At 36.5% G+C, this 144,179-nt stretch overlaps 2 protein-coding genes across 14 annotated transcripts; one reads left to right on the forward strand and one right to left on the reverse strand.

The window, feature by feature from the left end:
* Positions 1-13,135: 13,135 nt before the first annotated feature.
* On the reverse strand, positions 13,136-98,893 carry SLC16A7 (solute carrier family 16 member 7). Of its 4 annotated transcripts, none has more exons than XM_071552325.1 (5): positions 87,054-87,134; positions 54,300-54,545; positions 26,733-26,876; positions 24,402-25,214; positions 13,136-21,720 (listed from the first exon to the last, which is right to left on the reverse strand). In XM_071552325.1, the coding sequence occupies exons 2-5, from the start codon at positions 54,511-54,513 to the stop codon at positions 21,449-21,451; spliced, it is 1,443 nt and encodes a 480-aa protein (XP_071408426.1). In that variant the 5' UTR covers positions 54,514-54,545; positions 87,054-87,134; the 3' UTR covers positions 13,136-21,448. The 4 variants fall into 4 exon arrangements, with proteins under 4 accessions (XP_071408426.1, XP_071408425.1, XP_071408424.1 ...); XM_071552324.1 differs by lacking the exon at positions 87,054-87,134 and adding an exon at positions 82,134-82,169 and having other exon boundaries at positions 54,300-54,540; XM_071552323.1 differs by lacking the exon at positions 87,054-87,134 and adding an exon at positions 98,671-98,893 and having other exon boundaries at positions 13,137-21,720; positions 54,300-54,540.
* On the forward strand, positions 98,150-113,273 carry LOC139670507 (uncharacterized). 10 transcript variants are annotated; one of them, XR_011697490.1, is made up of 7 exons: positions 98,150-98,656; positions 100,372-100,476; positions 102,622-102,689; positions 102,886-103,102; positions 107,005-107,076; positions 109,701-109,750; positions 111,368-113,273. XR_011697490.1 is itself a non-coding variant. In XM_071552327.1 (5 exons), exons 1-4 carry the CDS (start codon positions 98,202-98,204, stop codon positions 109,706-109,708), a joined length of 636 nt encoding a protein of 211 aa, XP_071408428.1. In that variant the 5' UTR covers positions 98,150-98,201; the 3' UTR covers positions 109,709-109,750; positions 111,368-113,273. The 10 variants fall into 10 exon arrangements, 6 of the variants coding, with proteins under 6 accessions (XP_071408428.1, XP_071408429.1, XP_071408427.1 ...); XR_011697492.1 differs by lacking the exon at positions 107,005-107,076 and adding an exon at positions 110,184-110,291; XR_011697491.1 differs by lacking the exon at positions 107,005-107,076.
* The last annotated feature ends 30,906 nt before the right edge of the window (positions 113,274-144,179 follow it).

Below are 144,179 nucleotides of genomic sequence, written 5' to 3' on the forward strand. Positions count from 1 at the left end.
TCCCTCAATTCTTGCCCACTCTGCAGTTGTTTCCATGTGCCAATGATGAGTGAGAAAGAATTAGGAACAAGTAAAAATAAAAGCTTTTTTATTCCCTTTCAATCCGTAAAACTAGCATAAGTGAATTCTGTGATTTGTCTCTTATGATGCCCCAGTCAAAAAAGAAAAGAAGAAAACACAAAAAAGTAACAAAAAACCTCAGGTCCTCCACACCCTATAAAACATCAATGATTGGTGAGAAAATAATTTCATTGGGGTAGAAGATCTAGAAAGAACTTTGAGGTAGAAGATGAATAAGAATAAACCGAGACAAAAGTTAATTACTAGAAAAAACCTTGCAACTAGAAAATTAAAGATATTAAGTCTGATTTTGATTTGAAGACGTGTACCAGTTGATTCCTGTATTGGTTTAGATTTTTTTGATTACTGACTTAGTTCAGCAGAATCTTGTTTTTACCACTGTTTTCCTTTCACCTGTGAGATATTATGCTAAAGAACAGCACATATTTGTAGAGTTGTGAGGATAAAACTGAAAAAATAAAGACTAAATAAGAGACAGGAAAGCATAGCAAAATGACTGGGAGAGGAGGATGTATATTTGTAAACTGGAAAAGATTGAAATAGTTACACAGATTTTAGTCATTTCTGTAGTGACACATAGACTAGATAGGATGCCAAGCCATTTTAGTTTTCTTTCTGTTCCTTGTCAAGGCTGACCTAATCTTGTCCTAATCTTATGGTTTTTTTATCACAAAACAAAAGTACACCTTTGAAGTGAGACTCTATGACCCAATTAAGTAGATCCGTTTCAAAACACACAGGATACAGCAAGTTCTCATTTATTAACTCTTCAATAGTTGTGCTGTCTAGATTATCAGTAGATTTACTCAATTACAGCTACTTTAATTTTTAAAAATGTTAGGAACCTGATTAGCACTCCCAGCCTAGCTGGACTATGTGGGCTGACTGTCCAGCTGTATCATCTGTTGCTGAGTTTAGAAAAAGATAAAGAGAACAAAACATAGTCAGTGAAGTGGAGTGTCAGCTCAAAGTCCAGGTCTAAATGTTCCTAGCCATGATTACTTTAATTGGCTTTATCAACAGAAATTTTCTCTGTAAACAATGTATTCTTTGTCTAAGACACAGCCAGCAACACTGTCAGAAAATGTACATATTTCTCTCTTACAATGTAATAGTGATGAATGAATTCTAGCTTGATGTTTTTAGAGCATTTTTACTTTCTGTATTTTTAATTTCCCTATTGTGTTATTTGTAATAAGGTAAGGACTCTACATACATCCTTTTCCCTAATAAAGCTATGGGGAATAGTTATCCTAACAAAAAATAGTAGAACTTCATCTTAATATTTCAACAGGAATAAGTCAAATCATATCATATTACATCACATCATATCAAAACTTTCTCTCAGCCTGCTTAATTGGTAATATTAGTATTGAATCTAGCTAAGGCCAAGAAAAAAAGTAAGAGTTGAAACATTACGTTCTTCAATAGATACAGAGCAATGTAAAAGTTACTACATAATTTCCATTGTCAGTAAGGGTATAGGGAAAAATACACCCAGACCAGACTTCTGTTATCTCATTGGTGCTGGTGATCACTGGATTCTGAAATCCATTAGACCATTCCTGATCGGAGTGAAAACAGTTCAGGAAGACTGTTCTTTGAAAAACATCATCAGGATCAGGGATCTGTGAAAAATAAATGCATGAATCTCAGCCTGCTCTAGCCCTACTGCAGGGTAAACTGGGTTTAAAATACTAGCTTTTCCTTCTTGTTAAAAAAATAGATATTACAGAACTATTTACTTTGGTAATACTATATTGATTTTTGTTGTTGTTGATGCTGAATGATAAAACAATTTTTTATTATTTTTTAGTGAAATCTTTGAGGAAAAAATAAATTTTGGACGTAGAAAGTGAGTCAGAGGGAGAGGAAGAGGGAGAGGGAGAGGGAGAGGAGAGGGAGAGGGAGAGGGAGAGGGAGAGGGAGAGGGAGAGGGAGAGGGAGAGGGAGAGGGAGAGGGAGAGGGAGAGGGAGAGGTATTCCCCAGTTACAGAGTGCATGAAAAGATAGGCATCTTGAAAAAGTAAGTAATCTCCCTTTATTTAGAACTCAGGACAGCAGAAATCCACCTCTGGAATTAATGACAACGAAGAGACAAGTGACTGGATGTGTTAAATGGCTGAGGCATCAAATATAAGCAGTATACTAGTAGAGAGATATTTTCAAGTAGTGTGAAACCAGTTCAGTAGCACAATACATACCTAAATACCATTAGGGTTTTATTTAATAGAACTACAACATCAGAGCTATCATATAGCCAATACCTTTTGTAGTGAAAATAATGAATTTAGTTATTGAGCTCATGGAGACTAAGATCTTCATTTATTTTCTTGGAATGCGTTCTACTATGACTTCCTCAAACTTGATAAAACCTGTGCTTGAACCTTTGTTCTTTTTCTTGCTAGCTAAGTGTAATTATTCTTCAGGAAAGAAACTTAAAAACAAAACCCAAAACAAAACCAAAAGAAATACACTGTGCTTGTGCCGTGCAAAGTTATGGTAATAGTGTTGGTTTATGTCAGACAATGAACTGAGTTCTCAAATACCATTACTTAATCGAGTGTTATGAATACAATTTTACTCTAATCTATTTTTACTTAACACACACATTCATTTTTCTGTATATATTCAATCACTTCCACGGTTTAGACATGTCACACATCAAATCTCATTTTTCTCCAAATTATTCCTGACATATTCACAGCTCCTATCCGTAGGCTTGGAGTGCTCTGTACGATGTATGACTTAAACAGTGAGCTTCTCAAATGGTCAAATATGAGTTAATGTAGCTCTTTTATATACCAGTTAAATACCATTTAATCCTGGGATGGTAATCCAGTAATAAAATGTTTTTTATAACTACATTAATAGCAAAAGAAGGAGCAAGGACAACCACTATTCTTTATTGGATGTGGCAGGGAATATAGTTACCAAAGAAAAGGAAAAGGCTGAGGTACTTCACACCTTCTTTGCTTCAGTTTTCAACAATAAGACAGGGACCAGAATAGCCATTTTGTAATCCAGGAGGAAGCAGTTAGTCACCTGCTGAGACACTTGAACCTCACAAATCTATGGGACCAGATGGAAGTGATCACTAGGGTGATGAGGGAGAAGATGGAAGAGCTCACCAAGCTGCTTTCCATCATTCAGTCCTGGCTCACTGGGGTGGGGTCCCAGATGACTGGAAGTTGGCCAGTGTGATGCTCATCCATGCAAAGGGGTGGAAGGAAGGTCTGGGAAGCTACAGGCCTGTCAGCCTGACCTCAGTGTCTGGCAAGGTTATGGAGCAGATCCTATTGGGTGCGAACACACAGCATCTACAGGACAGACAAGGGAATAAGACTCAGCCAGCACAGGGTTAGGAGGGGCAGGTCCTGCCTGACCTGATCTCCTTTTGTGATCAGGTGACCTGCCTGGTGGATGAGAAGAAGGCTGTTCATGTAGTCTACCTGTACTTCAGCAAAGCCTTTGACACTGTCTCCCATAACACACTCCTGGAAAAGCTGGCAGCCCATGACTTGGACAGGTGCACTCTCTGCTGGGTTAAGGACTGGCTGGATGGCTGCGCCCAGAGAGCGGGGATGAATGGTTGGCATCCAGTCACTAGTGATGTCCCCCAGGGATCAGTGTTGGGCCTAGTCCTGTTTAATAGCTTTATTGATGATCTGGATGAGGGGATCAAGTCTACTATTAGCAAATTTGCAGATGATACAAATGTGGGGAGAAGTGTCAATCTGCTGGAGGGTAGGAGGCTCTACAGAGGACCTGGACAGGCTGATAGATGAGCTGAATCCAATGGTGTGATGCTTAACAAGACCAAGTGCTGAGTCCTGCACTTGGGCCACAGCAGCCCCCTGCAGTACTACAGACTGAGGACAGAGTGGCTGGTGAGCAGCCAAGCAGAAAGGGACCTGTAGATTTGGATTGACAGGAAACAGCCAGCAGTGTGCCCAGGTGGCCAAGAAGGCCAATGGCATCCTGGCCTCTATCAGAAATAGTGTGGCCAGCAGGACCAGGGAAGTGATTCTTCCCCTGTACTTGGCACTGATGAGGCTGCACCTCAAGTACTGTGTCGAGTTCTGGGACCCTCAGTTTAGGAGGGATATTGAGGTGCTGGAGCATGTCCAGAGAATGGCAAAGAGGCTGGTGAGGGATCTGGAGCACAAATCCTGTGAAGAGCAGCTGAGGGAGCTGAGATTTTTCAGCCTGGAGAAAAGGAGACTCAGGGGAGACCTTATTGCTCTCTACAACTACCTGAAAGGAGTTGTAGCCAGGCAAGGGTCAGTCTCTTCTCCCAGGCAACCAGCAGTAGGGCAAGAGGGCACAGTATGAAGCTGCATCAGGGGAGGTTTAGGTTTGATGTTAGGAAGTCATTCCTCACAGAAAGGGTGATTCAGTATTGGAATGGGCTATCCAGGGAGGTAGTGAAGTCACCACCCCTGGAGGTCTTTAAGAAAAGTCTGGATGTGGCACTTAGTGCTAGTTGATAAGGTGGTGTTAGGTGCTAGGTTGAACTTGATGATCTCAGAGGTCTTTTTAAACCTAGTCTGTTCTGTGATTCTGTGATCCTATTTTTAAAATTATTTCTTGCATTCTGTCAACAATTTATTTTTCCATCAGTGTGGAATACAAATATCTGGCAGAAATGAACCAAGAAATTTCATGGAAAAGCATAAGGCTCTGGGTTACAAAGAAGCTGTTTCTAGATGAGAGTCATGATGGTGATATTTTCCATAATGCTGTGGAAATAATAGAAAGAGGATTGCTTCCTTTGCAAAGGTATATACTCAGATCATTGCATAAATAATTGCTTTGGCAAATTAACTTCGCTTCTGATGAACTTCAATGTTTTAATTTTATTTAATGGGTATAATTTGCTCTACTTTGTACTTCTTCAAACTATTTTAAAAGAGGTAGAGCCCCAGTTGGATTTCTTACAGGAAGACTTGCATCACTCTTTAAAGGTTTAAAACTAAATTTCTCTTCTCCCCAGCTCAGTTCTAAGCTGCACTCTTGAAATTTGAGAAGGCCAAAGATGCCTTTCATTTCTTTTGTGAAAGTATGGATTTCATGAACAGAGCAGAAAGTATGCTTTTTGACTTCACACAGCTTTGATTGCCAGAACATTTCAGGGCCATTCCTTTAATGTTCTCAGTAGATTCTCTTGATGACTCAGATTATAAGGATAGTTCTCATTTACTGATCCTGCAAGCAGATGAGGCTTTGATGCTTTCATATATGCTCTCTTTCTTAATAATATTCCTAAAAAAAGAGCTTAAGTAGATGAAATATAAAATAGACAGGTAATTATGAATATAGAAAAACTGGCTGAATTAAATGAGGATTGTTCCCTATGAGCAGGAAAGCTTTAAAAGTTGAAATATGAAACTTTTTAAATAATTAATATTTTAAAATTGAAATTAATCAAATGGAAATTCAGCTTAGTGTTACCTGGAGAGCTCCACAGAAACTGTATAGTCAGTACAGCAGCCTCCTATGGAACTTCATGCATACATGTCAGGGAAAATGAAAGTGAAGAGATAAAAGCTGTATTCAGAATAGAAATTTTAAATTATTTGATTGGGATGAGAATTTTTTGTGTTACTGTTGAGTGAAAACTTGACTGACTCTTTTTATAACCCTATTTTCATTATGTATAATAGAGATCGAGTAAATAGCTCTGAGAAGTATTTGCTTCCTGAAGCAATTTTTTTTTTCTTTTGTCTTCAGGGACATTGACAAGCTATTGAACATTAAATAAACTGGACATTTACAGGCTATTGAATGTTAAATAAAATGTGTACACAAATGTGATGAAACAACTTTAAAAATATGTGCATTTTTTTCAGTTTGCATTAATTTTATATTCATTTTATATATATATTAATTTATATATATATGTCTGTGTGTGTATATATATGTATGTATATATATATATATGTATGTATGCGTGTGTGTGTGTGTATACATATATATATATGTGTGTGTGTGTGTGTGTATGTTCATGGAAATTAATTTAAAACCACAATTCACTGCAATCACAGTCAGTGTCCAGAACTGCTACCTGCATAACAAGTGATAGATTTCAATGGTAAGATTTACCCAGTCAAATATATGGCTAGTAGTTTCAAAGCTGCTCCTGACATCTCCATCTGAGAACAATGAGGTTGCAATCAAACAAAAAAACAGTTGGACAAATCTGAAATTTGCAGGGGTCCATGAAGACTCTAGGTTTTCATATGTATTCAGAGATTCAGTAAATTCAATGCTTTGGTGAACATCAGAATAGAAATGTTCATTCTTGTGCGGTATTAAAAGGTTAACTGTAGAAGGCCATGAACTATCTTCTTAAAGACCTGTTTGTTTCAACTCTTTTATAATGTAATGGAAAACATATTTTAAATAAAAAGTGCCATTCAGAATTTCATCACAGCAGGCACAAACTCTACATTGCTGCTGTAGGTCTCGGTCATGTATCACAACTAGTGATCTTCATTAGTTCACAAAAAGTTTCAGAAACACTATTGTTAACTGCTATGCTTTAAACTTCCTAAATCAGGCATTAACTAAAAAAAAAAACATAGCTGATCATGTCCTTTGTCAATCACACTCATTGTTTCCTCCCTGCCTTCTCCTTTTATTTGGGCTATTGAAACTAAGGCTTTGGAGAGCAGCTTATTTCCTGATCCTGAGAGAACACTTTTTTTTTCATTGTAGTGTCACAACAGGCAACTCATTTGATTGCCTCACAATCACATGTACAGGCATATATGGGTTGGAAAAGCTGAAGCAACTGCAGCATGTGGCTCTAGAAGACTCCCCATTGTCTTCAGTCACCTTGTAGTCTTACTAATGAAGCTAATTTGAAGTGCTGCTTATCAGTCTATATGCTGCCTGTGAGGGCTCCTCACACGCATACCCTGTTCAGAGGTGCTACAGGAAGTTGTTGCTTTCAGGTGGGTGGAAAGAGCAAAATACGATGTAATTTGAAGAGATATTTGCTTGTTGATGTGGATCAGCCAGGCTTAAAGATAGCAGAACAGAGATAATGTGGGTGATACCTAAGCAGATATGTAAGTAATCTACTTATCTATCTTGAAGCAAGTGGCTACTATGACATAAATATTCCACCGAGTGACTACAACATAATACCTGACAACCTATCCTGTAGTCGAAGAACTGTATCACAGTAAGAATGCTCCTACTCAGCAGTAATCACATATATTTTCATATAGAGACCATTCTGAGAGCTGCAACATTTAGAAAGTCCCTGTGAAAGGAAAATGTGAGAGTAGAGCTAGCCAGGTAAAGACCAGGTCCCACACTCCACTAACCCACTTTTAAGTTAGATGTTACTCACATGTTAATAGGAAAGCACAGTCTTTCCCCTATGTTGCATCTTATCAGGAAACTCAGAACTATGAAAAGCATTCCCTATCTTGTGAAATGGAGGAAAAGATAGAAAAAGATCACCAGTTTAGCAGCATATGGCCTTCTCTTCAACCATTGGTAACAAAAAGGAGTTGTGTTTCAGCGCAGCAGCTAGGATGCTCAAAGGGAGTTGGAGGCTGCATGGACCTTTTCTTTGCTCCACACCCTCTGCAGGTCCACAAAACTGCATAATTTTGTCCAACTGATTCAATGTAGGGGTAACCAGATGGATTTACAGATACTTGTTTTCATAGTAGAAAAGGACATATAGTGACTGTGAGTAAGATGACAGATTAGGTGATGTCCCTGAAACTGGTTCTTGATTTATATTTTTAGCTTCAGAAGCATAATATGTTCTTTAGTATGTATTGGGAATTGTCTGTATCAATTCTTTCCTGTGGTAATAAACCTCACTTATTAAAAAGCAGATTAATAGAGAAATGCCTTTAAGTTTCTTTTAACTTTGCTGTATTATGAAGTTCTTTCTAGGTCAGAGGTGTTAGAAAGTCAGTAGCTGTGCGGTACTCTTTCCTCAGGGATGCTAACAACCTCATGCTGAGAACTTATTGCCTGCAATTCTGTAACAGGGGAAGTGGTTCTTCAGCTGCTCAAAGGTGACAAGGAAAACAGTATGTGTTCTGAGAACATAAAAATATAATTCATCACAGATATTATCACTTGATTTCATAGGTTTCAACTTGTTTTACAAAAGTCTTTTGGTGTAAGTTCTCGTATACTTAGAAATGTAGGAAAACGGGGACAAACCAGGTCCAAAAAGTTATTTGGAAATTTCCTAAGATAATCCATACTATAGGTGTGAAACAAATTCCAGTTGTCTTGCACTTTAATTTCTTTTTATTTATACTGTGACTTTCTTTTAAAGGGGCAACTTTCTAAATGTTATAAGCTTTCCTATAAAGTCTATATCAAAAGAGAAAATTTTTCAGGAGTGGAATAGGGACATGGATGTGTTGTTATTGAATCTTCTCACATTTGAAGGGGGGTTTTTTTGTTCCTTCCAACAACCTTAAGGTACTTCCAGCACGTGACTACAAAAATTTCCACAATCACATGCATTCGTCAAAAAGGTTTTGACCAAGAATGCATTTTTCCTTAAAGTGACTGAAAATTTCTTAGCAGAGAAACCTTCCTAAGGACAGGCTCCCCGCAAAAATCTGTTCACAAAGCTCTTTGTTTCATGTGAGTTGCTTCAGGTTTTTAGCAAAGTCTATCAGAATTCCACAAATTTAAAACCTTTTCCCTGTGTATTATGTTCATGCACACTGAAGTTTACAAATAGAAGAGAAGGAACCACACAAAATGTTCAGCCTAAGTTTTGTGATCATCCCTTGGTATGGTTTGGGGTACAGTGAGGAAGAATCTGGACTGTGTTCAGAACAGATACTTCTTGATGTAACCCAGTGAGCCAAGCTCCTGGTCTGAGCATCTTGCAAAGCTGAAGCAAGGCATTGCTTAGATGTTGTGTATTGTGGATGCTTAAGTGTATTCTGGAGAATGTGAAAAAAGTGTGAGGCAAGCAATTCCATACCAGGCTCTACAGTCAGCTGTCTGGTCTGCACTTGGAGGAAGGTGAGAGAAAGTTTATTGTGGAGGCCTCACAGTGACAGTTGCTTTGATAAACAGAAAACACATTGGTGAGTCTGAGGACACAGATGTGGGAACATGTTATTGACTGATACACAAAATAGTTGTAAATGGTTCTAGGGTGTTTCATGCTTCTTATTGATGTTCTCCACCAAATGCAGAACTTAAAGCAGTCATTCAAACTCCTGTGAATGTCAAATTCTTGAGAGCAATTAGGTATGTCACACTTTTGAGAACCTGGGACTACATGCTTCTGTTAACAGCCTACTTGCAACCTTTTGCCAGATGCACTGAATCTTTAGGTTGCTGCTGCTGTTGCAACAGCAGAATTTATGAATGAGTTTTTAATATCTTTTCACTTGATTAATTTTAAGAGAAAATCTTGCTTTAATAAACTTGAGTAGAACTTAGAATTAAGAACATTTAATGACACTGTTACTTGTGGGAATAATATTTCCAGAAAGATTAGTTCTCTTGGAAAATAATTGCTACTTTGGAGCATTATTTCCCATTTTCAGATACTTTTTGTATCCAAACCAAACTTCCATGCCTCTGGGTCTGAGGATGGGAAGAAAAATATCCAGCTCTGTGAGACAGTCATTTTCAATCAAATTGGACTATACCTCAAATAAATACAACAAATCCAGGGTCAATGTAAACACAAAACAGTTGGGTATGGATTTTATTAATACCCCAAAATAAAACCTATAATTTGCAGTGGACATCGGCTGAGTAAAAAAAATAGGAGATTATCAATGCCAATCTACATTTTTTTACCAGACTTTCAAAAGCTGTGGGTATTGTATCTTTTCAAGCCAATGCATTTGTTGTGATATACCCCAAACACAATTCCATAGCATTTTTCTGCTATGCAGCTATTAGCAATTTCTTTTACTGGTGTTCCTTCACTTTGCATAAAATATTTGATGTTGGAAGAGCATATAGTCCAGGTGGTAGAGTGACATCATGCAAACAAAGGATTGCTAGTCTCTGCAGAAGTAAAAATTATCAGCAGGATAGCAACTCTGTCCTGAACCCCCATCAGCTTTTGAAGAGGGAATCATTGGGTCATTCATGTCAGGCAGAAGAAAGAACTGAATTTGTCTTTCTCTGTCTGATGAATAATATGCTTATTGCCAAATCCTGTTGTTTCATAAATTGTTTCCAATTCTCCCTTTATTTCCATTTAGCAGGTCCAAAATAGAATCAAAAAGCTTTGTTTTGTAATTAAGTCAAATAAGCACTTTTCTCTAAGGGGAAAAAATTCCCCTCATTTCAACCTCAACCATTTTCCCCCAATTTTTCAGTTCAATGATTGAACTGAATAATTATAGTGTCTAACTGTTACTCATTTATCACTCAAGCCAAACTGGAATTGCAGTTATTAATCAAAGTATATTACAATGGTCGGCAAAATGCTGTTCTTCCAAAATAAAGTCTTTGTCAGTGAAAACTGATACATATGAGATATTTCAGAAAACCTTGCCATATCTTTTGGTACTAGCTTTAGGGTTCTACAGGACCATTTCTGAAAATATTTATTTTGTTGAAAATATAAGCGCAAACAAGTTAGGAATATCTGAACTAGATTATATAAGACAAATGTTTCTAGTATTCAGTTTGAAATAACTTTAAAAGAAACTTTTGAGAATTTTAAGGTGTTCAAGTAACACATTTTTTCTAAATATTTCACACTACTTTTGTGCTGTGGACTCAATGCCATATAAAAGATTAATTAAATGCTCATAGGGTTTTTCAGTCTTCATGAGCTTTCATGAGGGCGAGACCAAAATGGATCGTGCTGATGAACTTCTCCATGTTTTAAATTAAGAAACAAGGAAAGTGGCATTAGTGAATTTTCCATTCCAAATCCATAGACATTAAGGTGTTGAAATAGATTCTAAATATTTCCAGCTTATGAAAAATGGTATGAAATTCGTGAAGTAGGAAGAGGAACAGCCATAAGAATTGACTGGAACTCTAGACAGTTGATATAGAAGGCAACAAAAATATTCTGCTAGCTGGATTAACTAGAGTTACAGAGTCTCCAGCAGAAAAAAAAAAAATTAAATTCTGAAAAAAAGAGGCTTATCAAAAGAAAGACAATTCATAAATTGCTTTTGGTTTTTGGTTGTTTTTTTTTTTTTAATTAAAACCAAAGAAATCCTTGCATAGGTGCTAGTACTTAAAACCACTCAAGTTAAAATTGACAATTTCTAGATACTAACATTGAATTCTCTCCTTAACTGAAATAATATGTGCAAGATTTTAATGATATCTACAAATACTGAGCAGGCATGCATTTTGATTCACTTTTGTCTTTATGGAGACTTTGCCATTACCAAGAAATTTCTCAGAGATGCTTTTTATCACATAAAGTCTGAGAGGTTTTGTTTTTCCAAATGTTTAGAAAATATTTCTTTTTTTACTTATTTACTGTTGTTTAGGTGTAATTTTTTAAAATAAGATCCATGTCTAGCAGCTAAAATATATTATTATACTTGATGCGTACTTTTTGCACAATCAGTATTAAGTGAAAAGGTTAGGAGAAGAAAAACACATGAAAGAGGGGAAGCAATGACTTTCCAGGCCCAGTTACTCTAAATTTTGAAAAAATTCTAAAACCGAAAATCATTCAAAGTTAATATTAGTTCTGACAAATTAATTTTCATTCTGATATACTAATTTGAAATATTAATTTGAGGTAATTTGCAAATAATACGTGAAATCTGCAATCCTAAAACTGAAGACAGTACAGTTCCAGATTTAGGATCCATCTATGCTAACTGACAAAAAGTGGGTAAAATGTCCTTAAAATACCAATCTGTGTCAGTGTTTTTGGATTTTCCCTTTTATATCTTGCTAGAAAAAAGAGTGGAACCATGGATTAGGTCAAGAGTTCCTCGGTACAGAAAAGACAGCAAGACAGAGGTCTCATGCTAGCCAAAGAAAGAACAGAATCGTGTTTTCATAATATATGAGTTTTGAGGTGAGAATAGTATTACATTTTACAATCGGATCCCATAGGAAGTTTCTATGATAAAAAACAGTTCAACAAGGGTGGATATATTTTAACCAAATATTTATTACCTTAAGGGATAGTCTTAGAGCTTGGTGTCACCAAGCACTGGTAATTAGAAGTCACCTAATGAAAACTCACTACTTAATCAGTGAATGACAATCACTAATCATGTATCACTTCTTAATGCACTATGTACATAATTTAATTTTCTTTGACTTATGATTCAGACTTTATATTTAAAAAATAAAACTTGGTATCCCTGATCTCTAGAGTGCTGTCTTATTTCAATTTAAAAAGATGAAGCAAAGCATAATGTGCTACGGCAAACACAGTCTTTTGCCACCTTCCAGTCAACTGTGTCCTCTTCATATTCCAAAGATGGTTCAAAAACCATAGACAGAGGTCTCATCAGCCAGCTCTTTGAGTATTCTCAGGTTAATCCCATCAGGTCCCACAGACCTGTAGGGAACCATCTGGAGCAGCAGGTTGCACTCAAGTTTAGAGTTTGACTGCACATTGGAGCAGTCTCGTGGTGTAATGGATAGCACTCTGGACTCTGAATCCCAAGGTCCGGAGTTTGAGTCTCAGTGAGTACTGTACCCTGGCAGTTCAATGCCTCCCTGCCATCTGATCCCATCAGATCTCAGATGCTAAGCAGGGTCAGCCCTGGTTAGTACCGGGTGCTGTAGACACAGTACCGAGGACTTCCTTGTCACTGTCCAAGCTCGCTTGGCCGTGCCAAATGGACCTTAGGACTTAAACAGTGGGGTCAGTTCTGTGCACGCTGCACCTCACCTAAAAAGTCCACTGTGCAAGCTTGAAGGGCACACCCACATGGGGAGAGCCATTCCCAAATCTTCGTTCATGAAGTCTGGCCATACATACATACATTGATTAAGAACTTTATTGAGTGGCAATGCTTTTAACTCCTGATCAGAAGAACAAAACTGTGGGAATTACAAATATTGCACTGCAGTGGCAAATTTAACCTATTTACTTGATTTGGGATAACCAGCAGAGTTAAAAGTGATCATTACTAGAATAAAATACCATTTGTGGGAAAAGAGTAACAGCTGATCTTAAGAGACAAACTACATACTGAGGTTTCCATCTATCTTGCCACTACAATATCAAAACACAAAATCTCCAAAACAGAAATGATTTTTCTGAATTTAATATCTATTTCTTAGCAATGTATTTTAGACATGCAATCAGATTTAGTGAGGCAACATATCCTTAAGCATGAAAGTGATATCAGCAATGTCTTTGAGCAGGGTTAAATATCATATCTTGTTTGCTATGCCAAAGGGACAATTTTACCATCACGTATTTTTAATTTTATTTTTATTCTTTTTCTTTGCTAATGACTGAAAATGGATTTTTGGACTACTAAAATACTCAGATATGCATATATCACAAGGATCTATAATCTATAAAATCCCCCTAAATATATTCTGGTAGCTGTATGAAATCTTTCATATTAAGAGGATTATAAATATAATTCTTTGAAAATAGATTTTACAGTTATTAGAAATATAAAAATAACAACCATTTGCTTTGATAAAGTTATTTCCTTCTTATTCAATAATACTCTTTTAAACTTTGTTTCCTAGTAGTTTATTGTGCATCTGTGTAAAAGGTATTTAGACACTATGCAAAGGTATTATCTGTAATACTGTTCTTATCATCTTCTTAATATCTTAATTTTAAATATCTGATAACCTTCTGTAAATAAACACCAATTTAACTGGGGCAAGCAATCTCAGACTTAAGTCATTGAAAAAAAACATAGGAGCTGATAACATTTAGAAAGATGCTACAAAATAGTTATTTACATACACTGTTTCAACCCACACAGATAAATTCTTCCTCTGTATCAAAACAAGTATTGGTGATTAAGGAATGATATTGCATGTACATGGAATATAGAAAAACATCCCAGTTCAAGTAATGGGGAGAAATATTTGGTTTCCAGATGGTGTTTGAGTAATATATGAGGTTAAACCTTCATTATGTTAGAATTAGGAGTAGCATGGAGTTGGCAGCATGCTCTTTTCTACACTTGAAGTTCTCTTTCTCTATGCAAGGATAAGTGACTTTTAGATCTTTGCTACATTTGAACAATGAATCAATCAGTATTTCTATTAATATTTTTACACTCTGAAGGTGTAAATAACACTATTAAGGAGTCTAAGAAAACAGCATTTACATCCTTTCAGAAACTTTACATGGAAATTTTATTTTCATTTTTCTTTTTTTTTCCAATTGCTTGCAATTTTTCATAAATGTATATGGACAAACTTGACATATTACACAGTAGTACAAGCCTGGAATAGAAATTAATGAGCAAAAATGCATTTAAATACAATGTAACACAATGCATAAGCATTTTACGGGATTAATATACATTATGAACAATGAATTTTGTCAGGTCAAAAAAAGGATTTGGCATCTAGAAAGAGAATGTTGTCATTCACTCAGATCTCTTTGGAACATCAATAGCACCTCTAGCTAATAAATGATTGTCAAAAAAAAATTTAGCCAAAAAATTCAAGTAAAAACCATACAGTATTGCAAAATACAAAAAGGAAGAAACAACTTTATTACAACAATAATGGCTACCGCATGTTTAATTATTGCATAGCAATACCAAGGTCTGTTGATAAACTGCAGATATGGTGATTTTCCAAGTAGGCTGTAAGTGGAAAATGCAGCTATATCAGTCTTCAGGAAGGGTATGTATGTAAGTGATTTATACATCACTTTGAAAAAATCTCTCAGTGATTTTAAAGTAGCTCTTTTTTAAAGAAAGCCAAATGTGGACTTTTCACTGGCTTGCCTACTTACAGACAAAATAAAAACAACAAAACCTGTAAAAGGTAAGATAAATCGTCAGTGTTTTTAGTAACTAGTATTCTGGAGTTTCCCATAATAATTTAACAGGAATATTGTTTGCAGGCCCATGAGTATTCTCATTTTACATACTTGTTACAAGAATATCATGTGCATCAGTACTTTGTGTGAATTGGTCATATATACCAACATGCATGAAAACTCTACAGCAAAACCACAGCTAAACCACCCAACCAACAACTTCACCAACAATGCAGGTTTTACCACCTACATGAATGAAAATTCTCAGTGATTTTAGCCTGCTCTGAACTGAGTTATGGTTGGAAACCAGTGTGATGTAATATTGCAGGTTTTTTGAATGAATTTCTACTATAAATAAATCTAGCAGAAACTGAAAAATAACACATACTCTTACAGAAAAGCTTTAAATTTTTCTGTCATTTGTGGAAGTCTTTTATTTCTTTACAAATATGTTTCATATATCAGGCACAATACGTAACTTACTCTAAAACATTATATATATTTTATATATACATAAATATATATAATATATATAAATTAGAGTTTTATATATAAGGGAATACATATATACACACAAGCCACTTCTGCATATATATTCCCTTATATATATATGTCTATATGTACATTCACAAAAGACATAAACAATTTTCTCTGGAAACAAGTAAAATACAAATTATAAACTGCTCAAAGAAGGTTTAAAAGGAAATAGATAATTTCCTTTGGAGTTAACAGATTTGTTCGGATATTTCTTTAAATATATCCTATTTTATATTCTACATTCAGAGTTTATGGTGGGATATTTTTAGTTTACTTATTTACACAGACTATTGGAATAATACACATTGTGCGTTAATTTAATGACTGATTAATTAGGAATACCATGCAGGTGTAGGAAATTTGCCAGTTATAATAAATCCTGAATTTGCTATATTATATCTGATACTCCTGAGATGTGGTATGGAGAAAATAAGGCTGAAGCCTCCACTGAGGCCATATCACCTCCAATATCTGATAAAGCTCTTTGACAGGTATTTTCATGTTTACTTCAGTGGACTTTGTATGAGGCTGAAGAAGGCAAGAATGGTTTGAAGACTATTTTTGAAGAAACAATCATCTCTGGTTTTCTAAAGAGCATTTGAAAAACAATCATTATTCCTTAGCCCTAACCCAATTTTTTGTGACCATCTCCCTCAACTGCCTCACGAAAGAAAAAGCAAGCTAAAATTTGGTACTATTTCTAAACTGAAAATCCTAACTTTTTTTCAGGGATGCAAAATGGAATTCTGTAACACTTTTAAAAACTTGACTTTGTTAATTTTGCTAACTCAGAAGTTATAAGGAAACGAACAAAAAGAAAGGAGGGCCAACATCTCACAGAAAGGTCAGTAGGCTTTGGATATCTAAATGACACATTGAGTTATTATACCAGGTCGGTGATGCAAAAACTTCGCAAGTATAGGTTAAGTCTTTAGACTTAATAAAGTTATGCCAATTGATACAAAGAATTTGGTCAAAGATATGCACTGTCTTAAAAATAGAACTGTAAGCAGCTTCAAATATTTGTGACACTTTCTAATAGTCTGTGCAAGTTTTACCGTTATGCATTTTGTTAACTTTATTCTTCCAGGGTTGTGCAAGTTTCCAAACTTCAACTGAGAGGTAGATAATGAGAAAAAATTAAACTGCAAAACTACAACATGCAAACTATGTTGAAATCACATAGCAATGCTTATGCAAATTGTGATTAAAAAGGTGATAGTACATTCAAGCACTTTCAATGTATATATATGCACAAATATCAGAAGTGCACCCACTAAAAAAAAAACAAAACAACAGACAGCCTCCTTAAAACTGATATGCCATCTCTGAAAATAATTATTTTAAAATTCCCTTTATATTCCTCTCTGTGAGTAGAAAAATAGTCTTCTATAGAGAAACTAACAAAAGTTGCCTGATTCAGTATTTTTATAAGCAAAATCGTCAGTGCCAGTTTTAGCATGTTCATCTATAAAAGTGGTCATTGGCTTTGTTTAGTGAAGTCCTCAAAACTGCCCCAAATCTGGTTGTATGTGGTATTTGTAGCTTATTCTGTATCTTGGTAATACCTCTCCACTAATACCCACAACCAGACCTGAGAGTAGCAAATAAAAAATGTTGCATTTGGCAACATGGTAAATGTAGCATTTCAGGAAAAACTATGACAAGAAAGCCTTAAAGATAAATCACTACATTTCTGGTCCAAGTTCTTTGTGTTATATCAAAATGTAGAATGCAGTGGGGTGGTAGAGGCAGGGAACTTTCAATAGGAACAAGAATTATGTGAAGAAAAATCATATACACATTGCCAAATGTTTTTAAGCACACTAGATGCAGATATGCAAAATTACCATTAAAATTCACAGGAATTTTGAATCATAATACCAGTTCTGTCATTCACTTTAGCAGTAAGTAAAAGTTGAACTTCCTCTCATAAGGACATCACCACAGGATTTTATAGAAAGATGCTTTTTTGAACTTACAAATGGAATACAGAACTGACAACTGCAACCACAGCTCAGTGTGGAAAGGTGGGAGGGGTGAAATTTTGATATGTTCCTGAAAGAGTACTGAGAATTATTAGTAAGAAGTCTTTCTCTGGATTTGGAAAGGGCAATACGGAACCCTCCAGCTAGTAGAGAGTATGATGTCAAAAACCCTAAAGAGACAAAAGTATCTGGATGCGTACTCTAAAACAACTTGAAATTTAACCTTGATGTTACATAGGAAAAAAATACTGATGTTATCCACTTTCCTATTAATTTTAAATTTTTGGCATGATTTTTTTCTGGATTGATAAAATAAAAGCAAGAGGATAATTAGACTTAGTCATATTGTGGCAGAGAAATGAAAAGAATGAGGTATACATGAGTATAAATAAGAAGAATTCAGAATTTGCACTGACAGACAGCGACTACAGATTCTTATATATGCATAACAGATGCATATATGTTATATGCATAACAGATGCATGTGGTATGTCTTGAAGTTTGCGTACATTTCTTCATCATTGGGCAGGAGAATCTCCTAGTCCTGACCCTGCAGTGGTTCAGATTGAAGGTGAGTTAATTAAAAGAAACCAGGGGAATTTAGAGAGATGGTGTATACAACCAGGTCTAATCATGAAAGTAGAAATATAATGATGAAATGATTTAAAATACAAATTACAGGTCAGTGCAAGTAAGAATAATATTCAGGGGTTTGCAGGCAAGTTATACTCCTTTTGCTACTTTGTTGCTTAGTATAGAGTTGATTCAAGGCAATTTATTATTATCATTACTTTTAGAAATACAGGCTATCTCCACCACAAGGCAATTGCTCCTTTAGGACCTACTATTTGGAAGACACAGGTTTTTAATTCCAGGCAGTTTTTGCATAGATATGATTCCAATTTTCTTCATTCATCTCTGGATTTTAACTTCTTTAATATTCAGTAATACCAAGAGTATGCTGATGGTTTTTATTTTGTTGCTAATATTAAGAGGAAAAGTAATGAAAGAGGTGTAAGAAAATGTATGACTTGACTCTTTCTACTTTATATTGCTCCAATTGCCTGCTACATCATTTTGCCTTATAGGAATAAAAATTGCAGATTGTTGAATGGTGGTAAAGCAGGTCTTTCATTCTTATTATTTTTTAACATACTTGACCAGAAATAGAAGAATGCCATCCCTGTACAGGGTTTATAGAAATTTTTATTTCCTCTGATAGTAACATAATTTTTGTTACTGGTGGTCAGATGTGTCTGTGGCTCAAAGAAACTTTTTTTCCCCTTATTTCCTATGCCATATTGTATTGCATTCTGAGATCCTGCATAGAACAGGCAAGGTTCCCTGCGTATTTCCTGAGAGACGTTTTTATCAACTTTTTTCTGAGTCCTTTATTTACTCAGCAGCAACTTTTAACAGCCTTCAGTCAAAAGCTGACACTTGTTGTCTTCTACTCTGTATTCTTAATCATACTGTTTTTTGCAAAGAGATAATGGGCACCTCCAATTTTGCCTCAGACATTTTGGTTCAGCCTTTGTATTAATCTCTATTCAAATAATTTCTGCCTTTCTATTAGTTGCTGTCAAGAGCACAGTGATGTGCCTGATGACTCTTAGGCCTAAAATTTCAGTTCATCTTTCTCAATCCAGTATTTATAACTAATATTCCTTACTATATGAAAACTTAGTGTCTATGAAACTCCTCATCCCTTTCTGGCTATGGGCACACAGGTCCTGGAATTCACTCAGTATGTTTGTATAGCCAAGAAAAAAGCAATGCTTTTGTCTCATGGGATGCTAGCAGGGCTGTGGTTCTGAGGGAGGTGCAATGTATTTATTTCCTCTCTGAAGCTGGGGGCTGGGAGAGGAACTGCAATTTTATTCAAATCTGAATGCGCAACTCATATTTTTTCCCAAAACTCTGAAATGCATATATTTTGTTGCTGATGCACCTATAAAACTACAGGACTTGTTGGAGATATTTGTTTTTTTCTGAACATAATTAGGTAAAAAGTAGATACTAAATTGTCTACCATGCTGCAAATAGATTCATGATGCTTCTCTCTCAAAACAGTGCTGAAATAATTAAAAAGTTCAGCACTACTATGGAACTTCAGAGTATATGAGATGATAACACACTAAAACTTAAATATTACCAAATTTTTTAGAAGAAAAATTAAAGTAATAATATTGAACATAATAATATTAATAATATTAAAAATAACTTTCTTAAAAACACTCCCGTAACTGCTAGATGTAACTATTAATTTTTTTATTTTGTTATTGGCAATTCAAATTGTGTTTATCACGGCTAGCTCTCTGTGCAATATATTTTCAACATTTTGAGATTTAGAAGAGGGCTAAAAGGAATTATTTTCTTTTCCTCGATTTGAGTGTAGGTTTATCCTGCATAAACAATGCATAAATGTTTTATGAATCACACCCTTAATTTTCACAATTTCTAAGGCATTTATATTCATCCCTGCAAAAGAAGTACTACCTTTCCTAACATAGAAATAGAACAGTAATATTTTTACTTATCTTTAGAAGCTTGCAATTTTAGCTTTCAAATGCAATGCTAAATGATTGCTGTAAAGTAAAATTGTAGACTTATGCTTTTTTTTTTGTCTAAAGGAAGAGGAACAATTGTGTACATTTTAATTTATATGAGTGTCTGTGTGAAATTGTAGACACTAAACTAAATATCTAGCAGAAAACTTACATGTCAAAGCTTCCAGACAAAGCTTCCTGCACAAAGACTTCCATATTGCCCTTGTTAACGTGCCTTGCAGCATTTTTGCTCAAAGCAGCATTACAAAAATAAAGAAGTAGCTTTTCACTAAATTGATGCAAAAGGGAGGTGAGAACTGGTATGAAGCTTCCTATCTGCAAAGACCTGAAGTTAGACCTCAAGTCTCCTCTCAGGAAACCATCAAACAACTAATGACTTGCCAATAAAACCAAGCATCTACTTTGAAGTCATTGGCATGAAACTGATTCAGGCCACAGAAGTGAAGGGTTGGTATCCTTTTAACATCAGTAGATTCTGAATCTAGTCCCTTCAGGAAAAAGGATTCACAGTTCGATCCAGATCCTTCAGCCACACAGGAATACATAATTAAACAAACTAATTGCCATTTTTGTTAGCAATGTAAATCTTGGGTTTAAATCTTTTATGTACAGGTAAATTTTAGCTTAGTTTGAATTAGTGAGGTCTGAATGCACTTTGTGTTCAAATGTGTATGCTGAAGTGCAATGTAGTCAGCTATCTCAGGAGGAAACTACTTCTGGAATATATTATGAATCAGCTGCTTATTGTATTTTAAAGATGGTGCCCACTGACTGTTCAACTTCTACCCTTAACTTTTACATCCATATTATAATTATTTATTCGGATGTAGTGTTTTATCTAGTAGGAATGCAAAAGACAAAAAAAGTTTCCATGTGGTTCAGTCAGGTACTCTGTCTCTTTTGAAACAAAATTTTGAACTTATATTCTCTTTAATACTAGTGGTAGGTAGAGTGTGGGCAGTTTATTTCAACAGACTTTAACTATACACTAAAGATGAATGCAAATATCTTCCCAAATAAGAATAGGAGATACTTTTGCATTAGTTATACTTTTGAAACAAAAATATTTGTCACTGAAAGGCTTTATAGTCTGGTTTACCTGACTCTTGATTGTCCAGAGTCGTATTTTCATGGAATCACTACCTCTGTAATCTTAATTTTGCATCACTGAAATAAATAAATGGTAGATAGTAATTGAACTTAGAGTCTTGCCACAGGGCAAAAATCTGTTCCCATCCAATACTGTGACTGATTATTATTACCACAAAACTTGGCCTGTGTCTTGAAGACATAAATATGGAAAGTCATAAATATTGCCTTCTGATCTATAATGGAGATTAAATATTGGTTTCTCTTTCTGAGGGATCTTCAAGAGCTTTGTCAGCTCTGCTGGAAGCATCTTCATTCTCATTGTTTGTTAACGGTTCTGCTTCCTTTGGGTCAGCATTCTTCTGAGCTTTCTGCTTCTCATCTTCTAGCTTCTTTTCTTTTGCCAAAAGCCTGTAGTTGATGGCATTGCCAATGAACAACCAGATACTGGCCACAGTCACAATCACTCCGCAGACAAAATACATGTACTGGTATTCACCAGTAACATCTACTAACCATCCTGAAATACAAAGACAAGAGGAGAGAAAGAGTATTTAGACTAGGATGTATATCCTACTAGGTTATACTAGTATATACTAGGATGTAGCATTTAGACTGGATAGGTATTTAGACCAAGATGGTAATCTTCCCTTGGAGAAATACCTATGTATTCCTTGATTTTGAAGCTGGAGCATAAAAACATTTTCAACATGTTAAAATTTCCTAATATAGACAGTGGAACTCTAACAAAACCTGTATTAGTCAAGATAGCAATTGTCATTTGAGTCACTGACAATTACAGAATATTGAAGAATAAAGTAAAAAAAACTTAATGAATGACACTTATTTAGTTCTTTTATTTTTATTCTTTTATTTTATTCAACTTCCAATTGTGTTTCCTATTGTTTTAGAACGACTGTCTGATACTCCCTGAGGCTTCACACAGACAACAGGATGAAGAGGTATGTGCCTTCTTAGGCCGCTGTCTGTGCATCAACTGCCTGCTTTTCATGTTTACTTTCCTGTGACTGGTGAAAGAGCTAGAAAAGCTTCTCCCTTCAGCCATCATGCCCAACTGCTGAGTTTTAAACTGAGGCCTGTACGTAAAAATTAGATTCACAACTCTGAGATTAATTTGGTCATGACAAGGAAAATAAAATATAACAGTTCTTTCTATTTATGAGACATTCTTTCTAAATTTTCACAATTCCCAAATCAACATTTGTACATATCCAAGTGTTTAGCTATGAACTCTGCTACACTATAATTGAAATTCAAAGGAAAACCTGCAGGCTTCAATTTAGTATGTATTTAGATGCTTTTACTGGGTTGAAGCCATAATGCTAGCCTATTCATCTGACACACATTTAGAAGCCATTAAATTATTCCAGAATTTTGGGTCTTTTCACAAACTTAGTATTAGGAAAAACTGAAATAGAACTGCAAGGGTACAATTCCTCTATTAGTGTAAATAGTGCAATTTGCTGATTTTTATTGATGAGCAGTCTCATAAAACTGAAGTTTAAAAATGAAACTCTTGAATTAACATTACCTTAGCATAAAGGATATGAATTAGTCAAAACTGGAGCTTAGCCTTTCCATGTGTTCCCTCTGTTTAAAAGTTGTCTCTATTTAAAAGTTAAATCCATTATTCATACAATTACAGCACAATCAAATGCTTTTCAAAACTCCTGAAAAGCTAATATACTGAAAAATAAATAGTTGTGTGTGCTACTGCTCCATAAATATTAGATTTAATATCTTTAGAGTTGGCACTGATTTCAGAACCTGACTGAAAAGGCTGGACTCCAGAGGTCACAGGCTCAGACGCCCCACTAGGTGGCATAGGTAGAGCCTGTGAGAGAAGAAAATATTTTTTCTACCCTTACCAAAATGAATTTCTAAGTTAAATGATGAGAAAAATATGGAAAGTCTTGAGAAGTATTAAAAATTTACTTGTACAAATACTATTTTACTGAAACGAGTGGAATTGTTTTGGCATATTTAAAATTGCATGCAACAATGCTATTTTCATGCAAATACTGACAGTAATCTAAAATACTCTGATATGTAGAAATCGGTTTAGGCACACATAATTTTTCTGACTTCTGAGGCAATGTTTATGTGGGTACAGTATATGATCAGAAGGCTGACAATCTCACTATCTTTATATTCTCTTATTTTTGGACTTGCACTGCACAACACACACCAGAATACACACCAATGCTTCTCAACAAGATTTAAGCATCTATTTTTTGTCTCTTATATCATCAGAAACCTTAAAATTAAAAGAGCTTACTAGCAGCATTCCCAAATACTGACTAAAAAGCTAGCAAATAGAAAATATTTTACATAGGACATCATTATTTTTTGCTACAAGAAACCCAGATGTTATGAATATAGTCTAAGCTATACACCTAGGCTTTCTTTAAGCTACCCTTATAGTTGGAAAAGAGAAGCTGGCAACATTGTCATCTTTCAGTCAGTTCACACTCTGAATTGCCTTATCTGTTGGCTATAGAAACATGCTAAAGGATTGGCTGTGAGCAGAGATGTGGTGTGAAATCATGTCAGGGTGCAATGCTCTGTGGCACCATGATGGAATCCCACAATGCATGCACCCTGCCTAAGCTATTGAGGATGTCCCTGTTCTTCTGACACCTCTCTCCTAGTTTCTTTTCTCTTGAAATGGCAATCCTCTCTGTTTAGACAAACAAAAGCTGTTGTTTGAAATTTAAGCAAGTGTAATAGACTGCTCCTTGAGCTGTCACTAGGTTCAAGAAACTGTAAGCCACCCTGTGGGATCTTCACAAAAATGGACCAATGGATTCAACCAATTCAAGAGGGTAAGAACTTTGTGGGCAAACAGCAAATTGGAGATGGATATATGTAATACAAGGTTGCAAAGCTAGCCCTACGTGCTATCAGGAAAACATATTTACCACATGGATTTATTGGCCAGTAGAGATATGCTCTTAACCTGTTTTTTGCATATACATGCAATAAATGCCTTTAGGTTCTCACATGAACCTGCAGCTGCAAAGCCCAAAGGTAATTGATGTAGTGTACTTCTGCTACAGTACACTTCTTGTCACAGCAAAAACATTAAATAACATTAAGAACAGTGTTTATATTTATTCAATGTTCACTTGCAAGATTATCCTGTAATGTTTGAAAAAATAGAAAGAAATAGATTCTTACCTCCTAGAGGAGGGCCTATGAGCACAGGGCAACATTCCACAATGGTGACAAGTCCAACTGCACTGGAAAATCTGGCAGCCCCAACGAGGTCCATCAATGTCTCAAAAAGAACGCTGCTAACCATTCCAAATGCAAAACCAAAAAATACAGCATATATCACCAGGCCAGTGTAATTTTTTGCCAGAGGGCACAAGATATGACAGACACCATTGTACAAGACGGCAAAACTAAAGAAGTACTGAATCTTTGGCCGGATAAACCTGGAGTTTGCCACGAGTCCCATTGAAGGCCTAGCAAACATGTCTACAAAGGCTAAGATAGATAGCAAAAAAGCAGCAGAATATTCATCAATTCCCTTGTGCTTGGCATAAGGAGCCAGGAATACTATTGGAGCAAAGAAACCAATAAACATAATGACATTTCCTGACAAATAGATCAGAAACCCTCTGTGTTTGAAGAGGGAGAGATCTAGATACTTATTCATGGTTTGCCAACAAGACTTCTTGTCATTTTTGTGCAAGGCAGAATCTCCTGTGCCTTTTTCAACATCTTTTTTCACACTCGGGACTTTCTTCGGTCCAACAGGTCTCATAAGTGACCCAGCCACACAGCAGTTCAAAAGAAGTCCTCCCAGAATAAGAAAGCTTCCTTTCCAGCCAAATGCATTAAAGAGGAATTGATTCAGAGGTGCCAGTGTGCTCAGAAACACTGGACTTCCAGCCATGGCCAATCCATTAGCAATGGGACGCTTCTTATAGAAATACTTGCCAATCATGGTTAAGGCAGGCTGTAAGTTGAACGCTAAACCCAGACCTAAACAACACATAAAAGACAGTATTATTGCAAGTCATGCATTGAAAAATATATTGCATGTCTTTCAATTTTTTTTTTTAAACCCAGTGATTCTCAATAAAGATAGAAACCAACTAGCATCAGAGAATGAAATACAGCTTCATTGCTGACTATGTGTGTTAATGTCAAGACTGCGTCATGGTGGCATTTGGTCATTTCCCCCCTGTAGCACTGCATTAAAAGCCAAAATTCTTTGTTGTGTTCCAGCAACTTTAGAGTTAGGGCAATCACATAGAGAGGAATAATGGTATCAGCGCTTTGACTCACCATTTCTATATTTGCTAATGAATGCAGGCTGTATTTAAATGCATGAATCTCCTACTTTTTTACTTCCAAATCTAATTAAGATCCAATTTGTAAACTAAACTGGAACTTAAAATGGCCAATTATTTTAGAGCACATTCAGCTCCCCTTCCCAAGGTCACTGCTAAAAGTGTAAGAGTTGTAGAGGACACACCTGGGAGCAAACCACCCATCCACATCATCAGAGTGTATAAGCTGAACCCTGCACTGAACCTCTAGGCCTTCTCTCTGTATAAAGACATCTGGGCAATAAGATATAAGTAGCTACACATCTGCTTGATTGCACAGGAGAGAAGTTTTCTTCTTTCATTAGGCCCATTCCTTGACTCTGACTTTATTCTTTTAGTGGCCTCAAGTTTAGGGTGTCAAAAATAAGAGCTTCAAAAATTAATCACTGAATAATGAAGGACTCCTTTAATGTCAACATAAAATGAGCTTGAATATACAAGAATTATCCCACTTATCACCTGCTGATATTTCACTTTGCCTCCCTTATTCTGAGAAGGGAGATTAAAACACCTTCAGAACTTTTAGTAAGGAAGTTACTTAATTTATTGGCATCGCGATCACTTTAGTTCATTGCTTTAGGCAATATCTAGGCCTCTGATAGATGATTATGAATAATTTTATTACTGATCCTGAAGGGATTTTAAACAGAAAACTATTGCACTGAAAGTTCTTATACTTTTCTGAGAGATTATATGTATGTATAAACCTACACAAAGCTGGTACAAGCTTTCATAATTTTACTAGAATTCTGCTAGCCTCTCTCAGCCTGTTGGCAGTGCAACCTGATTGAAAGCTAAAAATTGAATGTGAAATTGTACTCATATGACTGTAGTAATGCTGTCATGAGCCAATCAATTTTATACCATTATTATAGTGCAGTGTGGAACAGTCCATACATACAGCATTTACTGAATAAATTCATCAGTTATTTCTGAATTATCCTAAGATATAATTTAACGTCACATCAGCTAATTTAAAGGATTTGATAGTTAGGTATCTGAAATTAACTGATCTTCCTACCTTCTTGGATTGCATCTCTACACAGAGGACCCTTGATCAGTAAAGCTCATTGGTAGAACAATATTAGAAATAATTTGATATAATAAATATAATATATATAATATAATACAACATAACATAACATAACCTTTTAAACAGAACTCTTACCTCCAACCACACCAATACATATATATAGTTCAAGGACACTATTGCAGAAAGAACTTGCAATCATTCCAAAGGAACACAGGATACCACCAGCTATCATCACAGGCCGGCTACCATACTTATTCACCAAAATGCTGCTTATGGGACCTGTTGGTAGAAAGAAAATGCAATTACACGTAACAGGTAACTCCATCATATATGCCTTTGTATTCACAACACGTTGGCATGCTTTCCTCTTCCTTCTGGGAAAATATTAAACTGTTTCTATACCAGTCTGTCTTACAAACACACTCTGTGAATTTGCAGACACATGACCCTGGATGTGTATATATTGCCTCCATGACAACGTAAATATTAATTATCGAAATGGATAAGAAGATTAAAGACATCAGACAAGCAAGAGGGATTGTTACAATTCAGGAGCAATCAATACCGAAATTGGTCAATGGAAGTGTGAAAGTGCAAGGATGGAAGAAATTCAAGTATGAGACAGGTATCAAAAAATGCACAGAGCAGGAAGAATCTCCAGGCAGAGCAAACTAAAAACTGATCTTAATATTGCATCATGTCCTACTTCCCTGCTTAGAACCATATACAGGCTTAAAACTGTTGTCAAATAAGAACATAAATCTCTGGCCCTTGAAGCTTGTTTTCCCTTACCTCATCAAGAGAGGAGTGTTAACGGGCAGTAAGATGACTATAAGTTGTCTGACAAAATCTAAAATATGGTTTAGCATAAAGACCTATAAACTTAGAAAATATTGCTACAGGTCCATTTCTCAGTTTCAATTGCAATCCAGTTTATGGTGTAATTATATCCATACTAAACAAACACAGCTAGTGCAATTTAGCATGACATGCATTATATGTTTTTTGGATGACCATGACTAGAATAGATGATGTGCTACATATCAAGATTAAGAGATTGTCAAAGCTCTTAAGGTAAACTTACATAGCATCTGACTGCACTGTATTTGGCCCAAACCATTACAAACAGACTTGCTTTTGCAATAACTAAACTTATCCAATTAAAAAAAAATAATAATACTTCTCTAAAAACCCCCACAACAACCCAACATCATAAAAAGCAATGCATTTCAAATTTCAGGTAATGCAGGCACCTGGCATATAGTGGAATGTCATGCTCTGCATCTGATTTTGCTGCAAATATTTCACTGGTAGTAGTACCAGTAACAGTTTTAAGGATCTCTTTTTATAAATAGCTAAAGGAATAAATGTCTGAAATTCCATGTCTTGAAAAAAGCCAAATCCAGTCAAATTTAAAAGTGTGATGTTATAGGCACGGTTATTTTAGACTCACTCCTTGAATTACCTTAAATGCATTGGAGCATTATTATGGATAGACTGCAAATGTTAATTACTACTTGCATATCATCAACAGAAGTCTTAAGGATATGCCAAATGATCAATTTTTATCTTACTTATTTATGGAAATAAGAGTTTCCCTGTGCCTGCCTGTGTTTTCTAACAGCTAATGAATACAGTGGTCAACTTGAAAATAACTTGAATAGGAAGCAAAGATTTGAGTGATTTTTAGATCTTAGTTTGTACATTCATTAAGTAGCTTGGGTGCCAAGGAGTCTAGGGAAGCTCCTATACATTTCCTGTACAGGCAGCACAGTCACTGGCCAGTACAGTAAGCTTGTCATCAGTAAAAGCAACCTATTTTCCTGCTCAGTTCAATGTAGGTGGGGCATTGAGGATAAATATGCTTTCTACTTTACTGAGAAGATAAAGATTTTTCAGACTTAAGGCATTAGGGCTCATCTCACAGACATGGGAGACAGGCCTCTGCTGCTCACTCAAGTGCTGCTTAAGTATAATCATATATTGAAACCAACAGACTTCAACATCTCGAGCATAAAATGGAACACCAAATAGACAATAAGCCAGAGATTTATTAAAAGACTTTAAAACACTTATAAAGCACTAAAACATGTAACCGACAGCTTATATGATGACACACTTAAACATTTCTTTACTTCCATTTGGAGGGAACCACTGAGCAGAACCATGACAAGGTAGGTTTTCCCCTTTGAGGCAATATGGAGAAAGCAGTGAAATGTGAAGAATGGAGAAATTACACTGCAAGCACATCCCAAATATATCATGCTTACTTCTTCTGTCCTAATAAACTTGTACTTGCATAACTATGCTGAAGCATAACATCAATTATGGTTTTTTTTTATTTATAGAGCTATGTTTGGAAAATCAGTGATTTGACTCATGTTTGAACTAGAAAGGAAACCCTTCTGAAATACGTAAAAAACATAAATATTTCCCCTGAGTCAAAGAAAGACCCTTGGAATTGGAACTTTTTCTTTAACTCAAAGCAAAAAGCTTCTGCCTAATACCAAGTAATATTTATGATTTTGAAAATAAATCTATGACAATTTAAAAAGATAATTATTGTCATTGCTAAACAAAATAATAGTATTTCACTTAAAAGATATAAAAATAGTGATTTTAAAAATTATTTTAAAAACTATTTCCAAGTTTTTACAAAATTGAAAATGAAAAATTTGTTTAGTGTTTGCTATTCTTACTTTCCCTTGATTTACTGCTGTAATAAATGCTGTCTTCCTGTAATCTTACTTAAAATGTTCCTTTGATGAGCCATAACAAAATATAGGAAAGAGGAATCACGGCAGGGAAATAATTGACTATATTATTTCTATATTCATTCACTACAGGCAGAACCTTGAATTGTACCCTTACATAAACACTTCAGGTATGAGATAGATCAACTTGTTAGCAGTCTGTTTCTTTTCTTGTTAAACAAAGACAGGAAGAAAGGCCAGAAAGATAGGTGTGAGACCAAATGAAAAAGGTGATGTAAATCCACACACAGATATCAAGTGTTGAAAAAAGAATGACATTAGAAAAGACTGTTGTACAATATTGCTATATTTTTAGCATTTTAAATAAAATGATGAATCAAAAAGACAGCATGAACAGCACTGACACAAGTTTTCCAACCATAATCAAGGACAAAGATGAGCTCTGCTCTAATATTCACTCCAGAGGAGTGCACTGATTATAATATTAATATACTTTAATATGGTTACTCCAATCCTTCCTTTCTTCCCCTGAACTACAGGAAAATGAGACAGATCCTTGTTTGTTTAGGGGTTTAGAAGAAAAACTTGTTTTTAGTGTTTAGTTGGTTGCATTTTCTGAGGGTTGTCCAGAAATGTTAGGTACACCTCTCCTTTAAGGAAAATCATTGTGCAGACAGTTCCTTATCAGGAACAAGAAAACTCCCTCTTTGCAGATCTTCACTGTGGCAATTAGGCAAGCACCACCAGGCCAGTTAATGCTTTTCAGGACAAAGCACGTAATGTTAGCTTCACCTAAGAGATCTGATAGCTGAGCTCAAATATGGATGTAGTAATTTAGGTAGGCAGTGGATGAAGACACAAGAGGAAAGGCAAAGCAGTTTGATGAGTCTGACTCTGTACTTTCAAATTACCTAAATTTGGACTACATGATGACTTTAAAATTCTTTTAAACATAATACTCCCTTTGAGATGTTTTTCTTAAGTTAATGATGTGCATTTGCCCCCAAAGCTTCACCTCATTTGAGGTTTTCATTATATTCCAGTATTTTGATTTAAAATTTATGCATGTGGGAAATATTAATTGTCCTACAAGCCATAAAGTTTGTTGAAGCTAGGAATTCTTCCAATGCAGTAAGCAGGTGAACATTTTCTTCTGACATCTCTGCATAAACTTGGTTTAGGAGTCGTATAAAATAATGCATAGTCATGCCTTAACATAGATGAATCTACATAAATTCCAGCTGTTTGCCTGCCATGATATGTTTTATAGCCATGGACAAACTTCATTTCACATCTAATAACTTCTACAATTATTTATGCAATACTCACATGTCAGCATGGGTCTACATTCTGCATATTTTTCCTTTTAAGCCAAAGGAAGATTGAGCTGTTTAAATACCCTTAACACTGACAAAATCTTGCGATACATTAATGCACGTTAATTCACTAAAGCACTGCTAAATCTTGGAATCTACTTTCCCAAAGCCTGAAGTAACTGCAGAACAGATGTTAAGTCAGAAGACCCACAAGAATATTTATTCTGATCTCTCCCTTAACACCTACAAACCATCAGCCACAAAAGATTATATACTCCCTAAACCAAATTTAAGACCATTATCATAATATGCTAACACTCTCCCAGCTGCATTTTTGTTTTATATCCTTCCCTTTCAGACAAATGACCAGGCTGTGAGAAGGAATAACACAGCAACTGGTGCCACTGAAGAACAGTTTCAGGACGGGCTGTGCAGGACACAAATACATCAGAAAGTAGGGAAGAATATCAGTTTTTCACATTGTTTGTCATATGTCAAGGGAAAGAGAGCAAAAAATATTTCAGCTATGGGAACAGAGATTAGATCATGCATTTTGAAGCTGTTTATGATGTTTCATACAAAGTCTATAAAAATCGGAAACATGTTCTGTTTTGATGGCTTAACAGAACATTCACTTGTACATATGCACTGTGCAAAATGTGAGGATGAAGCTGCTGTCACCAGTCTTCAATGTATTCTCAGAATCATGGAATATGCAGAGTTGGAAGTGACCCATGACAATCATCAAGTCCAACTCCTGGCCCTGCACAGGATCATCCCCAAGAGTCACACCATGCGCCCGAGAGTATTGTCCATAAGCTTCTTGAACTCCATCAGGCTTCGTGCTGTGACCACTTCCCTCCGGAGCCTGTTCCAGCACTCAATAACACTTTGAGTGAAGAACCTTTTTCTAATATCTAACCTAAATCTTCCCTGACACATTAGGCCATTCCCTTGGGTTCTGTCACTAGTTATGACAGACAGAAGATCAGTGTCTGCCCCTCTTCTTGCTCTCACAAGGAAGTTGTAGACTGCACTGAGGTCTCCACTCAGTCTCCTCTTCTCCAGGATGAACAGAACAAGTAATCTTAGCTGCTCCTCATACAGTTTCCCCTCAAGGCCGTACCACATCTTTGCTGTCCTCCTTTGGTTGCTCTCAAATATACCTTAATATCTCTCTTATATTGTGGTGCCTAAAACTGCACACAATATTTCAGGTAAGGCTGCTCCAGTGCAGAGCAGAGCAGGACAATCCCCTCCCTTGACCAGCTGGCAATGCTCTGCCTGATTACCCCCAGAACATGGTTGGCCCTTCTGGCTGCCAGGGTATTGCTGACTCATATTCAACTTGCTATTGACCAGGATCCCCAGGAGCCTTTCCACAGCACTGCTCTCTAGTATCTTGCTCCCCAGGCTGCATCAGCATCCAGGGTTGCCCCATCCCAGGTTCAGAATCCAGTACTTCCCTTATTGAACTTCATATGCTTGGTGATTGTCTAGCCCTTTAATTTGTCCAGGTCTCTCTGCAGGCCCCCCCCCCCCCCCACCTTTGAGGGAGTCAACAGCTCCTTAGAGTTTTGTGTCATCTGCAGACTTGCTCAGTTTCCCTTCCAGTCCTGCGTCCAAATCATTTATGAATGTGTTAAAGACCATAGGGCCTAAGATGGAGCCCTATGGAATCTCACTAGTGACAGGTCACCAGTCCGATGTTATCCCATTAACTATTACCCTCTGTGCTTGATCCATGACCCAGTTGCTTACCCACTGCATGATGTGTTTATCCAGCTGTGTGCTGGACATTTTGTCCAGAAGGATCCTGTGAGAGACTGTATTGAAAGCTTTACTGAAATCCAAAAAGATTACATCAGCTGGCTTCCTTTGATCAACTAGGTGGGTTCCCTTGTCACAAAAAGAAATCAGATTTGATAAACAGGACATTCCTCTCATGAAGCCATGCCAGCTGTGACCAATGACTGTGTTGTCTTTCATGCGTTTTTCAATACCTTCCAGAATATTCTTCTCCATAACTTTACCAGGCACTGAAGGGGGGCTGAAATGTCTGTAGCTTCCTGACTCATCCTTGCCCTTCTTGAAAATTAGGACAATGTTCACCAGCTTTCAGTCATCTGAGACCTCTCCTGATTCCCAAGACTGCTCAAAAATCATTGTGAGAGGTTTTGTAATGACATCAGCCAGCTATTTGAGGATTTCGGGATGAATCCCATCAGGTCCCATAGATTTCTAGGGATCCAGCTAGAGTAGCAGATTCTGAACAATTTCAGGGTCAACTAGGAGTTCATCATTCCTGCAGTCATAGTCCTCCAGCTCAGGGCACTGAGACCTCCTTGGCCCATCATCCATGTTGAAGACAAAGGCAAAGAAAGCATTAAACACCTCTGCTTTGTATCTGTCCCTGTTTGTGAGGTGACCATCCTCATGTTGTAACGAGTCAATGATATTTCTATACTGCCTATTGTCTTTAATGTATTAGAAAAATGTCTTTTTATTGCCCCCCCCCATTTCTGGTCAGCTTCAACTCCAGTTGAGCTTTGGCCACACAAATTTTCACCCTACAGCAGGAAGCAGCACCTCTGAATTCTTCCCATGTTCCTTGATCTGTCTTCCATTGGGCATAAATCTTTGGGTTTTGCATTATCTCCAAGAGAAGATTCCTGCTCAGCCAAGTGTCCTGCTCAGCCTTCTGCCTCACTTGCTTGACTTCTGACATTTAGGAATTGCCTGCTCCTGTGCCCTTGAGGGGTGATATTTAAAAAGTGACCAGCACTGACAGACAAAAACATTTTGCCAGGGGATCTTATTCACTAATTCCCTGAGCAGACTGAAGTCTGTTCTCCTCATGTCCAGAGTTGAGGTTTTGCTGGCAATTTTCCTCCTGTCAACAGACATTTTAAACTTGATCGCCTCATGGTTGCTGTAGCCAAGACAGCCACCAATCTCCACTTTGTTCAAGAGATCTGCTCTGTTGACAAGCACCAGATCAAAGAGTGCATCTTTCTGATTGGGCTCCCTTAGAACCTGTTTCATGAAGTTGTCATCCAGGTCTTTCAGGAATCTTCTTGCCTGGGTTGTACCAGCTGTGTGATTCTCCCAGTTAGTTTCTGGCAAGTTGAAGTCCCCCACAAGGACAAGGGCAGTTGATTTTGGAAGCATCCCTTAGTTCGTCAAGGAATAATTCGTTGGCTTTAGCATCCTGGCTGGAAGGTCTATAGCAGACTCCCACAATAATGACATCTGCATTGTGTCCCCGTTGATTCTTACCCAGAGGCTCTTAACTGTGCCATTGCCAACTGTGAGATCCATACATTCTAACCCTTCTATTATATAGAGTGCCACTCTGCCTTTTCTGCCCTTCCCATCACTACTGAAGAGCCTGTAACCAATACAGCACTCCAGGCACAGGACTCATCCCACCAGGTTCCACTCATGCCAATGATGTCAAATCTCTGGGACTGGGCCAAAGCTTTGAGCTCTTCTTGTTTGTTCCTCAGCTGCATGCACTGGCATAGAAACATTCAGGTGTGGTACTCTGTAGCAGATTCAGGGATCCCATTAGTACGTTTCCTCAAGTTTTGACACATCATCCCATCACTCATCACTGGTGAGTATGGTTTTGTCCCTTTTCCTCTTCCAAACTTGTTTAAAGCTCTGTCAACAAGCCACACTAGCTCCCGCACTGAACCTCTTTTTCCCCTCTGAGAAAGGTGCATCCCATCAGGTGTCAGTAGACCATGTATTAAGTATATCAACCCATGGTCAAAACTCACAATTTTTTTCCCATTACATCACCTTCAGAGCCACTCATTGACCTGATGTATCCACTTACTCTTATCAATATTATTCCTTGTCACTGGAAGAATCGAGGAAATCCCTGCCTGTGCTCCTGATCTCTCTACCAATTTTGCCAGGGCCCTGAAGTCACTTTTGATTGCCCCCTGACTTCTTTTTGGTTTTTTGCCTCTGACAGACTGAAAAACCAATAGCAGACAGTAATCAGAGTGCCTTAATAATAGACTGGAGATTTTTCCAGTAATGTCCCTTCTCTGAGCCCCTGGGAGACAGCAGATTTCCCTGTAAGTTTGGTCCAGTCTGTGTATCAGGCCCTCTGCTCCCCTTAGCAGTGAGTCTTCTATTACAAGTACTCTTCTTTTCCTGTTAACAACAGAGGAGGTCTTGTTGTGGGATACAGGTGATGTTTTAGGAGGCCCCACTACCCCAGAAGGACCTTTGTCCACCTCGTCCATTGTCTGGTCTTTTAGCTCCAGAGCCTTCCATATGTTGTAGAAGGTGCCAGTCCTACCTGTCAGGTTTTGAGAAGGAGAAGGAACGTTCCTCCGGGTACATGCAGTGACCTGCTTTCAGCCTTCTTCTTTAACAGACCCTTGAGTAACAGTCCTTTGACTAATTACCCTGCAGGATTGAGTCCATCTCCTTCTCCACTGCAATGGAGGTTCGAGATTCACAAGAGTCTTGAGAATGTAGTCTCTTAAAATAATCAGTCTCTCTCTTGCTTGTTTGCTTGAACATTACAAAGCCTGTTAATTTCTTCCTATTCCTCTTTCACCTGGTGACACAGCTCTTCAACCACAGCTCACCTTCTGCATAACTGCTTGTTGGCCCCAGCCTCATGAAGATGCGTCAGGTATGTCTGGCAACCTGTGACCTGGAGAGCTGCATCTGCCATCAGCAGGTCTGGCTGGCTGGAGGTCTCTGGCACAGCCGGTTCAGTGACTCCTGAAGCTACAAGGGATTGAGCTTTGTGGTGTGTCAACATGACTGAGGCAGCTTAAACTTAGTATGCTAATTAAGACTTGGGCTGAAAGGATCCCTTTGCTCTTCCTTACCAGCTACTGAGTCTGTTTGCTGCCTCTGTTGGCTGCTCCTGGATGGCCAGAGAGGAGCCCTTCCTCCTTACTCTGCCTGGAAGAAATGCTGTGCAAACTGCCATGTCACACCCTCACTGCCATGCCATGCCCTCACTGATGTGCCACGCCCCTGTTTGCCGCACTCCAGGTTGCTTGTGCTCCCTGGAACTGTTTGAATGTCCCAGCACCATCTCCTCCTCACGTGGCTGGATGCCAAACGCGCCTGGGTCATGGGGTTGCTGCACAAGTTCCTGAACTCAGGAACTCCTCTGTGCAGCTTACAAATGAGATTAATTATTGCATATAATAACAAAGACAGCAATAATCCATATTTTCATCTCACTTCCAAGTACAGCTTTTCAACCACCATTTAAATCTTCCTTCTTCTGCTAAGCCATACAGTTGTAAATGAAAAGTAATAAAAAGGCTAAATAACTAAATAATAAATAGATTTATAAATAAAAAAAATAATGAAAAATCATGTTTTTCCCCTTAGAACATGCTTATTGTGCTAATATCATTTAAACACAAGTTGAATACTAAAGTTGCTTTTTGATGAAACATATTGCTTTCTACTTTGTGGAAATGAATAGAGGGATCAAACTATGTACTATAAATTTAATATTCTTTCTCATATAGTTACATTCTCAGAGATACACACATATTCATATACACAAAGCTAACCATGTATTTTCTTTTTTCAGACCTGAGAAAATATACACTTCAAAAAACAATCTGACTCTGGAGACCATGCAACAACTTTATGTCTAGGATCAATAAAAGCTTAAAGGATGCAAATGAGATAACAGTATTTCCCTTTCATAAGACCGCGAGGTAATAGTACAGGTATATCAGTTTTAAGGCCATGAAAGAGAATAAAGGAAGATTCATTTGGCATAAAATCTCTATCTTGCTCAGTTCACAGGTCGAATAACACTTACAACTCCAAATGTATTAGGTACGCTCCATTAATTTGTGAGAGGAATAGAATTGAGGACACTTGAAATCTTACTGCCTTTTCTTTTTTATCAATTTTTTTCTTACCAAAATTAAAAAAAAAATTACTTTAGACGGTTCTCCCATAAATAGACAACACTTTCTCTGAGGGATGAAAAAATGTTCTGCAATTCAAATGTACAATAACTAGTCATAATGGTTACAATTTAAGGGATTGGATTTCAGCAGTATGAAACTGCCACTGTCTTTTATGTCCACAATGAGGTCATCTTTGGATCTAAACTATATATACATTCATTGTAGGAATGAAAGTTTCTTTAGAAGTATACAATCTAGGTTTTATGGTTTAATTTATTTTGTAGAATCATAGAATTGCCTGGTTTGGAAGGGACTTCAAGATGATTAGAGGGATGGAGCACGTCTGCTGTCAGGAAAGACAAAGAGAATTGGAGTTGTTTGGTATGGAAAAGAGAAGGCATTAGGATGACCTAATTATGGCCTTCCAGTGCCTAAAAAGGGAACATAAATGAAAGATGGGACAGGAGTTTTTACAAGGGCATGTAGTGATAGAACAAGCGAGAATGACTTCTAACTGAAAGACAGTAGGTTTAGGTTAGATATCAGAAAGAAAATCTTCTGTGTGAGGGTTGTGAGGCACTGGAAGGGGATGCCCAGAGTAGTTGTTATGCCCCATCCCTGTGAGTGTACAAGGCCAGGCTGGATGGGGCTTTGAGCATCCCAGTCTAGTGGGAGGTACCCCTGCCCATGGCAGGGGTATTGGAGCTAGATCTTAGAATCACAGTCATAGAACGGCCAGGGTTGGAAGGGACCTTTAATATCCTTTAGCCTATCACTACTCTGAGACATTAACCACTACCTTCTGGATGCGACTGTCAAACCACTTTCTTGTTGATCTAAGAGTCCACTCATCAAATCCATCTCTCGAATTTAGAGAGAAGGATGTTGTGGGGGACCATGTCAAAGGCTTTACACAGGTCCAGATAAAGCACATTTGTAACACTTTGTTCACTGATGTAGTCACTCTATAATAGAAGGCCAACAGATTGGTCAGGAAGGCTTTGCCCTTGGCATGGCCATGCTGGCTGTCTCAAATCACCTCCCTGTCCTCCACATGCTTTGGCACAGCTTCCAGGCAGATCTGTTCCATTTATCCTAGTTTGATATCTCACTGTTCTAATGCAGTGTTATAATTAAAGATCATTCTGTATTTGGTTTCACATATTGTCAGTACCATTTATGCTTTCTATTTTTCTACCTGCATTAATTTTAGTATGGAACTAGAGATGAACTTTCCTGATATAAAGGTAATTTTTAAAATATATATTGACAATGTCATTACAGTGTTCATAGCAACATTGACCCAAAGCAACATGAAATTACTCAGTCTGAACAGTATGACATTTATTTAAAAGAAGTGAATTGCTGAAAAAAGTTGAAAATAAATGCAATAATAATATTTCAAATTGCACTAATGCTACATTGTAGATTGCATCCTGTCAAGTGATTTGAACACATTTTCAGCCATCTGCTCTACAGAGTCAATGTGGCTATCTTTCCAGTCCAGCTTTATTCTTTATTTGTTTCCCAAAAGGTTAGAAAAGCCAAAGGAGCTCCAAGAATTAATATTGACACCAACTACTTACTAAGATCAGTTCAACTTTCTTTTTTCTTTTGCTCTTTCCCTTTTTATCTCTGGCACTCAGAGGAAAGGCAATTGAAAACTGATTCTGATCATATTTAAAGCATGTTCATTATGTTAGAAAAAACTTTAAAAATATGCTGTTTTTCTCAAGCAGTAATAAGTCAAAATATTAACCATTTTGTGACAGTCTTGTCTCTAGTTCAAAAACCTTTGGCTAAATTCTTTTAGTAATCTTAGGCAGGCTTTAGAGAAGACAGACAGGAAAAAATCCAAAAATAGTACCAATGAATTTGAAAATATTAAAATGTCACACAACTATTTTTGCATTAGATTCTCTAGCAAGGTTCTGGGAATGTTAACCTGCATTTCTGACATCTCCTGTGTGTTTGTGTAAGAGCAATAAAAGTAACATAGTTCAACAACCATTGGAAAGCCTTCTCTGCAGTTCCTCTGTGCGTTTGGCAGAATTTTTTTTTTCCATTTCATGTAACATTTACAACTGGCTGCACTAATTCCATAAACCAAGAGAACAGTCTTAACAGAAGGCAAAGAGAAAAAAAAATGCTCTGGCAATAAATACCATCAAACAGAAATGGGTTGCTAGACTATGAGTTAGGATAGCTCAGCAGCTGAAAGCACAACCTACCAGGGAGGATGCAGTCAGTCATTCAAGCATTCATCACACTTTGCTCATCACTTCCCCTCCCCTTAACTACATTTCCTCAGTGTCATTACCCTGAATGCTCACATTCTCATTTGTGTCCTGAAAGAGCCTTGAATTCTATCAAGTTTATATGCTTGATCTCCAATGAAGACTAATTTGACCTTCGGCTAGTCCTCAGGACATTTATAAAAATATGGTAATTTTGTGTGTGGTAACACATAGGAATCTGGCTGATGGTAGACTGCCCAGCACTTTGGCTGCTTCTTCATGGTTCCTCCTCCCCAAAAGGTTAATTTTGAACTGATGTGCTTAAGTCAGAAACACATATGTCTGACCGCAAATATAAACTTTTTTCTGAAATGTTCGGAAGAATCAAAATAAGCAATCAGTGGTGCTGGAAGTTGCTCTAAATGTATTGCTTTTATGGAGGAATTACAGATCCCTGATCTGCTTTGGTATTTTTTGTGTATTTTCTAGTAATATATCAAAGACATGAACCAAGAGCTTTATGTATTTTGATTAAAGCTGTTGTTTAGCTTACAGGTTTTTTTCTTGTTTGGTAGGGTACAAATCTGTATGGAGTTACAGACCATGTAATTTAGAAAACATCTTCAAATTAGCAAATTACCCTATATCAAAGAATTTTAAAAAGTTGGGAAAATGCCCAGTTTTTAATCAAGGAGTAGCCATGCTGATTATTATTTCCATGGATACGTATCAATGCTTCATATTAATTATGTTTTGCATCCTCTGCTGCAGAATTTTTTTCATGAAAGGCTAAAATATTTGATCACAATGCAGAAGACTTAAAGATAAATTATGACCTTTCTTTTGGAATGAGCAATATCAAACATCATCATATTTAACAGGAAGTGAGTGTAATTTTATGAGCTGGTGAACACTCAGCAGATTTCAGAAGCATATATGGTAAATGACTAAAAACATTTTGTCTCAAAATTAATGGCCCAAATTTCACATTGTCATTTTACTGTGAATAGAAATCAGATGCAGCAAAGTATTTCAGCATTTTTAAAACATTTCTTTTATTTGTTTTCTTGTTACCTTCAGTATCACTAAGTAAAGTGAAGCCCGTGCATATTTTTAAAAAACTAGTCTTTCAATTTAGAAGAAGGTGATGAATAACAAAGAAGAAAGGAGGGAACAAGCTAATGATGAGGTGGAACGAAAGCACCTATAAGAGAGTTGTTTATAAATAGAGATATTGTAATAGCAGGCACATATGTTTCAAAATAAGGTCTGCATGCCTCTATAATGCAGATAGCTGAAAATAGCATCAGCACATGATATGTTCATTGCAAACGACCTTCTTAGAAAAATGTTCCTTTTTTTCACAGAAAATCAAAGCAATCAGCTTGTAACTTGAGTATATAGTGTATCAACATGAACATTAGAACATTCAGTGGCAAATATGAAGTGCTGTGAAGAATTAATGAAAGCTTTCTGCAGAAGAAATGACAATGAATTTTAAAGCTTAGTATTTAACAGCAATTAACTCCTCAGGACTTCATAGGCCTGCATGAATTTAAATTTAAAACAGCTTTTCTCACTCAGAAAATGTGTTAACAATTTCACTTACATAATATTACTATTCAATTCACAACCTGTGCCATTAAAAGTTACTTCTTCAAATGAAAATCAAACAATGACTTACTCAATTTTCTACCCTGGAAGTACAATAAAGATAATGCTACTAAATATAAATACTAGTAAATGTAATTATCTATAGCAGTATAGAGTATAGAAGGTATTAGTGATAAGTTAAATTTCCATCCCTTTCAGGGATTAACCAGGAATTTCATGAGGCATAAGTCAAATGCTCTCATGAAAATATGCTGTGATATTCTTTCAGAGGTCTCATCTTTGAAGTGTTATGGTTGCAAGTGAAAGGTCTAGTTCAATTTGGTAATATTTGAGCACATGTACTGAACAAAGCATCACATTTATGAAAATATTAAAACAAATCCTAATATGTCTATTTCAAGTAATAAAGAGAAATTAGTACTAATAGGAAACTTGAGGTTCATTTACAGCTATCCAGTATTTGTATCTAATAGTTTTAGTGTCTCAAAAATAATCTTACTAAAAAACTGCTATGCCTACACATAAAGACTACATATTCACACAATGATGTGCATAAAATAAAAAAATCCCCCAGCGCTTCCCCTTGTCTGGTTGTTGGACTACTAATGATAAAAATTACTTGCTTTTTCCTGGCATAATAGAGGGTTCTTATCCCATTTGTAAGCATTTTTTCACCTGAAAGCTCCTGAACTCAATCTTTCAGTTTCCAACAACTTGAAAATTTGTAACTGAAGATTTAGTGTTTAGTACTTTGTGCCTTGCCAAAGCAGATTACAGTTTTTAGCTATCAAACTTGTCTTTACAGCTTGCTGTGTATGAACTAGCCTGCCAAACAAGTTCTGTATATTCAGCTGTTACAAGAGGGGGATGATTTTCTGCAGTTCATAAAACTGCAGAGAAAGACAGAGATTACAGTATACCACTGTCACAATTATCATTATAGCAACTTGAAAATAAGGGATTGTTGTTAATATCAGAGATAATTGTTAGGAACAAAAAAAAAACAGCAACCAAAACCAAAACCAAAACCCCAGACAACCCAAACCAACCCAAAACACAAAAAAAACCCCAAATCAAAATTAAAAAACAAACAAACAAACCAACCAAACTCAATCATTTTAATTCTTCATAGACATTTTCCTAAACCATATTATTATATAGTTTGAAAGGTTTTCCTTTTTTCTTTCTTCCTCTTTGAGGAATGACTGTCTTTTCTGAAAATCTGTGTATGCATATATGGACATAATATTCATAATTGTTCCTTACTCACCACATCCTATTTGTTATTTCCTCATCCACTATTTTTATACCCCTACTTAATAATCCCTGGCTACTTTTCCTGGAAGTGGAATAATACTATATCATTTGGAAACCTAGTAGAATTGTAGAGAGCAAAAAGTCATAGCAAATACTTCAGAAGACCTTGCCCAAGCTATTTAGTAGTTCTTGTGAATGTGGGGCATATTCTCCACAACTCAAATCAGTACATTTTTCAGATAATGCATTCACTGTGAAAACTTCAGCCAATTTCAGTAAAGATTAATATTGTAATTTGATTTCTCTCCCTTCTACAAATTGCCCACCACAATAATGTTCATACAATATCCCATTTTCATCCTGCCCATCATCCTACTGTTTATTTGTTTTCTTCAAGAATAATATTATAAGTAACTCAACTTGGAAATTATTCCTTTTCTATTGTTACAGGCAATAATATGCAATTTCAGAGAAAGTACAAGATGCTTCCTTCTTTCCAGTTGCTCCTTTATTATATCCCTTTCTGGTGTCAATTTTGCATTGTATAAATTAAACTTCAAATTGAAAATAATCAACTACCTATGATGTTTCCATGGGCCACTTACTGTGAATTATGGATTATGGGTGGATCATTAAATCTTATTTATGTAGAATATATGTGATGAGAAGTATAATTTGGATGCATTTGTAACTCAGAAGTGTCCTGAGAAGTCATCATATTTAGGGAATTGCCAATAACAAGATTATTTCCAAATGCATTTAACACATTAGTATCATTAAGTTTAACTCTATTTTATAGAAAAAAATGCTAAAATATTTTATCATTTTAATTATAATTTTATTTTTATAATACCCAATTAAATACTTATGGTGTCTTTCAGTAATAACATTTAGAAGTTTAAGTGTGAGAATTTCCCAAATTCCTTTATAATTCATATATTAGATAATTTCTAAAGAACTGTGTACTATACATATGTAATAAAATTAATATTTAATGATATAATATTTTGTTTAATATAATAATAAATATTTAATAATATAATAACTTGATTTAATGAAATCATTAATTCTGAGGGAATGTGAAGAAGAAGGGAAAGGGGAGAGGGAAGAGCAAGGAGAAGAGAAAGATCAACGGAAACAGAAGGGGAAAGGGAATTTATTTATGTTTCAAAGATCTCATACAAAATGGGAGCTAACCATTTTCATTAGTTTTCAGCACCTACTTAGAGTGTAAGTGCAGACAGTGGTAGTATATTAAGAGGATCATACAAGGCACAGAATTTATATTTATCCCAGTATTTTTCAAACTAAATTCAGTAGTCAATTAAAACTGAGAATCTTTGTGGAAGCTCATTTGTGGATTTTTTTGTGTGTTTTCAGACAAGTGAAAACATAACGCGTATTTATATTGAGAAAAATCTGTTAAATCATTGAATGATATATAAAGTAGCACTAAATATTTGTCTTCCAGGTCAAAAAGATTAAAAGCAATATAAACTGTTAAATAGCTAGAAACATGAAGAAAAAAAAATCAAAACTAGAATAATGAACAGTCAAAAGTTATCAAAAGATTATCCTCTTGATCAAAAATAGTAATAAGATTTATGTTATGCTTTCCCTTTTTCAATCTATTTTTTTTTAAATACAACTGTGCCCAAATGAGTAGCCCTTATTATACTCTAAAAGTGAAACTTTGGGGACAACTTGATGAACATGTACAAATTCTGAAAGAGTCCCACGAGTTCAGACTATACTTATTTACTTAAGACAACTCACATTTAACTGCTTTTTTAAAATAACAATATTCAGGAAAATATTTACTGATTAATCAATAATTTAGGAGCGAGTTTTAATCTCTTCTCTCCTCATTCTATTTTTCTTGCTTTTCCCTATGCTTTTACAGCAAAATACACATCTCAGAATAACTCTCTATAAAATAAAATTGAAAGAGAAATCAGATATATTTTTTAAATCTACACATCTGAGTAGATGTCAGTTTATCTTTGTACATTCCCGTATCCAACTCTCATACTTTTTCTCATCAGAGTTGATTTTGCAATTGAACTCACTTTTAGATTTCTATCTACAATAGAAAGAACTTCACTTGATGAGTCTTTCACATTTTAAGATGTTCTCTATGTATAATCACATGCCATTTATTCTGTGGACTCGATCGAAATTATCATAAATTATGACCCTGTGAGGAGTGAAAGTCATTTGACCTTAAATTAATGTTGAAGTTAGGGGACTCATACTTAAGGTAAAATTAGTAGAAGAAACCTGGGACTTAAACTGTGGAAAAGAAATAAATTATGAGGGAATAGGGAAAAAGGTCTTTTGTGTTTTGCCTGGACTAGAGGGGAAACAGTGTTTATAATGTTCTCTACACAGTCCTTTCCTATGTAGCAGCACAGGACACACCTCACCACAGACAAAGTCTTCTGAAAATGCAGTCCTGTGGGAAGTCTAGATCAGGTCTGCTTGCATGAACAAGAAGTATTTGAGCTCTGCTGCAAAAAGCAACATTAAGTGCCTTGATAACCTAGACTCATCTTGTTGATTGAAGATAGTATGTGTGTGCCTTTTGAATAAGGTGGGGTTTTGTACCTACTGTGAAGAAATAAGACAACCTGCCACTGGCAGAAACCTTATTCTCTGCCTAGTAATGTCATGCAGCTTCCTTCTAATGGTTGTGATGCATCATAAACTCAAAATAAATTAGTTCCCACTAAAATACAGGCTTCTTATGATTTGTATTACAGATACTGTCTAAACATTACGTATTCCTGGAGCCAACTTTCACCTGAAGCTGTGTTGACATTCTTCGGCAAGAGCATATTAAAATAATCGAATGAAATATACCTGCTTCTGCAAGAATTTAACATGTGTGCCTGTGAGGAGAATATTACTTAGGTTAACTGAGGAAAGTATTATTTCCTTCCTACAGAAGGAACTATGTTTTTTTAGTAAGTATTAATACATCTCTCTGGAAAGCCATTGGTTAGAGCTTTGACTGATCTAGGCAATATTTATATCTGAATACCTTGTCAAGTAATTTTTTTATAACATCAGGTGAAATAATGCAGAAGAAATTCCATTACATAAATTTGTTTTTGTCTAAATCCCATTTGCCCTTTCAGCTCCGTTTCTCTGAGCATGGGGTCAAGTGCTTTGCACTCAGGTTACTGTTTACATTTGAGTAAGTAAATATAAAAAGCTTCTAAATCACAATGGCAAATGTAATCTCACACACTTTTTGCACAGGTATAAACTATGGTGCTGTGTGAAGGACAAGAGAATTACTCCCACATGTATTATATGACATGCTATTTGATTTTTAAATAACAATACAGAAAATTAGAACTATCATTGCATGAACCACTTTTATGCTTTTTATTCCCAAGCTGAAATAAAAATTTCAAGTCTCAGAATTTTCAGTTACATTAAAACTCTTCAAAAATGTCCCTCTGAAATACCTCAAGCATCTTCCACCATTCAAATAAACAAATTAGAAATATAAATCTGTGTCATTACCATGAACTAATTCTTCCTCTTAGCTTTTCAGAATATTTACAAACATTTTCTTTAAGGCTCTTAGGTACCATATTGTATTTCATAACCAAACCATCTTAGAAAAACTGCAGGTCTACAGTTTCTTACTTTAGTATAAGCCTAATTGCTGGACTGTGTTGTTCATTGTTGTAAATTCAGTCTACAGTTTCTTACTTTAGTATAAGCCTAATTGCTGGACTGTGTGTTCATTGTTGTAATTTCAGTCATCTAACACACGCTGAACCTCATTCTGAGATGAACTGCCACATTACATTTTGGGAGGTGTAGTTCTTCTGAAATTCTAGCCCATAGGCGACAGTGGGTTGTGGTTTGTTTGGGGTTTCTTCTTAAACCATTTTGTTTAGATTTTCTATACCTTTCTATGACAATAAAAATGTGTTAAGCTAAAGTAATTATTCATGTATAGGGCCATGAGTCTATTCCAGTCATCTCTAATGTAGATTACATTCTCCTCTCACTTGAGAATCATACAATTTCAGGTCACTACCTGAAAGTATTTCATTATAGAGTCTGTTCCTTCAATGAAAAATCAGAAAAATTCTTACAGTCACAGTGCCTGGTTCTCCACTCCTCAATGCACTTTGCAGCACTGAGACTCCATGGAATCCAATAAATTAAAATTGAAGGTATGAGACTCAAGGTCAAATTATACTATGTCCTTATATGTTTATTTTCTGTTTATGAAGTGGAGATAAACTTACTAACAAAGAAGTCAAAAGTTTAATCAAACTATTACTTCAATGAAGTGAATTTCACCAGTTTTGCTTAAATATTGTAAATCTTCAAAGCTAGCATCCTATATTTTATTTATGTTTTGGGAAAAAGAGATGAATCATTTACAGATCATGTCTGTTTAAGGTGAATATCAATAAAAACAAGGCTTTAATGAGTGCCTCTGGGAACACTTAAGTCATTGACGGTACACTGTCAAGAGATCTTGATGTTCTAAACACCTAAGGATAAACATATTTGCATAAATATATAAACATTTTACTTCCAAGGACATAACATTACTCCCCTGTCTAGGGAAGGACAAATAGGACATCTGCTGCCTTCTCTTGTTCCAGTCCTACCCTGAAAGTCATTGCAGAGTTCTTGGTCAGTCCTGCAAATCTGGAAGCAACATGTGTGCAACATATGTGTGAAGCTCATTCTTGCAAAAGAACTAAAAATTTCAGTCAACTAAGTTCTGTTCCAGAATAAGCAAAGGATTCCTCCATAGGAGAGCAGTATGAGTAAGGTTTGTATCATGACAAAATTGGTTCTGCAAGATGATACTGATTGAGAAGTGTTTGGGGGTCTTGTTACAAAGAGACTGACTGTATTCAACTCTCAAATCATTCACAGAACAGAAGAAAATTCATAGATTTTTATCAGCTTATAATCAGCCACAAAAGAATGCAAACCTGGCCAGTTATTAGACAAACCAGTTATTCTCACAGTTGTGATTTTTTCTTAGTTGGTGACAAAGGGAATTATGGGTATGAAGAAAGTAACAGGAAGATGAGAGAAGACTTACAAGCTAAAAAGGCATCTTAAAATTACCAGATTTTTTAATAGTATTAAAAATAGTACAACTAAGTCAGTGTCACTGAAATATGGGAGAATTATAACCGATTTAACATACAATGTTTAAAGACATGAGTTCGAAATCACTAACCATGGGTGCATAACTCTAACAAGAATGGTCTTATATTTCAAGGTCCCTAGGTAGCAAAATGTAATGTATTAATATAGGACTACAATAATGTAGGGTGCCATCATCTCAGACTTGTGCAAAATGGACATTAGAACTTTTCCTTTAGATTCCTTTAGCACTCAAAAAAACCCAGAGATGTCTTTAAAATGTGATTCATTTCATGTGTTTCAGACATTTAGCCTAGGAATGGATGAATTAGAAATTTTTACTGACTGACAACTGGATTGGATGTAGGTTCCTAGGCTGAGGAAGACTAAACACATGAATCCTGTTCATGTAATCTCCAACTACTATTGCTAAAAAGCTGTAGTGATACCATTACTTCCTTCAAAGTTTTCTAGAAGTTAAAGCACTTAATGGTAAGTGTTTCAAAGCAATACACATAGAAAACCAAACAGGGCACAAGTTCCCATCATCAGTGGGAAAGTACTGCAAGGGGTGTTTGAACTATATGAGGAAATCAACACCTTATTTCATAATAGCAGGTCCTGTTTCAGTCATAGTCTTTCACTTGAATGTCATAGTAGATATTAACAAAACAAAAGTCATATGGAACTGCACTGAAAATACTTAACTGTTTTTTGAGAATGAAAACAACACATTCCAAACTTTGTGGAAAAGAAGGTTAAGTTTTTCTTTTGCCTGTATGCACCAACAAAACATATATTACCTACTAAAGCTGTATTTGTTTGCACGCTTTGACATAGAGAATCTTAATATAATTATACTATTAGATGAAAAGGTTCTAACTCTTCAAAAACTTTTCATATGGTGTATACATTTAAATACAGGTGTAATTTGATCTCTGCAAAAATTTTCAAAACCAGTTAATTGATTAAAAGACTGTTTAACATAATCATAAAAGACTTTCTAAAACCACTTCTATCTTTGATTTCTGTTGTTCCTCTGGCATGAGTATAAACCTGTTACTAAGTCCCTGGCCCACTTACCTCTGTTAATGACTACAAAACTCTGTATCTTTATGAATCACAGTAAGTCTCAGCTGTTGCCGTTTGATACAGGCTTAGAATATCTTCTAAACATATCAGTACAATTCTGTTTCCCTTGAATATACCCTTCAAAATAAACAAGGCAATAGTTCTTAGACATTCCAAAACAATGGAACAGTAAAATTCTATAATAAGTTCTTTGTGAAGTGCTGGGTTTATTATTTCATTTGATGTGCTAGGTGACTACAATGGTATACAGAGACTTTTCCTTCCCCACAGTTCTTCTCTGGTATCTGCTTAAACATCTCATGATTCCCAGTTGTGCTAGACCATTGTTTCATTATCTTTGAATTACCCGACACACATTACGGACACAGCCATTGTATGATCCAGTGAAAAACTATATGGGAACCAAGCCAACATTAGTAGTACACACAAAATAAGCATTCTTTCGTCAAAGTTCTACAATTCCAATGAATATATCAAAGGCCTAAGTTTGTCCCTTCATATCTTTCTTAAACAAACCCAAAGTTGAGTATTATTTATTGTTAGACTTCGACCTGCTACTTGAAACTAAGTGGGAGATAAAAAAGAATCATCTTTGCAGATATAAAAACTGTCAATATTGATTACTTTACTTATAGAAATCCCTGGCTATAAAATCAAATTAAGATCAAGACAAATACAAAGCCTTACAAAGGAAAGAGTGATTAATTAAAGTTCATTATGTAATCCTCAATGCCTACTTGTATGTAAATGAGACCTGTTTGAGTAAAGAGCTCACGTTAATTAAATTTAAGTTACCACAAATATTTCTATAGAATCATAGAATCATTAAGGTTGAAAAAGACCTCTAAGATCATCAAGTACAACAACTAACTCAGCACCACCATGTTTACCCCTAAACCAAGTTTAGGGGTAAATGCATATGATCATATGCATCAAACTATTACTAATAATCTATGGTTAGAATACCAAAAGATGTTGGGGGAAGCACAGTGGAAAGTCTATGTCATCTAATGTCTTTCTGACAGTTACTCAAAATTAACATAAGCATACAATAAAAGACACCCCCCCACGCCCCTTATTTCTCTCAGTGGAAGCATGTCCTTAACTTTAAGACTGCCTTCCTGAGTGTGTCTCAGTAGATCACAGCAAAACCTGTATTTCATAAAAACTTGACAAAAGGCACTGAATATTTAGCGATTAGATCTTATCTGTTCAACCAAATGTAACAAGTTGCCGACTGAAAAATCAGCTTGTTCCTGTACATAGGATGACACACCTGTTTGAAAAAAAAAACCCACAAAAAACCCCCCCCAAAAAAAAACAAAAGAAAAAACGTTTAAAACCATCTACAAAATCTGCTTTTTTATCTTTTCTCCCTTGACCATTTTAAAAAGTGTTTTCTAAGTGTCCAGGAAGGTGTCTGTTTAAAACAGCCATTGCTACCATAGAACACTGCCCTACAAAGTTCAGTTTTATTAAAACTCAGAATTCCAAGAAATGTTAAAATGTGTATGCATTACCCTTCACAAGCTTTAACATTCAGGTCCTATTTTTTAAAAACTAAACTAATGTAAATTTATAATATTTTTGTTAGTCTTGGTACCTCTTTTTTACTCACCACCATTTATGAGTAAGTTTCAAAATCTTTGTTCTGTGAAACCTCTCTGAGTGTCAAATTAACTTTACATCAATGTTTTACATATATTTTAGGCTAAATATGCAGCATTTCCTTATGCCCAGGAGACATTCAGAAAGTTGATAAGTTCTGATTTCAAGGACACTCTAAAGGAGGTTATTAATATTTAACACTTTGCATATTCTCATGAGGAAAAACACTTGTCCCTAACACCAAAGGAATAAAGTCGATTCAATAAAGCTTCTCGATCTCCTTACCCATCACCACTGAATTCCTTGTGCCAGTTTTTGTAAAACCAAAATTAGAAAATGTTACCAGGGAGGAAGAAAAGTGTAGGAATCCAGGTCCTGTCCAAAAGTAAAAAACCATAACCATCTGTTATTTGTGTTACATGAATTTCACAACTGTCATCTCCACTGTGCACACCATTTCATTTTCACAGCAATATCACCAAAACACCCACTGAGATAAAATCACAAATATTTTGAACATACCATATGATATGTTATTTTCCAAATTAACATTTGACAAAGTCAAAATGAGGACTTGTCTATAGGTTACTTTTGCCCTGTCACATGAAAAAATCCTTTAAGTGTTTGCTACTGTTTGGAAATACTTAACTTCAAACTTGAATAATTTAAACAATAATGAAGAGAAAGAAAGATAATAAATACTGCAATTTTTATTTATAAATATGTTTTGAAAAATTGTAACAGCCACTACACACACAGCACCTTTCTTCAAAGGGGACCTAAAGGGTTTTTTTTTTTTTAACTATTTACTTAGAAATATCATCCAGAATTTCAATGAACCTTTTTTGTTTTCTGAGCTTAAGACCAGCAAGACTGTCCCACATTTCATAGTTGGGCATGGTTTAAAGAATTTATCAGCTGTCAAACTAATTTTCATAACCCAATGCCATATCCAAAAGGTTCTTTTTGGGGGAAAAAACCACAACCAAACAAAAGAAACAAAAGCCCCAATCCTGGGGGTTGTCCTTGGGAATTGTCCTTGGAAAAATGACAGAAAAAGAGTTAAAGACCAGTGAGTAAACAAACTGCTTTTTCCCTGAGGAAATCTAAAACTCAAGGTCAGCTCTGTCTGAAATCACCCGACTTGTCACATGGCTTTCTTAGCTGCCACTATGGCTCCCATCAAGCCCACACTGAAAGCAACAAAAACATTTTTACTGGAAACAGATAAGAGCTCTGATAAGAGGCTCCCTAAATCACCTTTGGCTGTTAATACTGCACCAAGTGAGAGGTGAAGTTTTGAAAAAGAGATGAACTAAGAAAATCTGAGGTTAAATGTGTTTTTGACTTTTTACTTTAATTCCTTAAGGCTTACGTGTGTTAGAGCAGAAATATGGCTCTGTAAGTACATGGATACATACACAGTTCATGTATATAAGAACACATATATGGGCATGCATTTTATAAATATATGTGTTTGTACACATGCAGAAACACAGGCAGTTCTGTCAGGATAACTCAACTAATTCCATTTTAACCCAGCTTCTGTCCTCCAGTAACAAAAGTCTGGTGGTCTCAATCTCAGTCCCTTGGGTGTAGGAATACATCACAAAACCATCACCCTTAATTTAATGCAATTGACAGTTTCTGCTCAAGAGAGGCAGAAGGAGTTACCATGGAGACTGAACCTCTGCTCTTCTCCATAGGATGCTTTTATCAAGCACGGGCTGAACAGTAGAGACTGTGCAACCTTGAGACTTGTAACCTTGATCACATTACAGGATCTTGCTTTTCAGGATGACTTTTTAGTAAACTAACAAAGATCCAGGAGATGGGTTGGAGGGGTGGGGGAATGAGGAAGAGAGAGCTTAAGAAAACAAACTAACCAACCCACCAAAACCACAACAAAAACAGGATGAAACAGCATATTGTGCCAGATTGAGAGAGGAAAGGAGTTTCATATTGATTTGATTTATCAGATTTGTTACCTCTGCCTAGTGCTTTCCTAACAGGGTGAATGCTGTGCTTGACCTATTTGCTGGAATTAACCAGGACTGCGGGAGACCATATGGATTGCCAGATGGTCTGTTATAATTTAATGCCATTTATTCTAAGTATGAAGTAAGTGATAAACATAATTAGCATTCTTTTAGCTCCTTACTGGATGCCTTTTATTAGTTTTCTTTTTTTTTTTGCCAAGCATTGAAAGGTATGTTAATACCTTGTTGCTGAAACACAGATGCCAGCTAATTACTGCAAGAGACTGCAGCCTCCAAAGCAACAATTGTCTGCACAGTCTAACTAGTCACTGACCCCACTGTGATGATTAATAGGTTGAATGCTAAGCTCTAATGAGGATGGCAGATCTTAGATGTTTTCAGGTTACCTGAATTAGTAATATGATGAATAATGTTCACTGCAGATGTACGTATCACACTTCATAGTAAACAATACACCTTTTACTCATGTCCTGAACAAGTATTTCACATTACAGCACACCAAATGTGAAGGAAGAATCAAATCACCTTCAGACAGTAAAAACAATGAAGTGATTTCCTTCAGAAATGTTTTTCCTGATTGCTATTTCATATTCTGCCAGTGATTGTCTAAATGGCCTATTTTTTAGGAAGCTGTTCTAGAGAAGGTATGGCTTCAAAGAGTGTTTATATCAGGCAGGGTCGTCATTTCTCAGCATTTTAAAGTCACAAGTCTGTAACTAGATATCCAAATAGCCTACTGCTCCTGTGCTGATAATCTTCATAGCAACTTGGGTAGGTGTTATCAGAATGAATAACAAATCATTTTGTAATTTTTAATATCCATGTACAGGTGGAGTATGCTGGTACTCAGAACAGTAAAAAAAGTATTAAAGAAAAGGTAAAAGAAAAGTACTGAATCCTTTGTATTTTACATTAAAAGTTGTGCACATTGAACCTCACAGGTAAAAATACCACAGCTCAATGTCCTGAGATTTGCATCAGTACTGTTAATAAAACCAGGGTGAACTTTGACCCTACAGAAATGATAAAAATTAAATGCTATTCAAAGAACATTACAGAACAACACTTGCACCATAAAGCAAACCTGTTTCACATGGTTAAAAGAACCCAGGTCAGCAAGTCACAGCATAGGGAAAGCAGAAAAAACCTACTACTTTTCAACACCTGTATTGTTTCTGTGTTACAGATGGGTTCAGCACTTGTTCAGGGGCCTCCACAGTTACACCCCACAGTACAAGTACTGATGCACCCTTAAGAAACAGCTACATTAGAAGGGACCTGAATGTGATGGGACATGCCTGGTCTTTTACTTCACTCTTGCTTACATCAGGTTACTTCTTCACATGGTGAATTTTGGTGAATCGCTTACTGTTGCTAGTCCTATAAAATCCTCTATACATCTCTACTAGTACATGAATAACTTATGATTCTCTACTAGTATATGAACAAAAATAGGATCAAAATATCTGAATAGGAAGCTTTTGCTGCTATTGACTCCTCTTGTCAAGACATCTTCATGACGTCTCTGTGACTGCCAGCATTTGAGGAAAGGTCCATTTTTCCATCCCACCAAATGAAAAATATGTAACTGAGGCGTTTAAGCTAACGCTGTGCTGGGGCCAGCTTCATTATTATAGTCAGAGGTGAAAAAGAGGTACTTTGAGAAAGCAACTTAGGTAGCCTGAATTCCTCTCTGTAGGCACATTCCTCCCTTCCCTGACTGCTAAATGAGCTAGGGCCATGCATGTGTCAAAACTTCGGCAGGTTGAAATCAGTGATAAAAAATTACCATGCTAAAAATAAGACTTCATGCATGCTTCAATAGATCGTGTGTAGACCTGTGTAACTTTACTGTTACACAGATACCACTTCTGAAAAATACTGGATGCTCTTCAGTGATTAAAGAGTTTCAATCTCAGTATGCTACTGGCACAATATTTTCAGTTTCTATGTATATACATAAACAGACACATTTATCAATCTATGCATTTAATTGTTCCATCACTTTAAATATTCTGAGATGTTCCAGGTAATCTCATAACATCAAAAAAAAAGGGAAATGCCAGATCTATTGCCTGAATTAACCTCATATTCAGACCTCTGGACTGCCTGAATAAGCCGTTTGCCTAAGCAGCAGCTAGCTCTCACCAATACTTAAAAAAAAGAGGAAAAAATCTGAAAAAAAATGAAGAAACCAGGCAGAATTTAACAAGTGAATCTTTGGGGCTGATAGACACAAAACCTGTCCAAGCAGGTTTGACATTGAGTTCTTAAATGAAGCTTTATACTTTAAAATCCTTTTTCATCTGTCTTGTTCTTTACTTGCTTGCTCACAAGAAAAAAGACAACAGACAATCTGTGTTCACTGTTCAGTCCCAAAAATAAGATTGTCTGCATCTTAGTTGTCATACAAATGGCTTGCTTGAAACATCACTCTTGGCCTAAATGGAAAGTAGGATTTTAGGACAAATAAGGACAAGATAGAAAATCCATGACTACAGAATACCTGTGCCTGACTAAAGAACCCTCACTGACATAATAACTTTCAGTGATTATGCTCCATCATAGGATATACTGTGAGATCTCACTGAGGCAGTGAAAACTGACCAACGTAGCCCCAAACCCAGAAGAAGTTGCTTGAGCACTGATTTGTTGGAAAATGATAGTCTCAGACATTGTGAATTCAGGAAAAATTCCAAAATAGAGTTAGGTAGAAGAACAAAGAAAGGCCTTAATAGAAAATAATTCTTCAAGACCAGAGAAAAAACCCCAAACAATGCTATTGACAAATTTCACAAATGTCTTACCTCCTGCATACATGACAGCCAACATGATCGATGATATCCAGGCTATCTCACTATATGATGTGTGGAAGATTTCTTGTATTTCTTTGAAGAACACTGTGATGGCTTTGGGGAATGCATAGGAAAATCCAATAGAGATAAAAGCCCCAAAGACCACAACCCATCCCCAGCCTCCATCAGGAGGTGGGTAATCTGGTGCTCCTGTTGCTGGTGGCATTTTTTCTGGTCTCTATCTCTTCTCCAACTAGGCTGAAAAGAGAAAAGAAACAGGGGTTCAGTTTTCCCTTTTTTCCACATCAAATTACAGTATTCAATCATCATCTGCAGGGAATATAAAGAGTCCTGGGAGCAAAGACCAATTTCCAGCTTTCCCGAAATCATAGAATGTGAGTACCTGTTTTTAGAAGTAGCCACTGCTCTGCAAAAAAAATGTGTGACAAGAATATTTCCAATAGCCTATTGAATATATGACAACTGTTACAAATCACTGACCTCAGTCACTAAAGTTGTATTTGCAATAATTCACTTATTGGAAAGTGAGAAGTTTGTGTGGGTTATTTAAGTAGCTCTGTCATCTACAGTGTGGATTGGAAACAATGGAAATGAGTTACGTTAAATTATAAATAAATGCCATTTTGTTAGCAAGATTTCTTGTCACCTCAGACAAAACCATCGGCAACAACAGAAAGGAACAAATTGCAAACATCTGAAAAGCAGGTTCTAAGCAGAGATTTGAAATTACCTCGGGATCCATAAATAATTACAAAATATTAAAATTCAGTTATTGTACTCTTTTTTAAAAAAAATTCTTCTTCATATTAGTTATGTTTACATTACTTGCAAGAACAAAGTGGAGCTTAAACACTAATTTTGCTATTTCCACGTGTCAGAAGGCACCAGGAAGCCTTTCACTAATAAATCTCACAAGCTTTCCACTGCTATGCTCTAATTTAGAATTGACCATTAAGATGCCAACAGAGGCATCTTATAGAAGTTCTGAGAAGTGTAGCCAATATATTCTAGCAGATCAAGAAATCATAGCTAATCCACATAAAACTTCTAAGGTCTGAAATAAATGTCATTCTGTTAATGTCATCTTCATATCTAAAACCTTAAGCTTTCTACATTCTGCGTCTCCTTTTTAGAAAACATATTGCACTGGGAATCCCTTTCTAATTCTGAGATTTTTGCAATATCAAATCCCTTTATCATTAAACACAGAACTGGAGTCCACTATGTTTTCTTCTGTGTAATCCAGCCTAGACAGACAGTATGAACTGCAAACTCCTCCTTTCTCCCTGTTTCTTTCTCAGGCATTTAGGCAACTTACTACTCTTGACTGGTTTCCTGCCATACCAGTATTGAAAACTGTGGATGATAACAGTGTGTAAGTTACCTTAGTGCCTATGACTATCAGCAAGTCTCTACATGATTTCCTCTGTGCCACTTACAACATATTCCAATTTCTCACAATAAACTGCATTAGCAGTGGGAGTGATATGACTACCTTAACAAAAACTAAAAAACTAACCATGTCAGCTTATATTATTTTCTTGGGATAGTGCCTGGAGTACTTTCAGGATAAATGCCATGTAGTACTACATGCAATATATACCACCAAACAAGCAAAGTGTTGCTTTTAGGATTACCTATCACGAGGTGATTGAAACCCAGTGTACTTCTGATTTTCCACTTTAGTGAAGCTGACTGAAGATATCAGCTACAATCTGATGTAGCTGGCAGACCTCTGAGGGGAAGCTAAATCAGTGACTAAAACATCTGGATTTTATGAAAGATTAAAAAAGCCCAGTTTGACCTCTGTACCATATAACTGAGATTCGCTGCTGGCAGCAATAGGTATCTATTGCTCTGTATAGAATGCAAATAAATCTTTTTATACACGTATCCCGAAAGAATCTCTGGTATGTACTTTGTTTCTGCTTATCCTAGTATCAGCTTATTATTAGTTCACTGACATACGTCAGAAAGAAAAACCTGGGCCTGCCGCTAGAAAAAGTTGGACAAGTAGAAACAATTCAGGTAGTTAAACACCAGTTTGTTTTTGTTAATCAGGACCCATTAGAAGGAAGACTATCTCAGAAAGCCCAGTGTAGCTTAGAGCACACATAACAAAGATCAATTGCATTCAAAAGCACAAAACTTCAAACTGGCATAAAAAGCAGAACTGTTAAGTTCTGTGAGTTAAGTGACAGTAAACAAGAGTTTGCTACCTATCCCAGAAAGCAGTTGTTCAGCTCATCTGAGAAAATTTTTGGTTATTTCATTAAGAAAAAGGTTAACTATTGTTTTCTTACACTTCAAAGGCTTGAGCATATTTGTTTTCGTATTTACTATTCAAATGTCAACACTTCTAACGCTATTACAAATTTTTGTAATGACACACAACATCAACACACTGCTCTTCATAAAAATGGAAAGCGTTTATCAATTTATCGAGGAAGCACTCCTTTTCCTAAAAATAATACACAGCCACTTTGAAAAATCATAGCCACTACTTTAGTCAGAAGAATGTTGAAGGTTCCTGAATGTCACTAAGGAACAAATGCTTTGGAAAGATCAACTTATATCCACTTCTTTAGGGCAGAAGAACAGGCTCTGACAGTTCAGTGCTTTCTTCCCTTCAAAAGCCTCACAGTATATTAAGAAGACATTAAGGAGCCAAGCAAAGGCTCACTGGCTGCTCCTATACCTCAGCCTAGAGGCAAACTACTGCAAAGCCCACTGCATGGCCCTGTCTGCCAACCTACACTGGGCATTACCCTGTCGCATAGAAGAGACTGGATCATTTTATCTCACACCTCCTGTTTATCCCACAAAGTAGAGTTAATAATAGCTTCCCTGATACTCCTTTACGATCATCATGGACAATTTTAGCTCCAATTAATAGAAGTCAAAGAGGAAAAATATAATATGTTTGCACCAAGAGGAAAAAAGTATTAATTTTGTCAAAAACATCAAATCCAACATCTCAAACATTCCATACATGCTCAGGAGCTAAAGCAATGTTCTGCTGTAAATCTGCACTTAATATCCCTGAAACTGAATCCCTCTTAAAGTGGTCTAGCCCATTAATATACCTAGCTCTAACCTAAGCCTAACTAGTAAGATTTGAGTAGTATAGGTAGTATTCTGACAAGTGCAAAAGCCATTAGTAACCAAAACAAAACATGATTTTACATGAGTGGATATAAATGTCAATAAAGGAAGAAGCAGAAGCTGCAGTAATGAAGCAGTGACAAGCAAAATGTTTTGTTCAGAACTCCTAGTTTATCATGGGCTAGGAAGAATAAAAAGAAATATGGTAGAAATCATAAAAACAGGCATGTGTAATGATGTTAATGTGAAGGTCACAGTATCAGACCAAAAGAAAAAAAATAAAAAGCAGCAGTTGGTAAATGAAGGTCAGCAACAGTGTTTTCAGTCAGTCATATGAATTCCATCATGTGCTTACAGCTAGCAAGCAAGCAAGCACTGCTCATACCTATGCCTTTATAGGCAAACAGTGGGTGAGGAACGCTGCCTGCCCTCGGCCCAGGAAAGCAGCAGGGGAATAGTGACTGAAGTGTGTCCTGAGCAAAGCTATCAATCTCCATTTTCTGTGTCAGATACACAGAGGCTGCTCAGCCTTTACATACCCTGAGTCAGATTGTGCACAAGGATTTTCTCCTAAACTCTTTCTAGTTCCTCTGCATAAATCCCATTTATGTAAGCAGTGAACAAGAACAGAGCTTACTGTAGGAAGAGCTGCATGTGTCTACTAAGAAATAATAGGAGACAAGACAAGAAGGCGATTTTAAAACATCTGATATGCAACATTTTTATTGCATAGTTTTCAGCACATTTGAACTTAATGAGGCATATGAAAACTAGTGAATGAAAGAAAGGTAATGAGAGAGAAGAAGGGAGGAAGGAGGGAAGGAGGGAAGGAAGGAGAAGGAAGGAAGGAAGGAAGGAAGGAAGGAAGGAAGGAAGGAAGGAAGGAAGGAAGGAAGGAAGGAAGGAAGGAAGGAAGGAAGGAAGGAAGGAAGGAAGGAAGGAAGGAAGGAAGGAAGGAAGGAAGGAAGGAAGGAAGGAAGGAAGGAAGGAAGGAAGGAAGGAAGGAAGGAAGGAAGGAAGGAAGGAAGGAAGGAAGGAAGGAAGGAAGGAAGGAAGGAAAAGAAAGGAAGGAAAAGAAAGGAAGGAAAAGAAAGGAAGGAAAAGAAAGGAAGGAAAAGAAAGGAAGGAAAAGAAAGGAAGGAAAAGAAAGGAAGGAAAAGAAAGGAAGGAAAAGAAAGGAAGGAAAAGAAAGGAAGGAAAAGAAAGGAAGGAAAAGAAAGGAAGGAAAAGAAAGGAAGGAAAAGAAAGGAAGGAAAAGAAAGGAAGGAAAAGAAAGGAAGGAAAAGAAAGGAAGGAAAAGAAAGGAAGGAAAAGAAAGGAAGGAAAAGAAAGGAAGGAAAAGAAAGGAAGGAAAAGAAAGGAAGGAAAAGAAAGGAAGGAAAAGAAAGGAAGGAAAAGAAAGGAAGGAAAAGAAAGGAAGGAAAAGAAAGGAAGGAAAAGAAAGGAAGGAAAAGAAAGGAAGGAAAAGAAAGGAAGGAAAAGAAAGGAAGGAAAAGAAAGGAAGGAAAAGAAAGGAAGGAAAAGAAAGGAAGGAAAAGAAAGGAAGGAAAAGAAAGGAAGGAAAAGAAAGGAAGGAAAAGAAAGGAAGGAAAAGAAAGGAAGGAAAAGAAAGGAAGGAAAAGAAAGGAAGGAAAAGAAAGGAAGGAAAAGAAAGGAAGGAAAAGAAAGGAAGGAAAAGAAAGGAAGGAAAAGAAAGGAAGGAAAAGAAAGGAAGGAAAAGAAAGGAAGGAAAAGAAAGGAAGGAAAAGAAAGGAAGGAAAAGAAAGGAAGGAAAAGAAAGGAAGGAAAAGAAAGGAAGGAAAAGAAAGGAAGGAAAAGAAAGGAAGGAAAAGAAAGGAAGGAAAAGAAAGGAAGGAAAAGAAAGGAAGGAAAAGAAAGGAAGGAAAAGAAAGGAAGGAAGGAAGGAAAAGAAAGGAAGGGAAAGGAGAAAAAGGGGGAAAAGAAAAAATAAGAAAGCAGAAAGCAAGCAACAAGGTCAAACTAAGAGCAAATGCTACAGACAAATAATGTATCTTAGTATCAGGTACTGTAGACTTCAGTCAGGTATAATCAACCTGTTCAAATGGCTCTTGCACCAATGCTTCATTAATATTCTGCAGTTGCCACCTGTCAGAATCAGGTAACAATACAACAGCTTGTCAAAGACAAGAGGGGTTATGCCATTCTCTTTTTTACAAAGACTGATTTTACTGGGAGTTTTAGTTCTGTTTTTCTGCAACATTAAGTAACAGTTTGCTTTCCTGCTTGCATTTTGTCTTCCTTGTCCTCAATGTGCCCCATCACCACTTGACTCAGCAGCTATTTGTCCCAGAGTAAAAGAGTTGGCATGTGAAAAATACACCCCCAGTTGCTCTAGGATAGTAGGAATACTTGGCATGTGTTCACTGCACTCCAGTTCCACACAGGAAGCCAAGAACCTCAAAAACCTTTGCGAACTTGAGCAGTATCGGTCTTGTAACATCCCTGTGAGGTGACTGAGAAGTATCATCCACTTTCAGACATGGGAAACATACGCAATAACAGGCTAAGTAACAAGTCTTGTCCCATTATCTGTGGCAGAGCTGAATATGGACTAATGTCCAAATAAGCTGTGAGTTATGATTGAGATTTTAAGTACATGTGTGCTTTAGAATTTCATTAAGCAGCAAATTCAGATTAATTGTACTGCTTATACTGGAGTTAGGAGCACAGGTAAAGGTTTGAATAGTCTGCTGCTCCAACTTACCCTTAACAAGTGTTTTACACTGCTGTATTTGAAGTAAATGATTTTGTGGTAGAATTAGTAAAATACTGAGTTATATAGGAATTACACCCTTACAAAAGATCCTTGCTCAGAGCTGAAATATTTCAATTTCCTTATTTTTATTAACAGCTTTTCCATGAGTTCCAACCAGGATGGCAGAATAGCAGGTATCATCTCATCAAATGGTACTACTTCACCAACTTCTACAAGCTATTGCCATTATCTTGGAAACAACATTCAGTCTTTGCAGAAAACCTGTCTTGGGTTTTTGAGAAGGTTTTGTTCTTACTTGGTTTTGGGGTTTTTCCTGGAGAGAGGGAGGATATACAAATGCTCTGATTGTAAAGTTTCAAGAGAGCCTGTTCTCTGCTTTTAGCTCTCACTAGTCAGATCTGAAGGCAAACTAGCTCCTAAGGAGCCCTGGTATCTAGCCTTAAAGAACTGGCTAATTGTCCTGAAAGAGGAAAATAGTCTCCATTTTGTCTGTATTCAGAGACTAAGAGGTATGAGATGGATGAAACCCAGGCAGATGAAAGATATACTCAGAGTCTGACTTCACTGCCTTTTTCCCGCTAGGGTCTAGCCTGCAGGACAGATACACCCTGTATGACATCAAAACTGCTAAAAATGTGCCCCGGCTACCTAGCATTTTAGAAAGATCCTGGGTTTTGTAATGTTTCTCCAGCAGGCTTGAATCAAAGAGTTATATCTTTGAATGCTTTCCAGACCTCTGTGTGACAGTAAAATAACTTATATACGTATATTATATTAAATTGTTTTTATGGGGCTTAAGATTTTCTGTTTTTGCTAAAAGTCTAAGCAAAAAAACTCAAAACCAAATCACCTGCTTTGCTTAATTTTAAAGCCTATTTCACTTCAGTCTTGAATAGCACAACATCCAAGAATATTAAAAATATTACTACAGGTATTTTAAGTCTAAAGCTATATCCTATTGAGAAAAAAAAGTATTTTTTTTTCCTTGAAGAGGAGATGAAAGAACTAGCTCTAAATATTCACATCTATGAAACAAACATGGAGTTATTTACAGTTAAGAATAAGAATCAGTATTGTAGTATACTTGTTATCCCACTGATGCAGTAACAAGACAAGTGTTTGAATAGAGTATGGGAAAGTAAAAGCCCCTCATACATCCAAAGCGGACATATTCATAGCATTGTTCCAATTGTCTAGAAGGTTGGCAGAGGCAGGTTATGTTGAGGGAGGCAAAAGGGAGGGAAAAGCACATGCTGTAAGATAAATTAACAATCCAAATAACTTTCTTTCTTCTTAGGGTCTAGCATTTTAATAGGCTGATTCTTAGTAATAGCATCAACTGGACAGGTAACTGGGCAAAAACTGTTTGCAAAACAAGGATGATTACAGATGTGAGCTCCTGATGGCTGTGGGAATATTGGAAGGTCTAATTCACTTTTACCAAGAAGACTGGAATAAACTTAACATTATTTAATTCCATTTTCCTGTTTGAGGATTCAAAATAGGATTACTGACAAAGAAGCAAGTCCTGTAAGATACTGTCCTATAAAAAGCAAAAACTTACAAATTAAGCTGTTAGTGAAATCAAAATTCCATTTGCACTAAGGCCATACTTCATCATGGTTTAAACAGAGGCTGAACCCAAAAGCTATTACTAAGCCAGTCACTAAAGTGAGGCTTTTACAGTACTGGAACCCCTGCTTTCTCTGTTTTTCTTCTAACTTCATACTTTGTGCTGCCACATTCTGCTGGGAAACTATTATCTGTTTTCACAGACACAGTCATGGTTGGACTTTCATTCATCATGTTTTCTGTTATTACCTTTCTTCACCAATTTTAAGGGAAACATAAATGACTGGCTTACTCCTGATGATTAAACATTTACATGACTAGAGTTAAATGTAATGAATACCAACCAAAGTGATTGAAATTCTGTTTTAATTACTTCAAATAAAGTCAATAGAATATCAAGGCTAAAGAGGATGGCACTCCACCCAAAATTGAAGTGCATTGAAATGAAATGTTGATGGCTACATTGAGAATTCCAGTGAACCAGACTGAAGAATTAATCGGTTTTAACAATAAGTTGATTGAAGTTGATGAAAAATTCTGCAGACCTGAAAATAAACCCAGCCGAACTAACCAACTATTCAAAAAACCTAAAGCAAAACTTTGGGCTGCTGCTAAAGAACTGGTTTTAATAAACTCAGCTTAACACATCCTTTACAACTCAAAATCAGCTCCCTGTACTGCAAGAATATTGACCCACTTATTAATTAATGTCTAACCACTTGTACCACCTGCGAAATTCTAGCACTACTCCCTCATATTTAACTATGGTAGTTAACAGCTTTACAACTTCTAGATGCTTACTATTTTTAACTCTTTATAGAATAACTTTGAACCATTTTTGGCAGTATTTGCCTTTCCATTACATCAGTACACTCATCTTCTTTAAAATTCACTTTGGATAAATGTTATAAAAAGATGAATACCCAGAACAATAGAATTCATGTAAATTTGGAGCTGCAGGCCTGATACATATTTTGAAGAGTTCTGATTTTTGGAAGTGAGGAATCATATATTCATGTATTTGTAATATTTTATAAATGAAAGAACTAAGGTTTCAAGTTAGTGTTAATGGAGTTGTTGGTACAGCTGCTGCACATTGCTTGAAAAATAAATAGCATAATCTTTCAAAGCAGCAGAATTTCCATTAGCAATAATAACAAATATTAATTTTAGTATCATTCTCTTAATAGTAAGCTGCAGGAATAAATATAAATTATGGCAAAAGCTAGCTTATTCTTAGGCTGTACTATTGGTTAACATTTTCAAAATAAAAATTCTTATCTTTTCATATAAACATATAATCTGGAGGTGGCAATATTTACTTCATTTATTGCTGAAGACAATATTCACATTCATCTATGAGACGAATATTTGATTATGAAGATGAAATAGATTCCAATTCAAATTCTGCTGACATTAATTTCTGTGAACTTTATCAAAGTTACTATGGGTTTTGAGATTAGAATCCAGCCCCTGTCTGTATTCTCTGCTCCAGTATTATGGCCCAGTGCACTTTCAGTGTATGTCCTACCATTCCTCTAAATCCTGGCCTGGAAGTGTCATCTCACCCATACTGGAAAAGTCCTTTTCTTCTATTCTTGTGCAACACATGATTCTCATGGGTGGAAATAGTCACTAATGCTTAAGTCTCAGTGACAACTTAGATTATGTAATAGGAAGTAAACTGATCTGGATTCTGTTCCTAAAAGCATATGACGGGGAATATATAACAGGCTAAGGCTGGAAAATAACTCCAGACTGCAAAAGTTTATACAGGGTTCACATTTCATTTATTCCTGCCAGTTTGAAAACTGTTACTAGTTTAAGATTTTTTTTTTCTGTATTATTAATAAAATGGAAAAATTTAGGAATGCTTCTGATGACATAGTCTTTTAAAAGTGTGAACTGGGCAAACTAATGAATTATAAATCATCTGTTAGCAAAGCTACAGTTAGCTTATGTACATTAAAAAATATATAAATAAGGAAAAAAGGAAAAGGGCAGAACTACCAAACCTTACAACTTTTGAAAGAAAAACAACATTTAAAACAAATTACTTGAGACCATGGCATCTTAGAAAAAACCAAAGTTTTGCCAATTGTGGGTATCCACTTCAAAAAACTCCCCAGGATTTAGGTCATAAGTAAGAAGCTGTTTGGTTAATATAGATTTTAAAAACCATGTGAGAACAGAGGAAGTAAGTAATCTATTTGTATGAAATAAAATTAAAAACATACAGATAATTTAAACTGAAAAATCCAATCAATTCAGCTCTGCCTCTAAAGTCTTGATGTGTGAGCTATTTCTCCCAATAAAAGCTACAATGTGGGCCACTGACTCCAAGGACACTATTGCCAAAAACTAAATTAATCCAGAAATCCTTCTAGAATGACTAAAACATACTAGGTCAGCAGCCAGAAAGCAAGAAAGAAAGAAAAGAAGGGAAGAAAACTTCATCTGAATTAACAGAATTTAGTAGACATATAAATTTTTTATACATTTGTAAAAAAAGCTTTTTTAAAACTAAGTGTGGCTTTATAAAACAAAGTAGAAGAATTATAAAAATGTCAACACTTTTATCACAGTCGTATCTGTCTGAGAGTTTTCTCAAGTCAGAGACATTAATTTTCTATTGAATAATCTCATGATCAGTGATATCCATGGCTCTCAAAAATCAAAGCATGGCAGAAAGGTATGTTCTTTTCTCCAACTATCTCCAGGTTCCAGGCCGATGGACAATCATGTAGCTTTGGTAACACGATGCTCATGTTTGAGGCCAACCGGGGCCATCCTTGAATATGCACTTGCCCTTTTTAAAGTGTAGAATTCAGATGTTAATAGCACCTTGAGGGCTGCACAGGGTAATGTGTCTAACCACCTATCATTAAATGGACAGCTATGTCCAGTGCACTCTACTTTCAGCCTTTCTTATGCTGATATTTATGCTGGCAATGATCATAAAAGAAGGTCTATTCCTACTTGAGAACCCATAACTTTGCGCAGACACTAAACAAAGGGGAGGCATACATTTACATGGGACAGTGTAGTGCTACACAGATACACTTGCCATCTGTTGATGACTAAACATGGCTAGTAGGAACAGATTAGCTATGTTAGCTCAGAATCTCTTTGAGGCAACTTAGCTCTGAGTATCATGATGTTTATTTGTCCAGTCTGGAACATAATGATAAAAAATTCATTTGAAGTATGTACCAAAACTAATATAATTTAGGTAATAGCAATGTCCTAGCATAAATAAATAGAGGGAAGGAAGAAGCTATGATTGTATTTGATTTCCATGAGAAGGAAGAGGATGTTTAATTACAAACTTACTATGTACTTTGTCCAAGAGTTAACGAGATGACCTGCCGATATACATATAAAACAACTTTAAAGACCAAGATAGTTTAATCAAATTCTGACCTGTATTCCTCCACCCATTGTAAGAAATTGAACGTGGGGAGATCAAAAAATCTCTCGACTATTATGGAGGACCGGAGGACACTTTTTCCTGACACAGTAAACACCTAACACCCAAAGAATACAACACACTGCTGTACCTCCTGAAGAGTATTCTAGAATGCTGCAGCAAAACCAACCTTCAACTAATTTCCAACAAACATTAGAATTTATCAATAGTTTAATATAAACCATATTGTTTACACATGTATCATTTGCAACTCTTTTACTCTGCCTCAAAGAATCCTCATAGAATGCCCAAAATATACTCATGAAGCCTGTGGTTCTGCTGTGATACAGTGGCACTGAAGAGTTCCTTAGTGCTTGTCAATACACTCGAGATGACCAACCACTGAAGGAAGAACAAGTGTGCTAGATAACACTGAAACCCTTCATTTCTCATACTGACATCAAGAATCTCTGAAGAATCTAGAAATCTTTTTTTTTTTTCACATTTTTGGTCATATTTTCCATATTTGAATCTCCCATTATAGATTTTCCATTTAGTGCCACACTATGTAACACACAACTTAATAACATCCATTTCCCCATTTTACAGTGGGAAAGCCTTCTGGAACATAAGCCTTTTTACCAGAACTTACCAGCTATCTCGGCCTGGTATGAAAGTCCTCCTTTCAAACATTAAGACAATTAATTACAGGATATGAGCTTGTTATTTCATTTTTTTGTTTGTTTTAGCTGGTAAATGTGTCATTTTGCTTGACAGAGAATACAGGGTAACATTGCTACACTTCTGAAAAGAAACCTGACAAATCCACTACAAAATTCATTTTTGTTGGTTTATGCTGGACTCTGTAAAATTTCTCCCACGTACCAAGGTACTTTGCTCTACAGAACCCTTCTTTGCCAAAGCCATATCAATGTAAACAGACTCACAAACATCAGCTTTTACATTTCTGTATCTCACACACACACAGAATCACACAGAATATGCTGGGTTGGAAGATACCCAAAAGGATCATAGCCCTGCACAGGAACATTCCCAAGTGCCTGAGAGTATTACTCAAATGCTTCTTGATAACATAATACTCATTATTCTCATTATTGAGAATCTAGATCAAAAGAATGCAAATCCTCAAAACTTCACTGTAATAGCTATATAGAAACAGCAGCAAAGTTCACAAAAATACATATCAAATGAAACAAGAAATATAAAGAACTCTGTGGCATTTGTAATCTTCCAATTAGCAAAAGGGCACAATAAAAATATTCACAGAAGAGACTAGTTAAATCATATTTACCTGTAAGCCTAATAAATCAAGAGCGAGCCATATCGAATATAGGGAAATTAACACATCAATCTAAGAAAAGAGTCTATTGTCCCTTTCAGGATAAAAGTTTAATCAGTTCATAGGCAAAACACCAAGTTGTTTTTTTTCTTGTAAAAAGCAGATATATGCACACATTTGGTTGATCATATGATTCTTACCGAAGGCCAAACTTTCTACAGGGACATAATGTGTAACTTTCTACATGGTTCATAATGTGTAAAAACACATACAGCACACTCCACATGCCTATTCATTTTGCCTAGGAAGTGGCAGTGGAGTTTTATAAATCTCAAGGTTTTTCCTTGAGAAAGCAATACAATGCTGGGATTCACAGTCTAAGCAATATAGTCCATTGAAGATTACTCTTTCAGTCTTCAAGACAGTAATATTTGTCTTTGTGCACAGAACACCGAACTCTGGAGTTTATGTGCTTTTCTAAAACCTTTAAAGGCACCTCTTTTACTCATTTCCACTGAAGTTTAAAACTATTATCCTACCTGTGCGTAGGTATGCGTATATTATGCACAGTACTACTATACATAGACTTCCTATACATAGACTTTTACATACAGCCCAGCTGACTTCAAAGCAAGGTAGATGGCTTTAAACTCTAAATCCATGTTTCTAATTGTTGTTTAGCTAGATTGTTTCTCACTCTGCACAGCTAACAACAATCACCTTCTGGAGTGAATGGGTTTAATTATCCATTTTTTACTTTTCAGATTCTTCTTCAAACACATTTTTCAACATTACTTTTACCTCTCAGAATACTACAAGATACCCTGTGAGGTGTTCCCAAGAGGAACTTACACTTTTTGTAATCTGATTCAAGCATAAAATTTGTTCAACCTTAGCATTATTATTATTCCCTTTTCATAATCTTTTGCAATTTGAATGTTAAACAGGGAATTTGGGGTGTGTTCTTTTTTTTCTTCCCTGTAAGTTATGCATAATGAGACTCATCAGTCAACAAAACATTCTTACTAGAAAAGAAAGGGTAGGCGAAATGAACTCTAATGAGCTCCAAATAAATCTGTATGGCTTTTATGTGTAGAAAAAGCATGGGTTGCTTCTTTCTCTTCTCCCCAGTATAATCTACTGATTCAAAAACCACGTCTGCAAAATGCTATATATATCTATGGCACTGTTTACGTGATAAAAGAAGCACATAATGGAAAAACATACCTAAGTTGTGATTTTGTGCATGTGCATCTCAGAACACCGTACAAGGTATGTAGATGATAGTACTTTATGAAATGACATTTGAAAGCATGGAATTTTTCATTTGCCCCTTGTGTGATAAAGTACTATTCAGCCACTGCAGAATAAAGGTGCCTGTTAAAAGTTGCAGGACTAATAAATCTTGAAAAATTTTAGGAAGTGACAAAGGACAGTAAGAGAATGTATCTGTTAAGGTTTCCTGAGCAAGTGTCAAAGAGTAGAAGGATGAAGCCAATAGTGCTGCTTTCATCTTCAAAATATGAGTAAAGCTGTAACTCTTTTGCAAAACAAAATAGGACTTTGAGGTGGAGTGCACGAGATGTCATCTAGCTCTGGCTATTTATGACTTTTTCAATTGGCTCTAGCCACTGATCTGTTATGCATCTGACCTAAAACTGCTTTGCAGGGTTAGCTGCATTCTTGCATACATTTTGAGTACATATACATTACAAAATAGCTGTTATTATTCCCTATGATGCTCTGCATATTTTAAATGGTAAATTAGCACTGAGTATTGCTTGATTTTTCATTAATGAAAATATTTCTCTAGCATCATTCCTAAATAAGACTATTTCAGGATTTTTTCACATGCCAGCTCATATATTTTGGTTTTTTACAACCATTTAAAAGAAAACAACATACACATGCAAAGATGATGTACAAATTCTGTATATAAATGAATAAAATATTTTCTTATATATACTTCTCCGGTCATATTTCTGGAAGAGACAGAGTGGGAATTTCTATACATTGTAACAATTCAATAAAAGAGCAGGACAACAATAGCATATAATGGAAAAGTCTGATTTTGCATGATAGCAAACTTTTATGTAATTTTGCCACTTCTCACAGCCCACATTTAAACATACAGGTGGAGCTTTCTAACAAGGGGATGTTTATGTATCTGGGTCCTACAAAATAAAACATGAGTGCTCACTGAAGTTAAGAAGAAAAGCTCCCTTGAACTTCATTTGAATTTAACAATTAAGTTTGAGATGGAAAGCTATCCCAAAAAAAATTAAAAGATAAAACATTTTTTAAATAGTACAGGTATTGCAATCATTGAATTGTTCTTAGGTATAAAATTTGACCAAAACTTCTGACCAGAAGCACTATAAAAAAGAAAACATAAAGAAATAAACAAACCATCACTTCTGTCATATAAAGCTATAAGTCTTCTGTGATCTAGAAAAAAAATACATAAAACAAAGCACTCACCTCCTTTGAGGCATGTAGGATAAAATCACATGTAAAAGATACTAAAGCAATACTTTGCTAGATTCAAAGATAAGACTGAGTGATTACTCATAACTGAATGCATAACAGACATATTTCAGACCAGTGGCTGGATCACCTAATATAAATCATACTTTTATACATGTTCCTGTTTTATCCTGATATCTAAAAACATCAAGAAAAAAAAAACTCTGGAAGAATATATTACATCTATCTGCATATTTCATTGCTATGGGCTGCTCTCAAGTAAGTGCTGTAAAGACTATTCTGAACATTATCGGAGCTTTGAATTACCTATGTGTACTCTCTTAAATGATTTTATATCATTCACTGAAATTCACTGTATTTTGGCTTCTGCCTGAGGAACATCTCCAAGGTTCATTGGAAAATACGTTAATACAAATATTCTGGAATTATTTAGTTGACTGGGTTTCTTTTAATTATAATAACATTTACCAGTGAACAGTTTGAAAGAGAATCTTTATAACTAGTATCTCTGAAAATCTAAAAAAATGAAATAGGGTAATATACTCTGTCCATAATGATATTATGTAAAAAAATTACTAAAAATTGTGAAAATTACTTAGACATAGCAATACTATTGACACAAGCTAGACAAGAAAGTTATACTTGGGCCTTCATTCTAATTACATGAAGGAAAAATAACATAGCTATGTATTTCATATGCACTATATATCTACAAGTCTTTATGATGAACCTATGCACAGATTCCTTTAAGAAAAATTTTTTTTTTATCTGTTAACAAAGCAAAGTGATGGTTTGTTTAATATTTCCTACATGACTGCTCTGATGAGAAATAATGTAATAATGTTCTGTCATTTGTTGCCAAAGAACTACAAAATCATTGGTAATTTTCAAAAAAGCATTTGAAATAAAGTGCATATTTAAGCAAAGAAAAGATGGCTCTACAGGATATTTGCACCATGGGACTGACATAAAATGGCTCCTTTACAATTGGAGATGGAGTCTTTATCCTTACTGATTATAAAGAAAGATATACTTTATTAACAAACTATTATCTAAAATAGTATTATTATTATCTGCATTCCAGGATATTATGCTTCACAGAAGAATGCAACATACAGACAAATTTGAATACAATAATTGGTTGTAGGTTTATGTTTCTTCTGGATATCAGTGCTGAGTAGCTGAATGTGAAAAATAATGTTCATTTTTTAAATAGGTTGATGCATCCAGCACAGGAAACACAGAGCAAAGAGATGTATTAAGTCTTTTAAGGTGTATGTTATCTCTTTCAACTAGTAACGTAATTCCATTCCAGTATGACTTGATTGGCTTGTATCAAGTTGATTGACACATGTAATTCCTTCTTTTTTGAAGCTTCTTGCTTTTTCATACATTTCCCCGCATTTATTCTTTCATCTTAATATTTTTTTCATTATCTGTATTTATCTATGACTATATCAATAATATTAAATATACACCTGACTTTTTAGTTATATGCCTGACATAGAAGCACTCTCTTCTACTCAAAGGCAAAGACTTAGGTTTCAGGTGATCTGGACACATTCTTTCATTCTGCATCAAACTTTTCTTGTAATTTTAGGCAAGTCTTTCATGTCTTGATTCAACAAAGACTTTAATAAAGTGCACAAATCCATTTGGATTTCGAACAAAATATTTAGGCTTAAGACCTTTGCAAGCTAGTTGTTGGCTACAGGTGTCTAATGTCAGTAGAGGAAAGACAGTCAGTTCAGGAAAACCTGAAGTCTACATATCCATCTTCAAATAAATAAAAAAAAAGAAGCAACCCATGAAAGACCCAGTATTCATCCTGAAATATAAGGAAAAATTGGAATCAATGCTGGCTTTGGTGTTATGCATCACTTAGCTGAAACCATATATGTAAAGTCCACACATTCAGCCTAGCCAAGTTACTGCCCATTTGCATTTTGCAGCATGAGCAAATCCTTGTTTAAAAGACACACACAGAGGAGCAGATTAGCATGTTTTCTGTGCCAAAGTAGAATTTACTCATAAAAAAGAAAACATTGCGATAAACAAAACAGAAAAGCATTCTGGGGGATTAGCATTGCATGCATAACATTTTTTTTAAGGCTTGATTTCATTCTGTCATCTGTATAACCACATTTCTATTATTTAAACAGTCTTCTTTCTCCAATATTTTAAGTATCTGTGCTCATCCTCAAGGATCTCTCCAGAGGCATCAGCTGAGATTTGGCATAACAGCAAAACAAGGTCACCTTTTAGCCTCCTGACCAGAGCTCTTGGTTCACCCTCACAGGCTGCCTGTACTATATTTTGAGTTAAGCCATGCAAGGAGGTGGGAAGGATTATACAGGAAAATGAGGGCAGGCTCAATAACGTGTATAACCTTATGCACTTCTTAGAAAAGAAGCAGGGTTTGTATCACTGAGGTCTTCATTTGCCTCTTTCTTTCTGTTCTTTTCTACTCAAGCCAGAGAAAAAAAAAATCTGTCTTTCACATAATAATAAAGGTATCTTTCTTTTCTACACGATGGCACAGTCACAGGTATTTCAGAAAACTATTTGTGGCTTGTTGACACCCTGCAGCACTTTTTCCGACAGCCATTCTCACCTCAGCTGACCAGCACAGAGTGCCACGGTATTTCTGAAGGAGAATTGCCACACTGAACAGTTTTAAACTGTGAAGTCATTTGACAGATTTAGGTAACCATATAACCAACTGGGCCAGACTTCTGGGTTTTATTTGATAGAATTTATCAAATAGAATTTCTGGGATATTTAACTGTTGATGATTTCTTCATCAACTGTTATGATTAAACACTAGTTTTATGAGCAAACATAAAATGATTTATATTCTCTGTAACTTCTTTCTTAGTATTTAGCTTGTTTCCTGGTGTCTAGCATATACCCAGTTCTTCTTTGCAATGATCAGATTCATAATTTCCTGCAATAAATACAGATGAATGGGCTTGATCCTGATTTCCAAAACACTGCTAGCCGATAGAGGAATATAAGCACAGCCAAAGATCAGCTACAATGAAGAAAACACAGCAGCAAAGTTGCTTTTTACCTTGAACAATCAGATCCTGACCAAAATTAGAGAGGAAGTAGAGAGGAGTTAATAACTAGGGTCAGAGGACAGGAATATCTACCATAAACATTTTTTCTTCCCTCATTTTCAGAGGTCTTACACACAGGGGAGGGGGACAAAGGAGGTTAAAACAACCAGTCTTTATTACTGGAACAAAAGTATGTAGAACTTTTCACAGATTCCTTTAATAGCAGTTTTCAAAATTTAAATCTATATGAAACTGGGGCTCTGGGTTTGGTTTTTTCCCCAACATGTTTGAGACAAAAGTAATATGAAATGTTAATGCTGATGCCAAAGTAGTTGAAGAAAAAATATTGATTGAAATAAGTAAACGAACAAAATCAATATGATTTTAAAACACTTTGAACTAATTCTCCAGGTTCATTCTCTGTTTGAAGCATGTCTGTCTCACCTGTGTGTGCAAATTTAAATTTGTTTCTCTCAATAGTTTAGCTTACAATGAGGACTCATAAATAATTATTTTTTAAATTGACCAGTTTTCTAATGAATATCAATTTCTGAGTATTCGACTCATAACAAAGAAAAGACATTTTCAGAAACCATAGAAAACACACACTTGGTAAAAAATTATGGCATTGTTAGGGTGTAAGGCAATAAAAACATGATTCTGTGTATTCAAGACACTGACCAAATGTAGTTAGAAATTACCTATTTAATCAGAATTCATTAAGTAACAAAGTTGTTCATTTCACTTTCCAACTTCAAAACTAAAATTTCCTTTCTAAGGAAATATATGAAACTTTCATATCCAGGACATTGGTTTATAGGTAGCAAAACCAATTTGAACATATCACATGTGATATCTAGTATTTTATGAAACATGAGGAACAGGGCAACTAAAGTGTAGTGAGAAACAGTGTAAAAGGTATAACGGTATAAAATCAAGAGAAAACCAGCCTTATTTTAGTTCTATTCCACATAAGCTCAGCAATAACCCTACATTCTACAAAACTTGTTGCAGGAACTGCAAAACCCTTTGTTTCTATCTGACAAGGGTAATTAATGATCCATCAAAAATGACAAGGAAGTAAATTTTATATTAACAGAAAACATGCTGAACCACCGTCAGCTGCCTGAACCCAGATAAATGAGCCAAGTCATTCAACACTATGGCACAGCTCAAGTACAATTTTGCTACTTGCACGGTATGCCTGTGACAAATACAGCCTAAGGTTTCCAACAACAGACCTGCTGTTATTATGGCAACTGCACAGGGTAATAAAAGAAACATTGTGAAAACCATACGTGACAAAAGTTGAAAGTCACAGTAAGTAATTCCTTCCCTGAAGCTGGGCCTACTGCTACACTCTTAATTATTTCCATGACTGTTTGTTATTCTTTAGATTACAATAATACTGCAATAAAAATATTTTTACTAAAGTTACAGGTACACACATAGTATTAAACACCAAAATGAGAAATTTGTAAAGCAAGCTTTAGGCTAGAAGAATGTATTGACATTTGATTATTATATCATGATAGAACACAAAGTTGGTTGTGTTTTCGAGATTTCCATGAAACACTTTATCCTAATACCTGTTTAAATAGGTAAGGTAGTTCTGCTTATTAATATATAGATGTGCAGATTGGATGGAAGAGAAATCACTGTGAAAATAAATAAATAAAGGGCAGGAAATTTAAAGATTAAAACAAGCACAAAAAATTTGGAGGAAATCTGTTGATATCACAACAGGTAGCTTTGAGGCAAAACATGCAAGAAAGTACAAGAGAGAAAGATGGATAAAAAGATACCTGAGAGAGAAGAAAATTAATTGGTTTTCATAACCCTAGGATTAGCTCAGCTGTTTAGAGCACAGTAGTAATAACACCAAGGTCATGGATTTGATCCCTGTGAAGGCAGGCTGTTCACTTAAAAGTTGGATGCAATGTTCCCTGTGGGTCCTTCAATCTCAGATTATGGCAGCCAAGAAGAAACAACTTCAAGGTCTTCAATATTATGGTTAGCAAGGAAAGAAAGATGAGGAATTTATATTTGGCTAAAAAACTATATTTCTTCTAGTGTCACAAGAAAATTAATGCATACCTACTTTTCTATGAACTCAAGCCTAAATTGCATTTCAGGTACCTTTCTGATAGAAATTAAATGCTCCTCAAGAACAGATATCAACTACTGCCTCAGTCTTAAGAAGCAATTTGGTGACTCAGTTGATAGGACATTTGCAATAACTAATGAAGCTGCATTTCTGTCATTGTGATATATGTAACAGTTCTATTTGTGAAAGACTTGCTGCTGTAATTTCTCTTCAAATCTTCTATTTCAACCTTAAAACATCCACCAAATCATGGGTCTTACAGTATGATTTGATTGAACACTATTGCCTGAGTTTATATTTACTGGTTGAATTATAACAACTTTTATTTTGGAACTAATGATGTTTTCCCATAATAACACTGTCTCTGCATTGTCAGTCTGTTTAATCAGCATTGCACAAAAATACTGGGCTCTTGAGCCTAAAATTATGTGTATTTGCATGCCATTTTCTTCTCTTAGTGTTATCACATGACTAATTCAAATACGGCGAGATGTTACTACATACTGTTGATCCATATCATTCTTGCCAAGTCAAAAATTAGGATCATGGGATCATTTTGAACCAATAAAATACTGAGAGACAGAAAACAATGTTTTATGTGAATGTTGCAATATATCCCACAATGTTTTTTATAAACTATGATTAACTCCTTACTATTTTCAAACATTATTGAAATTCCTCCCCATAAGGCAAAAAAAAACCCAAAAAGTTAAGGTTTTTCCTAATTACATGCTTCATACTGATTGATACAAATTAGTTTCCTAATAATATGTGAAGGGAGTTCATTACTAAAGCAAAAATTCATAGTCTACAGAATTACATTCCTATTCACCCTTCTTTTTTTTTTATTTACAAGGTCAAAATTACTCATTTGGATTTTAAAATTCAGGAGTTATTGGTAATTTTATCTATTGTAGTGATACTAAAACTCAATTAACACTCTCTGAAAAGTCTTACAAAGTCCAAAGAAAGACAGAAAGAAAGGAATAAAGAAAAAATTTATGCCAGTTAAGATACAGAAATCAACACCACAAGCCCAAACAACCTAAAATGGTCATTTAGTTATACCACTGTTTTAGTACAGTGATGGTATATTTATGTATGGCTAGTGATTTAAATTGTCTGTAATGCCAGTCTTGGCTAAAATACTTTTTTAAGATTCGTGATCTGCCATTAGGTAGAATTTCCTCTCTCTTTACCATTTTTCTTTATTTCTCTATCCAGAATCTTTGCATGCCTATTTTGTGGGGATGAAGGTGCATAAAATAGAAAGTTGCTTCCTCCTCACACAAGGCTTAGTCTTTGGATTTGCAGAAGGTGTAATTTTGACCTCATCCAAATAAATCTTTTCCAGTCTTGACTTCCACTCTTAAGATGAATTATTTAAATAAAATTATATGGGGAGAAGGGGGATGGCTTTTCCTCTCACAGCTTAAAGATTTTTGCATTTGAATAGATAAGCTCAGCTAATCTTGCTCCAAGAGAGATGGTTTTCTTTCTTGTAGCCCCATCCCATTGTCCTAATCCTGAAAAAAAACCAAAAAAAAACAAAAGGAAAGGGGGTTTTGGCTGCTTTTCATGGAGCCTTCTTCATGATATATGTCATGTACACTGTTTTCATCATAGGTACCTCCTCAGTCCTTTTGAATTTCTACTACATGTTTCAAGATTTCACCTCACCTCATGTCTGCCATCATTCCCTTTATGCAAAAGGGTAAATACTAAGGGGCTCAAAAAGACTCTCCCATAGGTCAGCTGTTCCAGTTTTGCTTTTCAACTCCCTTCTCTTGACCTAATGCACTCTGAGTTACTGCTTGAGTTGCACACCACCATCAGGCTGTCAGATGAAGATTGAAGTTGTATTAACCTGCCATTTACAATCTAGATTAAGTTTTTCTTCTCCTGGCACCCAAATTCAGACATTTCCAGGCAAGGGCTAGCCAGCAGCGCACACCCTGACAGGGACTTCCCTTCCAGCAGAAACCTGAGTACCCAGGTTGCATTAGCATGTCTCCAATCTGCATTTCCAAGGAAGTATAGACTGCAGAGCAAACATACCAACCAAAACCCTGTTACCTAATGACTATACCTAATATTGCCATATCCATTTCTATCATACTCTTCTTTCACAAATACCTGAGATTTACTGTCAACCAGGGAAAGTGCTACAGCTTTAATGAATCCAACAGCAGTGAGTGAGAGTGAAAAAATAAATAAACACTTCATAAAGCCACCATATATAGCCACCCAGAATAAAGTAAAATACATGAGAACGTTCCTCACAGTCAATCTAAAGATGACGTAATAACATCAATCACATATTCTTGCTGCTCTGTGTTTATGACACAGTAAAACCACAATGATGCAGAGAAGGATAGTAGCTAACGATGTGCTATTTCTAATACTGCAAGGATAATGAGCTACTCAAATAATTGATAAGGTAGATTCTTTAATGTTGCATGTTTTTAAGGCAAATCCACAAAGAGTGAAGTGCATTTCATTCTACTTTCCCAAACTTTGAACTTTGTCTGAATCCTAAGGTGGAAAAGAACAAACAAAAAACCACCACCCTTCCCTTAGAAATACTATGCCTCATATATTCCTAACAGCCACGTCACCATCCCTTTCTCCAGAAGAAACATTAAAGGGCTGTTTTCTTGATCTTTTATACTTGTCCCACAGGTCTAGATATCAGAAAAATACTATCCGAATTGCCACATTTGCAGTCACTGACAGAGTTACTTTCTGAATAGATTGCAAATTTAACCATTTTGAAGAGTAATTATTATTTGAAAATGTGAAATTTCTTAGAGACAGTAATGAGACCTTTCTTGACACAAGGCAATGGTAAATTTAATGAAATATAAAATAGTTGGTTAACTACCAAACATTGTAAAACAGTGGTTACCAGGAAAGCACTCATTTCTTCCAACAGTATTCCTCGCAACAAACATTAATAAACAATATCATTATCAAGTCCAAACAAGGACTGTCTGTTTCCCTCTAAGAAAAGACTCCTCAGTGATTCAGTAACACAAATACATGCTAAATAATTTTCTAGGTCAGAGCTAGAAAGCCCAACACACCCAAAGACTGAATTCTAGACAGGCAAATGACTGTGAAATGCACCTTTCCTTTCTGATTCAGGTTTGCAGCTCAGGTGCATGATGGCTTGAGAGCATAACTGCTGCTGTCAGCCTAATCTCCTGAAAGGGAGGGGAATGTACAGGACAGCTGGCCAGCAACAGATGGGATTATGATCTTCCACCTCACAGGTGGTAGAACTGTGAAACTCCTGTTGCAGCATGTGCTGTCCAGAAGGAATTGCAATTCTAATGTGGCATCATCAGTCTTCCAAAAAAGGCCTGGCTTTAAGCCACATTCAAGTCCTAGAATTCAAAGAACTTCTTAAGCTGTCTATCAACTCTTTAAACAATTCAGTCATTTACCATTCAGATCTGTTGTTTGCACTGAGAATTAATTAGTCTGTTCCTTAAATTATTTTTTGTTTCTTTGAGATAAGGTGAAAGGTTTTATGAACAAAACTTGATATACCTGTTGCCAGTTTAAGATTTTTTGTCTTTGGAAGAAGGATATTACTTTACTTTCTAATGACATGATAGATGCAAAAAGGTCATCATCAGTTCCAGTCACCACAAGGATGACAGCTTTCACTCATTCTGCTTTATGGTAACATTGGCTTTGACCATCAACTGACTTCTAAAATAGTTAAATTGCATTAAAATTAGACTGTTGCTATTGAAATTTACAATGAACTGGATTTATCTTTAATTCATTCCCATACCTTTATATAGACACGAAGAGTTTAATTTTGTTCTTCTGACATTTCATATTAAGTATTACTTGAAAGCAGAAAAATAAAACTCATTTGAAAACTTCCAGAAACAGAAATGAAGATACCAGTTCATTTTGACCTTCTGAATGTAAAGAAATTAATAAATGAAACATCCATGCCATTTCTCTATATCAAGATGTCTGGCTGCAACTGTAGGGATCTCACTCCACTACACAAACTCATGCTGCCCAAACTAGTGACTGTGTGTTAATATAAAGAATTATCATCTCATCTCCTTAACATCTGCTATGGATAAAGTTATCTGTACCATGGAAGACAGTAGTGCCAGATTCACACCAGGGTTTAAATTACATGGCACTAATATAAATTAATGAAAAAAAATATGTTAAAGAGTATTACAAAATAGATTTGACTGAGAAATACTTCTTTTCTTGCAATATCAACTGTGGCATTGTGTACAAAAAGTGTTATAACTTCACAGGGTACAACAAGACACCTTGAGCTCATACTTGACAGATAACTAGAATTTTTATGCAAAGGATGTCTGTATGATGTTCAACAGTACAATTTTTTCTTTATGTGTCTTTTCTCTTTTCAAAAGGCTTTCAAGTAAAAAAAGATATTATATTAACATTGATGTACAAACACAACTCTATAATAAATCCTCTTTAATCACACACATTACAAATTAGAAAAATGGATATGGCTTAATATTCACTAAATGCCATTTTTGTATTACGTATTTCCTTTCCTTTTAAACTGAAGTTTAAACTGAAGTTTACAGAAATATATATGTAGCCTGACTTTTTGAAATACCCCTGACTTCAAAGAATATCTGTCTAGAAACAGGAAAGCATGTTTTATGGCTTCTTCCTCATTATCAACATATATTTCAGTATTTGAACTAAAGAAGCAATTCTTGTGGATGCTTACACACAGCATTTTAGTACTTGTGCATATTCTTATTAGACCCTATGGCATTATATTTCACTCTGATGAGCTTCTTAAAGCCTCTTTGCAGAATATGCTCTACAAAAAAACCCAAACAAATGGATACTCGGAGTCTCATACAAATAAAGTTAATATTCAGACTAAATGTTTACAAATCTTAGCCTTTAAACAAATGCAGTGAGCTAGAACTGAGTTTACCTTACTCTCTTAGTCAATAATTTATATTCACAGCAAAACAGGACATTAATATGATCATTTCATGGTCTTTCTGTTCTTATATTTGAGGCCTACAGCGCATCATCAGCTTATAAACTGTCAAAATAGTTTTTAACTTGTTAGAAGAGAATAATTCTAACCTATTATTTTCTCTATTTTTTCATACATCATATATTATTGTTATTCTTTCACACACGTTATAGTAATAATGTGAATGACAAATGTATCAGAGTTCAAAATCTAATGTAAAAGGATAAATATAAGTATAGGTATATAATTTTGTTTTTCATATAATTGGTGCATATAGGGTATATAGCTTTTTTATCAGTAGATATATACACTGATGGTTTTGTGATTACTGAAATGCATTAACTATGATCTGCTGCTGCTGAACATATGATAATAATTTGCTGCAGTATAACAAAAGAATAGAATTTTAAATGGAAATCTGACTATGGAGATAGCTGAGTGTTTTGTCAGTTTTAAGGATCTTCAGGACCAAATATCACGTGGCAATTTTATTTAAGGCTGATGACCAGTTCCATTTGTCAACTACAAGAAGCTGATTCCATCAGTTTTGTATTGTTTTGAACCAACAGATGGCATTTTTCCATTCTCTAAAGTCTTACCATCTGAACATGTAGGAGTAAGCTCTGGGAGAAACATCTCCATCTGAACTGAGATGCTGTAAGGATGTTGAGATCCTTACCAATAAAGAGCACATGGCTTTTTTCAACCCCTCTCCTTAACTGAAAATATTATTTCTCAAATTAGTTGCTGCAGATAGGTTATGTCTACAGAACCGAAAAAAAAAAGTATTGGAAAACCCCCCACTTTTGTCAACATATATGCACTGCCCAGGGACATTTTTTAAAGGCATTTTTTCACATTCTCCAGAAGACTATATTGAAAGCTGCACTTCTAACTTGAATAAAATAATATTGACAAAACAAAATAAAACTGTGCTGAAAAGTTAGTCCATTTCTAAGTGGCATTATAATTTTGTGGTTTCTATTCTGGTTATTTTCTTCAGATAATTTCTCTCCCTTGTTTCCATGTGCAATCCACAAGTAGAAAGAAAAATTGTAAGTGTATGCAGTCATGGCAAGAGCTCTCAGTGAAGTACAACCATGATTCATTATCATCACACACTAATGGAGTATCTCAGTGGCAACACCATAAAGCAATGTTTAAACATCATGTAGTGATTGTTTTACAATGTCTGTGACTATATTGTATATACATCTTTCATTCTCCTGCTTTACTGTTATGTGGGTCAAGCATAGTGCTTCCTTTTCTCTGTGACTTTGGGGAGAAGAGACAGGATGATTTGGGTTTTTTCCCACCTCAATTTCTTTCCTTCTAGTAGCTGCTTAAGGGAATTGGGAGTTATACTGGTAAATCAATTCTGTATGACAATCTGAAAAAAAAAACAAACAGGTTTTCAGAGGGTAAGTAAAAGGAATTTTTCTCATATTGAAGCCTCACTAAGGTTGCATGTGGCATCATGAAAAAGCACACGTCCTTAAGTATTTGGGGACCTCTCTACTACTAATTTGTAGGAATACCATTTTTACAAGCAGGAAAGTGAATATTTTTAGTGTTGGAGAGTTACAATATAGTAGTTGAGGCAACTGTGGGACTTTGTGAATATACACTGAGGTCTCAGTCACAGCTGAAAACCAAAATATTACCTTTTTTTAATGTCCCCAATATTTTATTTTTAGAAACAATTTCTGAGTAATGTTTCATGTAGATTTATCGAGAATCATATAATGAGCAAATACAAATGAAAAAATATAAAGGTATAAACAATCCATTAGAAATAAGTGTGAAAACTGTCATTGTTGAGTTTTGTCCTTTTTTTTTAGTTTGACCCACTTAAGTCCACAGTAGTACTGTGTGATAAGCCCCTACAGTGCTTCTGATGTCGGAAGTAGGGAAGATGACAGCCAGATCTCTGGCCCCTAAGCCATCAGCCTACCCTAGTGAAAGACAGCTTAGCAGTCAGTTTTGAGGCTCAGTAAACAAAGAATTAGACCCTGAGGCTTTAAACTTTGATAACAAGGATAACAAAAACAGGACCAAAAATCACCAGGTTATCTCCATGAAATAAACTCAGCAAATTTTTCTTCAAAATTATGGATAATCATTCATTGCAAAACTGTGAGTGAACTAACAATTGTCAAAACTGTTTAGGTTTGCCGGACATTTTAGTGTGACTGATTTATATGAAAAAACAGAATTGGAAATTACTTTTGTACTTGATTCTCAGGAACCTAACAATTTTTAAGTGTCTACAGCTGAAAAGAGGCATAAGACACTGAGTTCCGAGGTTGCAAAAGAACTGAAACAGTTACTGGTGTCAGTAAAATAGACTCTCATGTTGTTTGCTTTAAAGCAGCTCCTTATCCTTCATTATAAAAATCCCTGGTGTTGAAGAACTGTCTGTGTTAAGCACTTAGCAAGGCTGAATAGCCTTAATTCCATCGCTTCATTTCATGAAGGGGGATTATGTTATTGCTGCCCTCCCAAATCCTTATGAAAATAAGATGTTTAACATGAAGACTTGTCTTGTAAGTAAATTGATGTTGCATTTATAAATTATGTGTTACTTCAAAACACGTGGAGATTAATTCTCCCTATCTACCTGAGCTAAACTGATGTTTCCCTTTCTTTTAAATTTCTCTTTAGAAGACTTATCTTTGAAGTCACTATTTTCTCAGAAATGTTGGCAACATATATGAACAAAAAATATCCATCAAATCTATAAACCCTGGCAAGACTGGGAATTGTTGCCTTTCAGTCATTAATCCTTGTTAAAACTTCTTAGAGTAGATAGAGCATTTCTTTAAAGTATTTCTTCTTTAAAGTGCTTCAAACTTTCAATACATGCTAGATAAGCATAAAAAAGCCAACAGCAAATATTTTGTAACATGCACTGGTGCATGGACTTGTCTTGCATTTAATTAGTCAATTAGTTTTTCATGAGTTACCACAGTAATCTTACTACCTATTGCTACTAAACAAAGCTAAAAGGGAATAGAAAAACAGCACATTACCTGGCAGAGAGCTGCTGTCCAAGACAGTAATCTGAACTTGACAGACACAGAGCCTTTGTTCAGTTTGACCATTTAAAGACTCTTTGGAGACCTGATTGGCTGATTATCACACATGATGTTTGGATGGTTTATTTTGTGTGACCAATTGCCAAACCAAAAAGCATCTCAAATTTCTGAGGCACAAGAGGTTGTGGTGAAACTCAGCATCTATAACATAATCCCACAGAAGGGCATCCTTGTTTTATGAACATTGTCTGGTTAGGGTTTCTTTCACAATTTCTTTGTCTGACATGTAAAATTTTTCCTTATCATCCTCTGTGCACAATTAAAATTTTATTTAGATGCTATAGCCTGTAAAATGAGTGCTAATATCTGGGGACATTTGAACCTAGTTTGTGTCTAATGCTATAGGAGTTCAGCATGTATGGTGATGCTGGTTCCAAACCTACCTTTTAAAACATACAGTAGTTTAAGATCAGTATAAATATTATTTTGTTCAACAAATTAAAAATCTAATAAAAATGCTCTACAGATCATCAGCAAAAGCTTAAGAGTAAAATTACAGGCACTCACTGCAAGTAGCATGTTGCGAAAGTCCAATTTTTTTCACATTTGAACAAAATTGTCCAGCAATTAACTGTAAATACACAATTAACTTAAACTCTTTTAGACTGCTCCATTAACAGTCATAGCAGAAAATACTGCATTAGGCTTCACAGAGTAATTAGAAACTTTGTATTAATAAACAATGCTAGCCAGGACAGTATTTTAAAAGCTGTATTTTGCTGGAGATAATGCAGAATTTGCTGCAGAGCTCCAAAAATATTTTCCATTATTTCTTAAATTTTACAAAATATTGGCTATTTTTGTATAGAAGAAAAAAATGAATCATCAACAAAACTGAAAAAAAATAAATGAATACTTAGAAGGCAGGTTGTACCTTAGACCAGATCATACATTCATTCAAGAATTCTGAGCAAAATGCTTTCCAAAGTTCATATCACAAGCCTTTCCCTTTTAATTGCAAAAATGACCTTCACTATTTTACTGGAAAAGCAAACAACAAGGTGTATATGTCCTCACAACTGTTATTTTTCATCAGTCTCACACATCATACTGGCTTTGTCCCAAGAAATGTTGGAAAGGATGAAACTGCCTCACCAAAGGAAACACAAAAACATTGTGATGACTCAGGTTGAAAAAAAAAATTTCTTGTACTAAACATTCACTGAGCAACTGGTATTAAAGCCTCCAAGCTCTTAGAAGTGCTTTGTTTGGGAATTTTATGCAGTCTCTGGGAAAGATATGTAACAGCAAACTGCTGTGACTTTCACCGCCCACCACTTTGAATGTTCACAGAAAAGGAAGCAATTCTCGCCATAGATTTACTATTTTATTGGAAAATAATGATGCTAATGATGATCTACATTTCTAAGACCTGTAGAAATCTCACATGAAAAGTGAGACTAGGTCTAGTGTTAATGGAAGCTCACCCAATATGAGAGTTGCTTCAAGAGAAAGACCAGTCTAATCATGAGAAAGTATTATCATTTAATTGATTTCTGTATTGTCTAAAACTTTAATTTGAATATGAAATGGTTCCTTCAGAAAAGATGAAATGCACTTGGATGAAAGAAGATAATGCATGGCAGTGATAGGTGAGTTTCTAAGGCCAAACCATGGGGAGGACTACTTGTAGGTGTTCAGCTCAGCACTGAGAACAACAGCAGGAAGGGAACATGTTTGCTGACAGAAGCACATAAGAGGAGGACAACAAAAGAAGTAAACATGGGTTGCTGAACTCTGACAGACACCCTGTGGTGACTACAATACCATATTTCCTACTATGGAGGTAGGAAGGGAGGCATTGTTATTGCAGGACACCTTCTGTTAGGTTTTGACAATTTGTGTTTAATCCCAGGAACAGCTTCTCACTTGTGTCAGCAAAGCTGCTCTTCCCTCATGTGCCCTTCAGTGGCAGGCACTTCCTTCCACAGGATCCTCATCACACCCCAGACAGGGGAAGAAAAAATCACTTCTAGCCTCAAGATTTATGCATCCGTGAGAAACAGCCACAGAAGGAGGAATTAATAACTGGTGCCATGGCCGTCTCCCTAGAAAAGTGAGCTGTAGGTTTCTTCTAGTGTTGCTGCCTGCATGGTCCAACTGAGCGAGCACAGCACAGCACCAGCTTGGCATCACGCTGGGGGACCATATCTGCCTCTTGTCCATCCACTTCAGAAAGCAGTGAGAAGGACTAAATCTCTGCCTACACTTCAGCTGAGCTTCTAAATTCAGGGAACTGAACATGAGATAGAAGGTCAGAACTAATGCTAAAATGTGTTTCTGAGTAACTGCTACTTGGCACAGGTCATGCCACTGACAGGCAGCTGGCCTGCACTTCACTGTCAGCTTGAACTTGACAAAAACAAAAGTGAATACTGTCTTGGACCATTGTCTGTAAAAATGCATCCATACCAAGAGGGCTATTACTCAACTCACCACATCATATGAGACTAATATTGCAGTGTGAATAATAATTTGAATAATAATTTTGAATAATAATAGCAGTGGAGTTTTACATATAATACAAATCCAGCTATTCCAGAGCTCCTTGGAGAAAGGTGCCTAGAGGAAGCTGGTATACTGCAGCATAGGCACATATTAAATGGAACTATTCCTTCCTTGAAGGAGAATTCCAGCATCATGAGATTAAAGAGGTAAAATTGTGGTAAGCTCATCATAACAATTTAGTCTGGATGCTGACCTGAACTTCAGCTCAGGTTTAATCCTGACTAACATCTCTTTCAGTACAGCGTCTGTTTTTAAATGGACACTTTAAAAGAAATAATCTCTTTTACAGACAGTCAAGTGATACCGTTAATATTGCAGCACAATTTTTCCTTCAGCCACAATGCCTGCAGGGATGTTGATCTTGAAAGAATGCTTTATGTTAGCAGTGGCAATAGTGCCTAAAGCTATTTAGAGGTATGTTCTAATAATGGAGGTTTGGTCATAAACTATTTCCTGTTAGTGTGAATTTTAAGTGTGGTTTTGGTTTTTTTTTTGTCTAATCCCCTGCAAAACCTCAGATACTGGATGATAATCTCCATTTCTCCTACTAGTATATACTCTAGCTTTACACATTTTAGGGAAGATTTAAGCTTGTAATACAGCTCTGCAAGATATTCTTTGGCTTACATACAACTTCTGACTTTTTCTGATTTAAGGGAGGGATTCATCAGAGCCATATTTTGACATTGACAGTGCTGACATCTGCATGCGATGTGGATTCCCAGGTTCCACTTATAGTCAAGGGACAGCAGTGAAGTTCTGGGACATGTCCTACTGACCTGTTTTAGACATCTAATCTATAACAAAATTATATGTGGCCTCCAAGTGCCTATATCTCTCCATTATATAAGGTACATCTAGATAAGTTCCTCAAATATAGATATATATGCTACTAAATTCTGTATTTGGATAAACCCAGCCCTGTATGTTAATAATACAGTTTCTTTGTATTGCAGTGGATTGAAAATAGTCACCCAGTTTCATCTTTCATTTCAATGCTTTTAAATCCTAAGTGTTTTGGGGTAGGCAGAACAAGGGTTATCCTGTTTGCTTGTTTAGCTCTTACAAAATAGGAAAGTGAAAAATGTATGTTCTGGATTCTAAAAACATTCTTTCCATCTTTTTTCAAACAGATACACAGCTTAACAGCATACTGTTGAAATCTGAAATTTTGCAATCTTTTCTGTACTGCTGAGAAAAATATGTTCAGTTTAGATGAGTAATGAGTCTCTGAAAAGCATGTGCTGCAATACTCATATTTGGCTGTGTTTGTAAAATGTGCAACTCAGGAACATTGCATCACAAACATTTCTGTGGCTATCATGGCTGCATAGAAGAAAATTTATGGAACATGCAGGTAAATTATCTCAAGCTTTATGTACATACCATAGACAATTCATACTACCTTTTTTGAAAGTAAATGTTCAAGCTTTATGCAAAAAAGCATAAGAAAGCAAATCTCTATCTTGTTAGACAAAATGTGACAAATTTCATATGTGCAATTTTAATTCACAATTTAATCAACTAATTCACTGCATAAACCACCCAATTAAAACTTGAAATAACATTCAATGCCTTACCAAACAACACAGAGGGCAGCTTACCTTATGTAAAGGCTGGACAGTTGCCCAGAGCTGTAGAAGTGGAGAGGCTGCATTTTTAGAGCCAATTTGTGACTGTACTGATTAAATTGCTAACAAGACAATAATTTTTATAATGCATAAATACTTTGCCTCATATTTTTATGGAATTTTGTGAGATTGTACTTCTCTGAATATGTCGCATTCTACAGTTCTATAAAAGTATCTGGTATGAAATACAATTTATTTTTCTTAAATAGGAATAGAGGCAGCAAAAGTATTGTATGTAGGAAACAAAATAGCTAGGCCTGTCTCTGATGATGTAGATACAAAATATGCATTAGGTACAGTTTAAAACTTACAAAAAAGACCAGTAACTGCCCAAGACACTGCCAAGTCTTTTTGAATAAGCTCAAGAATTCCATAGCATATCCATTTACAGAAGGAAAAAAAAAAAGGCAATTTCATTTTAAAACTGTTTGTGAATTATTTGAAAAGTATGATTCAGGCCTGAAGTTTAGTTGACTTACATAACTATAAAACACAAGAGCTTGAGTAATAAGATATGCCATAGGGTGTGACAGTACACAAGCTTGAGTGTATTAATTCAAATCTGAAAGGTATGTTGCACGTCACATTGCCCAACATGCCAGCCTGTGTCTGTTTCTGTGTAAGCATTCTTTTGCAGTGGGTAGACTTGAGATAGTAAGCAGTGAAAACTATAAGGAACCATGAATGGAGAAGCGCAGGACCAGACCTGCTGTACCTGGGCAAGGTGAAACACATATTTTCTCACTGGTCTCCAAAATGGCAATAACTCTTCCCTCTTGCACACCACTCTTCAGAATGAGCCAGATACACTGATGGGTTAAAAAACACCTGTGCACAAGTTGCAAACACAGAGGTTAAAGAGAAAAATCAGTAGATTCCTTCTTCCTACCAGTACATTAGTGCAATGGTACTGTAATGAAAATGCATGCTCCCCCACCAGTTCCTTAGTCTGCCAGTCCTCCCCAATGGCAGATGCTGCTTCAGCCTGCTCCACTGAATGCCCACTGCCCTCCCTCCACTCTTTCTCCTTAATCCCTCATCATTTAAGGCTGGCGGTCTCACCCCCCCTTTCTCTGACAGCTGTAGTAACTCAAAAAACATGCCAGCAAACAAAGTCCAAGGTAAGGAAAAACTGTTCCATAAATGACTTGTGGCTTGTTCATCCCAAAACTGGTATTTCAGGTTTCCCCTGATTCCTTGATTTCCCTTCAGCTGTCCTCACTATCTTGTATGTATAGTGATCTATATGAATATATAGATAATTGTACACAAAATAAAAGAAGGCAATACCTTAAAAGTAACTTTTAAGGCTACTCTATCAGGGCAGAGTTCACCTGTGACTGTTTGAATATCACCTAATGACTTAAATAAAGAATAAACTTGGCCACTAACATTTTTACTTAAAAAAAAACACTGCAGTAGTTCATGAAGACCAAATATGTTCAAGTCACTAATATGTGACTGTAATTTTTCTGTTTTGCTCAGATGTCCAAGTATGTTCCTTTGTCTTTTATAAATTATTTGTGAGAAAGCATATTCTTTTGAGTAGAAAAATATAATTTTTTAGTCAGATCAAATAATGTATGTGAGCCTAGCTCAGTGGAGCTGAGTGTATACATGAGACTTACTAAGTATTAGAAACCAAAGGGTGTTCTTCAGAGGGAAGAGGATGCCATGAGGACATTGCAAAATACAAGTGAAAAGGATAATGAGCTTGAACGCAGTGGTACTATTGTCTTTACTAGTATCTTGATTTTCAATGGTATATATCCTGTGAAAGCCTGTAACTCTTACCTCTAATTTAGCTATGTTTGCTGTTGCACAGTTTTTATGTTAATCAAAAAACATTTGTTTCCCACCTGTAAGAAACTTTCTCTAACTTGAAAGTTTATTATTTACATACAGATATGTAAGTTGCTAAATATGTGTCATATTTGTTAGACGTACACACAGCTTTGAATCTGGATTTTGACCATGATGAAGAGAGGCATTTAAAACAAATATGCAAGACTGTGTATGTTACAGTCTCTAGTTGTACTAGGGTATATATTACTTAAACATATAAGCAGAGTGATAAAAATATTCAACAACTGATTAAGCAATTTTGTTTAAGGACAAGAAGGAGATATAACCCCTAGTGGTTAAAGGGTGTAGTATGTCTTTCTACTTTGCCTAGAGGGACAGGTGTGCTGGCAGAAACTTTTACTCCTGAGGGATTAACTCTTGACTGTAGTACCTACAAGAGTAAAGCAGGTGTGTTTTTTTACTGGCTGAAATCCACACATATCCTGCCAACTGAGATGCCTCAGGAGACAGATACATTTTATGCAACTCCCAGCAGGCCTGAATACTGAAACAGCAGCACCCTTCTCTTACAGCTCACTTTCCTTCTTTGTTCTCTGGACTAACCAGCTTCTTTCAAGCCATCCTGAGTATGCCTATTTGAGACAAATAATACACTTTTAGCTGCCACAAGTAAAAGATGCAGATCAACATACGATTTCATTGTAGGTCTACAGAACCTATTTTGTGCACATGAGGTATTTTAAAGATGGTGACCCTAGCACTAATATGAACTACCTCACAAAGGTCAGTCTGATGTCCACAACAGAACTGCTCAAGATATTCTAATTACACTGCTGCATGGTAGGATTGAAATTAAAGTCAATCCTCTGACAGCCTCCACTTTGAGGTGCACTAGTTTTTTTAGGTAGCTCATGCTGCTATGGCTCTCCTCAAAAGCAGGGCAGAAAATGAGTCAGTGCATTGCTGGACTATTTGAAGATTAATGCCCCACAGCCTGACATCTTACATCATGTACCATTCCTTCTTTCTCTGCCTTCAAGACCTTGTGTCCTCTCACTGCTGTCACCAGCCTTACCTACTTAAAGAATCACTGCAACACCCTCTAAAGACAGGGAATTACCAGTTTTCTGCAGGAAAAAAAAAATCAAAAAAACAACATGGATAAATTCTTCTCTCTTCAGGACAAGCAATAGTTTCTCATGTTTCCAACTGCAGCAGAAAGTAGGCAGACTGTTTCTATCCTCAGCAGGGCCCAGACAAACAGTTCTACCAAATGAAGAAACAAACAGGGCTTTTCTCTGTCAAGGTCACAGGAGCAAATGAAAATGAGTCTGGGAGTATGAGTTCAACCAAATAAAAAAGGTTATGTGCTTAGTGGGATTTGGTTAAATAATTCGGGTCCAATCTCTTAGGAACACAAACAAAAACCATTCTCCTCTCAATGGGGTAACAGAAGCAAACACACCAAGTTAAAGAACGCAGCAGGGATTGACGAAACAGTTCAAACTCCCCTTTGGAGCAGTGTGAATAGCTAGGAAGCAAACAACTTGATGCAGCAAAACAGAAGCTGCTCTGCATTGGCTGGATGAGTGAAAATATCCTTGACCCTTCAGTCTTCAGGGGGGATAAATTTACTATTAAATGCTGACTAAAGAATCACTCATTTGGTTCTGATAACATTCACATGCCAAGTCAAGGTAATGGCATTGAAATGTCATCTTCAAGGATTTGATCTCATTGTTTTCATAGTTGGTCCGAATTATATATCTCCTCACACTCTTGTACCACCAATATCACCCATCTCTATTCACAACTCCCTTTATGCACCTGGTCATAGTGCTGTTCCAAAGAGATGAAAAGGATCATATGGAAGATACATACACGCACATATATGTATATGTTATTCATGGCTGTAAATACCATGATGCAACACTAGAAATTCCCAAAACATTAAAGCAATACACACCTACTATCTCTTCCAGTTCTTTCCTTGTTTCCCTACTTCACCTCCCAATATGCACCATGTTGCGTATTTCTTCCTATTTTCGTGTCACCTTGTGTATTTATATATATACATACAATTATTACTATAAGAAAACTATCTACTCACTTATGTATATGCAGCTGCCATAATGAGAAGGAAGTAGATGCTTCTTTGAGACAACATCAGAATGTAAGATTCTCTGCTTATAAAACAACCATAACCGCTGTTCGAAGTACTTATAAAATAGGCTGTTAAGCATACAGTTATAACTTCTGGTTTCATCCAGTACATGTTAGTTAGTAGAGAGGATTGATTTAAAAGTAGGATTTAAACTTCAGTTATTAAGAGATAACAACCTACTTACCCAGAATACAGTAACACAGAAATTAGAGGTCCTAATTTAGGTGGCTAATTTAGGTATCACAAGACCAGGGTCCTGCATACAAAAATACTGTAGTTATATATCAGGGATAAAACTGGTAAATGAGGAGAAAGGAAAAAAACTAATAAGGAAAAAAATTGTAACTACCTTATTAAAGATAAAAACATATACTAGAGGCTTAATAAAACATCCCTTTCAGTGCAATTAACTATCAATTTAAGTATAATAATTTCAAAGTAAGCTTGGATATGTCAACTGCAATAGCTTTTCTAATTTTTCAGAAAATAGATACAAGATTAAAAAAAAATCATGATCTCATAGCTAAAATACATTTGCATTGAGAACAATACAGTATGTCACCATTTTACATACACAATATTTCAGCTATGCCAAAGTGTATCCAGAAGTGCAACAAGATCTTGTTTCATTAACCCATTTCTATGCTACCCCATTCAGAAGAAGAATATATTTTAATTTTGGAAATGACAGGCTTTTGTATCCTATTGCAACACACCCATTCATCGAGAACAAAAACCTTGCTATGACTTATAATTAGCATACAGAAATCATAAAAGCAAAGGTCAACATTCTCTCTATTCCCTTATCAAAAACAAATAAAAAATTAAAAATCTGAAGGCAATTAAAACCAATTCTGATTGAAAATATGGCATGTCATTCCACTTCTGCTAGCTTGATGATATATGCCTCTGTGAAATTCTTCAAAATATTTCGTTAAGTTAATGTCTCTCTTCCTTCTACTCTGTTTTCACCTTCTACATTTGTCATTCTTCTAAAGCTACAGGTTTTTTACCTTAATAATGTCAACCAAAAGGCAGAATTAAAAATCAGAGGGATAAAGAATGCAAGCATTTGTAACTCTAAATATAAAAATAGCAAAGTAAAACATAAATACCAGTTACTGTGGAGGAGCATCACCTGTGCCATATAAAAACTACAAGAGAACATGTCTGAGAGTTTCCAGTTGTAGCATGAAAACCCAGCATGCCAGTAGGATGAGCAGAGCAGAAGAGTAACTTCCTACTTTACCTTGAGTTTTTTTATTCTAATAAATAGGGAGAAGGACAAAGCTCTCACAGAAATAAATAAAGATGGGAAGAGCAGAGAATATGGATACGTTAAAGCATTTATTTGAAACAGAGGAATCATTTTGGTAAACATTATGAGAAATAATATCAATTTAACCTAATCAAGCAAGTCAAAGCAAGTGATCCAAAAGACTAACTAACTGAGTCTTGAGAAGCAGTCAAAAGAGTCCCTTCAACCATTACTGGGTGTAAACTCTTTTAAGCAGTGGAACCGCACCAGAGAAGGGAGCTCAAGCGTGGACCTGGAGTCACAGAAACAGAGTAAATGCCAATCAAGAAACTCTGACATATTAACTGACTGCGAGAAAACACCACAGTGCTTTTAAGTGACAGTTATAAATGCCCTTCCTGGATTTCTCTACCTCATGTGAGCTTGGTCCTTATATTCATTAGCATTGCTTATCAATCCCTTTCATTATTCTAAAATAGCTAAAATCAAAACAGACCACAGGCCATGCATGGCTCTAATAATGCTCTAGTGTTGTTATGCATAAATGAGGAAATAAGTAAAACTGAAATAATGAACCCCATATCCAGTATAACTATATCAAAACATCTCTTTTTGAATAACTACATCAGAAAAACATGAGAACAAAAAAACTACCTTATGCATCTAACCAATATAATTATACCTGCACAAGAACAAGAAAAGATGATTCCCTTTTTTTCTTATTCTTCACAAATTCAACACATACCCCATTGTTTTGGAAATACAGGCTGTTATGGCATATTCTTTTCTACCTATTTTACTTAAATATACAACCCAGAGGTCAAAATATACACAAGTTTATTTTAATTCCTTGCTAAAATATGCTGTTGTGGTTTGTAATCATTTAGTCCCCTGATTCACCTTTTGAAGTGTTGTTAAGAAGGCAAAGAGACTGCCTAATGGAAGACCAGGAGTTCGGATCCCTATGTGATACGAACAGTAGAGATCTTATAAATTCCTCAAGGCAGAAAGGAATCCTTTAGTTTAATACTATGTACAAATTATTAAAAAGATGTACATTCTAAAAAGGAGTTGGTAATAGGATGACAGGCCCATTGCCTTCCTCAGCTTCCAGCACCAATTTCCCTTCATAGTCAATTTTGTTCTCTCCACCTGCTCCCAGATGCAACTCTCTTGCTCATCCAGCTTGAGTGTCTGCCCTAGGCACATTGTTTTCTGCCTCTGAAACTAGTCTTCAGTTCCAGTTTGCAGTTTATTTCTCGCTGATTTTCATTTGTAACATTGATGGTAAGCACTGCTGAGAACACAGGGGCCAGTACACATATTCAGACCCAAACCCATCCCTGGCAGAGCATGCAAAAGCAGTTAAATTCTAGAAAATATTCATTCAGTGGAAAATACACTCAGCAAAGGTAGAATTGTCAAGGAATTTAGCACATAAAATTCCAATTGTTAAGAAATCAGACACCTACAATACCATGAGGAGCTTATTTGCATCATTAAGTGGTTCTTTTTTTCTTTATTTTGTGAACCTGCCCTGAGGGCCATATTAAGAATGTGGGCTATAGGAGCTCAATTTGGTTATCACAACTCCTATGGCATTTTAATTCAATAGCATGGCAAACTGCTGAAACATCCTACATAAAATGTTTCCAGTGTCCTTCTCTCAACGAAGTCCACAGAGAAAAGCAGCTATGTCTGTCAGAAGCCAGGTTGTTACAGCTGGTAGTTTAAACATAGTCTTGTGTCACTTCAAAAATTCTAATCTTGACTACCAAATATTTATATTGTTTTCCCAGAGATTTGAAAAGAATGCAACAAAGCATCTAATTTCTAATGTTTAAAAAACCACTCTAATACAATTAATTTCAAAAGCATATGCTGAAAGTAGGCACATTTCTCAATCTCCAATACTAATCAAATACATCACAGTAAAAAAATTATGTTTAAAAAAAATCAAATATGAATTTTCCATGTATGCTTTGGCCATTTTTGTCAGCACAGAAATGGTGACTACTTTTCGTTTTGCTCCTTCACATGTTTTTAGCATTTTCAAATAAATATTTGTTTTTGGTATTTCTTGATTTCAGAAAACAAGCAGTAAGAAGTACAATTCTGAAGCTGACACTATGAGTTTGAAACTAACACAAGAAACAAATTGAGATTTCCTCTGTTTTTTGTCTCCTTTTGGCTTGTACCATAGACTGCGCCTAAGTGCTGAGTGGCAAGCATGAATGCTAAAACCTTAATTAATCTATTTCTATGAAAAAAAATCATTGCTGTCTTTTTGGATGTTGTACTGCTGTTTTGTGACTGATTTTACTGCTTTCTACTAGTGAAACTGCTGAATACATGCAAAAGGCAATGTACATCACTGCACTGTCATTACCACCACTGCAGTGACAGGAAATGGCTAAAGTTCTTTGATGTCAAACACATTTTGAGTCCTATTACAACTCTTTATTGTATGTGTTATCCCTAGATGCCGAACTTCGGAGTACTGACAATAGTTGGCTAATAGTGAGGCTCCACAATGGAAGGGCACTATACAATGGTCATGCTTGAAGTTGCAGCAGGAGTCTGCCAGCAGGTATAGCATGATGAGCTACTCTAAAGGACCAAAACTTTAAAATATATCAAAATAATAAAAGCCATGAAATACAGTTATTCTGAGCTGTCTTCTGTGCATCATGTTTTCTGAGTGTCCCCACAACATCTTGATCATCACCTACAGCTGAGTCTTCCACTGGAAAACCTTAAGGAGAGATAAAAGTGAAAAAACTACCAAGCTTGCTGTCAAAACTACTGAAAGTGTTCCTTTGGGGGTAAAAATATTCACACTGAAAGAAAACAAACATTGTTTAAAGAATCTTGCATGTTTGGACAATTCCAGTCTGCAGTGTTTTATGCTCTGATTGTTTTACGTGGTTTGATGCTGTCTCTATCTTTCATAGTAACCATATTAAACAAATGTCAAATCCAACTATTCTCAAATAGTTGAACTGCTACAATGTTTATATATCCTGCAGTTTGTTGATAGCTGACTTAAAATTACAAGTTTCCTATAATCTAAAGTTATTAGCCAATCTTACATGATTTACACTATTATTCAGAATACTACTTTCTTGTGGGTGGAACTAAAATACACTGAATATTGAAGTTTGAAATACATTCAATACTTTGCAGTCAATAATCATGACATCAAGTTGAAATAAAATGCATCAGCACCAAATGAAAAAAAAAAATGTGACTCAAGTTTGTTCTCCAGTGCTTCCTGATTTTATGAACTAACATTAATTCCCTATCCTAAGTCTTACAACCACAAAAGGAAAGATTATGTTGTGATAAGGCTCCATGCTTTTCCATTCTTTTCCTCCTTAATTCTTGGGAACTCTTTTTAAGTGGCCTACTTATGTTAATATACTCTCTTTTATCAGCAAATGGTCTTCATGCACCCCTCTGAAGACATATTATTGTAAGTATCATGAGACAGGAAAGCACCATGTCCTGAAAGTAAAAAAAATATTAGCACAGAACTGGAAGCTCGACCTTGAAGAGGTACAAATAAAGGAACTATTTAAAGACAGTGCATAAAATAAAACTAAAAATAAAATCTTCAAAAGAAGGAGCTGAAGATGATCAATCTCCACTCCCTCTTCCCAACAGAAATATTATGAACTAAAAATCTTAAGTTTGCAAAGATAAAAACAAATTGAGACTCTTTCTAGTTCGCCAGCCACTGTGACCTGCTTATGTAGCCCTTTGCTCTTGAATAACAGTTTAACATTGTTTTGAATGCTTGATTATAAGATCAAGCGCTATAAAAATATTATATAAATTGTAAAGTCAAATAGAACTCTACGGTCAGTTTGTCCAACATCCTCTACTCCTTAAATCATGAAATATTATCTCCTTACTCCTATAACCCAATTACTTTTGTTTGAATACTGCAAACTTTTCTTCAAATGTTCCAAGATTCAAAATAAAATTACAGAAGCTGGCCTAACAGTTCACAAATACATGCAAGTCAAGGAATGCAGGTTTGACTGAGATGCATGTATAGGTCTCAGCCAGTTCCTCATTTTCCTTTGACACAAAAACAGTTGGTCAATGACGTCGTATTTTCCTATGTAACATCCTCCTTGGTGCTGTGCAAACATCATGCCAGATATATATATTACACAAACAGACACAGAAGCTAGTAACATTCTCTGTCAATGATTTATAGTTATGACCTAACCCTTTTTTAATAAAAATCAAATGATAATTATATTTTTCTAATTATACCAATCTTGGAACAAAATTCATTTAAACAGCACAGGTTATTAGCATGGTCCAAGAACATTCTTCTTCATCCTCACATAAGAAAATTGACTGCTTTAATTCTGGCAAATGGTGTTAAATGGATACAATTAATTGAGAATTCTATTCAGACACTATTCTTGCTAAAGCAAAATTCTCCTCAAGAAAAATTCAACTCTTCAAAAGCATCATGTGATGTTGCAATAGCAGATAAAATCAGGTGAGCTATAGACCCCTTCCTTGAATAGAAAAGGGTCCAGTAATAGCCAGAGTGACTGGAAACAAAACCACCTGGCCATCATAAAAAGAGGGCAAGATGATTTAACTATGAAACAAAGAATAGCAAAGAGGACTTTTACTAAAATGAAGAAAAATAAAAACAATGAGTGCCAGAAAAATAAATTAGAAAAGAAGTATGATGTAGTGAACCACATCCAAAAAGAAGAGTAATGAAAGAAAAATAATTTTTAAAAATACCAGCTCATGATTCAAGAAGTGTTCCTTCTTCTCCCTTAACTTGCCTGTCCATAAATTTAAGCTGCCCAAAGGATCTCCTGCCTCAATAAAACTTGGATTCTAATATGAGGATTTTTCTATAGCAAGAGCTTAGTGAATTTAAATCCTATATATACTACAAAGAAGTGACAGATTGACTTGGGTTAAATTAGGTTAAAGAGCTAGAAGGAGACTTTTTTAATATACTATTAATGATGCATTCATTTGCAGTGGAAATTGCTGAAACAGAATTCTTTCACTCTTAACTGCAGCTGTAGAATCTCAATATTTAGTGGGTTTTGAGTTTTTTTATATTTCCCTTTGTAATATTTCAAAGTATCCCCCTCTACATATAAAATACCGGTTCAGATCAGCATATCACTACATAATCTGAAGAGTTCACCTGTCTGTGTGAATTTGGTTTTCCACCATCCATGAAGACCATGAAGGCCACAGTTAGTATTCAAGCTATTCCACATGTCCATGATATAAGGCTGTCTTCATTAACCAAAATTATTTAAAGCTGCCATAAAAGAAAATCCATTAACATCCAGACACTCTTTGCCAGCCATCATTCAAAATGATCAGCTGTTTTGCTTTGAAGCCACTTACATTGTAAACTCTGTGTTGCAAACTAAGATACTCGGCCTATACAGATACATGGAGTTACATCTCTGCAGCAAATTGCACAAATAATAGAAACATCTGGACTATAATCTCTTCTCTGAATTTATTCTACCATGTAGAATGAGACAATTTTCAGCACTTATGCTCAACTACAATATTCAAAGTTAGCAGACAATAATGGAAGGAGAGCTGATTTAAAAATAAGAAGGGAAACGCTTGTGCATTATTGCCATGTTTAATACTTGTACATAAAAGAATATGCAGAATACCCTGCAATGGAAGCTGCAAGCACCAATTTCATTATTATTTGATCAGTAACTTGAGAGTCACAGATGGATGTCACTATGGAAACACAAGTGATTATTATGGAGACCAATGAAACAAGAAGGGGCACCTTCATGAGGCATCAGTTTCCTTCAGTTTCCCTTTTTGTCCCAAAACAGCTTTCAATAACCGTTTCAGTAAGACTCGTTTTCTGTAAACTCAGGTTGCTATCTGAAAGTCCAGCTACCTATAAATGTTATTCTGGTTTGTTTTGTTTTCCTATGCACCTCACTGGAAAAGCAGTGGACAGCCTCTGTCAGTTCTGTGACCCTGCAGGACTGAGAGGTAGCATGCCCTCCCAGGCACGCCAGGGGATAGCCTGGTCTCTGAAACATGAACAGGGCAACTTCTCATCCTCTTTTAAGATTCACTGCTTTCTAGGGGCCACTTCAACAACTACGAACCCGGGACAAACTGCTCCTTGCCAAGGAGACTTTTCAGATCAGACCATTCCCTTCAAGGACTGTGTGCTGGCAGAGGTCAAGTAAAGAGATCGATGGAGTAGTATTTTCCTGGCTCTGGTACCAGTTACACCAGGAGCTCTATACACAACCATTAACTAAAGCCAGCAGTATTTCGAGATAATAATGCTAGAGTCATGTGCCTCAGAGTAGCCCAGAGAAGGGAAACTAGTGCTGCTGCCCGTATGGAACAACAGTAGCTCCATGCAGATCCACCTTCTCCAAGGTCAACTCGACCACAGAGCTTGCAGGCCCGTTTCTGATGACGGCAACCGCGGCGGCACGTTTTATGCTGCTCCCCGCCCATATTTTCCAGCGGAGCGCCGGGGCGGGAGGGGCCGCGGCTGTGCTCGGGGTGGGCGCTGTCTCACGGCGCGGGGATGCGGCGGAAGGCGGCCCCGGCGCTCGGATCGCCGCCCGGTGGGGATGCGCGCAGCGGCGCGGGGGCGGGATCGCGCCTTGCTCCCCCCAGAGCTGCGGCCCGGGCCCTGCCCCGCCGCCCGCCTCCCTCCCTGCCCCTCTGTCAGAGCCGGCGGCCCGCGTGGCAGCGGGGCACGGCGCGCTGTGCGGCGTCTCCCTGAAGGGGCTGCTTTGGTACCGGGGGGCGCCGGCTGCGCCCCACGCGGGGTGGGTCCGTCCGTCCGTTTGTCCGTCCATCCTTCCATCCATCCATCCAGCCCTGCGTGGGTGGCGGCTCGTGTGTGTGTGTGTGTGACTGACGATGAGGCGCACACAGCGCGGGGGAGCCGCCCGCACGCAGCCCGCCGGGGCCACGCCGGCGCGCCCCGGCTGCGGCAGCCCCTTCTCCGTCCCCCGGAGCCCTCCCCGATGGGGGCGACCTCAGCGGCCTCGCTGCTCGTCCTCCTCCTCCCTCCTGGCGGGTAGGTTACGTTACCTGGTCTCTAGCTCGGGCTGGGTCTAATCCCGCCGCCGGCTCCTCTCCCTGCCGCGGGTGCGAGTGGGGAAATTAATTTATTTATTTTCCATGAGGTGTCCTCGGCAGCGGGAGAGCCCGGGCCGGGCGGCAGGGAGGGAGGCCCGGGTGCTGCAGCGGGGCCGACGGGACGTCGCTGTCCCGGGGGTGCAGCTGGGGAGCAGCCGAGTCGCTTCAGCACCGGCACGGGGGGGCGGGGGCTGTGGAGGAGACGCCTCCCGGGCTGCCCAACCCGGCTCCGCGGGGCTGGCGGGGGCGCGGCGCCCGGCCCGGCAAGAACGGGATGGAGCCAGCGCCAGCAGGAGGTGGGACGGGACGGGACGGGACGGGACGGGACGGGACGGGACGGGATGGGATGGGGTGAGGTGATATGGGATGTACTGCGCCGTACCGGGCTGGGGCGGGAGGGCAGCGCCGACCCCCCGCGCCACCTAGGGCCAGGCGTGAGCCCTCCCCGCCCACCAGCCCGCCCCAAGGGACTCAGAGCCGCCAAGCGCGGAGCCCCCTCCCTGGGAGGCGCGACCGGGGGACAGAAGGGCACTAGGAGGCCCGACGGCCGCGTGTCGCGCTCTTCCCCTCACTTTTGGCAGCTCAAGACGCGCCCATCTCCCAGTCCCACCCCGATGTCCTCTTCAGCACTGAGAGTACCAAGTATTTCACATTATTAAGGGAGTTTGCGCTGGCTCTTCCACCGAAAGGTTAAAAAAATGCGCAAAAGTTTACCCGTGTTAGAGGATAAAAAAAAGAAAACAATTAACAGAGCTCGTTTTGTGCTTAAGGCAGGGCTTGAGTCTTCTGAAGCAGGAACTTTCTCTCCTTAAAAAAAAAAAAAAAAAAAAGAAAAAAAAAGAACTGTTTTGTACATATCATGAACATATTTATGAAAGGCCACTAAATTCTCCAGTAATTCTGTCCTTAAGGCTAAAATCCTGTAAGGAAAGAGACAAAAATAATCATATAATTGCATGGTTAAAGCCTTTACCATCATGCCTATTCTTATGCATAAAGGTTGCACATTATGTGCAATACTTAAACTACTGTGGGGAGGCTGAAGTAGTCATGGTCGTTGACATTGTGTTGCAAAACATACAAAAGGAGATGCGGTTATATTTTTTAAAAAGCTTATTGCATGCACTGTGTTAGTGAGAGTGTTACAAATGGAATCTTTACAGGCATTTTGTGAACTGAGACTGCCTGTGTATAGACAAGAGGAGAGAGAACTTGGGCTGTAGTTGGGGATATTCTAGTTTGCTGAGCTGCTGGTGAAGGAGGGAAAGACTTGAACTTGTGCAATTTATCTGTTTCTTTTCCATTAATAACATTTGAATTCCCTAGCTAGCATCAGCCACAGTGAACAAAAGATTTTGAAAAATAATCTGGAAAGGAGCATGTCACCTCTTAACAAAGTGGCAGCATTACACAGGAATCCATCCACAAAGGACTGCCATCTGAAGCACAAGTTAACAGAAATCAGGTTTCTTGGCCCCTTTACTTGTAAATCAGTTTGCTTTAATGTGAGAAGTGTTATTAATTATTCTGTTTTTTAAACTATAATGGTTAAACTACAAGACACAGACTTGGCGATACCAGTAATGTAACATTTTATCATTCCCGCATTCTTTTGGATGTTATTGTTGTAATTAATGTATCATCTGTTTCCAGGGCAAGTGGTTCAGATTCAGGAGAGAATGCTTTGTCACGTGTTTGTAAAGCAGCCAGGTCTCTACAGTCTCTGGGCAGATTCTGGCACGGTACTCATAAGGAGCAGTAAGTAATTCACTGATAGAGACAGCAAACACTGTTCTTCCTGACACAAATTGGACAGTTTGGAATAATTTTTGTGACCTTGCATAAACTAAGTAATGCTTGAGTTACATATCTGAGTCCAGGGACATTTTTAGAAGCAAACATGGTGACTGACAGGGCAGATTGTGGAAGTCACAGTTACTTTAATTTAGGTAGCAGTAGCAGTCATCTCTTGCACAAGTGTGTAAAAGGAGCCTGTGCCCAGTATGCTCACAGTCATGGTGTCTGTCCTGGCAGCAGGTTATGCTATAGGCTTTGGGGCCCACTAAGGGGCCCACTAAGACCCACAAGGGACCCACTAAGCCAGCTGGAGGGAAGAACAAACACTAAGCCATATCTCTTGGGCATACAAGCAAAGAAAGCTTGGATACCGATGCCTAGGGCCAAACTTCTAGGCACATCCACAAGTACAGGATTAAAAACATGTGAATTATGATGAAAGCTGATGTACAGTCTTTCACAGAAAAAAACTGAAATCAAAGTTGTATAGTTGACATTACAGAAGTCTTAAACTCTCTTCCATATTTGAACACATTGTACACCCTGAAGAAAATTGTAGGCCATATAAGACCTCAGACAGTTTCTGTAAAATGCATGGCTTGTCTGCATTGCCATTTACAGTGAAATATTACAGATTACATGCTGGTTTATACGTTAGGAAAGTAATTTTCTAAGGCACCTGAACAAAAAACATGAAGACAGAAATGATACCTGTTTTTCATTGTGTAATTCTATTTCCTCCACTGGTATGCTATCAGTACAGTAAATATATATACATATATATATATATATATATATATATATATATATATATGTGAATATATACTTTTTTAAAATTATAAAGATATACAATGTATGTTATAGACCATAAATTTTACACAGTGATATATGTGGTAAGGCATTTCACCTACACCGTATTTGCTGTACTACATAGTATATATGTAGCTGCATGCTATGTAAAACACAGTGCAAATTGATGTATTCTGTGCTTACAAATAAATATTTATATTATACTGCACTTATTAACATCTATATAGAACTAGCAGATTACAGTATCATATGTTAACCATTACACAGATGTATACATTTTCTGCATATAAATATTTGCCTCATGTAGCTTCTTTCAGTACCTCTTTTCAGAACACCCTCTCTAGGAAAGGTGTATGTATCTTAATTGACTTACTATTGCTATGTGCTTCATTGCATTCTTTGTTTCCTATCTGAGGCACAGTCTGAACAGAAGCTAGATGCATATATAACTGTTATTCTAGCCTACAGTCTGCACAAGTTCAGACACAGCTTAGTGCCTGCAACCTGCTTAAGGTCACAAAAATTACCATGAGCCCTCAGACTAGAAGTCGATATATGAATTTATTTTTTATTCTGACTTTGATTGCATGACATCAGGTTTTTAAAGTGAATACAGTCCTCTGTGAGTGCCTTGTAGAATGAAGGCTCTGAAGTTGGTTCCCTGTTGCAGATTTAAAAAAAAACTGTTGTTGTTCTGCATCTTTCCATTGTTTGTGCACCTTTGCTGTAGGAAGCCCATTATTAAAAGTAAAAATGTTCAAAGCTACCCTCTTAGGGTAACAATTAAAAATGTTTGAGTGATAGCAATTAATTTCCGAGTGAATTTCAAGAAGCTGCTAAAGGTTCAGAGCTGGTGCATGTGTATGTGTCTCTTTATGGGAGTGTGGCATTCTGTATTTTTCAGCGAAATAATTGTAATGAAGAAATTAAACCTACTTATCTATCATGTGTGTGTGAAAAGAGTCATACGTCTGGTTATTCACTTTGTCCATTAAATAGTGTGATAGATTTCTGTGAGGTTGCAGGTTAAACACTTTCCTGTTTTGGTTGATAACTGCTTGAGGTCTCTTAAGTGATATTAACATAAAAGATAAGTATTATTTTTCACTGGAGAAAAAAATGCTGCAAATGTTGAATATGTGAAGATATTTTGTGTAAGTCTATCCACTAATTGTTTGTGTAAGTCCCCTACTAGAATAGTCCATTTTCCCCACATGCTACTTGTCATGCAGTTTTAGTGTAAACAAAAATTTTACCCGTCATCTGCTGAACTTAAATTCCTCTGCTACATCACAGGTTTTGTCTTCTTGTCACAGAGTTTGAGTCTAAAGGATGCATGTTTGTGATTTTGTGTTCTGGCCTAGGTAAGATTACATTCTGATTATGTTCTGTACTAGGCATATACTATACATATACTTCAAGTTTTGTGATAAAATACGATTAGAGTGTAGAATTCTATTGATAATATATAGCCAAAGTACATCTTTCTGTTGAGGTCTGTTTTCTCTATAACCATCAACCATGTCTATTCTAGGTCAAAAAAATTATTCTCTTTTACAGCTCACAGTGACAGAGAACACAGCACATTGTAACTACAGGAATAGACTTGACTGTGAAAGATCTCTATCAGGCATCACAGAAACTTTGAGGTAGCTGGCAATTATCAGCTGAAGCAAGTAGTCAGTAGAAGTGTAGAAGAGAAATAGATTATTGAAAAGCAACTGGAAACCTGGGAGAGATAATAAGCCTGTCTTCTAGAGGGGAGGCAACAACTCAGGTAGGTCACTGATGAAATCAACTCCCAGATCAGTGTTGTGTCTAATACTACTGAAATACAGTAGCAGTTCATGCCTGTCAGCTCTGAAGTAGTACTCAAGTTGTTGTTGAAAATGCAGTTTGGCATATTCAGTTATACAAATCACTATTGCAGTAGCATGAAGGATCATACTGCTGAAAGAGAGGTGACCAAAATCCCAGGAACATCATGTCCCTCTGTTAAATTACAGTTGGAAGAATACAAAACTAGTTACACCCCCTGCTTACCCTCCATGCTGCTTTTATCTGTACTGCTATGCAACCATTACGTGACATTCTTGCCATACTGACTGTCATCCTCTATAAGGCATGTGATTTCTTTTTTGTGTGATTTCTATTTATATTATAATAATGAAACTATTCTGTTTTATCTACCATGAGCACAGAGAATGGAGGGAAAGGCCCACGTCTATGAATAAGAGAATGTGTTGATCTTAGTAGGTGCATTTTAAAACAGTCCTAAAAAGTATCTTTCTCTTCAAATTATTCTTCTGCTTCTCAAATTCCTGTCTACAGAAAGTATGAAATCTTGCATGAACATGCAAGGAAACTGGTACTATTTGGTAACTCTTCTTGGTGGGTTCTGAGAGGTTCATGCTGCTGGAAGGGAGATAGCATGAGAAGATATTTTTGTGAGAATGAGCATGGAAAAGAAGTCATTGGTATCTTGCCAAAAAGAAACTGACATCTTTCCACCAGAGAATTGCTTGAATTGTGCCACTGACATCTGTTTTTATTTTTTTAAACCACTCAGGTGGACCACAGGAAATACCTAATGTCAATGTGGAGTTGAACAAAACAACAAAAACCAAACAAATAAACAAACAAATTCACTGCTGTTGCTTAATTTTCGTTGAAAGATACTTTTTAAAAAATCTGTCTACAAGAATTATAAATAATTCTGTGCATTTACCCTGAAATCATAAAGCATAACACATGCATCAAATATTTTAGAGTATTAGTTACTACGGTTACAGTACTAAGAAAGCAACATACGAAATTCACAAAATCCATTTGCAAAATTTTCATGTGTTGATGTGGTTGGTTGCAGAAATAATATAAGTCATTTGAACAGTCTACGTAATTCTTAAAAAGTAACTGATGTACCTTTTTTATGTATTATTTTAATATTTGTTTTATTATGACACTGGATAATAATGACTTATGTACCTCTGTAAATTCTGCTTCTAAGTAGTAATTGTTTAGGATGTTTTTCCTTTCATATCTTGTTCTGTGACTGCTAAAACAAAACAGGACAAAGTTCTAAATCTTACAAATGTATAAAAAGTTTAAAATTACCCTTTGTTATTTTGAGGCCTGATTTGTCTTTCCATTATATCCTAGTTAGGAGATTTTGGGTCAGTCTGGATCCACTGTTTGTATCAGTTTCTCAGTTTAGATGCAACTGTACAACTGTAAATTACCATTGTGTTATGATATGCCTAACGTCATTAAATTCCAAAACTTTTAAGGTAGCAGGAGAATTTTTTTCTGACTTATGTGTTTTTATTTGCTTTTAAAAGATGAAAAGAAATAGTAAAAAAAATTGATTTTTAGATAAAATTCCTGAATTTGCCTAAATATTTATTATATTAGAGTCCAGTATGTCAGTAATTATAATGTAAAAAGATGTTGACATGTTGTTATAAACAGTGCAAATAATACTTAGGACAGTATATAGAGCTAGACGTAAGAAAGCATCACTCCCAGGGAAGCATACTTATAATTAGGATAGAAACAGATCTATTTTACTTTTTTCTCTCTCTTATGAATCCTTTGAATATTTCAGTCTTTCTCTGTGCTGTGATCCAGATTCAACAGGAAAAGTAGAGGATAAATAGTTCAGCTCAGGCTATGGAACTCTCTGAGATTTAGGTGGTACTACCTAGCATCTCTTAGCATCTTAGCATCTCTTTCTGGTCAAGTTCTCTAATTGTGCATAAAAGGAGACATCCTTCATTATATGGTTGTGCTCAAAAATTTATTCAGTGCCCTAAATCTCAAGGGATGAAGGTGTCTGTTTTATGTAGGTACATGAGTTACATTAAGTGTTCAGACAAACATCATGCATGAGTGTTCCCAAAGTTATTTGTTTTACCATCACGGCAAAGGAAAAGGCTTCCTCCTTAAGGAACTCTTAAGGGTTTTGAATTTCCTCATGGAGGCACTTGGTCCACTGCATATATGAGAGCTGGACTGCCTAAGGAACTACATATGACTCATCCTGCATCTATAATAGTCTGAATAAGGCCCTTAAGAGTAGATGAATTTGGAAAAAATATTAAGCATCAATGAGCATAGTTTCAAGAGGGGATCACATTCTGTACTCAAGCTAACATGAAAGCCCATCTTGTGAATTGGTTTACAGAGTATAATGAACATCTTGAATTCCCTGAGTATATTGAACTAATCTTTAATACTTAATTTGTTATTCGTTGTGTTGAAAGCACTGGACTATATGATCAAAATATGTGAAGAGCTTTCACTTCATGTCTTTATGTCTCCTTATTAAAATATGTTTTACTTTGCAGCTGTCTTGTGGGATAGTCACATTTTCCCAAAATGAATAAAACCTAAGAAATAAAATCATGGTTGGAATGCTTCAGAACTGTAAAAATCATCAGTATATCATGTATTTACTTTCTTTACTGATTAGGTCCAAAATGTAGTTTTTGCAATATAAAGGTACTATACAAGATTTCAGCTGTAGTGAAATGTCTATATTTTCGGGGTGGTTCTAAAGTGAACTACAAGAAGTCGACTCTGTAGAGGAAGGTCTTCAAATCCTGTTTTCTCCAACAAGTTCATAGCATGGCAGCTACGTGGTTGCACATGTTCACATATGTCCTCTCCATTTTGATGACTTTCTTATTTTGTAACAATTAGGCCTGATGGAGCTTCTGCTGGTGCCCTGGGATCACACTATTCTGTTTTGTTTATTCCACAAAATCAGTAATAATAATCTTTTTTCATGTTTCCCTTTTATTGTCAGTCATTGTCTCATTGTCAGAAATGTCTTTGGATATGAAATTCTGATACTGAATTGGTATTGAAATATTCCCTTCTTGTCAAATGGCTTGAATTCTGCAAAAATTTATTATGGTCTAGAGTGAGTCTTCAGCAGAGATTAGAAAGCCTTAGGCATCTGTAAGGAAGGACTCAAATGTAAACTCTATGTGTAAAGTCTGGTTCTAAACAACAGAGTCAGTGCAGTTTGTGGACCATATCAGTGCCTTGTCAGCTGAGGAACTGCTCTGTATATGTTTACAAGTGAGCTGGGTTGTTCCCTGGGCTCCACCTGAACACAGAGAAAAAGATATAGCATCGTAAAATATACCATCTGTTTCTGTCTTGCAGGATGAAATTCATAGAAACTAAAATATTATTGTACTGTAGTCATTAAGTTCCTGACAAAAATACTGAAAAGAACTTTCTTGAGTTTCTCCCAAAGATAAATCAGGATTCTGTAATATTGTCATTTGCTGTGACTCATGCACATCATGCAACTCTGTACTCTAATCTGGTAACACATATTTGGCCAAATAGCAGCAATCTTGAATATCTTCATATGCCTTTATTCTGAAAATGTGTATCACTGTAGTGTCAGTTCTTGGATCTCTTGGGCTTATTCAATACACTTAAGATATTATCAAGGTTACTTGAGTTGGTAGTCTGATATTATATGAGACTGCATTTCTTAATGCAGAAGGTTATTCTGAATTTGATGTCCAGGTGTCTTATTTACCTGTTCCATGTTAATAAAATACTTGCTGTAAACATTTTTTGTTTCCTTTGTAGTGATTCTCTCTGTGGGGGCAAGGGGGGTCATTTATTTCTTATGCTAAAATTTTTTGTTTCTCACAGCATCAACACCAGAGGGGGTTTTTTGACCATTGGGATAATCTGAAGATCAGCAGCTAATATGCCACAGAGCAGGTTTGAATACAACCATCAAATAAAATCAGAAAGCAATTACAAAGGACACAATCCAAGTTATGGTCAAACAAAGGTTCCATAGGGTAGCTACTGACCCAGCTACACAGACAGAGCCTAGACAGCTGCAGAGCAGTGGCAGCCAGCCAACGTACCTGAACAGATGAAGATGAGGCCAAAAGGAGGAGCACTTAACATATTAGCTACTCTAATATAGAATGAACAAGCTATATAAGAACCTTAGATACTCAGACAAGAATTACAACAGATAGTTGGAAACAAAGTCCTTGAAGATTCTTGTGCAACTTTTCAAATAGAAATTCTCATAGCCAAAGTATTTAAAAAAATACTAGCTTTTGAGACATACTTAGTTCTGAAAATTGTTTACACTAGGTATATCATAAACAATCTTTGACCTCAAATACATCATATACTGAGTCATTAAAGAGGGGCCATGACTTCACAAGCACATTTAAGTTTATGCAAAGATAATTCTGGTTTTCCTTCTTTGGTTTGTAATTTGGATCTGTGAGCCCAAGTATCCTGTTTCTGGGATCCCAGCTAGCCTGCTCTTCCTGATGGTATACTGTACCTTGAGTACTTTACTGTTCTTTGAACAAACAAAAACTACGTATGAAAGCCTCATGTCTCTCTGAAAGTACATTTTTGCGATATAACATATGAGCTGTGTGCATCTCCACTGGATGAAAATTCTATTTTTCCTATTCTATTTATAAAGCATATTAAGGCTTTACAGAATAGTTGCGGACCCTGACACAAAGGCCTGGCATTTGAAAACCAGGCAATTAAACAGATGAAAGAGGAGAAAGAGATGCAGTACAAAAAGATCTACACAGAGAACCTGTAGCTTTCTGCAACCCTTCCCATTATTCTCTGTAGCAAGTACTCAGGATTAGCTATGGATACAGATATGTCCAAACCAGTCCTCTAAACCTTTTCAATTTTCCAATATGAAAATATGCTGTAGTACTGTGGTATTAGACATGAAACAAACTCTTACCTTTTTGTTTATGTTAATAGTTTTTTCATTAAATTTTATCTCATCTGTGCTGTATACTGTTTATATTTTTTCATATTAACTACAAAAATATTTCCTGATAAGGGCATCCAAAGCACCTCTAAAAATAGATGAGCTTGATGCTATGGATGGTGCTTTGACATTGAAAAGAAACAGAGAGATGCAAACAAATTCTAGCAAGCCTGGAAGTGAAGCCTGTATACTTTAGAAATGGTTTGACTCATTAGTAGATTAATAGGCTGCACAGAGAGCTGGATGTTTGAAAGAAGTCAGTGAATTAAGGGCAAACTTACCCTGTAGCTTCCATTAGCCTGCATCTCAAGCAGCTAGATCTACAGATATTTCTGTCCCATACAAATCACTGGAACAAGGAATATAAGTTTTATATACAATTATCATGGCCATAAAATGGAATGTAAGAACATTTTACAATTACTGCAGTTAGAATGACAAAAGCATTAAAAGGCAGCTTTGTCAAAATTTTTATTCTCAAGAGCCTACCTATTCATAAATCTGAGGTAGCTGAACATCATAGTTAAGTGTCCTAGTATGGTTATTTTTTCCTCAGTAATAATTCATAAAATCATTTAATGACTTTTGTGTATAAATATGTTTGATATATCTGATAGAAAATTTACCTGCTCTTGGTGGAGGGCAGATGAATAAGATGACCTGTCATCTGATTGCAAGCCACTGTTCCTACCCTGTGTTTTTCCAACAGTGATGAGTTGTGGTGATAGACAAAGTGAAATACAGCAGTCCCTTCCAAAAGGCTTATAGTGTTCTCTGGGTTCAGGAACCTCATAGTAAAAGTCAGCAAGATCCCAAACACTCCACATTAGAGTTCAGTTGGCAGTTAAATGCCTCCCTGCCATCCGATCCCATCACATCTCGGATGCTGAGCAGGGTCAGCACCGGTTAGTACCAGGTGCTGTAGACAGTCCTGAGGACTTCACTGTCACTGTCCAAGCTCACGTGGCTGTGGCAAGTGGACCTTAGGACTTAAACGGAGAGGTCAGTTCTGCACATGCTGTGCCTCGCCTAAAAAATCCACTGCGCAGGCTGGAAGGGCAGACCCAGGTGGGGAGAGCCCTTCCCAAGTCTTTGTTCATGAAGTCTGGCCATACATACAGAGTTCAGTTGCAGGGAGGAGACTTAGCCAGTCACATTTTGAATTTCAGTTACTTGACATAAGATACATAAAACCAAATGAAACCTTTGTAATTTGATAGCTACATCAGAGCTAACCATCCAGGCTACCCTTATTCTCAGTGTTCAGAAGTAGACATCTGAAGAATACACATAATTTCATAAAAAAAGTCTAAAAGGGGTCAGTTGAATTGTGTTCTGCAACCATTTGTCTTTATTGACTACAAATAAAACCAAGGTGCTAGTAAAAGTATAAACAGCTGCAATTTAAAAATCTAAAGCTAAATGACATTACTTCATTCCTAACTTCTCCCATGTTGGAATATTGCCATAGTTTTTCATGGAAAAAGTGGTCAGTAGACTCAAATTTATCATACTGCCTTTAGCTGATTTTAACTGCTCAGGAGTTCATTATATCCTCTCTGTTTGTGTCCTACAGTACAATGACTTATGACAGGCTTTGAATTTTGGCTGATACTTCTGCACTAGGTAAGTACATTATTAGTTAAGCTGAAGAAAATTGAAACAAAAACCCATTAAGTTGTACATGTTACTTAGGAGTTTCCAGAGTAATGGACTTTCTCCTGCAGTCTCCAACACTGAACAATGATAAGGATGGAGAAGTGGATTGTTATGTCTTCCCTGATGTTATTTTAGATGTAAGAGAAATTTCAGTGTGGTTCTGTCTGCCCATGAATATACGAACCTAAACATAAAGACTTAAAGCTCTGTCGGTCAGTTCACCATTTTAAAACCACAGGTTGCTAAAGTACTCCATTTGAAAGTCATTAATGTACTCCTTTTGAAAAGTGTGCTTGGAAAAGATCCTGTGATATGGGTGTATTATCCAATAGAAGTGAAAAAATGTCACAACTTTGCTGCACTCATATTTTCTATAAGTTCAAATGAACCTTTCTTACAGATGGCTTGAACACTCAAAAGCTCTCAAGTAATGGGAGTTATTTATTGACAAGTCCAAAACTATGACTGATGAACCCTGGCCATCAATGCAGCAACTGAAGACCTACAGGTAGTTGGCAGCTGATCTGTGACATTCATAAAGGAGATATTTTTTTTTCTTTATGCAACCTCTTTGCTGGGTATGTTCAGACTTGGCACAGGTAGAAATACTCAGTACTCTCATAGCTATTTTCTGCTATGATAGGAAATATTGGTGTTTGGTGAGTTTTTTCTCACACATGTGAGAGCTACATTCTCTGTTTCTTACAGCCCTCATCAAATACTTAGCTAACAATAGTTACCAAAATACAGTAAAAGAAGAAATGTTCATCAAAAAATCCTAGCTCCCACTCTTCTTGTAGTGATATGGATCATTTAATATTATCAAATAAAATAAGGCATGACACTCAAAGGAGAGCAAATTGGATATATATATAATAAATTCAACTTCCATTTATTTATCAGTGAGAGTTTTTTAATGAAAGTTGACAAAATTACAATCATGTGTTTTGAGTGAGGATAATGAGACTGATTTGTTGTTTATGAACCAACACTTATTTTTTATGCATATATGACTACACAGTTAATTTTCCATCTTAGTGAACAGTTTTTCTTTAGTACTTTTGTCACACGTTTCTGTCATCATCCTTAACAAAAGAGGTGAAGATAGAGTGGCTTAAAAAAGTTTAAAAAACCCCAAACAAACAGGTCCTCATCCAAAAAGAACACAACGCAAAACAACAGTCCCAATGGGGAAAAGCTCTCTCTATTGGAGTAATAATTGGAGTAGCTTACTGATGTTTGTCTGAGTATTTCATTTTGGTGATGTTATGGTAATTATTTTTATTGTGAATGAACTCAGAAGTGCTCAGATTAGCAAATGAGTGCTTTTCTAAATCTTAATAATGAAAAATCAATAAGTGATTCTAAAATTACTGGTGACAGATCTCAGCAATAATAGAGGAATATAGCTTTCAATTCACTTGTGTACTGCAGTGCATTTATGCCAATGAGACTATATTCAATTCTTCCATGCAAAGAATTGATTTTTCAATTTAGCTTCTAAATTAAGCAATAGAAATAATTTTTATTCTGAGAAACCAGTGTTTTGTTTTGTTCTTCCTTTTTTTTTTTTTTTCACTTTAGGTCCCAGACTGATGGAAAAAAATATCACTTAGTTTGAGATCAAAGTATTTTGTGGCTTTGTATAAACAATTTGCTTGGAACTCAGATAAGAAAAGAAGAGGATGGACCAGATCCAAACAAAGCTGCTGGAAAAAGCCACATGTCTCTTTCTGTTGAAGTGCACCTTTGCTGTGCAGCTGAGGTTTAGTTTTCAGATCAGCTTAGGGGAATTAAATCCTAAACTTCTCTAATCCTAAATGCTAGGGTGTGAATGGTTTTGTAAAGAGGACAATTCTAACGAAAGTAAGAGGAGTCTAATCGTCTCTCTTCTGTGCATTACTGTCAGAATATCTATAACCTGTCAAATAAACTGTTTCAGACTCCTACCCTCAATCAGAAAGAGAGCAAATTAGAGTTCAGACAAGCACCATTATAGGTGGTATGTGGAGCATGTGAGGATTGGGAAATTTATGGATGGGATATTCATATGTTGGGGAAATTCGATTTTATGTAAGACACCATCTCTGACTTCGAGAGACCAATGGCTTGATAATATGTGGTTCAGAAAACCATTCAAGAACCACTGGATTTAAAAGCACAAAACAGCTCAGTACAAGGTAGAATATGCTCTCCCATTTCTGCTTTGTACTCTGACATTAGGATGCTAACCTAAGATCTGGGAGAAATCTGGGAATTTAATCACAGACTGCCAAATTTTGTATGAATGTCACGAGCACTAGATTAAACAGGCATAATGATAGTTCTACATTTGTGTAAAAGTAATAAAATTTTCAAAATTCTGGTAATAAGCACATTTGGCTTGCACTCACATAATTTGGAAGTGACTAAAATACATTTTTTGGAGAAATTTATACTTTGGCAGCAGCAGCAGCAGCAGCAGCAGCATCTCTACTCATCTCTACTCACCTCTACTTATCTGACATCAGCCTTAGCTGCAGTCCTTCAATGAATGAGGATGGAGTGGAAGTAAAAGACACCATTAGGAACACTTAGAACAGTAAGGGTGTTTGATATGGGGCTACATTCCATTCTGGGTTATGTTACTAAATTATTGCAGTTACGGGAAAGGGGAGAAGAACTACCTAGTTTGTCAAAAGCAACAAGTGTTGCAGTTACAAAATAAAATTGTTTGTCTTCAAGAATAAAAAAGAAATTGAAATGCAGATTAAGTAAATAAAAGTATTAAGATGCTGATGCATTGCAAATTTGGAACATGACTGTATGAACAAGAGCAATTTGCAAACACAGCAGTCACTCCCTCTGTTCCTATGCTTACGACATTTAGTGACTTCCCTATTATTGACAGCTTTTTTATTCTCATGTATCTCAGTGTATTTTAGAGGCTGAACAAAAGTGCATCAGTCAGAATTACATGAGAACCTATTTCCTGACATGTTAGTACCTCCTTAATGCAAAAGTCTTCTTTCCCTCTGTCCCACCTTCACATACACACACACTCACAGAAAATTAAGAATATATGAGTTTGCATAACCTGATGGTTTGAAAGTTTGTAGATAGAATTAGATCCTGGATTAAATTCAAATTAGTAAAAGAAAATGACATAATTTTAACCTATAGTGTTATATAAAATTGTTTTTGAAAGAAGGAACATGAATGATGTAAATTATATTTGTTTAAACAAAAATAATTCTTGATTATGCAATTTCATAGTTTTTAGGGAAGTCATGGAAGTGTCTTGTGGAGAATCTAAAATGTTTTTGAGAGGAAGTTTGCATGCACAATGCTATGAGAAGTTTAGTTTTTATAGATCTCAGAAACAGAATTTCAAAGGACATATTTGGCAATCAAATTCAACCTTCTGCTATTGCTGACTATGTTTTTACAATAATTTTAAGATTTGGACTTCTATATTAAAATAAAATTTTCTTCCCAGAGTTCCTCAATATTTTCTTCCTAAAGTCCCTCACTTCAAATAGAATTTAGAGTTTCTCTTATCTGATATCATGATCTCTTACTACTAAAATGGGGTATAGTACCAATCACATCCAAGGTTTCTATTCACTCTCCTTATACACATATTTATTTTTACCGAATTTTGACAATGTATTTAAATTAAGCTCTGACTTCTCCTTTTTAAAATGTCTTCTTTTTTTTTTCAAAGCTTCAAGTTGCTCCCTGTAATTAGTGACATATTAGCTATGTATTGACTCAAGAAAGGATAAAACATTCATTCAAAGAACTCATTTTGTAAATTTATAAGTGAAGTATTTTCCTTCACTGCACTATTTAGGCAGGTAAACCTGTCCGCTAAGAAGTGTATTATTACTAGCCTTTTCATCACTTTATGGAGTTCACCCTGGTTCTGTTTGAGGCCATTCACAACAGAAAGCAACCATTGATTTAACAACAGTCTTGGGATGAGTCACTCAGAATTATTTTAGAAGCACACTATAAAAATTACGCCAAAAAACAAGTAGTTATTGCCTCCCAAGTGGATAATCTTTTGCTGCATTCGCAGAGGCTGGGCAGATTCTCTTCCTGCACATTTTTTCCCATCCAACTTCCTATGCCAACCAAGAATATAATTCTTAACCCCTTCAGCACTGAGTTCCCTATTCCCTGCAAGTATTTTAATTAATATAGCAGCCTTTATATTATTTTGATGGAGCGATGTTTTTTGCTAAGACCTTTAAAAATGATTTTACATGATGAACTTAGATTGAATTTTTGATTCTCTGCTTTCCATGCTTGAAACAGACCAAAATATCTAAATCTCAGAAAGCACATACTCTTTTACTACTTATAAATCTGAAGATGTCTGTATGTAGTTAGCCCCTCTTTTTCTGTTTAAAGCTTTGTAGGAATGTATATGATTGCAGAATTATTTTGTCTTGAACAGCATAGCTAAACATTGACAAGTTTGGTGAATTTATGTATCACCAGTAGCACTGACCTGAATCTTCACCTTACAACAACTGGAGATACCTGTACTTGTAAACAGCCAGGGAGCATTGTTTAGCTCTAAGGCCAACTGACATAGACTGGCCACAGCCACTTAATATTATTAGCCTTGGGACTGTTCCTGGGAGAGACTATCCTTGGATCCAGAGATATAGTAATGACTTTTAATTTTCTTTTTTTTTCAGTTAATATATTTTAAATAATCAAAGAATGTTGCAGCCTAGAATGCTGTTTTCAGAGCATGTTAGTGAGGACATTTGTTACAGGTTCTGGGTTGTCATAGACAGGGCTTATGGGTGTATTCAAGGTGCAAGACTTGCTGGAATGGTGCTGGAGGTGGTAACAAGTTAGTAAGGGATAATAGGGTGGAGAAAACTTTGGGTGGGGCAGTGGCTCTTGATTGTTGCAACGCCAGGCATTTTCCAGGAGAGTGTTAGATGGTACAGGTAAGAACCACACCAGAGAGTATGTTAATTATTAAGCAGTATGAATGGTTGAGTTCAGGGTTTGAGCTTGCCCTCAAAATCTACTTTACTCAGCACTGTAGACATAGACAAATGAGATAAGGTTTTACTGCTGGGGTCATTTTCCTCTAATCCAAAAAAATTTTCGAATGTATGTAGGCAAGGAGACAGAAGCAGATAACATCAGGCTGGTATCAGTAACAAGGACTGGACAAAGGTAGCACAGAAAGCTTGGTTTTCCTCTTCACAGCTGAAGTAAACTATGTTTTTACCCTCTGCTACACACACATGTTTAGTAGATTTTGTTAGGATGGGAATGTTGCAGGGACACCAGCAAAGAAATGGAAATTAAAAGAGGAAACAACACAGAGGAAGTATGATGTGCTATAAAGAGAGAACTATGAATATGTTATAAAGCCAGAACTACAGAAATGGGTGAAGAGGAGTCTTAAAAAGTGCTGTCATAGCTACAACTGATTCAACCTAGTCCCACAATAGATCTTTGGAAGGACTATTGACATCTCTCCTGTGGTATCACATTTTATTAAGGTGCTTCTTTTAAATAGAAGATCTGAGTAACAAATTATTCTAGAGATATGTCAGTAAAGACTTCCCAGTTTTTAAAAAGGAAATGCTAGATCTTTGGCCAACCCTGGTATCTAAATCTATTTGTCTTAAAAGTAATTAAAACAGATGTAATCCTTTGAAACATCTTGAGACAATATGTCCATAAAGGACAACAAAATGAGAAATATACAGATCTATTATGACAGTTTATTTGCTTCTTTATGGATTTTTATATTATCACTTTATTCCAAGTGATGATTCTGTAGATTTCCAGATTATTCTTACCATTATTATAATTTGTATATTTTTGGTTGAAGGTTATTGTAGTGAATTCATTAACAGCAACCAAAATGACAATAGACTTTGCAGCTGGTAAGCTTATGAAACAAATAATGTGATACAAAAGAAAAATAATTCTAATTGTATTAGTTGCAATTAATTATAATGTATTACAATTCAGTTGCAATAGTCTTATTAAAATGCAGAACACATTTTCCTCACAACACGCCATGCTGTTAGTTTTGTGATGTATTTATTAAAAGAATGTTAAATCACTTTTTAAAACATTATAGGTGATTATCAGTTACATGCTTATACTACTTATTTCAATAAGACAATTTTATTGCTGAGACTACACCACGTGCATTACCTGCAGTAGAAATGCAGATCTGTAAAGGGCTGAAGTGGCAGATCAGTCTCCATGTAGTGCTTTTACCTTTCAGTTCCAGTACGATTTGTGAGAGTTGGCGTGAGAGGTCTTCACAGAATAATGGCCTGAAGTGAAGAAGTGCTGATCAAGCCTTTTGTCACTGAAAAGTAAATCCTCATCCCACTGTTTTTAAAATCTCATGGACATGGCTTTATGGCACAACTCCGAGAAATATTATTTCTAATTTTTCAAGGGGATAAGCAAATCTGTGAGAAGTGTTTGCTGAGAAATCAAGAAACCAAGGTGGGAAGAAGGGATAAGACATAGCTTTAACACATTTGATTCCTTTGACTATCCCCACACTATAACTCTCTCTTACTTCTGGCAGGAGCACTAGCCTATTATTTTTTAGTGCATTGACAGCTATAAAAACTGCAGAGATACTGAATCAAGTACATTATTTACTAGCAAAGATGACAGTGGGGAAATCTTGAATGACAGCTCTATGCTCTTCATTACCATCTAAAGATGAAGTTCTGAGAACAAATCTATCATAAGGGCTTTACACCATAAGGATTTCTCTTTCAAAACATAGCTCAAAGCACTGCAATCATGTACTAATGAACCTGAGAAAACCAGGTCTTCTTTGTGAGTAGGAAAAAAGATGCTGTACACTTCTTCCAATGGCAAGGTATAAGCACAAATACAAATAAACTTAAGTACAGTGTATGTAAACTGTATTAAAAGGCTTTTAAACTGTCTTGCTTAAAAAGATCTCTGATATTCATAGATGAGATGATAATCAGCCTTAGTCACCCAGTCAAGTAATTTATTGAGAACATAGGTTTTGTGCTACTGTTTTGTGAGTTGCTTCATTGGAGACCCTAAATTTTGGGAAACATGATTTAAATTATTTTCCTCATCTATGTGCACTTCTCCACCTCATTTAACAGAGAAAAATATTGGCTATATGACTATAAAACCATCCCTTTTGTTCTTATATAAAAGAAATCCATCTTGGAACTAAACAACTTGCCCCCAAAGTTCTTTCTTTTTATTTTTTTCTTTGCTCGGCTGATAGATATTTTCAGATAGCAAGAGAGACTAGTTTGTACTGTAATCAGGCACTCTCCACAGGTGGTATTATTTGACAGTAAAACTGGGAAAACTTTCCTCTGCCCTTACCTCTTTAAAGAGAAGGACTACGTTCAGATGAAATATACAAATATCATTGTGGGTGAAGTGAGAAGACCAAAATGCACTGACACGGGCTGGAAGGGATTGCTCTAAGAATTGGTGATGACATTTGCTTTGCATTAATCCTCTTCATCAAAGAAGGAATACACTTAACGCAACAGATTGATTCAAAGTATTTGTGAGACTCTGTGAATCCCTTGTCAGGACAAGTGTGAATCAGTTTTGTGAGGAGAGAGAAAAAGAAGATTAATAAAAAGGAAAGGGACAGCCCAACATCAGAGAGATGCTTCTCTGAGTGGCAGAGTGCCACATTCAACCTTCAGCTCCATGTGATTCAAAGCAGAAATTAAAACACTGGTCTCATTCTGCATTTAAGAGCAGAAATCACATTTTTGAGAAACACCAATGAGGGGAAATTGTTATTATGTGTAATTGTGTAAATAAGGCTAGATATGCTGCAGCTGAATTTGTCATAGAGTTTTATTTAAGTAAATGCCACATTTCCTAGTAACTGGGAATGAATATTTGACTGCAGATATTTTCCTTGATGACATAAGTGTCTCATGCCTAATTCGCAAGTGGTTATGCTAAAATTACTGGCATTTTTCATCTTTAAGGAAAAAATGTACAGGACCAGTAACAAATGAACCCACATGATGAATAAATTTTGAAAACTACAGAAGCTGTAATTTCTACTTACAAAAAGGGCCTGATTTTTCCAATCAAGTTAACAATATCTATTACTAATATATTATGTAATTGTATATTATAAAAGTAGTGAATGCAAAGCTTCATACTAAGCAGTAAATTTTATGACACAGCTTTTAGTAATTTTTTAACATGGTAATGAAGCTTGGTAATCATAAAAATAGCACTATACCAGATAGGTAATTAAATAAATATAAAACCACAAGGGATGGGTACTTGGCCAGAAAAATCTATGAAACTATTGTTTACATAGTACTGAATTTGAATAAACAATTACATAACCATTATTTTATTACACAAACCTTTAACAGATGAGAAATCAACTAGGTAGTAGTTTATACACAAGAAACCTGGGGGGGGGGAAAAAATCAATTGGGGATGCAAAACTGCTTCTAGCACTCATTTGCACTAGCAATGGAGGGAGGAGAGTTTGGATATTGTATCCACTGCTCAACTCTCCCAATGCATGCTTATTTCAAAGCTGCTACTATTTGAAGAGATGTTAGACATTACAGGTGAAAACACATTCTCAGTGGAGTATCATGCTTTGTATGAAATGGGAAGACATGAAGTTGTAATAATATCTAACTAGTCGTGAGTTAATGAAACAGTTTTTCAGTTTCCTTGCAAACTGGTATTTCTTTCTACCTTTGAAAAAAAATCAGAGTGCTTAAATCTGAGTGCAAAGGCTTGCTTGTGAAGATTGTAATTAAGGTTCAAATCTAGTTGTAGCCAAAATATCACACTGTATATGTGCACAGGATTTTGCTACTTGATTGTATCAGTTTCAGGCTGCAGTATTTCCGGTTTTATTGGTACCTGAGAAATCAATTCCTCACATACTTTGTTAATGACACTACTACCCCATCTTAAGCACATCAGATTTGTCCTTGAGACACTGCATTACCTTTTCATCAGTTAATAAAATAGTTTTTGACTTTAGCATGCTCAGTGGTCTGGAACAATTTTGTATTAACAATTTGCGTATTCCTGATGAAAACATTGTGAGGTGTTTCCCCGTCAGCTGTTTGCCAGTCATAAATATCACCTCACAACATTTAGACAGAAAAGTATTTTTTTGCCATATGCCCTTATCACAGGTTTTTGCTTCCTGACATTTTTAGCTTGGCATTGAAGCTGCTGTGAAAGAAGGTGCATAAATACATGTTTTATTGTATATTTCTGCACAAGACAGTAAGGTTGCAAAACTGAAACCTTCTACTTGTAGTAGGACAATTCCAACTTAAAAATGCAGGAGTTTGATCAGGTCCAGTGAAAGCACAGTTTTATGTTAAAGAAGGAAAATCAAAATATCAGGACTAAGTGCAGATTTAGATATGGAAGACTATTCCGTACATTTAATGAATGTTATCCTTTATATTCTGAAGCAGTGAATGTAAAAGTTATTTTATTCCAAGCCATTATTATTATCTATATACAGCATGAACTGTGGAAAATGTGCAGTGATTTGTACTTTATAGAAGAGAAATTATGTTTGTGTTAGAATTAGAGATATGAAGTATGTGGTAATTTCACTCTTGGAGTGCCTCTTTTGTTATGGCAACTATTATATTTGGGTTTTATTAAGTAAGAAACATTATCTTTCATCTTAACAAATGTCTTGCACTTTTACTTTCTAATGAGACAAAATGTCTTCCGCAGCAAATCCAATTGTAAATTTTGTCAGTAGAAGCCTGCTGTCTTTAATATTGCTCTTTTCTGGACTTCTCTGTGTGGAAGTTATTACAGCATGCTATCAGTATTTTTGTAACCTTTTATAGTGATATTATTAGTACGGTGTGTCTTGGTTTAACAAGACAAAATGTATACTAAGGGTGGCGGGATCCTTCCTGGGGTAGAGAGAAAGAAAACTCCTCCCTCTCAGTTATTATTGTTGTTGTTGTTATTATTATTTTGAAATTGAAAGGCTTCAAGGACAAAAATGTCGAAAAGGGAAGTAACAGTTCTTTGCTAATATTAATATATGTATATATATAACCAAAACCAGAACAGAACAAACAACAACCCCGTAACCAAAACTATCAAAGAACGCATTCCGATGTTTGCCCCTCCGGTGCAGTCATATTTGCAGGCAGCAGGGGACGCTGTCGGGCCCCGGCGAGGCAAAGCCACAGCCGAGGGGGCGGCGCCGCTTCCAGAGGGGCTTTTTCTGAGGTGTTGAGGGATTAGAAACACCTCTGCAGATGGTGCTGCCCTCGATGAGTCCGGAGCAAATCCAGGCGGTGGTGGCCATCGTCAGAGGAAAACAGTGCAAGACGTGTGGAATCGGGAGTGAGCCAGGACCTTTCCTAGTGCTGCTGCGAGCCCAGCAAGGCAGCGGCTGCGCACCCAAGCAGATGGGACCAGAGACGTGGGGTACTGGCAAAGACGAGCACATGGAAACCTCTTGCCGACCACTTTCTGAGCCAGGGAAGAACGAAGGGAAAGGGGAAAAAACCTTGCCCCACCAAATTCAGAACTCCCCAGGAATGCTTTGCCAAACCATTGTAGATTAGTATTAGAAGGACTACCAGCTATGCTTTTGTTTGGCTTGGTCACTGGCTATCCTCTCAGGGGCCGGGCTGCAGTAGGTAGTGAACCAGTCCTTCCCCTCCACCTTCCACAGTGATAATGGGGAAAATTCAAGCAAGAGTTTTTAGCACCTATGACAGTGTCAGTTTATACATAGGACATCAACACTGGAGTCAAAGAAAGCAAAAAAAGTAATTAAAAAATGCTTTTCCAAGGTGTAGTGAACTGTCATGAACTCAGAACTAAACTGGTGGCCAGTAAATGGAACAGAAGAGGATCCTTCTGAGGAAAATCTATTGGCAAGTTGAATCAATCAAAACCAATTCAAAATAGCATATGTTCCAGATTTTTCCTCATGAAAACATGTTTCTTTTCCAAAATGAGACCTATTCATGCATCATTAATACTTTTTAAACCTTACTGACTCTTCTCTCAAATTAATACCCAAAGCATGAAATAACTACAAGCAGAAAGGTCTATCTCCATGTCTACTTCTGAAAAAAATTTTCCACATACATATATGTAAGTAATAACTGAAGAAGAAATTTCATCCTTACAGGGATTGTCCACAGGAGCAAATTGTAGTTTCAGAACAGTTAGTTTCCTTGTTGCAATTAAGAATATTTAGTCATTTTTATGAAGAGAGATGTCTGCACAGAGATATTAATGCTTAAGACAATCGTCTGGCATGTACAAGGGGCAGGTGAATTCAGAAAACTCCCCACATTTTCAATTAATATCAAACTTGTTCTTTGATCTATATGATCTCTTTCAGGTTGCTTATCCACAATCTCCCAAAGTTCAATACTTTGTCAAGAGGCCATAACATGGCTGGATATAGCCAAAGTCATGCTGAAAGAATGGAAAAGTAACCTACCTATCTTACAAATGCACTATATGTTATTGAATGCTGAAAAATGCGGTAAACGTTTGAGGACAAGGTAGTAGTTTAGTTCTGGTTAGAAAAACAAATTAACAGAGTTGGTACATAACTTACTAGGAAAGATAAGATTTCATTAGATTGGGCCAACCAAGATCAAGCAAGGCAGTTGTACTGAACATAAAATGAAGAGTGGCATACCTTATGCTGTGTTTCCTCATTTTATAAGTTCAGGCTGCTTAAATCTTTTCAAATCCATGTGACCTATGCATGGTCACCATTCTTCAGCTTCCTAGAATGCAAATTAGCCTAACATCCCCTTTAAAAACAAACCAAAACAGTTTTATCCCCTTTAAAAACAAACCAAAACAGTTTTATCCCAAGTCCTATGTTAAACAGACAATTATCCTTCCAAATTGAATTCTAATAACTACTTTTCATCCTGGAAAGATGGCTTCATCTCTACAACATAGTGAAATACATGTGCTTCATAAGCATGGACATGAACAAAAGCTGATTCATAGGTGTTGTCTTCTGCTTCAATGGAAAACAACAGGCAAGGGAGAAGCATAGTTTGCAATGCCCCTTTTCAGAAGGGAGTTTACAGCTCTAGTCAACCATTTGTGCTGAAGGACATGTAGTCCAGAGGTCTGCCTGTCATCTTTGTGTATGTGTGTGTGTGCGTGTGTGTGTGTGTGCATGTGTGTGTGTGTGCGTGTGCACATGTATGCAAGCCTGTGTACCTGTGTGTGCCAAATTAACAGTGCCTGCTTTGAAAACCTTTGATTCTGTCACAGATTTCCTAAACTGGACACACAGGTAGTCTCAATAAGAACTAACAGCTGCCTTGGAAATATTAACTTCCCTAGCTTTTTATAAACTACAATATCAATTCAACAATTTTTCTTCTGTTTTTCTGGAAAACTATTATTAGCAAAATTGAAAGTGAAAAATGAGTCTGTGAGGTCAGACTTGCTTCTAAATATAATTTGCTTTTAGCATGCTGGTATTACTATTATAGCTATTATGACATTTCTATGAATAAATAGTTTATATTATAAGAAGATCTATTTCCATTCCAAGTGATGCTTTTTCATTTTTCCCTAGAAACATTAAAGCAGAATGTTATTTACAAGTATTACCTTGTTTTTACATTGCAGTGGGGCTTTTTTTCTGTTTGGTACTCGCGTACACACATTCATACATATATAAGCATACACATATTCATATATATATTTATTTATAGCTTTGAATCTGTCAATTTGAATTCTGAAATCATATAACTGCTGTAAACACAGCGAGCAGTTCTTGTTGCATCAAAAAAGACTCAATATACAAACTATGATGATTATAATATTTCTTTACAGTAAAAAATAGCATTTCAAATATTATGTTAAGAGTGACAAGATGTTTCAATGAGTCTTTATATACTACTTCAGTCTTTCAGAGTCTCATTTTTCTGTGAAAATGCTGTCAAAGAAATGAATGCACAATGTTTTTAGGTAACCCTGGTATCACTGTGTGTAGAGCTCAAAAGCAGATCAAAGGAGAACTATAGAAGTAAAAGAGAAAGGAAATCCTTATATTCTTTCGACATTTGAGACTCTAGTAAGTATATGCTTGAATGAATAAGAGAATTGAGCTGCAGTGATTAGATGTCAATGTTATTTTAGAACAGTTACTGCAGATGAGAAAAATTTCTGTAAACCAAGAAGACAGTCAACCCGTCTAAGCTTGCAGGTATATCCTCTCAGAGGATAAACTATGCCTCATAGAAGATTTAGCCTTCTGCCATCATGAAAGTCATTCTCTGTGTTGTGGTTCTGATGGTGAATGACATACTGTTGCAAAGATTACATGGAACTGCAAAATTTCACAGCAACTGAGTTTTGTGTCTATATGCTCTTTGGAGAAATATGTCTAAATGCTCTAAGAATGTTTGGTGGGTTTTTTCTTTCTTTTTTTTTCTTTTTTCTTTCTTTTGTTTTTCCCTTAAAACATTGCATTTAACAGGATAAACATTACATAGTTTAATATGTACATACATATCATACATAGTTGAATAAATATTTTACAAGGAAGATATTAAATAGTTTTACATTGAGATGGTCTGAGATAGTTGGGAGACATTTGCAACTTGTAGCATCCTCTTTCTCTGGTGGGTGGAAGGGATTGTAATATTGTCAATTTAATGCTGTTAAAGCTGTATGCTTTGACAGAACTTCATATTCTGTACTAACAGGGTAAGTACAGAGAAAAAAAAAAGTGGCTCCAGAGAGATATGGTTTAGAATATGAAGCTTTGTTTTGTGGCTTTGCTTTTCCTTTGTTTAGTTTGCTGGGTTTTGGGTTAGCTTCCACATAGAAATTCCTTAGCAATAGAAAGGGAAACTATAATGCTAATGGAGATTTCCAAACAGGTAACAGATAATATAGTGGTATCAAAGTGTCTATTTGCTTCATGAGTTTCCTGGGGACCAGTAAGAAAGTAACCTAGTTAGGAGTCACTGATAGCGCTTGTCAGGCCCCCCTAAAATTCTCTTTGCAGTAAAGGCAATCTCAACTGTTGACAATATCACTGGGTTCCACAGGAGATATGAAAGCCAAACAATAATTTCTGTTAAATTATTGTTATTGCTGTTATTGTTATTATTGGTACCTCTCATAATTGAAGACCAAGTCATCCTTCAAGTAGCAAAGTATTTTATACCATCTTGTATTCTGTGCATTTTTATGATAATAATTTAAGTATTATATTAAGAGTTTGACATAGAATGAAACATTTCATTCCTTTATTTGTTCTTAATTTCTGTCCTCAGGCAAAAGTATATAATAGAGTTCAACACTGAGTTTCCCATTGGGTTATTGCACTGCCCTTTTAAAGTATAAGAAAGATGATAGAGCTCAGGAAAACTCCACAAAACTTTTTCATCTAGATATTATAGTGTAACATATTTTGATATATCATCTTATTTAAATTCCATGCTGGGTAACCAGATTCAAAATAACAAAATTGTCTGTGTTTCAGTTGAGGATTTCAAGGCTCTGTGAGGTTAAGTGTGGGTCTCCTGTTGACAGTACTGAAGACTACAGAGACTTCATTAGATACAGTATCTGAAGTAAAATAGGTGGGTTTATAGATGGTATCTGGAGGAATGGTACAGTAGGGAAAGGTCTGAGTTATGCAATGATGAAGGCAATCAGGATTAGCAGGATAACAGGGTACATAGAACAATGTATTTTGCTGGGGGTTTTCTCGATTGAAGAATTCTCTCAAGAAACTTGCATTTACAACCAATACCCTTACTTGAGGCAAAGGAATAAAACAGAAAACAAGACTGTCTAAAATGTGTGCATCACAGTAATTGAAGGAGGGAGTTGACTAGTGTTTTTGATCTTTTGAACCTACACTTCCAACTGGAATATATTCCTTGATCCTGGATAGTAGACCTTGAATTAATGAAATGTGGATGGAATCTCTGCCATTATAATACAACATTATAAATTGAAGGGAATTCAAATGCCCCATCTATAAGAAGACTTGATAGTTATTGCAGGGGCTGAGTTTTGATAAAGAAAAAAGGAATTATAAGGATACTGACCTTTGATGGACCATGAAGTATTGGCTCCTAGAGCATGTACACACTAAAATACTAAACCTACTGGAATAATTTTAGAAAATCTAGTCTGTAACTTCCTAACTCAGTAGTGATAATGACAGACCAGCATAGTACAAGAGACTGGCCTGACAAGATAGGAATGCAAGAGGGACTGGCCAAAGGTTGCATGTGGATTTGGGTGCCAGGAGGAATAGAAGCTTTGGGGTTTAGACAGGTCAGAACATTTGACAGCATGAAACTTCCTTACCCCTTCAGTCTTGCACTACCTGCTGCTTGTTAATCCCTTGCAGTTGCTGTACATCTGTGTTTTTCATATATCTATATGAAAAAAATCTAAACGGTTGATAAATAGAAGTATCATGAATAAAACAAGGATATTTTCCAAGCCTATTTTTATATTTTTCCCTGGGTTCTTTCCTTTGTTTAATGAGTAGATACATAACTCACTTGGTATTTTAGGTGAAACTTAATATATTTTTCTTTTTTTTTTCTTTTTTTCCCCCCTGAATTTACATCTGAATGTGGTCAGATATGACTGATGGCCCATTTTCCAGCACCACTGGAAATATGCCATAGAGCATCCATAAAGATGCTTTCTTCCCTGAAGACACTTTGATAGATTTATATGTATGATGTAATATCATGCAGGGATAGCCAAGTGTGTTCTGAAAGACCTAGTTTGGTTACTTGCTTCTCTTAGCATTGTTCAACCCATACTAATAAATCTCTTTTCTCAGACCACTGTACTTTCTGCTTACACATCAGTACATCTGCCATCAAAGTACAAGGTTTCACATGTTATATTCAGGTGTATTTTGGCCGAAAATATAAGGTGGAGGCACTATAACACTGAGGTCCACAAATTAGGAAAATACTGTTCTACAAGTGACTCAGGTAGTATTTTTTTCCTATTTTTTGAGATCTTTACTTATGTAAAAAGGCACTTGTAATAGCTTAAAAATTAAAAGCTGACCGCTGTCTCAAATACAGATTAAAACTGACTCTGAGACAGATGATCTAGATGATGAGACTGTAAAATACTTCCAAGAGTTCTGTTCTGATATCTGCATGAAAGACCCCTTCACTTCAAGCAAAGAGAATATTCTACAAGTGGAGTCTTCTCTTTTGGACAAACTGCAGAGTCCCATGGTTTTTCCATCTGATCTTCTTAGTACAAAAGATAAGTTAGCATTATTTGGGAATTTGGATAGAAGTTATATATTGTAAGTTAGTCTTGTTGCATATATTTTCCTGAATCTATTAACAAATGTCTGTATAATCTATGCCACAGCAGTAAAGCTGATTTCTGTGACACACCCCTTCAGATACTACTCCCCAATTTTCCCATTACTATATATCAGTATCTTGTAAGTATCCAGATGTAATAGAAAGATGAGCATAAATTGTTATGAAGCTTATGAACAATAGTACTGGCCAATGACTAGATAGCTGAAATCCACTCACAGTTCTGCTCATAGCTTTTTAAAGCTCTCTGCCCCATCTTCCTTTTTTCATAAAGTTAAAATAACATTCTTATTTCCATTGTAGAGCTGTGGTGAGATTTCCTCATGGAAAGCTTTGTCTAAATGATGGGAAGGATGCCAATGGTTACCTAACCACATTTCTGTTGCAGATGCATTTCTGTGCAGGTACAACTTCAATTATTATGCAATAGGTGCCACATTTGTCTTTTTAAAAGACATTGCTCTTTTAATTCAGTGCACACATTTTCTGACAATAGTAAGTGTTTCATTAAATCTGAGTTAAGGTTGCCCATGGGTTTGTGCCCTACCTAAGGATTGGGGTCAATGAAATGTAACATTTTAAAACTAGAAAATTCTGAATCATAGGACACGGAGTTATTCATCTCCCACTTTTGAGCAATGTCCTTAAAATCCACAATATACAGATTCATACTTGGTTTTCTGCCAATACGGTCATATTTCAGAGGAAACAGAATGATATCTTACACTTATGTTTTACCTTTTCAGAGATAAAGTTGTGGCTAAATGAACAACTATGAGATGAAGGTATCCCTATGTGGGCTTACAGCTAGGAATAATCCCAAATATGCAATGTCTTACAATCCCTTTCTTTATTTCCATACATTCGATTGAATTTTTTTTTTTTTTGTGCAGGATTTTCACTCTCACAGCGCTGAAAAAGGCAAGAGATGGCTTGAATTTTTTTACACTGATATTTGATTAACACGCACACATACATATCTCCTTCCTTGAATAAACACAGTAGAGGCTCAGACCGGTCTCCTTATGCTTCTAAGCTTCTCCAGCTAATCCTTTCACCATTCAATATAACTGCACTTAGCACAGTGAATGCATGGGTTTTTTTGCTAGTGAGGGAGGAAAAGTAAAGTCTCGGTTTAGCATTTTTCTTGATATTCACAGGTTTAAGTTACGTGTTCATCAACTCTCTGTTTCCTGGTTTTTAGATATCTGAAAGTCACTGGATTAAACATTCTGGAAAGGAACATGACGGTGCTAATATTTTAAATCCTGGTAAAAGACATTTTTTTCAGATATTTATTGTGTACCACATGCTTCAGGCCTAAACAAAGAGGATTTTGCTGCATGCCAAGGTAAGTTGCCAAGAAGCGTTTTACACAAAGTGTGGGGAAAAAAGGAGGGGGATTATGTGGATGTTAGGAGCTGCTGTAAATACTTGAGGTCATGCAAAAGTTCGTGGAATAGAGCAAAGTAAGAAGAATGCACAGGATTCAGTAAGCAAAATAAGGTAAGGTCAGAGGATGCTTTCATGTTTTAAAGCCCTGGAGCTGGGATCGAAAGTGGATGACAGACACAAAGGTTTCTCTGTAGTGCTTGCTGCTGGCAGTGATCATAAGTGTCTTGGGACTAAGCTGTAGGAAACAGAAACATTTTCAAAATACCAGAGGGAACAAGATCAAGAACAGAATCTGCAAGAATTTCAACAGTTTAGCCCAAAAATAAAATACAGATTTATGGATTTCTTTTGAACTTGAGGATGTCTGTTGCATTGTTTTCTATAGAAAAGGCATATAGTTTTGTTTTCGTTTGTCTTAAAAGAGGAGTTTGGGACTCAGAAGAGCAAAATGTTGCCAAACCACCAGTCACCCAGAAAAATAAGAAAAGAGACTATCATAACTCATCAAGGAACTGGGTAGGCCTGTGGAAGCAAAAATAGAATAAATGTCAGAGAAAATGCATCATTCATTTCTGGTGTGGCTAGACTACGCTCATGCAATGACAAGGTACAAGAGATGATTACTGATGAGGTGATAAAAGGCAGTAGGGAGCCATGAATAAAGATATCCAGGGAAAGTCATAAACACAAGATTCATCAAAAAAGGAGTATCCTTAGAAACATTTCACTTTTCAAACGGTTATACAAGGCTTCTTTTAGGAAAACAATGTTTCTAAGCATAGAATCAAATCAATTCCTAGTTTGCTTTTGTTAACAAAATTAATACCTTGGAAAGAGACTCCATAGTGAAAACAAAAAAACCAAACAAACAAAAATCAAAAACAAATCACAAACAAACTCTTTTTGGAAAAAAAATCATCAATTACTTTGCTAAAGTTTTCAAACTTTACAACATTATGGAAATGAAATGCCAGATTGCTACACAGTTTGGATCATAACATACAAGGTAGGTGTTTTCATGCTGCAGGATAATTGCAAATAAATCTTCAGTTTCTACCTGCAGGAACAGCTACTGAAATTGCAAAACTGTAATTAACAAAGTCACTCTAGCTCACAAATTTTTGAGGAAGAAGAAGAAAAGGGAAAATCAAAGGAGAAAACAAAGAATACAGATGTCTTTTAGACATTAATTTGACTTTGCACAAAAGTTTCAGAGTTCTAGATTTTACCCAATAACCCCCTAAGTAACATTTTTTTTCTCAACAGAGTTTTATAAGAGCATGGTGCATAATAGTGTGAATCTGAAAAAGTAATAAAAATACACCAATATCAGATTTTTTAATAGTGTTTTTATTACTGTAACACAGAGACTGCATGTGAATACAATACTTCTTCACCTGCTATTAGGGAGCTGACTATAGAGCTAGATTGGTGTTATCAGCATTTAACTATATGATTGGAATAGTGGTGCTACACAGAAAAATTATTACAAACTCCCAGTGTCTGTGGATATTGAGGATTTCTGGATAATGGTATTCTTTCAGATCTGGATAATACTGCATAAATACCTCAGCATATAGTCCACTATCTCAGATATGCTCATGAAGTTTAGATCCTCGACAACTTATGTCTTTGGAAAAGTTTTCATAACATAGTCTATGTGTTTATTCTTTCTCATGTAAAATATTCTTCCCATACTATAATTCATTATTTAGTAGAACATTATCAACATCAGTATTTACATAGCACCTTCCTCAGTCACAAGAAAATGATACCAGGTTAATTCTAATATTGAGATTTTTTTTTGTCCTAAAGAATGGCTACTCACCAAATGTACTTTAGCCAAAATGTAAAAAAGTTCTTATTCTTTTCTTGTTTGTAACATCTTCTCTAATTTAAACATCTTCTTGCATTTAAATTTTGAGTTAAGCAAAGTCACACTCAGAAGAACATAACAAAAAACTGTGAACTCTTGAGTTCACAGTATCCATTTGCTAATGTTGATGGATACTTCGTGCTTCATGTTCAACTTGAAGTTTTATTTGTTCTTTACTTTCTTTTAATCTAAGATAACTCCTTAATGGTATTTTTCACTGTTGATAACAATCTAAAATCTGTTCTGTTTAGTTTTAGATAACATGGGCATGTTCAAATTTTCCTATAGGAATGAATCATCTGAGTTTGTATTGTTTATATTTTTATATATGTTTGGTTATTGTTATATTTAGAAATTTCAGCCAGTGTTTAAGCTTCATGAAAATATGTAGCAGATATGACTTACTATAAAGTTATTAATAAATAATTTTCCTAACCATTAGCAAGTATGAACAGAAGGAAGTGGGTTTTAACTTCACACGTTTTATGAAACATTTCTGTCTTAGGTTCTAAATTACATAAACAACTGCTTAAATATGCACTGGGCAGTTAAATGCCTCCCTGACATCCGATCCCGTCAGATCTCGGAAGCTCAGCAGGGTCAGCCCTGGATTAGTACTTGGATGGGAGACCTCCTGGGAAATGCCGGGTGCTGTAGGTTCTAGTCCTGAGGACTTCACTGGCACTGTCCAAGCTCGCTCGGCCGTGGCAGATGCACCTCAGGACTTAAACGGTGGGGCCAGTTCTGCGCACGCTGAGCCTCACCTAAAAAATCCACTGCACAGGCTGGAAGGGCACACCCACGTGGGGACAGCCCTTCCCAAAATCTTGGGGCCAGTTCTGCGCACGCTGTGCCTCACCTAAAAAATCCACTGCGCAGGCTCGAAGGACACACCCCCACGTGGGGAGAGCCCTTCCCAAATCTTCGTTTGCAAAGTTTGGCCATACATACAAATATGCACTATTTTCCCATTAAGATCTTTGTTTATATTTCATATGTATATAAGAACACTTAAGGAACAAGAACATAATAACATAGTGACTATTCTTAAACCCAGAAATAGCACATCTTTTTACCTTTACCTTTGTTTTTTTTAATAAGAAAACAGAATGACACATGCATTGGTTGGAATTTTAAAATCTTTTAACGATGGCAAGTATTATTGATGACTCATGCCAAATAAAGAAATAATCGTAAAGATCCTAAATCATGGAAGAAGAAACAGAAACTAAAATTGAGGCACCTACTGAACTTAGATTACTTTTCACAATTACCCACAGACTAACAGTCTTCAGAATTGAGTGTATCATCTCCAACAATAGGTGATAAGAGCTGCTAAAATAAAATGGATCATGGTTGTCTAGGGATTTGTAAATAATCAAGAGTGCTATAAAGAGAGTTAAGTCTCAGAAAACTGAGACTTATTGCTGGCACCTCCAGGGAAAGAGTGAATGCTGAGAGAATGTGCAAGATGCTCCTGTGAATTAGCTTTTCCTTGTGTAGCATAGGAGTTATTTCTAGAGGTTATCAAAGATTAGATTATCTGTTTGGTCTGATTGTGCATCATGTGTGATCAAAACCAAATAATTAAAATAAGATGCAACCAACAGTGCATTAAAGAGGTGAATATCTGTTTTGAACAATTCAGACTTCCTACTGAAAAGCCTTTCCAGGAAATGAAGGACTTCACAAAGTCGGTGATTTGTGTGTTAACACTTATCTACATTTGTGCAAACTCTTAATGAACATATGCTACACCATTACAAAACTGAGCTTGCATACCCAGACTGTAGTTCACTCAACCTCTCCATATTGAAAAAATCAGCATTTTCAGGCAACAGATCTATAAAAGGCAAAAATGTTTTGGAAATACCATCTTGTTAAGAATCACTAATTTTCAAGAGATTAACTATAATGAATATGAACTGGCTACACTCCACTTCAAAGGAATACTCAAGTTTTTAAAATTATATCTCAGGACCCCCCACTCTTGGCCACTCTCATCTTCTAATCTGTGAATTGTTGCATTGCACTTTGAATTCTTGACTGCTTCTATTTCTCCTTTGGGCAAGCAGCAGTGAGGTGAAGAGAGAAACATGGGCCATACTGACTCTTCTCCCACACTGCTTTTTATGCTCTGAAAAAAAAAAAAGCAAAGCCAAAAACCGAAATGTGTTCCAGGTTCTAATTCCTTGTCTAGATAGTGGCTTGTGTGTGCATAGTAATTTAGGCAAATTTTCTAGCTGATTCCTGCTATTTTAGCCTGGTGAGAGGTGGTATGGATAACTCATTCATAGAATCATAGAATATCCTGAGTTGGAAGGGACCCACAAAGACCATTGAAATTGAACTCCTGGCCTTATATAGGACCACCCCAAGAATCACAACATGTACATGAGTGTGTTGTCCAAATGCTTTTTGAATTCTGGCAGCCTTAGTGCTGTGACCACTTCCCTGTTCGAGTTCCCAACCACCCTCCGGGTGAAGAACCTTTCCAAAATGCCTAACCTAACTACCACTCCCACCCTCACCCCTTCCAGACACAGCTTCATGCCATTCCCTTGGGTCCTATCACTGGTCAGCAGAGAGAAGATTAGTAGTGTCTAAAGGTTAGCAGCATCTAATCTCCCCTGAGGGGCATGTTCATGGCTACAATTAAATTAGTTTTCTGGGGTCTGTTGAAGAAAATGTAGAATGCCAGAAAGGAAGATGCAAGAGTAGATGTCAGAAACAGAAGTGGTAGTGGAGCAAAAACCAAGACTTCATAATGAACATGAAAAGAAATAATCAAATTGGTTTTATCCATAATAACAGAATGATCTATGAACACGCTGTGGGGTGATAGCACTGATAAACTTGGGGAAAACGCCTCAGCCCCCTTGGAGAGGTGCTCCCAGAATCATTGTCAGACAACAAAGACATTAAAGAGGCTTTCCAAAACTGCTAAAGCCAGGCTGATAGGATTAACAAAGGGTAGAGTGTTGTGGAGATGACATGGCCCTCCTTTGCAATATCTTCTTAGGCCTTTGAGGCCTATGCTATCACCCCAAAACTAATTGACTAAAACTACCCAAACCACCCAAGATTAAAAAACAGTATAAAAGCAATTGGGCATGAGCAAAAACTGGGAAGGAATGCAATCATTTCTGTGGACGTAGCTGAAAGCAGCTGCCCTGTCTCCTCCCACCTTTATGGACAATGTAGGGGCGAGAAACTATGTACTCTCTATAATCTGTTACGTTATACCTTATAAAGTACCTTATACTCTTATAACAAGCTTTAACTTCTACCTCACAGCTACTTTGTAAAAATTTCACTTGGCTATATCTTTACTCTATAGGTACCTTATTTAGTAAGTGTGTTTTGCTACTTTAATACTAGTAACAATAACTTGCCTTACACCTCACAACTTACTGGGTATGTATTTTACTTTATATTAGTTGTTGTGTTCCTTTAAGGTGTATAGTTCTTTTTTAACATGTGTGTTAATGGGAAGCAGCTCTATTCTTTCCTTTTGCTTTGTGTTATAGAGAAGGTGGGGTGCAGGTCATTTTCTTGCTCTGTGTTACTGAGGGGAGTTCTAGATTTGTGTTTTAGTTTGTTGTATTTCTAGTTAGTACTTTTCTGTTGTTAGTTGAATCTGTCGTGGGGATGTACACTTCTGTATTGAAACAAGTTTTGTGTGCTTGTCTCTGTAGAATGTGTTTTTTGCTGGTTTCTTTTGGGGTTTTTGGTCATCATTTAAATACAACCACACATCTAAATGTTATCACTGGCAATGCAAAACTCCCAATAACCGTCACATACCTGTATTAATAAAAGTTATTTTTGAAGCTGCTGTGAAGAGAGTTCTTTTCTTGCTATTAAGTATGCTCCTCACAGCAGAGTGTCGAAGACCCTTCCAGCCTGTGTGCTGCCATCTGTTGGCAGGCAGTGTTGGGTTCATAAGACTTCGATTTTCTGGAGACGCTTACAGTTAATAACTTCTCCCTGGCTTAAGTGTAGTCCTCAAAGGAAAGTTGAAAATCTTTCCATCCTGTGTTCTCTCCATTGTTAGATAGGCAGTGCTGAGTTCATACAGCTTTGATTGTTCCGAGGATGCTTATAGCTAATAACTTTATATTAATACAGGTGAGACAAGAAATCTTTGCATTTCTGCCCCTCCTTTTCACATGACAACATGTAAACCTCTTAGATTCAGTATTTCTGCCCATTCACTAGAATACTAATAAGAGAGGCTTCTTTTCTCTGCAGTGCTCTTCAAGGTAACTTTACCTGTATTTTAATTAAATCAAATAAGTAATAGACATTTTTATCATATAAACCAGTACATAATAAATTTATTTATCTTCTTGTGTTTGAAAAAACTTCTTTTCTAATTCCCTGAGATTTCAGCTATGCCTAATCATTTATTACAGATTGATAATTACTGAAAAGAACCTTTTGAAGATTGTAAAGCTGGCCACTCAAAAATTTGGTGAATGTCAGTTTAGTTTGCCTGTGTAACCTTATTTAGATTGTATAGGGATTTTGAGATAGTCTTTAATGACAGAATTACTATCCAGTTTTCTGCTTTTCTACTAAAACAGCACAGTGTGTAAAAGCTCCAGTATATACTGATATAGCAATAAAGTAATAATTTAAATTCCTTGTTAGGTTAAGGGAGGGAGAAACACATCTGTAAAAATAGGGTGAGTGTGAGATCTAATGTTGTAGATAAGCTGATCTAACTCCTGCTTTCTGATCTCCTGGTATGTCCCATCTCCTTATGGTGTTGGCTTGTTGGCTTTTTTGGTTTTTTGTTCGTTTTCTTGATTGCGTTAGAAAGATTTTTACATTTTGTGGATTAGATTACTTTTTTCCTTCTATTTTTTGCAATTCAATAGGGCCCCGGAAACTGTAAAGTTAATAAAGGACATGCAGCAGAATTGGGACTTCCATGCTGAGAGCTATGAAATCAGTTTATCTTCAGACACATTTTGAATTTTAGTTTCTTTTCTTCTATCAGATATAGAAGATTTAGGCTTAACAGAGAAGGGTCGAGTCTTAAACTAGACATCTACCCCATATTTTAAGGATATAAAATAAAATAGGAAATAGCACTAGTATTAGGAAACAATAGGAAGCATCCAGTGCTTCTATTCCCTTGGTATTTAGTCCATCTAAGGAAATAATTATTGATGTTCATACAAGATGAATCACAGGGTGTATCACCTTCATAACAGATTCTAAGATCTCCTGTGTGAATAGGTTCTTCATTCCTTTTCTTAAAATTGAGCCATTCCCATTATGCCAGCGGACATAAGAAAGAGAAGAGACACACTGACTCTCCTGGATTATTAGGACACTCAGCTAGAAGCGAGGAACGTAATTCTAGTCTGCCTAGTAAGCATGATAGACAACTGGAGTGCCAGCTGAGATGTGCCTAAGCTTCAGGGGAGCACACTGCATATCTACAAGGTAGTGAAACTCTCCTTTTCTGCACAGTTTTGTTGCGTTTCTTTTAAAAAACCTGTATACTGTAGGGCTGAATTCCTTAGTGATATAAAGTATCTTTACAAGACATTACTAACAGAAGAGGTAGTACAACAACAGAATAAAAAACAGAGAAGAGCGCCTAATTATCCTGGAATACGTGTAATAAAAACAGTCCTACCATGCTCAAAAAAATACCTTTCAATGATAATTTAGGTAGATGGTGACATTTAGTATTCTAAAAAGTTCAAGATTATTCTGAACAGATTATTTCTTCAGTAGCTAGATTTCACTTGGTGGAGATGATCAAAAAGAATTTGTAAAAAAAATATCATCCCCTAGCTATGAAAGAAGAAATAAAAAAGTGTTCGATATTCTGCATTGATTGTGATTTTCTTTAAAAAGAAATTTGTTTTGTTTGGAAAACTGTAGCCCTGCTGGTTCACATTTGAACTTACTTTTGTACCTTAAGTATAGTCCCAGATAATATAAATATTTGAAGCTGTTCAGACCATTAATGTATGACACAGAGGATAGTCTAAGGTAAGATGAAATAATGTAGGAACATAGCTAAATATTCAGATAAGTTCTGAAATTGGTTCATGTAGCAGATTTAAAACACATCAAGAAATTCAATGCTAAAGAAAGCATATAATTAGGAAAAGTGTGTGGTTGTGTGTTGGGGAAGGTTGGCGTTGCGAGAGGCTTTGCGTGCCCTTGCCAGCCACCTCGACGCGACCCCGGGTTCGGGCTTCTGGTTGTACGCATGTGTTCTCATAGAGATAGAGCTGTACACCAAGTAATAGCAGCAGGAACGTTCAACCTTATAAGGGAATAAGCAGGTTAATATAACCTCTTGGAGTGAACATGTGGACAATAACAACTTGGGATAGGGCAAGAGGCTCTGTCCACGAGGCGGCAGGCTGCTCTGATGGTGGGAGGGTTGTGTGCACGAGACAGTCAACACCGGGCTGGCGCCACTGGGGCTGTGTTTTTCTCAGGCTCCGAGGTTGTTTACCTGCATCTTGTCTGCCTCAAGGTTGCTGTGACCTTGGCTAGCCTGTCAACCCCTGGATCGTGGGTTGCACATTTGGGGCTCAGGCCAAACCTCCCCCTACAGTTGTGGGATGTTCCTATAGGATAAATGTGATTCCTTGACCTATAGAAAGAAAATTATATAAAAAAAATTGTGGAAAGATATGTTTTGGGGAAGGGTATACCTGTCCAGTTGCTTTCTTAAGGGCCTTTCTTATTAAAAGCTCAGAACAGGGAAGAGATACCACCAAAACATGGAGTTTGAAATTGTTACACAATTCCAGCAGAAGGCAACTCTCCTGACATTCAAGCACAATAAGTGCCAGACAAAGCTGTCACCTGAGTTTGTAAGTGGGGCCTTGGGAGCACACTTGTACAAAGGCAGAGTGATCACTTCAGACTCAAATATATGCTTCCAAAGCATGGATCAACTGAGTGTTGTTGTGCAAAAGCAGTAAAAGGATCTCAAACTTTACTGCATGCAAGGAAGGAAATATGTTTCTTCTTTTTCCTGAGGGAGAGCATGTTTGTTAGAAAAAGGTTATGAGTTTTGAAAGAGAGCCACAAAAAAGAAGTTAAAAAAGGTTTCTGAATCTCAGAAACTTTGCAGTTTCAATTGCATGATTTACAAGCAGAGATGGAAAAGACCTTGTGGGAACAAGAAACTTGTTTTAAGGTTGGGATAGAAATGACGTAGGAAGACATACAAGTATGATGCTGGAGCTAGCTGGGCCTGTTCAGAAAAAGTGCTTCTTAAGGTGTGACAGCCCTCTCTCAGAGGGTATGATCTGTCACTGCAGAAGCCGCAACATGAAATCAAACTGCCAAAGATAATGAGGGCTATTAATATCTTGCTCTTATAGCAAGGTTGAAGGAGATCTTTGTGAAACGGATGATCCTGTGTTTAAGAACAACAGGCTTTATTCTGTGTTGATTTCAGATTATTGGTTGCTATTTTCTACGTGTGGTAGTACCAGAAATACACATTTCTAACATAAAATTAGGTCAGTTAAGTTTGTGGTTAAGTTGGAGCAGTATGCTTGAATCTGATCATTTCACCTGTTCCAGTGTTGTTCAAGTGAAATTAGATATCAGACCATTATACTATTTAACCAAAAATGTTATTGTAGGGTGTTTTAAATACTATAAGAGCTTGGAGGGTATGCTGTATACACATATGCATGCATATATATGAAGGGAGGATAAAGATGGACAGAGATAGCTAGGCCCAATGTATAAACTCAGTTAACAGCACAGACCTAGGCTGATGTGCATTTTATTAAAATTCAAATAAAATGTAACAATATGGTCAAAGAAAATAGTGATACTTGAAGAATTTTGCCTTATTATGGGGAGGTGATGGTAGCTAAGCAAAAGCAACTGTATAAAGAATAGAAAGCATAATTTCAGAGCCTTCATCAAGAGAAGACAAGAATGGGGTGGACCTGTGTTCCTGTCTTGTAAAAAGTAAAAAGCTAGGGAGCAAAAGAATCGAAGGAGATGCTGAGAAACAAAACACAGAGAAAATATGGAGTAGTGTGCATTGTCTCTCTGTAAAGGGTTGTTGAAGGGCAGGTAATGTGTAACTTTGTGTTGCAAGGCAACACTTTTGGAACATTCTCGTAAAACTGGTTTGGTGTCTGTACACAAGGAGTGTCAATTTGTATACAAGGACAGCTTCAGACCATTCTTCCTTCTCAGATCTTAGAAAAATATAGCTTTCTTGATGAATAAAAGAGGTTTGCCTTAGAAATTAGTTCAGGGCAGAAATTTCGCTGCCCAAAAATTAGCTGCAAGTTCAGGGCTGGTTCTTGGATCCAAGGAGGCTGCAGGAAGCTGTTATGCCCATTGTAGCTTTTGCCCTGCAGAGGTGACTGGCTTTCCTCTCAGGGAAGCCTGAGGGTATCTGATGTGTGGTCAGGTCTTGTCTTGGATGTATATTGGGGAAAATGGAAACTTGGAGTGAGCAATGGGGCACACCACCCCTTGAGGGCCAGTACTTAGTTCTGAGACATTAACAGTCACCTAACAGTGTTATTTTGCCCTGGAGGCTGCTCAGTTTCTGACTGCGCAGCCTGATTCTTAATTTTTGATCTAGTTCTATTGAACCCAATCTGACAGTACCTATATTATTTCTTCTGTTCCATTAACAAATGTGCTATTCTCAACTCAGCAACTCCATTCCATAAAGCCCTGCTAATTGCCAGTCCTCTTCTCTTTGTTTTCTTTTTTCCACTTGGGATATTTTTTCAGTCCTGTTTTTTTCTCTACAAGACCTTTACCGCAATCTGCTCTATCATCCATTTATTATTATCTTTTTGTACCTTGATGAGTCTTAGATTTGGGTCTTGTCTCCTCTTTACATCAATACTTGGGGTTCCTCTTTCATATTTCTTGCAGGCTGGAAAAGCAGGGTGTACCACAGACAGCTAAGAAGAGACAGATTCTCTTTTTTCAGTTCTAGCATCTGCACCATCCCACTCCTACTTTCCTTACTGTGAAAACTGTTAAATGAAAATTCTGACTTTTCATATAGTGCCTCCATAACATTTTGTGTACATTTGGGTTATACAATCCCTGTGAGCCTGTGACTCATAGCAGAAAATATGAAAGAACATATGGTTTAGAAGCACTCTGAAGGTATGAGGGGACTTTGCACAGTAAGCTACCTCACAGGTCTAGTTTCTGCACTGTCTGGTCTGAAACTGTGATAAACATGCTAGGAATCTTTGTTTCCTCTGGCAGGTTATTATTAAGCTTCTATAGGTGCTATCAGGCCCCTGAGAGCACTAAGACCCTAGCCAACCTCACCTGAAGCCCCTCGGTCACACCCTGCCTGTCCATTGCTCCAGGACTATCATTTAAGCTTAGGCTGACAATCCTGGTTTAAGTTATTACAGAGCTGTACCTGTGTTAAGACCTTCTTCTGGCCTTGTCTTCTGGCTGGATTTGTTATACAGACCTCAGCCCTAGTTCATCACTTGCTTTGTCTGTGTGTGTCTGAAGACTCTATTAACAAGCCTGCCTAACACAGAGCAACCACTGGGACCAATGCCACTCATGGCTTCTCAGACCTGAGGGAGCAGCCACCTGTTGCTGAGCCCTGACACCCATTTGGCTAGCTTGAAGGCCAAAAAAAAGGTCTATATCCTTATCTATATACCTATATGCCAGTCTTAAAACAGAGCAGTGATACTAAAAGAGTACAGAATTATCTTCAGTTATCCTTTCTTCTGACAGAGCTTCACAGTGTGCAGCTCCATGGCTTCTTTAACATCACGAGAAAGTTATTTATGGAAGGCACTGTAGGTGGGAAAAAGAAAATTCTATCCCTTCGAAGAGCTGGCTGCATATGCAGTTTCTCTCTCTGCTAGATACGTCTGGTAGGTGTTTGTCTTCATAGCAGATTTCTGTTTAATGTACTACTTCCTGCAGTATTCTTTCAGCCCTGTACTTTACTTTTCTGACCTTGATCATACACTTCTTTTTATTGCTAATAAGTGCAGGCTTAAAAACAAACAAACAAACAAACAAAAACCAAAACCTCACATCCTTGTACTTCTTCATTCCCTAACCAGTTCAAGATCCTTTCTCTCACAGAAAATGTTTGAGATTAGTGTGTGGCTTTTGAGTTTGCCTGAAAAAGTAATGAAGCATTTGGACCTTTGGCTTGTGGGTCTTTTTAATTGTTTCATTCCTCCCTCACAGCTTGGATGATGGAGATGGAGCTGAGGGAACAGGCAGGCCTGCCTTCAAATTATAATTCACCTTCAGCTATAGCTTTTCTTGGCACATGAATGCAGTCCCTGAGTGTCACTGCTGAAGTGCTCCCATTCATGTTGTGTCTGTAACTGAGCACTTATGGCATACTGATACAGGCTCCTTTCTTTGTTTAGGAACATGTACACTATAGTTTTGTACAAAAGCTAATCCTCTGGGTAACTATGGATTTTCTGAGGGGCTGAATGAGGTCATATCTAAAGACACTTTTCTTCTTTCTGGTTGCAAAATTTTCATTCCTTACAGTTCTTACTCATTCTTGTCATTTTCCTCTGTTCCCTGATTGTTGTTTTGCCTGCTTATTATGGGTAGGAGGTTATTAGTATATTGTTTGTAAATAATGAATTTTCAAAGAATGAATATTTTGGATTTTTTTTTCATTTTGTCTATAGTTTACCTTATTTGCTAATTATATCAGCTAATCTTTCCAAACATATGATTCTACTGCATGTCTTAGCGTATGACTGGATTAGTTTACAAATCTGTGATCCTTTTCTCCTGAAACACAGGAAGGGTAGCATCCAATGTTTAGTTGTCATCTAGTGAATAAGACTTAAAAACTGGGGGTTTTCCTTGCCTTCTCCCCACCTCACCCCCCACATCCCCCCCCCCCCAAAATAGCTGAAATAGCAACAGCTGTTGAAGCATAACTTCTCTTTCCATATTTTTTCTCTTTATAATTAAAATTGATTTGAACATTCAGTATTTATATCTGAATTTCACTCTCTAGCGTGGAATTCCATCTCAGCATGTAATGATCTCAGGTGGAAGACTACATCAATGGAGATTTCACCCAGTATAAGACATATCTTGTATATGTGTTAGTAGGGAGTGGAGTTAGTAGATTTCATTGAAATACTTCCAGACTATAAGATGCACCTTTGCTAATGACTGCTTATGAATTATTACGTCGGGTTTTGGGGGAGAAGAAGCCTTATAAATTTGGGGAGGAGAAGCTACAGTTATTGTTGAATATCTTTGTTTTCCTTAATTTACATTTTATTATATTTACAATCAGTCAGTTTTACTTATGTGATTGATAGAAGAGTCATTAAAATTAGAAATTCCAGTGATTCTGGTTTCTTCCCACTGTAAGTGGAATCCTAATCCACATTCTTGCTGCCCATAAAATCAGTAGTACCTTTTTTTTGGGGATTGAAATGTTGAATACATCTGAATGCAGTTCTTTGCAATCTGTTGGGTACGAAACTCGAATGTGCTTTCACCACACTGGCCTATTGTGACATCTTTAGTATGGCAGGTAACATGTTGTACAACATGTTATTCACCCTCCTTCCCTATTAATTCTATTCAATCCAGTGCTGCAGATCACAGAGCCTAGGAAATTATATGATAGTAGCACCTCAATGAAGAATCTCAGAAGATCCTAGGGATGGTAGCTTTTAGAGAGATTGGGAACTTCAAACTTCACTAGATAACTAGAATAAAGCCAGTTACAGACATCTGACCTCCCAAAAAGTATGTTTCTCAAACTATTTACTTTTCATTTCTCACATTTCTGAATCATCTGGTTTCTCACAGTGACTTTTTAGTGGCAGCTATATCGAGTAACTGGAAAGGTTTGAGCTAGGTACATTAGAGATTCATGACTCCAAGCTTTTATATTTGCAGAGGATAAAAGATTTAAAATTAGTTGCCCCCATCCTGTTTCCTAGTTGCTTTTCCAATATTTATTCTCATAGCATTACCTCCTGCTGTTTCTATTTACATTGCCAGTTCCGGCAATTTCTGTTTCTCTGTGAAACTCCTATAAGCCTGACCCATGTTTTTGCCACACAAATAGAGCATTTATGAAGCTGAATGGCTACTGTGATAGTAGCTGTTTGTATTTGATTTTGTCTGAATATCAGAGTCCCACCAAGCAAGGTGGGAGGGTGAATCTACCCTGTGTATATGTAATGGTTTGCAAATACAGTCATATTCTCTTTCATTTACAAAACTGGGGTTTTTTTTTGGTATGGATTGCAGAAGAGAAGCTGCTGTTCCTGTAACACATAGAAACAGCAATGCAAACTCAAAGAACTGATTTATGCCCTATTTCCACTAAGTCATGCAAATTGGAAAGCTTCAAAAGCCTTAGCAATCTGATGCAAATGGTAAGATTATTGTTGGAAGTCGATTTTCATATGTATATGTGTCTTGGGTTGCATACAATGTATGCATGCTTTCAGACAATGTAGAGACAGCTATTAGCTAAAGGAAGCTGTATGCATTTATTAGTGACTAAGGACAACCTTGTTTTCAGAGGGAAAGTAAAAAAATAATTTTCCTATGAGCATGGGTGGGGGTGAAAAGAAGAAAACATTAATTGATCATTTACTGTATGATGTATTCATGGATTTTCAGAAAGGAATCAAAAGAACTTCTCTAACAAGCCCTGCATACAAAACAGGATTAAAATTGACTGTTGTGATTTAACCCCAGCCAACAACGAAGCATCAGCAGCTGCTCAGAAGGGGGAGAGAATTAGAACAGTAGAAGTGAGAAAACTCATGGGTTGAGATAAAGACAGTTTAATAGGCAAAGCAAAAGCCATGACCACAAGCAAAGAAAAATGAAGCATTCATCCACTACTTCCCATGAGCATGCAGGTTTTCAGCCATCTCCAAGAAAGCAGGGATCCATCATTCATAATAGTTACTTGGAAAGAAAAGTGCCATCACTCTGAACATTGCCCTCTTCCTCCTTCTTTTCACAGCTTTATATGCCGAGCATGACACCACATGGAATGGAATATTCCTGGGGTTAGTTGGGGCAAGCAATCTCAATTCTGTCCCGTCCCAGCTTCTTATGCACCCCCAGATCCCCTGATGGGTGGAGTGAAATGAGAGGCAGGGAAGGCCTTGGCTCTGTGTAAGCACTGCTCATCAGTAACAAAGGCATCTGTTTTATCAGCATTTTCCAGCACAAATCCAAGACACAGCCCCCTACCAGCTACTGTGAAGAAAAGTAGTTCTATCCCAACTAAAACCAACACAATGACCTAGAAATTAATATTCAAAACGCATATTATGTGGCTGAGGCAGCTGGGGCTGTTTAGTGTGAAGAGAAGGCTCAGGGAGGAGGATCTTACTGCTCTCTCTGCTGTTGAGGGGTACTCAGGGTGGGTAGCTCGGTGTGCAGCTGCAGTTCTAGATGTAGGTTGAGCTCTGGGGGCAGGAGCTGGAGCCGGAGGCAAGAAACTGTGAACTAACGATCCTTTGCATAGCAAAGGACACAGAAACTTGTGGGACTTGTGGCCCAGCCAGGTGACTGGACACTCAGAGACACCGCTTGAACCAGTGATTCCTAACCCGTGCTTAGACTATAAGGGTATAAAACTCCAGGGTTTTCTTTGTTCAGTTGATACTGATCTTGTTTCTTGCTCCAGCTGACTGCACACTGTTATTCTTTCCCTTGACCTGCGTAATATCTTACATATAACCGTTTTAAACATCAGCTATCCACATTACACACAGTGCAATCCCTACTTTAACATAAGAACATTGCAAAATTAGCATAAAAGCATAACTACATTGCAACATTACTCATACTACAACTTGCTATACTTTCATTCTAGATTTATAGTCAAGACTAAAGTGCACTACAAAGATGACTGCTTTCTAAGCAGGGTTATCTGTAGAATCAAGGCAAGAGGACAAGTCTGTTTTGGAAAGCTGGTCACTGATTCATAAAGAAAAGGAGAAGTGCCCTTCAGATGGATATGCAGATGGAAATCAGAAAAGATAAGTAATCAGACTTCAAGAGAAAGTCTTCATTTTGCTTAAAGGGTTTGTTCACACCAGTAAATAAAACAGAATTACCTTGTGGAATCAAGCATTACTGTGTGACTGTATGTATAATTTATTTTTTAACACAATGACTAATTGGCAAGAGTTTCAATCTAATAGAAATATTTCAGAAATATGGTAGATAGATTTGCTTCTCTCTCCTTTTGAAAGGAGAGTATTTAAGCAGATGAATATGAACTAGAGCATAGTGGCGCATATGGTTTCAGGGTTAGAAAATTACCACAGTCTCTTTTATTTTCTTTGGTAGACATAATCACAGGCCTCAGAAAGAGGACATGACATAGATAATCCTGTGACAAGATCATTGTACTGAAAAATGGATAGTAAAAATTGTAGTCAGTCAAGGTAAAGTGTTGATTAAAGATCTGATTCCTAGCTTATTCTGCATGTTCATCACTCCAATAAAATTCCCAGAGGACATTAGAGGTGTCTTTCCATGCAGTCCCTAAGCAAACCAAACAGCTGCTTTCCCTTATAGTGCATCACTTCTAAGGACTAATGGGACTTGCTGAGAGGAGAAAAATAATTTGCACCTGACTATGCCTTCTTCAGAGCATATGGTCAATTTAAACCAATTTACATCAATATTCAAAAAGTGTGAATATTGATGTAATATTACACTTCAAAATTGGTCAATTAATTATTTATTATGTATG

Source organism: Pithys albifrons, chromosome 3 (assembly GCF_047495875.1).
Source record: "Pithys albifrons albifrons isolate INPA30051 chromosome 3, PitAlb_v1, whole genome shotgun sequence".
Taxonomy (NCBI): Eukaryota; Metazoa; Chordata; class Aves; order Passeriformes; family Thamnophilidae; genus Pithys; species Pithys albifrons.

What these genes read in the sequence shown, in the direction of transcription:
- SLC16A7 (XM_071552325.1), bottom strand. Translation starts at nt 54,513, where the DNA reads ATGCCACCAGCAACAGGAGCACCAGATTACCCACCTCCTGATGGAGGC. An exon ending in GGCTGTCATGTATGCAGGAG is followed by an intron (nt 26,877 to 54,299) that starts GTAAGACATTTG and finishes TTCTACCAACAG; the next exon opens with GTCCCATAAGCAGCATTTTG. An exon ending in ATGTATTGGTGTGGTTGGAG is followed by an intron (nt 25,215 to 26,732) that starts GTAAGAGTTCTG and finishes TGTGTTGTTTAG; the next exon opens with GTCTGGGTTTAGCGTTCAAC.
- LOC139670507 (XM_071552326.1), top strand. Translation starts at nt 98,202, where the DNA reads ATGCGCGCAGCGGCGCGGGGGCGGGATCGCGCCTTGCTCCCCCCAGAG. An exon ending in CACGGTACTCATAAGGAGCA is followed by an intron (nt 100,477 to 102,621) that starts GTAAGTAATTCA and finishes GCTACATCACAG; the next exon opens with GTTTTGTCTTCTTGTCACAG. An exon ending in GATTTTGTGTTCTGGCCTAG is followed by an intron (nt 102,690 to 102,885) that starts GTAAGATTACAT and finishes TCTCTTTTACAG; the next exon opens with CTCACAGTGACAGAGAACAC.